This window comes from Anguilla rostrata, chromosome 13, assembly GCF_018555375.3.
Source record: "Anguilla rostrata isolate EN2019 chromosome 13, ASM1855537v3, whole genome shotgun sequence".
Classification (NCBI taxonomy): domain Eukaryota; kingdom Metazoa; phylum Chordata; class Actinopteri; order Anguilliformes; family Anguillidae; genus Anguilla; species Anguilla rostrata.
In genome coordinates this window covers 24,635,192-24,759,498 of record NC_057945.1, presented here as the reverse complement: position 1 = coordinate 24,759,498, position 124,307 = coordinate 24,635,192, and the positions used below count along the sequence as shown (strand labels likewise).

At 43.6% G+C, this 124,307-nt stretch overlaps 1 protein-coding gene, 1 long non-coding RNA gene and 1 other non-coding gene across 19 annotated transcripts; 2 read left to right on the top strand and 1 right to left on the bottom strand.

Annotated features, from left to right (window-relative positions):
• Positions 1 to 1,972: 1,972 nt before the first annotated feature.
• trnav-uac (transfer RNA valine (anticodon UAC)) lies at positions 1,973 to 2,046 on the top strand. The gene has a single exon. It is a non-coding gene; the product is annotated as a tRNA-Val (tRNA).
• Positions 2,047 to 6,221: 4,175 nt separating this feature from the next.
• itpr1b (inositol 1,4,5-trisphosphate receptor, type 1b) lies at positions 6,222 to 112,242 on the bottom strand. 17 transcript variants are annotated; one of them, XM_064306315.1, is made up of 63 exons: positions 111,999 to 112,242; positions 109,369 to 109,481; positions 105,701 to 105,771; positions 92,955 to 93,070; positions 92,488 to 92,574; positions 90,870 to 91,028; positions 88,970 to 89,068; positions 88,359 to 88,442; positions 87,992 to 88,138; positions 87,720 to 87,824; positions 87,186 to 87,242; positions 87,058 to 87,087; positions 85,854 to 86,008; positions 81,747 to 81,846; positions 81,457 to 81,617; positions 81,147 to 81,288; positions 80,887 to 81,045; positions 78,565 to 78,737; positions 77,724 to 77,843; positions 76,501 to 76,695; positions 75,858 to 76,109; positions 75,539 to 75,680; positions 75,284 to 75,437; positions 74,790 to 74,980; positions 74,266 to 74,398; positions 73,845 to 73,899; positions 73,261 to 73,426; positions 72,943 to 73,119; positions 72,773 to 72,850; positions 72,089 to 72,226; positions 71,769 to 71,894; positions 71,194 to 71,394; positions 70,665 to 70,916; positions 69,906 to 70,031; positions 69,337 to 69,465; positions 67,121 to 67,147; positions 66,181 to 66,301; positions 65,713 to 65,897; positions 63,869 to 64,017; positions 62,385 to 62,496; positions 60,570 to 60,605; positions 52,046 to 52,081; positions 51,023 to 51,070; positions 49,017 to 49,146; positions 47,618 to 47,808; positions 35,560 to 35,746; positions 34,930 to 35,183; positions 33,528 to 33,728; positions 32,999 to 33,109; positions 32,516 to 32,611; positions 32,131 to 32,265; positions 29,437 to 29,544; positions 28,463 to 28,655; positions 26,490 to 26,612; positions 21,368 to 21,543; positions 20,752 to 20,916; positions 20,252 to 20,441; positions 19,321 to 19,413; positions 17,351 to 17,496; positions 15,825 to 15,990; positions 14,789 to 14,949; positions 9,615 to 9,776; positions 6,222 to 7,742 (listed from the first exon to the last, which is right to left on the bottom strand). In XM_064306315.1, the coding sequence occupies exons 2-63, from the start codon at positions 109,458 to 109,460 to the stop codon at positions 7,656 to 7,658; spliced, it is 8,361 nt and encodes a 2,786-aa protein (XP_064162385.1). In that variant the 5' UTR covers positions 109,461 to 109,481; positions 111,999 to 112,242; the 3' UTR covers positions 6,222 to 7,655. The 17 variants fall into 17 exon arrangements, with proteins under 17 accessions (XP_064162385.1, XP_064162383.1, XP_064162381.1 ...); XM_064306313.1 differs by lacking the exon at positions 60,570 to 60,605 and having other exon boundaries at positions 28,424 to 28,655; XM_064306311.1 differs by lacking the exon at positions 67,121 to 67,147 and having other exon boundaries at positions 28,424 to 28,655.
• On the top strand, positions 24,105 to 36,705 carry LOC135238437 (uncharacterized). Its single transcript, XR_010325118.1, has 3 exons — positions 24,105 to 24,440; positions 29,760 to 29,817; positions 36,540 to 36,705. It is a non-coding gene; the product is annotated as an uncharacterized LOC135238437 (long non-coding RNA).
• Positions 112,243 to 124,307: the final 12,065 nt, after the last annotated feature.

Genomic DNA, 124,307 nt, shown 5'->3' with positions numbered 1-124,307 from the left:
TCGCAATTTTGTAAGCAGCTTTACCCATAGCTAAGAGGTCATGGCTGCAGTTATACTCGATTTAGATTAATGAGATTTTAAAGAAAAGCATACGAAACGGTAGTCTACGCTCCTGCGGCAGCAGTAAATAGTATTTTATAAGTCATGCTGCATATAGCATACAAGAAGCGGAGACCTCTTAATCGATATACATATATACCACACACAATATTTAAAGTTTATCTTATTGCACCAGTAGATCTGTGGCAAACATGCGAATTATTAACATTGTCCACACTAGGTGTGCATTTTAAACTCTGGTATATGTTTGTGTTGGTATATGTTTGTGTTGCTTGTAAATCAACTGTAACGCTTGACACGATTCTGTATTCTGCTAGACCATTTGCCTATCCGCGTGCACCTGTTGGGCAATGTGCCTCCTGTTCTCGGCTCGGATGGTCTGGTGCAACAGTCACGTTGATCTCCTCATGGCTGAGCGCGGAGGACTAGATCACCGCTCTTGACGTCAGCCACTCATTACCACCGGGAGTGCCGAATGTTTAGACCTCCATGCCTAGCACAGGCTGTGCACAGTCGCATGGCCACTACTTGCAATTAACGTGAGCTCGCTGGATTTGTATTAGAACTGCCTGTAGCAACTGGCAAGGCGCGTCAGGAGAACTGAATCACCGGTTGCGCGACAGGTAGTGAATATATTTAACCGTTTGGTACATGGGAAGACTGCACAGGAAAGTCCCCTGGGATTTGATGATGGCAAATGAATGAAATGATTACATTAATAGGCTATTATTGAGTCAATAAAATGCGAATTGAATTTGCATTTTCTTAGATGAAAACTACAAAACACATTAGTATTAAAAACATTTAAGGTATTCAAGACGGTACCCATGGTGCACTTATTAATAAATATTACCACACACTGAAAATCCGTATGCAACGTGTAAAGCGCGGGTATCAGAATTTTGTCCTGGAGGGCCACAGTGTGTGCTGGATTTTTTGTGTTTTAACACCAGTGGTTTATTTAAGTTGTTAATTACCTATGAGTCAATGCACTTTGTTCGGAAGGCTTTAATTAGCTGCTGTTTAAAAGGAAACCACAGGCCCCAGGCCCCGAGTCAATTAACGTGTATTAATATTAAATCTAATAAAAAACACGTTTTCAATGTACAAAAATGCCATGTTACTCACACATAGGAAGCACTGTCTATATGTCATTTATTCAAATCTAGGCCTGCCACTAAAAATATTGATATCAAAATTATGCCAAATTACATGAAACAATATTGGCTGTCTTAGCTCACACAAATTAAACAAGCTGTATTCCAAAGCAATGCTGCCCAATGATTCCTAAATAGTTTCAAGTAACTTCAAGTAATGTTTATTGTGTGAACTGGACATTTAATGTGTCCATGACTATGAATAACGGTTAAATGAGTATTGTACCTTATAGTAGGGGGAATTATGCAAAAAGTCGTTACACGGCAGACAGAAGCATGAAATTTGGTACACATGTCCCTTGGGTGATCCTAAGTCCTAGAAGGGGTTCCCAAAAAAATCTTAAACAGGACGTGAATTGTTGAATAAATTCAAAATGGCCACCTAAACAGTTGGCAGTTGACTCAAAAGGCACCCAAGGGACTTCATAAAAGCATGAAATTTGGCACACATGTCCCCTGGGTTTTTTTATTGGACCTGTGGTTTGTAGTTGTTCCAATGATCTTCAGTATGCACTTATTGTATGTCGCTTTGGATAAAAGCATCTGCCAAGTAAATGTAATGTAATCTTATTTCTGTTGGGAACTCTGAAATGTGGCAAACTCTCAGTGCTGTATAGGTATGAGGCATGTCACCCCACCAAACTGTAACTTGGCAGGATGGCATACCTGCCATCCTAATAATCACCCTCCCATACACCTGCAAAAAGAGTTCAATATGCACAACTCTGTGATTGTTTACTTTTCACTGTACACTGGGATTCCATTGTGTAATGGTTATCACATCTGCTTTACATGCAGAAGGTCCTGGGTTCAATCCCCAGTGGATCTCTAATCTCTCATTTATTATCAGTGCTCATACTAGAGTACCTTTAGCATCTCATTCTAGAGATCTACAGTCTGAGCTTCATAATGGGCATGTTAAGCAGGATTTCCATTATTTTCAAATATTATGAAACAACCTTGCTCAACCATTGCTATGATCTGTGTCTGTGCTCACTTCTGCCCAGTCCTTGCTTGCCTTCCTGTATTTTTGAGGTGCGCCACAGGAGAGGCATACAACTTTACTGCAGTAGCTAGGCGAAGCCATGTAAGACTGTGTAAAGATGCAAAAAAATAAAATAATATTAAAATAAAAGCAACAATGAAATCATGTGTTTGTGAATAAGAATGATTATGTTACAGAATCTTGCCATGCTTCCAGGCAGGCTAGAGCAGACTGAAACCCGCTGGTGCTGTGCTAGCAGTGGCTGGTGTAGGTCAGTTCTATCACCATTAAGCTAAAACTAGTTGCCCTGGAACTTTGCTGCGCATGACAGCAAAGTGGGAGTTCTTGCTATCGGATATGGCACCTGAGCATTTTGGCATACTTGTGACTGCCTCACTGGTATGAATGCAACTGTATTTTTGAAGGAGATATTATTCCAGCAGTCTGCAATACAATGTTACGAAGCTACCAACATGGCTAGCCAGAGTAAAATATCAAGCTAATTATTTTGTTGGTGCGTGAGTCTTGTCATCTTGGGGGTGTAGGTGAGGTTGAGAATGGAGGAGATGTTTTTTATTGTAAACACAGGAACAAAATCCAGCATAGTAATACCTTTAAAGCTGTTATTTCTTAGGGAATCATTGCACAATAAACAGCATGCTAATCCAGGTGTACTAGCTACTGAAATGATAAAAGAGTAAAGGTTTTATATTAACTTTGTTTTGTCCACATCCTCTGTATTGAACACCAAGAGTGCCACGTTGATAATTGAATAAAAACAAATAAATAAAATAAATGTGGAAATATAAAAATGAATCAATATAAATATATAAATAATCAAAAAATAAATTAATAAACTAATCTGTTAATTAATATAGAAACATAAATTCAATTAATTTATTACTTTATATTTTGTCTTGATTTTTAAAATTACTTTTCAGATTTATTTCACATTTATTTATTCATTTATTTCTGGATACATTTTTCTATTTATTTTCATATATTACTTTTGTTACATATATTTTTGAATTATTATTTATTTATTTCTGTATATATTTCTGTATTTATTTCTGCTTTTCTTGACGAGCATAATCTGTCAGTCAATTTCCTTTGGTCCACCCACTAAGTCTGTCGTTCCAAACTTTTATGTGTTCAGAGCTTTCGACAGCATTTCTCAACGTGAGCAAGTACTTAAATGGAGAAGTCCATTTCTCAGATACTGAGAGAAATGGCGAAACAGGTTGATGGTCAGCCTCCGTCTTATATCTTGTGGCCACAACATATCTAACTGAACTGCTCCCTGTTACCTCTCCTATTCTGTAATGTTGAGATTTGCAAAACAGATTTTTATCAGTTACAGTGTCTTTATTGCACAATTATTTTTACTATTTGTGTAAATTTACGTCTGCCATCTGGTATGTAGTGGTAGAGTGGCAACGACATCCGATCTGTCTTCCGTTTCTTTCAATATGTAAGAAATGGACTTCTCCATTAAAGCATTTGAAATCACGCATTTGAAATCACCCTGAGAAACTCTAGTTCTGAACACATGGAAGGTTGGAACGTCGAACTTGGTGTTTAGACAAAAGCAAATGATCGGCAGATTGTAGAATATATATTAATAAATAAATGTTAAAATATATATGACAATAAATTGTGAAAAAAATGTATGAATACATGTATGGATACATGTATTCAACAAAAAAGAAAATAAAGAAATATATATACTGTATATATTGAAATAAATTAATGTGGAAATAAATCAGAAAATTAATTTAAAATAATTAAGGAAAAAATTACTTAACTTTATTAACTTAATTAATTACACTTATATATTTCTATATTAATTAATTAATTAATTAGTCATTCATTGTGGCATTCCTGACGTTCCACATTACTGTGCTAACACTGTGAGGTGGCTGTTGTGTAAGTGCTTGTATAATTATTAAGGTCTACAGCAAGAAATGAAACAGATATATATTGCTGAACTGCTTGAGGTTAAGATTTTATTGTTCAACAAAATAAAACAACTCGTGAATGTTTGTCAAACAGAAGACAAAAAATAATGGTTACTAATATTTTCCGAAAGGCAACAAGAAATGAAGCTGGAAATTTAAAATAATGATTTGGTCAGAAGAGCACAGAACTGGATTGACAGGAGGGCCAGGGTGGAAGGGGATAAACAAACTGCATGCCATTTGGAATTTTCTTTGTGTCAAATGGGAGAAATGTGAAATACCAAAGAGTGAAAGAGCCCATAGATGTGCATGGATAGCATGTCACAGCCCTGACTCTTGTGCCAGTAAATCCTGAACGAGTGTGTGCGAGGTATACAAATAAACTGTGGTCAGCTCTCAGCACTATTCAGGATGGGCAAAATTTGAGTTTCAGGCATAGTTTGACAGAAGATTCAAGAACACATTTCCTCACCAGGGATGCAAGCAGCTGTGACCACAGACTTGTGTCACAAATGTCTCGCATGCTGGGATTCATAGAAACAGTGGTAAAAAGATGCCCTCACTAGTAAGAACACTAATTGCTGCGAACAATTTAATGAAAATTTCCCTGCAACTAAGTCAGTCTGAAAATCAGGCATTCAATCTCTCAAAAGTGTAATGTAGTAGCCTAGCCAAACTCAGACATTGCCCTCCCTGCAGTAAACAAGGTGCTTGTACTGTGTCCTGTAGCCTACATCTGAGAATCTCCCCGCTATGTTCTCCAGGCTCATGGCCCATGAAGCAGTGTGGTCCTTTTGATGTCACTCAGCGTGCCACGCGAGTCACAGCAGTGTCAGACCGAGCCAGGGGATTTCAGAGAGAATTCTGAAATAGACTCTGGCTTTCTCACTTCCTACCATCATAATGAAACATATCAACCTACTGGATCGGAGGAGGGACATAGTTCCTTCTGTATTGTGTGGGGGATGCTCTCAAACAAAAGCAGTTTTGGAAAACGCTGCTCATGCCTGCATGTTAGTTATTTCAGTGCTCTGTTAACCAAAACCAACCATTAGCAAAAGATCATGGCTAAAGTTCACACCTCAAAATTCCAGTTGCTTAACAATGCATAATAACCAAGTGAAGATGCTGTTGAAGCTGTTCTGTTAAAGTCTGGTCCCTCTGTGGTCATAACACAGTGTACTCCCCTGACCAGTTTCCCATTCAGGGGTTGGATGGCCTGGGACAGGAGAATGCTCAGTGGAGGGGTCAGAACCAGAAGGGAAATAGAGGAGGACCAGAGCCACAGAGGTTACGTTTTCCATATGAGACTAATGCAACCTGACTACACATAGCCCCGTTATATTAAACACCAGATGAGGGCGAATCATAGATCTAGACAGGGTTTAAGCCTTACAGTATGTGACTCCAGTTCTGAGTGCTTTTGAGAGTCATTCTTGAAACCAAAGAGGAAACCAATCGCTACAATGGCAGTCAAGTCACACCAGATATAAACATTTAAGCCTACATCATATTGAGGACTTAATTTTTTCATGAACAAACAAAGAGTAACTATAAGCTATAGAGTTAAACTATAGCATACAGTAACAGGATGCCAGGAGAAATATGAAGGGCTGGAGGTTTTAAGTGTGACAACACACAACTCTCAAGTCCCACTGCAAACTGAAGCCATCATTGACTCAAAATAATTTATTGCACATATGCATCATAAAACTGTGTAATGCTGTTTTGTACGAGGCAGAAAACATCTTTAAGGAAAGTCATTGTTTTGCTCTGCTAATTGACCAAATGAAATGCTGAAGCTAGTTTGAGGACTATAACCATGCAGATTTTTCTCAGTGCTTTCAAAAATGCTCAAATGCACTTTCTGTATGGCTTGTGCTTGTGTCTTGTGTTTAATGTTATAATTGAATCAGTCTGCCTTGGAGGAACTAGTTTGTAGTCAAGACAGTAAGTACGTCTGTTAAATTGAGGTTTTTCTGTGTTAGCGTGGCAATCGTGTCTCAGGTTTCATGGCTTGCTGCAGTATTAGTGAATACCAATAAAAACAACAGTTACCGCTTGTCAATGTGAATGAGACTCATATATATTTTATTAAATAGCTTTGAATGAATTTACAATTCCAACAGCATTCTGCCCTCTCATATTGGTACTCTACAAAGATCGATTTTTCAGTAACACTGGTGTAAAATTCTATTTATTTCTATAAATGGAGGCCCCTATACAAAGAAAACAACAGACGTGTACAAAAAGAAATGTTTTCAGTTCACATAATTGAGAAAGCAATGTCGTTTTTTTTTGAGTGGTGTAAAAAAAGACAATGTATTTTTCACAGGTAGAACTGTCAGTGCACTCCTAACAACAAGTCCTAATACCAAAAACAGGCGCCAGGGATAGGTGTCATTCACAAAAAAGAGCAATATAATCCATAAATGGTGATTACAGAAACTTTACTGTAAGAGCCTGCAATTCAGAATAAACTAAATTGAAAAATCTATCACAGCCCCCACAGCTTTAAATGAACATTATAAGCCTACCCCAAAAGCAACTGCTCTAAAACATTAATTTCCAACAGATTGTATGAATGTAGATATCATAAAAGACATTTATAATACAGACATATAAATGGTGCAAACACTTGTCAGATGTGTTATTTTCAGAAGAACACAGGAACTTATATGTTGCTTCCAGATAAATATACAATTCCTATTAAGCGCCCTGTGAATAACTTAAATATAACTTAAATATATACTTTGAATGAAATAAAATAAATAAAACTAAAAAGGTCCATACAAGCAATGTTGACTTGGTCCAACTGCTATCCTAACTGAAATTTCTCCTACATGAAATCTCTAACAACAGATTTCAGATTTAATATTTTTTTCTCCAAAGGATTTTCAAAAACAAGAAACAAAGACAATCCCAAAAGACAAACAAAGACAATCCCTCTTTCAGAAAATGAATATGTTCCCTTTGAGGACAATTTACAGGTCACACACACTGACAGTGGCTGCATATCAAAGTATTCATATTGCACATAATACAAAAATAAGACATTAAATACTGCTCACTCTACCGGTTGTAAATACAAAAAGACTTTCTTTCGGCAGGCCTCTTGTCGAGCTCCAGGGTTTGTTGCATTCCTCTGCATGGTGCAGCTCAGCTGTGCTTCAAGTTCACCCAGTAAAGGCCATGTGATTGGGGTTTACTTTCATTTTTATAGAAAACATTTGGCACCAATCCCAACTGGACAGTGTGGGGAAAAGGTTATGGAAGAGGGGGTTGTGGACAAAAGGATGGCTCATATCTAGGCGTCTAAACTTTTATATGGCTAACTGTTTTTCTTTTTTTTTGTTACAAAATACTTCTGCTTCTACTGGTACACTACGCACTGACACGCTCAGCATTTGAAATGCTTGGACTCCTATGCGAAGCAGCAGCTCCTCCCGGATCCGGCTCTCCAGTGGGCGTGGGGGGGTGTCAGGATGAGGGCCTTCAGGCAGGCTGCTGGGGGTTGACATTCATGTGCGGAGGGTGGCCCAGGAGTCCGATGCGCTGTTTCTGTTTTCTCTGCTCTGTCATCTGGAAGGAGGCACAAGATGGAAGGGGATTGGCTCACAGGGCAAACGCATGGGCATCTGCTATACCCCCCGTAAAAAAATGTTACAAAACACAAGAATATGACATACAAATCAGAAAAACATTACATGTGGAGAAAGGTATAATTTAAAAAAATGTATTTTTAGCCATGTCCCATTTCTGTTCAGCTGACAGAAAGGGAGGTTGAAATTTGGTAAATTCTGAAGCCTCTGAAGCAAATCACTGACTTCAGGACAGCGAAAGTGATGATGAAGGAGTTCCACAGCAGGACTAACAAGGATTTTGGATTCTGAGAGAGAAGTGTAGACTAGCCAAGCAGGAATAAAAGACTGATCGGTCTCCCTCCTGCAGATTCAGAAAGTGACCCCATTCTGACACAAATGACTGGGCAGAATCAACCGAAACATGAATGAAAGTTTAATGAAAGCCAAATAAAATAAAAACACCACAAAGGGTGGTGATGACACCGGAAATACATTTGTGCAGGACACACGCTCATTGAGTTAGTTATACGTTAATTTCATTAACTCAAGTTCTTTCTAATGAGATCAAGAGGCAAGGCAATGACCAAGCATGCCCTTGGTTTTACACAATAAGCAACATCAACCGTGTATATACAAGGTCTTTATCAAGGAGGAATTTGACCTTAGGCTTTTGGGTTCCCATGCTAATGAAAGCTGACTGAAGACGTAATGTTCTTTGATCTTTAACTACAAATGAGGGGAGACATTAGCATACCTTCTGCCTACACTGCTTTAAGTGAGTGTGCTAAGTACAAAGTAAGTTTAGACTGAGACTTACAGGTTAGCAAATCAGAATCCATCATCTAGAACAAATAACCACTCTAACAGTTTTTACTATAAATATAGGTTACCAGTGCACTGCATACTGAGTACAGTGTCTGACCTTCTAAACAGAACATGCAATATCAAACTATAATAGTATAAATAACATTCATACCTGAATAATAATAATAACAATAATAATAATAATAACAATAACAATAATAATAATAATAATAATAATAATAATGGACATGTGGCGGAAAACTCTGACCCACGTAATCCCACTTCTTTGGAGTTTGACCTTGTAGTTAAAAAAACAGAATTGGCACAAGCACCAAGAATTTTGGGCCTTCCCCCCAATTCAGTTGATGCATTGTGAAAGTAAATGAGATTTAAAAAAAATGTTATCTTTTCCAGAGACTAGACATGTTCTTTCAGCTTCACAGCATCAGTTTCCCTCTGTCTGGTCCTAAAGTTCCTCTTAGACACTTCTCATTTTGCCCCTGCCTCACCTCTACCCACACTTCCTCTACCTTGTTTCCAAAAATGGCACTTCTTGTCAGACCAGAGGTCTTTCCATCCGCGTTTGCACACATAAATTGCCATTCTGCTTAATTGACGGTAATCATTTCTTGACTCTGCGGTGAGCTGCTCCTGTCACAGCGTACTTTAGCCGTACTGCTTTTAGCCATTTTGACGGAAAACCAATAATGCCGCAGCTCTGGGAAATCTTTCCTATGGTGACACCAAGCGCTGATTCATTCTAGGTCAACACATTTCATTATTATTCATGACGTGCACAGAACCGGTTGAAATGAACCCACAGGGGCACTGGTGAGACGGAGGTGACGACACGACACATGCCTCCTCCTCGTCTGCTTTTGATTATCCACCTCCGAAAAGCAGTCCGAAGCATTTTTAGCACACTACTTGAATGCTACGATGACAAAACCTTTGAATCTAATGAAAAATCACCACAGTTTCAGAAGAACATGTATCAAAGCACAGGCATATGTTCGGTCACATGCCGTGTCCAGACGAAGACAAGGAAAAAAGCAGCGAGCCTCACCTGCTCCTTGAGTTCAGTCAGCTGGCCCGAGAGGTTGGACACCAGCTTCATGGTGGACTCCAGCTTCTCCTGCAGGCTCCGGATTTCGTTCTGCTCACCCTCACCATCCATACTGACCAGAGACATGGCCCGCATTCGAGGAAACCAGTCCAGATTGTGCTCCTGTCCCACAAGATTCACAAAAGAAGATATGTAATAATAAAAAAGTTAACTATTGTTTCTTTGATATATATGTTGCTGCTCCAGAAGCAACCCCTTGAGAGATTCTGACATCTGTACTGTTAACCTTGAGTCAGATACTTCAGACTGGTCAATTCACAATAAAATTAATTAGGCCATAGTTTAGGAAAAAAAGGTTAGCTCTTGTTCTGAGTTTTGTTTCATTTTGCCTTATTTTTGAAACTACCGAGTAGTTCAAAGAAACAATATGTTAAAGAAAAAAAAAAAAAAGTTTACTATCCAGGGTAACATGGACGAGGGCATCTGCCCAACTAACAGACGTTGTAGAGGATGTGGAAAATGTCAAAGCAAGGTTGTTGTGTTACTAAAAATAAGAGCACTATTGGGGAAGGTGCATCTCCAAGGGACATCTCTGCTGCCGACACCTCTGGCTTGCTCACAGGGGGACAGCACAGATGTCATTCTAATAGACTTTACATCCTCTATGTGTGGCACAAAATCAGAATGGGTCTATCAAGTACTATCTGCCCAAACTGGCAAAAAAAAGAAAGAAAGAAAAACCCAGAAAGAACAACCCAGTAATAATAATAATAATAATAATAATAATAATAATATTCTGATGACTCCAATATGTTACACTGTAGAAAAGTAGTGCCTCCTTTATTTTGAGCTTAGCAGTGATTTTGTTAAATTTGTTTTTGATACAGCTGACATTCGTAATCTTTATAATCCCTAGTTTTAATTGCATTTACACTGAAATTGCATTGCACCAACATGAATAATACAAAAATATTGCAGAAATATATTTAGAGAATAGTAATTTGTTTGCGGTGATGGTATTTTGCTTTTAGTTAAAAAAAAAAACTAATGAACTCATTATGACATCACATGCACTATTGCCCCAGTTGGCAGTTCAATGCCTCTTTCATTTATGTCATTCACATGGATGAATCCCTCTTTGTCTCGGTCCCAGTTAAGAAACTGATCTCAGACACATTCTCTGAAAATAATTAAATGAGTCGGTCACATGACAGGTGAAACGATTTTCCACACAGTTCACCATTGCTAATAAAGAATGGATCAGTTGGGTTAAATCATCGCAGCAGTTGAGTTAAATCATTAGAGCAGGTGGGCCTGAATAACAGTGGGGTCCCTAGTCTCTGATCCTGGTGAACATGAAAGGGCTTGGTATAAGGCCAGTTATTCATGGAGTCTAAACTGAATCACTTTCACTAATTAAATCACTCTTGATAATGCATATCTACCAAGCAAACTCTAGTTTACCAGACACCAGCATCTCTGATTTTCACCAGATGCCTTCATTAAATATAATAGATTTATCATGTCTAACAAAGCAATTGTTAAGAGAAATGCAGAGAAGCTAACTAAATTATCAGTATATGTTTGCCCACTTTACATAAATGAAACCTTTATTTCCTTCCTCAGTCGAACTCTTGGTAGTACAGTCATAAAGGTAGACGTTTAATGACATATCCTGCTAAAAGCACTGGGTCTAAGTGTGTGGGACAGAATACTGGTGCGGCAGTGGGTCAGGAGAGTGCGCCAGCCCCCTCAACACAGGCCAGCCACATACCGGTGTGAACCGTCTTGACCTGGCCTCTAGCAAGACTTTTCCCATCCGCACAACATTACAGTGTTTCTCCATGCCCAGGCACTGCAATCTCAGACATGAGGGTGGACCCTCTGTCTGCCTGGGGGCTTTACTGGTACTCTCCGACCCAACAGGGGAACCACAGATACTCATTCTGAGAAGAGGCGTGCAGGCCACTTCCTGAAGGCAGCGAGTTGCAGGGTCTGTATTTATCTCCCCGGCACGTCCACACATCAAATGACACAGCTGTGATATTACTGTCATCTCACCATTCGCTTAACACCCAAAGACCGCTCTACCAAATACTCGCTGCTGTTCTCCATCCCAACACTGTTGTACCTCAGTGACACAGCTGCTCTCCTACCCAACACTGCTGTACCTCAGTGACACAGCTGCTCTCCAACCCAACACTGCTGTATCAAATTGACTCAGCTGCTCTCCACCCCAAAACTGCTGTACCATATTGACACAGCTGCTCTCCAACCCAACACTGCTATACCGCACTTCAACACTGCTCCACCACATAGACTCTGCCAGTCCCTACTGCAATACTACACTCCTGCAGCACTAAAACTATCAATTCATGCTCAGGCTAAATACATGGCTCAAAATAAAAACTGTAAGGTAATGGGGAAGCAAGGTCACCCAGTTTGATCTACAGCAAGTTTCAATGTCATTAACTCAATTACCAGCATGTAGAAGCTCATCTGAAGGCTAAACCCTATATTTGAAGGGCCTTGTGAGTTTTCACACAAAGCCTAGAATTCAACACCTTCTATTAAAGTCACGTTGACATTTTTCAGTAATACTCTGTGTCAAAGCATTTTCTTCCACCCACCTCCCTGCCCCTCCCCCCTTCAGAGATGTTTATATTTGATAACAATGCCAGTAATTCTCAGATCAACATCACCTCATCAAATTCAGCTACATCCCCCTGAGACCTGCCAGAAAATTCTTTTATAAAGGATTTTTTTTATCCTTTTTTTATTATAGCAAACTGAATCAGAAGATGATTACAAATTTAAGGACAGCCCTGAGTTTTGCTTTCATTTTACAGATTGCACAGATGTAAAACTTTCAACACCTGTGTTTTTGATATGTGGGGGACCATGGTCAAATTACAAAGACTACATTACCAAAAGATCTACCATGATTAAATTGCATTTTAACAGTAATATGGGGCACCTAGTAGCTATTCTAAATTTAGCATTTAGCATTCTTTATTACCACTGTGAGAAGTAGTGTCTGGGTTGATTCAGTGTAGGAGTCACTCAGAGAAATCCAATCAGAGGAGCTCACTGTGACCCTGTGTGGGAGCTCCACTCGGCTGGATTCACCTGGAATGACCGGCTACACTTTGAAGGACCCCCAGACTGTCAGGTCAGGGAGGATTAGCTGCTATCAGGTGACTCCTCACACGACTCCATGGCGCCCCACAATTAGAGTGGGGGCAAGTCGCACGTGACCCGGAAAAAATCACATTGCCATCAATCAGAACGGCGCCCACCGATGAGATACACGGTCTCCCATCAACTGGACAGCTGCTTCACAAAAGTAGCCACGCTTGGAAAAGCTATTTACGGAGCACAAATATTAACATTTTGAAGTCAGTATTTAATCATTTCATATTTCAATATTCTGTGAGTTCACAGGTGCGGGGGTATGAGGTAAGATTAATAAGGAAAGAAGAACTCCCCATTCAGCGTTATGTGCTCCCAAAGCAAATCTAATGGTCTCAATATTTCAACCTACAATGGTCTTAGCCAGCTTTTAAGTAGCCATTAAATCGGTTTTCGGAGCAAGTTAAAAGGTGTGTGGGTATTACTTATTTTCATATTATAACAATCAAATGCTGATGAATTTTTTTCCCAAAAGCACTATATGAAACTTCAACTCTGTCAGAAACAGAAAAGAGATCTACATTCATTCACTTTTAATATGAATAAACCTAATAAAAGGCCCTCCAAGAACATGGATTTGAAAGAAAGGAATACAATTATATTATTTTTGTTAATTAACAAATTGATCCAAATAATCTCTTAGTGACAGTCTTCTACTAGTGACCAAATATGTAAATAATCAAATCAAATTATTCTAAGTAAATACCCATAGGAACCAACCTCAAATCAAACAAAAACATTTTTTAGGTTGATAGTGTCTGGAGTGAATAATTATTAAATACTTTCAGGAAAATACCCAAGCATGCCCTTGAATGTGGGTATGGATTCTGTTCTGACAAAATTTATGGACATTGGTTCAGGTGTGTAGGCAAATGTTCCATTTCCCACAGTGCTCAGCTAGGAAGGAAGGTGCTGAGAATGACTGAAACTAGGATAAACACATTCCACGCCAGGGCTACTCTGCCTCTCATTTCCATTTATACACCAGACAGGCTTGAAAAAACATCTCAGGAATTCAACATCACAAGACAGAGATCACATAATACAATGGCAGGTCTTTAAGAAGCTGGTAGACTCACTTTTTTGAAAAGATACAGTATAATTTAGAAAAAATCACTGGCCCAACAATATAAAACTAATGTTTGGTCTCTACACGTCACAGAGTCCGTTCTTTGTTTAAGGGTTGAAATTTTTATAAAATAACAGCCTCTTAATTTGGCACATCACTGTTGACATGTTAAGGCTGCTATAAGATAGATGGCTGGTGGGCAGCATCATGTGAGCGGTTTTATTATTATTTTTTATTTAACCTTTATTTACCCAGGGTAGGTTCGCGGAGCACGGATGCTCTTTTGCAGCAACGCCCTGCTTCACACTCATACACATTCACACCTGGGAGCTGCCCAGTACAACCACAATTGTTGGCCACTGAGCAGCTCCACTGGAGCGATAGAACATTTTTTAGCCAATTAAATCAGGGGATGATTCAACATTTTTGCACTGCTTGTCATCATAGGAAGATATTTCTGATGTGCATGAGAGCAAAACAACAATGTGCACTCAGGCACGTACCCATGATTTCCATCTTGTCTACATTACCTAATTTTACTCTCAGGAAACAGACTTTTTCAAAGATCAGATATAATAGAATAGAAACACCCAGGCATATCTGCCAACACCCCTGTGATGAGGCAATTCCAACAGTGGCTCCAGACCCACACTGCCATGATGGAAAACCTCCATACCCAGGCCAAATGAAAGACAAAACAAAACAAAGATTTAAAAAAAAAAGTTGCAAATGTTGCAAAAGAACTATGAGCTACTTTCATTCATACACATTTCCCAAAACTTCTAGTCCAAACTTTCAGCCTCCGAATCCCGCTTCTCATTACCCCCCGCCACACCACCCTACTCCACACACTCACCCCCCTCTGGTCATTTCTGTTTGCGAGATGTGGATGTTTTGTAGATCATGCGCATACCCTGATCATCTGGGCGACGTAGCTCTCTGGCCCCGTGTACTCGGTGGAATCCTTCACCTTCACGAGAACTATAAAGAACAGGTAGTGCCACATATTGTGCTCCACCTTGATGTGTTCCTCAAAGGTGACCGTCTTGTTGTCAAACTTGTCCCGCTCGAGTCCTGCAAACACACAGGCACACATGTTTTTGGGGAAGTGGTGACCTTTCTTACTTGTGCCACGTCCCGAAGAGGTATGGAGGTTTTGCAACAATGACTGAACACAAGCCAAATCCTAAAGTACCTGTAGTTTTGGTTTTGTCTCATTGACCATCATATCTTCCATTAAAAGATAGTCATGCTGTGGGACACATCGCCAGCAAATGTCCCAGAAGTCCTTCAAATAATTTAGACATTTAACTACATCTTCAAAGCTTTTGCTCTGCTCTATGCAATAAATAAATGTATGAGGTTTTTTACATGCCGAAGTTCTCGTGGCTCATCTTTTTACAACCTTTGGTTGTAGGTTGTGAAGCCCACAAAACAAGCTCTCCAGGCAGGACACTTGAATGTATTCCATAATCCTAGTACCCTCATGACACTAAACAGGGTCCTGAAGAATGGAAATAATGCTTAGACAAAGCAGCAGTAATCGGAAATGCATTTATGGAAAGCAGCCCTGCTTACTGCTATGTGAACAGACCGAGTGGGAGCACTGTCTTGCGGAATCTGATCTGAGGCTGTTGACTCAAGCGGCAAGGAGCAACAGGAAGTACTCCTCCACGGCAGCCATGACTAAGCCTTCGGGGAAAAGGGGTGTTGTGGGGTCATGGCCCAGTGCAGATGGGGCCAGTGTTTACTTTACCAAAAAAAGCATCCTTTATTCTGAAGGCAGCCCAGCTGTGCAATAACCCACGACCTGGCCTCTGCTTACTCAATGCCTGGCAGACTGCTTGCACGCGGCTGTTGCATGCTTGGGACGCACCCATCGACCTACCCGAAACTCCGCCCCAAAAACAGCTCACGCATCCAGTACAGACTGAAGAGATTCTACTCACCACAGATGAAGCAAGTGGTTTTGAGGACCTCCTCTTTCTTCTGCTTCTCGCTCCTGAGGTCAGCAAAGGTGTCAATGATGACTCCAAAGATCAGGTTGAGGACAATGATGATGACCATGAAGAAGAACAGGAGGTCATAGATCACCCTGGCAGCGAACAGAGGCTCCTGCCAAGGTGAATGTCAACATAGGTGAGACAGTGTCTAGACTAACCACCTTACATTCTCTGATGTTTTAACATTAGGCAGTCATGTGGAAACTTTATAATGAACTATGATGAGCAGGCAGCACGTTTGGAAAGAAAAGTCCCCTCTCAATTCCAAGCCATCCATCCATTCATTATCTATACCCGCTTATTCTGAGCAGGGTCGCGAGGGGTGCTGGAGCCTATCCCAGCGTGCATTGGGCGAGAGGCAGGAATACACCCTGGACAGGCCACCAATCTATTGGAGGGCACACACACCAATCAATCATACACTCATAACTATGGGTAATTTAGGGTCTCCAATTAGCCTACCTGCATGTCTTTGGACTGTGGGAGGAACCCGACATACCCAGAGGAAACCCACGCGGACACAGAGAGAACAAGCAAACTCCACACAGAAAGGCCAAGGCCAGATTCGAACCCAGGACCTTCTGGCTGTGAGGTCACAGTGTTACCCACTGCACCACGGTGCCACCCAATGCCAAGCCAGTGCATTTTAAATTAATACATTTATTGCAGTAATCTGTTTCAAGAAGTGACTGATGCATCTCTTATTACAGAAAACTGTTCTCATTTTTATTCTCGCTTTCAGAGATGGTGTAGAACCTCACAGTTCCCCTGTTGCTGCCACAGGCTGCTATTCCTTTCAAAAGAGTGGATGATAAAACACAAAGCCCTATCATCTGTTCAGTAGAGGAAAGAGCATGCCTTGCTTCTCGCTCAATCCCCGAACAAGTGATTCCTAACCATGCTCAAACCACATATCACTGATCTTATATTTTTCTGTGTCTTTTTGTGATGCCCAATTGTAGTGTTATTCATGGGTAGGCAGCTCTTTTATGGGGGGTTTGTATTCTGTTGCTCCCTCTGATAAAAAAACCCACCGTGAACACACTGACGGAAAGAGTTGAACAGGGTCTGATTTTAGCCTCTGATAACAGGTTTCAGAATGCTGAATCATGCGCATTCACCACAAGTGCTTGGTACATACTTATACATATGACATTAACATTTCTCTCTGTTGACGTGGATCCCCACATCTTCGGCCAGAGCTGTATTCCATGCAGAGAGCTCTTAGTCCTGAGCAGCAGGGGAGGTGATTGTTTTGTGAATACAGTTTTGCTACATATGAGGACGCAGGAGCCTTTTGACTTGAAATGTCATCACAGAGAGCTGCTGGTTTTGGGGACATGTCACATGATCAGGAAACAGGCATGTCCTCGACCCGGCTTCTCTGGGCACCTTACCCCCAACTGCCCTCCCCTCCACCACAAACACACATATGCGTACACACGCAGACGCACACACACACACACACACACCTCCTTGGACGGCTTGCGCAAGACATCCCCCACTCCTCCTCCACTCCGCAGCCCGTGACTCAGGACAGTGACGATGCACATCAGCAGGGTGTCACAGGTGCGCTCTTTGTCCTCGATCACCATGGCCGACGGCTGCGTGAACATCGCTGGAAAACACCAGAAACACAGTGTCTTCAATCGACTCCTCTGTGATAACAGGCAAAACATCCAGCCTCACCTCCATTGCTGTAGACAGCAGACTACAGGTATAGCAGTTCATGGGATTCATAGCAAACTGTAACATGCAAATGGTTTTGATATGCAGTAATTTGTTGCCACGTACATAAATGTATGTACCTACACTGCAAGGCCAAAAGTATGTGGATACCTGTCATCCAACCTCCACTCTTCTGGGAAGGCCTTATGCTGTATGTTTGAGCATTGTTGCAGGGATTTGCTTCCATTCAGCCAAAGGAGCATTAGTGAGGTGGGGCACCAATTAGGTAATAAGGCCAGGCTCGCAGTTGGCTGTCATGTAGTGGACATTGTTTAAATTGTCATGGTCACCCACACTGACCCTTGAGACTTTTATTTTGAAATGCATAGGAAGTAAGCAATTCTAGTTTCACATTTGTAGGGATGGGAATATAGCTAATATACTGCACCATCACAGTTTCTTGTCTTCATAAAACTCAAAATTTGTTTTTAAACTTGGGGATTTCAATAAAAAAAAGAAGGACAGAAACCCAAAGAGTGGTGGGATTTTAGTAACAAAGGTCTGAGACAGAAAAAATCATCAGCAAAGAAAATATATGCTGTAGATGGTGCGGAGAATGGCAAAGCAACTGTTTTGAGTGTTTTTTTATACCACAGACTGACATCCTCAACGACACATCCATGGAGATGGAGGTCAAGCAGCTGGATGAGTGGGCTGCATCCAGTAATATGTTGCAAAATGGGAAAAGTCAGAGGAGCTGAGAATTTTACCAGGAACCCACCACAACCACCCCCTCTTCGTCTGGTGACCTCAACAAAGTACCTTGCCTTCCACCAGGACTCTGACCTTAGTGGAGATACGCACGTGGAGCCTCAAAGAAAGGACGAAAGCCACAAAACGACTCCACTTCCTGACTGTCCTGGCAAGACACGGCCTACACTGTGACGACCTGATCACCATCTACAACTACCCTGGTAAGGCCATGTCTGGACTATAGCGGAGTCCTTCTGGTGAGGTGTAATAAAAGACAAGAAAAGGTGGAAAAAGTGGTCCAGAAAAAAAGGGCCCGTAACTATCTCCAGAGGCAGCTCACTCCAGCCAAAACTCCCTTCTCTACAGAGCATGAGAGAACAAGCCGCAGTAGAACTGCTGAAGACATGGCACACCCACAACACCCCCTGCACAAGATGCTCCCACAGAGCAGACTAGCATGCACAAACAGGGTGCTGCACAACAGCAACAACTTGCTTGTTTCCGGGCCAAGACAAACAGGACTTAAAAAAGCAGTCCTACCCACTGCTTTTAGGCTTTTTAACAATCTACATTAAGAAGAACTCTCTGTTTTTGTTATATTTATCTCCGCTGTGTTTTGTGCCTTTTATGATGTGGTGTTTTTGTGCTGCATCTAACACATGCAGGTTTATGTCTGTAAATTGTAAATTCCATTATTTCAGTGTTTCTTTAGTGTGAGCCAGAATTAATAAACTCAAAGAAAAAAAAACATCCCCTTTAACCTTGACAGTATGGTGGTGCCACAATGTGAGTGATATTAACCCATGACCTCTGATCCCCGCCCCCTTTTCTCTTGGAGATGCATGGGGCCTGAGAAGTGCTTCTACCCAACAGGCCACACTTCCATGAAGCCTGCGCCAGCAGATTTACAGCTCAGCACGGTCTACCCTGGGGCACATGCAGTCTCTGGGGTGGGGGAGCTGACTTAAGGGCTTCTGGGGACATGGCAGGCCCAGTCCTCATGACAACGCAGCAGCCTTACCTTCCCCCACAACCTCTGTAGAGCAGTTCTCGCCGCTATCCTTCCGACACACTCCAGCTGACAGGAAGTCCCCGACCATGCTGGCTCCGCCCTCTGTCCAAGGCAACAACAGGAAATTAAAGCAATGTAAAAAGGTGGAAAATAAATACACTAATATGGAATAAAGTACACAAAATAAAATAGAAATAATTAAAAATACAATAATAAAATACAATTTGCTTAACATAACTAATGTATGAAAACATATACCCATCACCACCAGATTCATGTATGTATGTGCAGATTATCCATCAATTTCCATTCAAATTTTGCATTTTATATACACACTTGCCTACAAAAAAATTGAACATCAGGAAAAGGCAACATTTCCTTGAAAGATTTAAATAGCCATGAACTGTATATCAAAAGCAACTAGGGTGTCAAGTTTTTGAACAATTATGTAACTTAATAAAGGGTCTTATAGGACTAGATGGTGCCGCAATCAGTGATTTCACTGAGTGGCCTCATCAAAAAAAGCTTTACTCTGCTTTTCTATGCTTTTAGGAAATCTCTGCTCTCTCCACGCTAGTTTTGAAATGAGCAGACTTTGATCCTCAGGGAGACATTCAACAATCACAGTTTCCCACAAGTTCAGGTTCTGAGAACATTCTGAGTAGTGATTTGACAGGCAGATAGAGATAGCCGAATACTGATATAACTGCCTATGTGTTTGTACCATGGGGGTACACTGCAAGGCCCGAAAGATCCCCCATGCAAAATGAATAGACTTCCTTCATACACCATATGCATTACTCAGAAGATACAATCATGACAACATATAGTGTCATTGGATAAATCAGGTGCAAGACGGATGTGCATGTGGTTGTGTGTGTGTGTTTGTGTGTGTGTGTGTGGGGGGGGGGGTTTGGGGTTGGGTCCTGGCAGGCTCTACCTATGGTTTTATTTGGTATCCTGTCTACAGCCAGGATGAAGTCATCCTTGAAAATGATGTATCCCACAATGGAGAAGAGATAGACCAGGATGAGCGCCAGCACTGCGGTTAGGACGATGGACCGGCCATTACGCGTCACACTCTTAATCACGTTTAGCAGAGTCTCCTCTCTGTAGACCAGGTCAAAGAGCTGGACGAGGGGAGACAAGACATTGTCAAAAACCTGACAGATATTAAAAGGTGTAAGAGCTCAAAGACATTACAGTAGAACAGAGACATTATGGAGTATAAGAGCAGTGAAACATTCGATTCCATGGGCTGGATTCAGGCAACATGATCTTAACTTTGACTTAAAACAAATGCAAAACACATTCTTTAAGCCAAATTTGGTGATTATCTGAAAATAATATTAGCAAATATTTGAAATCAATTCGAGTCTGAAAGACAATTCTTCCTTTCCTGAGGGGGAAACTTGAGAAAACTGACAACTATGCACTCACCAGCAAGCTGTAGAAGAACACATGGACAAAGACTCCCAGGCTGCAGATTATAAGGTAGAGTAGATGATAAAGGAACTCCACGTCCATTATCATGGCCTTGTAGCCCCTGGTAAATGTCCCACGATTCCCCACAAAACTCATCAGGAAGATGATCTTATTGCAGACCTTTAGGGTTTCAAACAGACAGAATCAGATACTGTATATGTATAGTCAGGCTGGATATTCATCTACATGACCTTGCCTAAAGGCATAGGCAGTGCACACACAGAATTCAGGTCTTAAAGCCATTGAAGGATGGGAGCACTGTGTTATGATATGGCTAAGAGTGTTCACCTGCTTTACTGTTAATATTTAAAATTTCGGCCTCAAGGAAGAGCTTTGGAGAACGAGTCCTAGTGAGAGCATTTGAATCGGCCATTCCTCCAGAGGTTCAACTGACTCAGCCAGTGGCTGTAACAGCCCGTCTCTGGAATGTGCCAGTGACGCATTACACACCAAACCTCCATGAGTAACAAGGGGCAGAGGAAACTGCTTGGGCTGACAAAAGTGTAGCCAGATGATGTAGGAGGAGGAGGAGGGGTCTGGGCTTGGGCCTAGCCCTGCCTGACACACTCACATTGAAAGCACCGAGCAGGAACAGGGTGGGCTCCAGGCCCACGGAGAAGATTAGGCGGAGGATGGTGGACGCGATCAGCGCCCGGATGCCGTGGGGTTGGGGCAGGACGATCACAATGGCCAGGGACACCAACATGGCCGTCCAGAGCAGGGCTGACAGATGGGGCTCCAGAGTGCCTGAGGGACAGAGCAGGACCCAAAATGTGATCAGGTTTAACTAGTGGTAATTTTGGGGTCTATTTAAAAATAAAACTTTGGCCACCCCTACCACAAAAAAAGCAAAACCTGCATCCCTTCCCATATACAAAATCTCAAAAAACTTTTCAGTATTTAAATATCCAAAATAGTACATAATAAACCAAATTCAACTGTTCAAAACAAATTTCTAATAAAATATAAATCCATTTCACTGAAATTGTATGTGCTATTTCCCAAGCACAGCACAACTGTCTTCTTGCACAAAGTTCACAGCTGTAGTATCATGTCTCTGTCTCAAAGGAACTAGTTAGTGAGCATGTAAGAGACCTAGAGAGATATTTTGTACTTTATAATTGCTAAAGTTCACTTCAGGCAACTTTGTTTGATCTTGAAATAGGCTACTTGCAATTATTTATATCTACTGAACACTACATTTAACTGGATTAAATTCTGAATATCTGTCAAATAAGAGTGTGCTCATAAATAGGTATCAAATTTTCTTCCATTCTAAAATGCATACTAACATTCAGTACTGATATCTGCATTCATTCGTATCTGGATAATGCTATACATTACAACATGAGACAAGCATACTGAGGTAACTATAGCACAGACTTGAGTGGAGAAGGGGTTCAGATTATTGATGAAATGACAGGCAGACATACACGTCTCTCTGTCACTCATCTGGGGGCCACCAGACAGTTTGGAGCCGGTATATATTGTAATATAATTTGCTCTGCCTCCAGAAGCACCCAGATCTGTCTTTATAAATTGTGATACTGCATTTTTTTGTGCATTTAAAATGAAAACCCTGACTATGAGAACAGTGCACATGTTTCTTTAATAATTTCCTTTCCTAGCGAGCTAAGTATGGTCTATTGCATTCTGCACTGGCAGGGAGAGCTGTGAACTAAAAGAGAGGGGTTACATAACAGGGAAAGAGTGTCACAGTGGGGTGTGTTGTACCTCTGTGAGACATTAGGGTGGAACTCTCTAAATCCCTGGGTAAGTCACGGACTGGTGTCACCAAGGTCAGCGCCTCACATGCTGCCAAGCCCAAACTCACTGTCATGTTCAGCGGCAAACGAGCAAAATGAGGGAAGTTCACATCTCAAAATGATGGATTGTAACAGTAGTCCTTCTGCTGGTTTGTGTGTGTGCATGTGTGTGTGTGCATGTGCACACGTTTGTGCCTGTGCACATGTGTGTGCGCGTGTTTATGTGCATACGTGTGGGCGTGTGTGTGTGCGTGGTGTACGTGTGTACACGTGTGCATACGTGCGCATGTGTGTACGCGTGTGCATACATGTGTGTGTGTGTGCGCGTGTGTACGTGTGTGTGTGTGTGTTTCCAAGGCATTATTTGAGCTAGCGTGCAGCTCTCCTCCCCCACCCTCTCCTCTCCATGAGGGGATCACATGACAGGTGGCAGTTACATAACTGCCGCCGCTAAAAATACAGACGCGCCTGAAAGATTCATGAGCGACGGTCCGTGTGGCACCCTGGGTCCTGGGGCTGACAACACAGCGCTAAAGCTCCAGGCACAGAGAACCAGCTGAACCAGAGACTGACGTGCTCCCTCGAGAGAGAGGTTCCCATCCCAAACCCCGCTCATCTGCCCTCCCATTCCCGCACTCCCCGGGTTACAGGAGGACAACACAAATCACCACTGGCTGCCTCTCTCACAGCCCGATCTTAACTCCCGGGGAAAAGAAAAAAACAACAAAAAAAAAAAACCCAAAGCGTTTTTTTAAAAGGGACATGCACTCTGTCCACTTCCTGAGCCGGGCCAGATTACCCAGCTGCAAAGTCAGCCGTGACAAACGTGCGCTCCTCATGTACGGCCCTGTGCACCAGCAGCCAGCGCGGACTGACCTAGTTCCAGGGCTCTTATCTAATTTCCATATCCACGTTCCAGCGCTGTTTGCAGGAGGGTGGAGGCACCAGGAGCCACTCGCAGCACAGCTGCACCAGGTCAAAGGTATGCAGGCCTTCATGTGACCGTCTGTAAATCAGGGCTGCCGACAGGCTTCTGGACAATAGGAATGTCTGTACACTTCCACTGACTCACTGACTACTTACACTGGTTTCCAGGTTTGTCTAAATTGCTCAAAGTAGAGTTCAAATGTGTGCTCCTTATGTATACAGTAGTAATGCTGTAAATAAATTCATAGACAGGCTGACAAAAAATGGTGTAGATAGATGACAGACATACAATAAATGATACAGAGCTAAACAGACAGATATTAATTGTCCATAAATAAATATATAATTAACATTCCAAAAGTGTACCATATAAGGATTTAGACTGCGGTTCTTAATGGTTTACCTTCTTTAGAAGACATCATTCTCTAGCATAGGCACTGATAAACACCTAGTTTGCATTTGCAGGGATTAGCACTTAACGGCCAGGTAGAGATTCATTGCAGCGGTATTATCAGTGACGTGAACATTTTATCTGCGCAATGGCTGCTCGATTGGTTCTGCTCCTCCGTCTCCCCCGGTTTGTGTGTCCTGAAATGCACTGCGCCGCCAGCAGCAGCCTGCTCCATCAGATGGAGTGTTACGCTGGGATTTCAGAAAAGCTCAGACACTGCACAAGGCGAGCGGCGCCTTCTAGCTCCGAGCAAAAAGGACTTCTTTTTTCTGCGCTGCCGAGGGAGTCTGGAACAAAAGGGACCGCGCTGCTTTACCCGAGAGCGAACAATCGAAAGTTTATGTGAATCACAATGTAGCCGTTCTCCCTGCGCATCTCCACTGAGACAAAGAAAGACCTCATGGCTGTGGGTACAAACAACACCGCAGACCGGAGACAGAAAGAAGCAGCCCGAGAGAGAAAAAAGAGAGAAGAAAAACAGAAGCATGAGAGAAGAACAGGTACTCAAACCAAACTGCTTCCCTTAACTTCAATACTGACACCGCTAACAATCCACCCACTCCACTCACACCCACTATCTGGGGCTTTAACACCGTTTGCGAAAACACACACACAGAAAAGCATTCCAGCACTTTCATAACAGGACTCATTTTCCATAGGCTCCTGAAAACCCCCTCTACCCACCACCCTCACTATGTCTGAAAACACGAGTCGAGGACAGTAGGGTGTCCCCCTGGCCTTAAACTCATCAAAAGGAACATCAGTAATATATTTACAGATGCACTTAGACATTACCTTGTAAAGAGGAATTCAGTTATCTAAATGGGTGTAATTGGCTTTAAATGAAGGCAGTAAGGATCCCAAAACACAAAATCACATTAAGGAAGAAAAGGCATGAAGGAACTAATTGGCAGATTTCAGTCTTGAATGTTTCCATTGTTGGCACATCCAAAGGGATTAACATGTCTGCAGAACTGACGGTAAGAGTTGGAAACCCACATCTCTGCGTCCTATTTTCTACCCAAAGCCGGCTGAGGGGCCCTGATTGCAACCACAAGCAGCACCTTGGCAGGTAGTAACACAAATGCCCAATTAACAGGAGTGAAGTGGCCCATAGCCGAGAGCCTTAAGTGAAGATTTAGAAAGCCGGCATCAGGTGACGCATTTGTGACGGGCATTCAGCTCTCAAAGTATCGATAACCAGGTCAGGTCATGACAAGGATTCTGTCATATGGTCAGGAATACTGTAAGGGAGAGGTAAACCAGGGCACTCAAGCGTCAGAGGAGGGCCGCGTTGCTGAAAACCAGAAGTCCCTTCTCTTTCTGAACAGGGGGTGTGCAATACCCTGTGTGCATACATCAGCAACCGTCAATTCTTCAATTCCAAGGAACTCTAGGAAGTGGTGTAGATTAGTGGTTAGGCTGCTGGGTTTCTGCCCAGAGACCAAGGAGGAGGGGCACTGCTATTGAGCCCATCAGCGAGGTCCTTAGCTTGATTTACTTCAGTAAATACAGAGCTCTATAAATGGATAATGTATAAAAAGTTATATAAACAAAGCATTGACGCAGTGTGGCGGAATCACATGACTTCGCACTATTTGGTGACCCAGTTTTAGGTCCATTAAAAGGTAGGTTTCTGAAAAGCTAATGTCACACTGTGAATGTGCACTCCACTTCAGCTCTGTGGTCTGAGTCACTTCCTCCTGTTTCCTGTTTTCTGACAGATTTTTTGTGGCACACAGGACAGGAAACACTCACACACAAACACCAATAAGCAGTCACTCACTCACACACACGCGCATACGCACACGCACAGACAATGAATTTAGACCCTCAAAAATACACACACACTCACACTATGCATTTAGACCCTCAAAAACACGTGCGCACACACACACACACAGGCACATGCACGCACATGCACACACACACATGCATACATGAAACACGCATTCCTACACACAGATAGATACACAAACAAGCATACATACATACACTAATGCAAGCACGTACGCACACACACATAAACCAACCTTCATGCAAGTGAATAAATGTAAATGCATCATATAAATAAATATAGTGAAATCTTCTCGAGGCTTAATGACTGCTATAAACAGGATGCCTTCCACAGCCGTGAAGCCATTTCTGATCAAAACAACGGAAAAGCTAGCATTAAACACACCGTGTACTGCGATCCTGCTTCACTGGATCAGAATTTACCTCAGTGAAACCATTCAAAGCTCATAATGAACTCAAATACCCTCCTCAAATGTATGGCTACTAAAAACTATCTTTAAGTGCTTTTTCCACAAAAAGTAGAAACATGTAAAATATGACTGGCAGCAAAGTCCCTTGCATTCCCGCCTCACCTTGATTCACCAGGTTAATCATTGCTAATGCAAACTAAGCTCTCATTGGACCTACCTGGTTAAATGAAGATTATTTACCACATGGAAGAAGCACTATCGCATAAATTAGATAAGCTGCTCGCAGGGCCACATTTCAAACATAATCCATTATCAATTTGTGAATGTACAGGACAGACTTGCCTCCACGGATGCCGTCCAATGGGTAGAAGAAAGCAACCAACAGGTTCATGAGCACGGCCAGGTTGAAGGAGATGCTGCTCCAGAAGGACATGTTTCGGGAACACCAGTACAGGACGGGCTGGGCTGGAGGGAGAAACCACATGGCCTTCACAAACTGGACCACACCATTGCCCCCTCCCCAAAAACTGATAATTTTATTAATGTGCAAGCAGGCACACCACAAATTACTACACACCTCAAATTATGAACTCAGCTCTATTTAACCCTCCACACTCACTGCTGTCGCATGCACATGCACAGTTCAACAATTTAAATGTTCTCAGGATAAAGTGGTCACCAAACCAATGCGTCATAAAGGCAATGAAAATCTGCCACAGGGCTCTTCCTTTCATGCACGTAGTATTTCACATTATATAAAATCTATTCATATTGTTTAATCCAGTTCATTTTCCCCAAAAAGTCATTTCACTACTATACACATTTTTTGGCTGGCAAATATCAGGTCCTGAAAACTGAAATTTAAGTTGGCTGAAGGGGTCAGTGTCTAGGAATCATGCCACAGGAACCCAACCCTTGCAAGAATACCACTGGGCACAAAAGATGCAAGACATCTGTAACCCCGTACTGAGCCTGGTGACACATTTGCAAATGCAACACACAGTTATGTCATATAATAAGGTATAGCTTTTACTTTGTTTGATTTTGAATTTAAAACTCAAAACGAGGGGGGTGAAATTTTATACTGGTTTGCGTGGTTCATTCTCAAAGCTCTCAGCCATGGCGAGTTGGGTTCTGTGTGAAAGCTGTTACTAACCAGAATGGAACCAAATATAACCAAACAGGCCCCCTACTGAAAACCACTCAAACTGGTTTTTTGTGACTGCAGGGACACAGCAATAAGTCATACCACTTCAAAGCCAGCGGCTGAATCTGCCAAACAAAATTTGGATTCCACCCCTCGATGGGGATTTCCTTGGCTGAGAGTGAGCATTCAAAACCATTTTAAACCAATCAGGAAAAAAATATGCATACTTGTCTGTATGCACGTACACATCATATGCAATGCTTCCGTTGTCAGTAGTAAGGAAATAACTATATATATATATATATAAAAAGCTTCATCTCTCCAAAGTGAGGGGACAGGGGCATTCATGGTTTAAAAAATCACTCTAAATCTACTGAACTCCTTCAGGAAAGATGGGCTGCACTTAGCTATAACCTTCAAGCCTAGACCCCGACCCTGAACCAAGCACTTGGCCACGGGGGGCAGTTTGGCAGCAGGTCTCAGTCTGCTTTTGAGAGGAAAGATTAACCCACTGAAGTGATGCTTTTCTGATGCACAAAGAGAAGGACTGCTTGTGCCAACCTGACAGCGATCGTAGCACGCCATCTCTGCTTTCTGAATCAATCAGATGAGACAGACATCGTATGTCTAATAACCTCAAAGGGCTGGCAGTGTAGAGGATTAGTTACACCGCTCATTTAAGTAGATTATTTTAGGTTTCATTTCTCAATTTAAACAAGCATTATGTATGGGCAGAACAGATTTTTTTTATTTTTATTGTTATACATGAAAAAAGCCGTGTTTCTTTCACATGAACATGCTCACTGCGAGACCAGAGAACTGTAGACAAAGCGCTGAGAGGGCAGCAGGCGACGGCAGCACAAAATTCCTCAAACTTATCAAACTGATATATTTACATATGCTCTAGCATGCTAGAATGCTCTAAATTATCTTAAGCATCTAACTTATCACATTTACACATCCTCAGTCCTCCCATCGCCCCCATGTCCAGAGCAGTTCGTTTCACTGACTGCAAACCAAAACCTGGAGCTGCTCTGGGAGGGGTGCTGGGGGTGGGGGGGGGGGGGGTCAGGGAGGACAGGAGGGCATGTAAAGAGCTACTAGGCGAGAGATAGGGAAAGGAACGCACAGGGAACCGCTTTCGTGTTACCGGTAGCCTCTTGAGTACCTCGCAGCTTCTTCTGCCAGTTCATCTCGTTGAAGAGGTCCTCGGCGCGCAGGAAGAAGTCGTTGATCTTGCTGCCCTGCTCGTCGCGCTCCGTGGTGTAGTACACACGCAGCTTGGACTCGCTGGTGAGGAACTCGCAGATGTTGGGCACCGGGAAGACTATCTGCTCCATGGTGCGATCCAGCCGCACGATCTGAACACAAGAGCCCTGTCACTGCGTTGCCCTATTTGGCAGGGCTTGACTACTCTAGCACCAGGCCTGGGGAAACATACACAGGCCCTGATAGGCCCTGAGCCCTTGGACCGAGAGCTCCTGGACTAATCCACACACCTTGCAGGCCATGACTACTTCAGATTAAGGGATGCTTATGTAGGCCCTACGCCAGCCAGGACCCCAGGGTTTAGGAATAAGAATAATAACAAAATCAATGGAGACTGAGACTTCCTTTCAATTAGGTGTTCTCTCGTGTTCTGAGCTCAACAGAAAATCTGACAGAAATTGAAAGGGAAGGACAAAAAACAGGAGGACTCCATCTGCAGTTCACAAGCAGTTCAGTATGCCACGCATGTCTTGTAGTTTCACATGAGAGTTTGCTTTGGATTATGAGTTATACCTGGGACAAAGATATAGGTCGTACCATTGATGTTCAGCACTTTTAACAAGTAAAAGCAGGTTTGAAAGCAGCCTTGAAAAAAACAGCAAGACCACCCCACGCCCTGTGCACTACTTCAAACATTTCACCTAGCAAGCAGCAGTCTGTCCAAGTTTACATGAAACAATTTAGAATTTGATACACTGAAGTGCACTTTCTTTTCAAAAGAAATAACAGCTGAATAAAGAAAAGACAATCTGACTGCATAACCTTGGGGAGAACTCAAGAGCAGTGAAGGAACACAGTCACAGACCTAAAGAGACACTGATGAATGCAGAGATGCATTGGAGCCGCCAGAACCCCACGTGTGCGGGCACTGACCTCGATCTGAGCCGTGTGTTTGGCATAGAACTCCAGGGCCTCGTCTCCCTCTCCATAAGTGCCTCCAGGTTTGAGCATGGCCTGCAACTCCTTGTTGTGTCGTGCCAGCTGTGAAATTTGCAGCAGGAGAGATTGGGGGTAAAATGAGAGAATTTGAAGGTTGGAACCTTTGCACATGCTGAAGAAGTTTGCGGGCAAATGCTTGTCCCAAATCTCCATGTTCCAATGCCTGCATGCAAAATTCCTATAACAATTATAATCCTTTACGAATGACTGATTTCTCAAATGCCATAACGTTACTTTTTTAATGTTTATTTTCTCAGGAAACTCCAGAATATTTCCATCGGAAGTGCAACGTGGTGAACATTTAAGAACCGAAAGGTACAGTTAAAGCTACAGACGGCTCTATAGTTAATGATGGCTCCACATCACATGTTGACCCACTGATGTCATAGGAAAAAATGCATTATGAGAAATGCCCATTGACGTACAGACAGGTTTCAATATTACTCTACGCGCTAAGCATCATGTACCCTCTTCCTGGAGTGAAACACTGCACTTTTTTTGTCGCATAGAATTAATAGAGATTTAATAGGAAGAGAGGTTATGCAGTTGAATGAGGGTGAAATAAAGTTATTAGAGATAAAATGTTAACGTGTTATATCAGGCAGTTAAATAAAGATTGCTTGTTAATTCGCAGCAGTAAAATTAGATAGGAAAGCAAGTTTCAAGCTGATGGTCGGAGCTGGAAAACTGCATAAAAATAACGGGCTGTGTGTACTTCCCCGTAAGATCAAAACAACTTTGCAACTAGAGATCCACAAATGCAAGAAACTTTTGACTCATGTTAAATCTTTACATTACACTACTAGCTTTACGTTTATTGAAAATTTACATCTATACATTTTTTAAATAAAAATAAATATATGGTTTTATCAATTTTTTTGTATTTTGAAGAAAATTGCAGAGCAGGATACGTTTAGTAGATTTAGAAACATCACCCATTGCGATATGATAGGGGACTGTCATTAAAGTCTCTGAAAATGCAATTACTAAGGCACTGTCATGTTTCTTAATGTTCATATCAGAAAATAATCTTTTCATACAAGACCATTAGGGCATTCAAAGTACTTCAATATAAAAGTGTGTTCTCAGCAGGTACAAAAATGCCAAATATATACTTACTTCAACTACTATATTACTTGAGATAAGCTTGGTCAATATATGCTGCCTGACCTTGAACAGACATTGACAATGTAATAATGGTTTTGTTTAATTATACATAATAAACACAATAAATGAAGTAAAAAATAAATATTTAAATATTTTCACTGCACTGGTGCTTAGCTCATCAGAGAACCATTAAATAATGCAAATCAGAAAGGATAATGCAAAAATAAAGCTATGGAATACAAGGTTATGATTATGCTTGTGCCTGTCTGTTTGCCAGATCAGGTATACTGACCCACAAAACATGATCAATATACCTGATCTGGCAGGTATATATTGACAATTTTAAGATATAATCATAGATATTTATCAATGTTATACGGTACCTAAATGTATGCATTTACAGGATTCCTATGAAACAAAGGTCATTTTAAAGTAATGTAATATAAAATTTGCATAATTAAGATATCCATACATGTGTGTTTTGTTTGTGTGGATGTGCGTCTGTGCGCGTTCGTATATATGCCTGTGAGTGACTGTGCCCATATTTGTCTTTTGGTGCATGTGATTTATGTACATGTTAATATATGTGTGCATGTACAGATGCACAGGTTTGTCTGTGAGGGTGTGTTCATGTACATCTTTGTCTTTGCGTGTATGTGTGTGTACGTGAGTGCATGTATGGTTTGTCTGTGTGTGTTCATGTACATCTTTGTCTTTGTGTGTATGTGTGTATACATACACAGGTTTGTTTGTGAGTATGTGTTCATGTACATCTTTGTCTTTGCATGTGTGTGTGTGTTCATGTGTATATGTACGTGTATGTTTATGTATAGATGGACCGGTGAGTGCTCCCAAACTTTCCCCACCCCTGGAGTTGCACACCAGTGGAAGCGAGTGTCTGTACAGCGCAGTCCAGCCCTGTAGCTTCCCCCACAGAGCACAGATTTACTGTACGCAGATAGTACAGTGCATGCTGGAAAGTACCATCAGCCGCACTGCAGCCAGGCCTACCTGGCACCGTGCTGCAGGCATTACTGAAACCCAAAAAACCAGCCCAGACTGAAACTGAGGCGGTCTGGCTGAGCCTCCCGAGCCGGGTCCGTTTGGTTTGCGCACACGGGTGCGAGGGCTGACAGCAGTGTGGTTTAACATCTGCGGTTTCCCGCTTGCTGACTTATTTTTTTTTTTTTGTGTGTGCATGATTTGCAGAGCCCCGACTTTTCGCACCTGAAAGGCCTTGGGCCAGCGAGCAGGCTTCGCTTCGCTTGGAGCGTTGGCTCATTTTTAGAAACTTACGTGAAAGCTATTAAATGAGGGGAACTGCTCAGTCATAACAGCTTCAACGGGAACATAACTTGAATGAACCCACGGCACACTGAGGTCTCAACAATGGAGCAGAAATACTAAAAAATGTCTATTCAATCACTTTCAGTCCTGTTCTGTTTTTTCCAAACCCGAGAGACCAGGTTTCAGCTCTCTCTACATATGAAGTGTCTGAGCTCCACGTGGCCAGCTGCCTACCTGATGAGCAAGGATGTAGATATTGTGGCCTACGTTCCGAGGGGAGGCAGCATGCTCATCCTGGGCCTCCTCATCCTCACTGGGCTCTTCGTACTCCACCTCCCCTTGCAGGTAGGCCTTCTTGATCACCTCCACCTGCAAATGGCACCCGGGGATTGGCTTGTCAATCAATGCAAGATCTCCATAGAGACCCCTGAAAGGGAGGGTCCCATTGGCGCATTCTAGGGCCATTGGGCCTTACTGACATATGCTCACATCACATTTCATCTTCCCCCCTCATGAAGACTAATGACCTGTCCTTTGTTGTGTTTTGGTGTAGAACATAGATATCACAACTGGTTGCTCTACTGGCAGGGACAGCAGCCTGCCAACTCATTGGGCTCACCAGTTCTTTGGGCCTCATGTTGTAGAGAATCCTCTCGGCATTCTCGCTGTCATGGCGACTCTCCATGATAGCCAGCAGCAGCTTGGATGCGTTGTTCTAGGGGAGGGAAAGAGACCAAAAAGCACATAAGGATCATCATAGTACAGAAATATGAAATATATCCATTTACACTTTTCAATTCTTGCACTTTTATAGCATAAAGCAGAAACTGAAAAGAAAATAGCAACTAAATCTTTATTCATGGTTAAATCTTGGTTTGAAGAAAATAAAACAAAACTGGCAGGTTATAGGATTTTCAGCTTTATTTGGCAACAATCCTCATGCGAATTTAGCTGGTTCTGTGGGTTTGTGAAAAATTAGACTGGGCACTGATTAGGATATTAAGTGATATTAATGATAGAATGTCACACAGTGATATTAATGTAAAAGGAGCTGCTGGTATAACAAAGCAATATAGACAGTTGGTGACAGCAACCAACCCACCTTGAGTTCCAACACAAGGTCCATTCTCTTCTTCCCCAAAGGGTTGATGTCATTGAGGATCAGGGCGATGATGATGTCAATGCCATTGCACTCATGAGTGGCGATGCAATTCTACAGAAGCAAAAAATTATGCAGCCCATCGTCTCATGAGGAAAAACAAACAATGGCCATGATTGTATTTGAACAGTACACTGTGCCCTGAACCACCTGAAATCACAAGGCAAAGGAGCTGGAGCCTCTTCCAAATAAGGCATGCATAACTCAAGTGGCAGTTGTGTTTTACTATGCAAGATTATAACTTTATAAGTGTTACCAATAAGACCAACAGAGCTGAGCAGATTTTGGAACAAATTAAAAATGTTTTTTTTTTTCTGTGCGTGTGTGTGTGGGACCGCGTTCTTTTGTGAGTACAGGTGTGTATGTGTATGAAATATAAGAGTGTTCATGTGCGTGTGTCTGTGTGTTATTGTGTGTGTGTGTGTGTGTATGTGTATGAGCGAGTGCATTTCAGTGTATGCGTGTAGCCCACCTGGTTCTCGTGGCAGGGGCCCTGGCAGTACTCTGTCAGGCTTTCGACGGTCTGGTTGATGAGCGCCACGTTCTTCTCATTGATGTAGAGCCCCAGAAGGCCCAGGCCCCCCGTGGTGCTGCCGCAGATGCAGTCCAGGAACTGCAGCGTCTCACACACCAGGTTGTAGTTATTCTTGTTGTTCTGGCAGCGAAGAAAGTTCTAAGGGGCAAAGAGAACAGGGGGAGAACAGTTTATGTGCTGTGTGGGTGGACCACAGTTCAGAAATGGGACATGATCTAGATCAGGAACTCCAGGGGTCACGGGTCACAAATATCAAAGTCACACAATCCAAGGAAACCTCAGATAGCGAGATAAACTAATGAGTTCCAGTCAGAGGTTTTTTATGTAACTGCAAAACTGTTTGGCAAAAGAATTAACTCATCAGTAGAAAACTTTGCAGGCTGACAGTACGTGGCAGTGGGTCATTACCCATCACCTAGGCCATCACTAAGAACAACTGAAACCAGGATGCTGAACTCTGTCTAAACTACTGAACAAGGACTCCACTGACCACAGAACTGAAACCTGTTCCTCCATCTTGACCAAGAGGACCTAACCCTATTTAACCTTATTTTAAGACATTTGTTCTAGTCTATAGGGCCTTACCCTTGGAACTGAAAAGCTTCTCCATTCTGGACCTACGGAATTGAACTCTGAAAGTACAGCATCCACTGCATAGTGAAACCAGACTAATCATGTGACATCTGCATCCGTTTTCATTTCTGTCTGGCGGTGCATATTTACCAGGGCTGCAGCTTACCGGGGGCAGTCATTCAGGGCCACATGTACATACATAAAACTTCTGACGAGTGTATGTTGGCGCGTACGCAATCGCAATGGTCAACGGTCAACAGGGAGAACTGACGTTGCTGGTATTCATACTATGCAAATACAATGAGGTAAGCTCCACATGATTACTTGTGTCATACCAAAGTTAAATATCCCTTTAAAAGGTGCAGTCCAAAAACTCCTGTTTAGTGCATTGAATATCTTCATTGTATGTAAGGAAACCGATGAATCTGTTTGTGTGCCGAAAGAGCGTATCCAGCACTACGGACAGCGTATGGAAAAACGCGGACTCTGGCATTCCAGCTGCAGCGGCAATTGTCGGTTGAAATGAACCGGATGTGAGATAGTGTAATGCTGCAAGGAGCTTGCCTATTGCTGGGATGGAATGGGAACACAAACTGCACATACAGCTCTTTACACCAGATAACATGTTTCTGGGGTAGAATGCGTCATATCTGCCTCTGAAACTAGTCGCAAATCTAAGAACATCTGGCCCTCAGAATACATTGAGTCGAGGAGTTTATTATTTCAGTCTAGTAAATGGGAGAGCCCCCCCTGGTGGCTGGCTGACCTGCAGCTCACGATTGTGGTTCTCGCACAGGAGCTGCATGAGGCGCAGGATTGGCTGCATGATGGTGATGATGACGCTCATCTCGCCATCCTCCTGGCCCTTGTCAGCTGCGCTAGGCTGGCTGTCGGTTGACGCCAGGTGCTCCTCCGAGTCGGCCTCGCGGCGGTACGTGTTGAAGGCCTTCTTGGTGACTGATGAGGCCTCCAGCAGCTGCTCTCTGACCTCCTCCGTCACCACGGCAGCTACATCCTTCACTGTTTACACAGGGTTGGGAGAAGTCAGGAACAAACAGACCATAGCTCACAGCAAAACAAACAGACTGAAGTGGTATGCCCCTTTCATCGGACAGAGCGAAGTAAACTGTTAGCATCTTACACCGACACAGGTTTTGGGATGTTTTTCTGTTTGTGTTATGAGGGACATACTAGGTTTTCATAATCAGAAGGGTTTTTGTTTGCTGGGATGTACAGCTATGGCTCTAAAAGATTAATGACATGATGCATGATCCTGTCAGCAAATATTTACTAGTGCCTTTGCACTTTGTACAGCCAGCTCTCCATAGACAGGTGGGGGAGAGACAGTGACCTTCTTACACCACAGCAATGCAAATTGTCCCATGTGACCTCTGACCTTTCTTGCGCATGGGCTTCTCATCCTTGTCGGGTGCGTCATCGTCCTTCTTCTTGCTTCCCAAGTCACTAGTGTTGACTGTCACTGTGGCTTTGATCTCCTGCTGAGCCAGCTTCATCCGCTCATAGAACACCTTGAAGAACTTTTCTGATTTCTTGTCTTCGGTAAGCCGGCAGTAGAACGAGCGCTACGAAAATGGGGAAAACAATTATAAACTGAATTAAATATTTTTACATGACAACAAAGTGCATAATGTTATATGTGAACGAGCAAAGCTTTCAGCAAAACTAATTATGGCAAAAGATGTCAAGCAAGTTTTTAAAAAATAAATTGCTTGAAAACAACTTACATTTCAGCCTTTAATAGTTACACTTGCAAGTCTCGTTTATGTCAATTGTGCTTACGTTTTGAAGTCAGAAAGTTAGAGCTCCAACAGCTTGAAGCACTGTTTACTGACAGTGGAGCGGTCCATGTCCTCGTGGTTACATGAGGCCGTTTACACTGGCACCGAGATAACCTGGCAGCATATCTCTTCACTCACCTGATTTCACACCACCTGACATACTCCTTGAACCCTCGGGTTCTCCTGGGCCAGTGCTGATAAGCTGTTTGTTACTTAGAGCTGTGTACAGCGGTGCAGACCAAACCCAGCACATTTGGCAACTATACAAGGAAACTATACAAAGAAAGTCCACACACGCATACACGTGCTCCAGTGTATATTTTGCAAAGTTGTGATCCACAAAAAAGCTGTAAAATGTACTAGAAGGGGCATAGTGTAGAGTACGGTCTTCATTTCTTTCTTTTGCTCCCTTTTTTCTTGTAGCGACTGTAGTTTGGATGTGCACTCCACTATACTATAAATGTTTTGCTATGAAAAAGAAATTTCTTTGTAAGTGTTTGCGCTTCATGGTGGCACGCACGGTTTTTGGAGATATGGGGTACTTTTTTCATATTGTTTATTGCTTATTTGTTTACAGTTGGTGCATCCTGTCCCATTTTCACTGAATGATCCCACACTGACGCAAGTCCTCTAATCCGCTGAGCGCTGTCTGGTGTTACAGTAGACCTACAGCAACAGTGAAACCGATAAGGAAAAAAGAAAGAGGGAAGGAAAATCCTACCCTACTTTCAAGCGCCATTTCGGCCTGGGGGACGTGAAAGGAGAGATTGGCCGGAGGGGGAGAGAGATATCAGCCGGTAACTAGGGCAGTTTTGAAAGCCCTGTTACATAACCAACCTTCTTTCCAGGTTGGAGCAGAAGTCAGGCCTTGGCCAAATGAGGAGAGAGGTAAAACAGTAGCGCAGGAAATGAAACAGATGACTGCAACACTCCAACAGCGCTCGTCTGGCTTTGCAAGCCAGCAGAAAGCGACAGCTAAAATAAACTAATTACAGTTTGCAGGGCAGATGCACACACACACACACACACACACACACACACACACACACACACACACACACACACACACACACACACACACACACACACACACACACACACACACACACACACACACACACACACACACACACACACACACACACACACACACACACAAGCTGACAGGTGAATTTTGAGCCAGAGAATGCAGGTTAAACCTGTGCATAAAGACTTGCTGACCCGATTTGCATTTTCTCACACACGCATACACAAGTACAGACACACACCTAGTGATCATATCACATGTAGATTTGATCCTGTAGCGCAACAGAGCAAGTAAAGTCCCTCAAGCACAGGGAAGTATTTCAAAGAACAAACCAGCAATCCATAAAAATTTAAATAACGATTAAAATCATAAGGCATGGTTTACATGCGGCCCTCCAGCCAATCAGCATGGATCAACACCAGCAACACTGTGAGTATGCTCAACACTCATGCCTAATGAGCGCAGTCAAAGAGTGGAGAGGAAAGCAATACCATCACTAACACGTCCAAGCTCAAATGTGCAGGCCAGCTAATAATCCCAGCCAACGTTGGCTACATTTCCCCTAATCCTATTGCTGGAAAATCCAAAAGAACTGAACAGAGCAATATGCTCTCTGTATTGAAGAGACAGCCCTAATACATATAACAGAAGACAGGGAAGTTAATTACACAGCCAGCCTCAGGAACACAAACATGTGCCAAATACAATTCACTTCAGTTCAGTTCTTTTTAAGCAATTTAAGAGGAGCATTTAATTCCATTCACCCTGGGGAGGGTGAGGCAGTGCTGGATCCCGAGGACAGTCACAACCCTATTGTCATAACTTGTCTCTGCAATCAGACACCTCTACAGAAGGCAAGGCAAGGCAAACACTGCAGACCAAATCCTTCTTGTAACGTTTCTCCTGAATAACAGAAAACACATGACGGCTGATCTCCAAACAAAATTCACAGTGCAACAAATTGCATAAATAAAATGCACTGCTGTGAAGCATATTTGCTATAATTTCCAAAAGGATTCCACATATGTACAATATTTTGCAGTATTTTCAATATCCACATGGCAGGATGGTAAGAATGTTCCACTGGCATAATGCATAATACGGCATGGTAGTGCGGTGAAGGGGCATAAGGGGCTCTCTGCCAGAAGGTTATGGGTTTTATTCCTAGATGCACTGCCCTTGCAACGTTTTTTTGACCCTACATGTATCGAATATATTAAAATTTCATCTCTGAACCCTTGTCCTGGACATGTCATCCTAATACATGAAGTAATGCATCCTACCAGCGTCTGAAATGTAAATGGCACGTGTAAAGCATTCATTTGTGCCTTTCTGAATTAACTGGTACTTATAAACACATGAAACATATGTTCTGTGGGCTGACACATAAGCATGTTATAATTGCTTTGGGGCCTACTGCAGTTTTAGTGGTTACTTAACTGCCCCCCCACCCCCCGCCCCCATGGTGACAACAAGATGGGAGAGCACTGCCCATGGAACCTCACACTTTTTCAAAAGAAGAAAGACAGGGAACAGGCATTAAGTACTAACACTGAGACTCACAGTATTTTTCAGTGAATTTGTTTGACATATTGCAAAAAAAAGAAAAAAAAAGAAATCAACTGTTTAGCAACCTGCGGCTCACTGCATTTCACAAAGCACTGGCTAAGGTAACAGCAAAGCACACGCTGGGATCGGGGGGGGGGGGGGGGATGCAGGGGCCTGGCGGCAATAATCCCGCTGAGCTGCTTGCATAACATGCACTTTTACACTCTCTCTAAAGATCCAGGTCAGCACCTCCCGCCACTAACCTGCCCCCCAACTTCCGGGGGCAAACTCCTACCGTTCACCCAGGTGCACACGGCACAAAAAAAGGACTGCCTGTGTACACTTGGCTATCACCTATGCTCACACACACTGGAAGCACGGGGTCACAAAAGTTGTCCCAGCATGCAGTTCTCTTTTTGCCAGCAAATACTTACAAAGTCTGTTGCTACTCTTTGGCTGAAACTAACAAACGAACACCTCTTTGACAGAGACACTGATTTCCACCAGTCTTATTACACTGGCTGCATATTAAAGCTCATTCATCCACTTCTCACAGACTGGTGGAATTTTAACATGCAGCCTCCAGCTCAAATTCATACTTTACATCGCTTCCCTTTACATTGGTATAATACTGTGGTAATAAAAGAGAACTGTATATAATGTACTTGTGTCAACTATTTTCAATGAATAACAATAACATATAGTGTTAGCTTAATTTATCAAAAAACAACAAAAAAAGCGTTTTCATTTATGAAAAGTATCTCCAAAAAGTGGACTGGATGAGATTCTGGAGATCAGCAGCGTTAGAGGACAGAAATTTTATAGAGATAATTGAGAGAGAAAAAGAGTGAGAGTATGAGAGACAGATAAAGTGTGTGTGTGTGTGTGTGTGTGTGTGTATTGGAGGAACACCAAACAGGAAGACAGCCCAGTCCAAAATTACACGGGGGGAGAGTCAGCTCCAGTAAGATGTGTGGATTTGATAGAACTGACCTTCAACGAGGGACAGGGGCCTTCCCCGAAGTCTATGCTAGTGCAGTGAGTTAAGCCAGCATGGGAATTTTCCCTTTCAGCGCCTCTCCAACTCTCAAAACTGCACCCCCACACATGCCCAAAGGACCCTGACGTAGAACAGCCCACTCATAAGTATTCTGTACACAGCGAGGCTTCTGACCACCCCCTCTCTCTCTCTCTGAGCAGTAAACGCCTGTCCACCCCTTTTGAGACGGTCCCTAGGCGGAAGAAGGGTTTTCAGCCGGCGAAGCGGAGGCGGGGTTCTGCAAAACAAGGTCATTCCGCTTTTCTTCACCCCCCCTCCCTTCTGTCCCGCTACTGACATCAACAAAGGGCCGTTATGCAAGCTCTATTTATATCCGCTCGGCTCCCTCCCTGCAGGCATCTCCGCACACCGCTGGAATGGGAGCTGCAATCAGCAGACGGCCTGCGCCACGCCCCCGCCTCGCTCGCACCCTCGCCCTCAATCCCGCAGCCGCTAACACCTGGTCTGTTCTGCAAAACAGGCGCCCAGGCTGTGGGTGGATGCGCTCTGTGAGGGAAACGCCGCTCGCACTCTCATTCCTCTACCTTCACTTTCCGCACACGAACACGCGCAGCTCTTACAAACTCACTAGAGCACAGACATGGCCCACCCACACGCCTTACTCACTTTCTCTCTTCCTCTCTCTTTCTCTCTCAAGCATACACAAACTTCCCAGCTGCCCCCCACCTACGGAAGTGCTTTTGGAGTTTTTCTCCTCGCTCTGTCTTACAGTTTCGCCCACTCTCATCTTCACTCCAGCCTCCCATTCATACACTGGAGTACTGTCTCATAGCTCTGCCAGACCCGGGGATGAACAGACTGTGGCACTATCCAGGACCAATGCAAACCTGTCAATCAATAAATCAACCAATCAACCTGTCAGGTCTTTCCATATAGCAAAGTTTTATACTTTTTGCCCTTTTTACTCCCAAATATAGAATGCCGAATCATGCCCAAACAGCAATGCCCATCACAACCGCCCTGTCGATTTGATGCATGTGATGTCACCACCGAAGCAAGTGATGTCACTGCCGCTTGTTGACTTACTTCTCGGTCAACAAGTTGGGCAGGAAGACGCTTCATGTTCAGCTCAAAAGGTGAATGATGGGAGTCCCAATTAAGTGTCAATCTGCATGGCTTTTGGCCATAGTCAGATTTCATGACTTCATATAAGAATGAGGGGCCCACGTTGCTTTTGATAAATGTAAACGTCACTTTGCATTTTACATGCAATGTTTAAAGAGGGTGCTTCTTAAAGCACATGACAGTAATGACGTAGCGGAAGGATTAACAAAAAAATATCTTTGGACATAAATTAAACAAATCCCGACAATGTGTACATTAGAAATATCACACCTTAATGCTATGTTTTAAATATGCATTAGCTGATGCTCTTACATGTGTAAATAACGTGACTTAAGTATGTGCTTTCCATTTATACACCCAAAATGTTCCCCACCCAGGATTTAATCCTGCAAATCCTGTTTCATTATAACTTTGCCACTCCTCAAACTGTGCCACATACTGTTTACTGCAGAAGACAAAACATACAGTATGTAAGTGTAAGAATGAAGATGTATCAATCAGATTCTTTGTTTTGTGAGCCAACTTAGAATATATATTCTATAGAATTCTCGATTTGGCTATGTATTCCACAATTTTAGATCTGTAACCAAACAATTCACCTGTGGTTAAAGTGCAGATACTCAGCTTTTAAAGAGTATTTTTATACATTTTGGTTTTCTCCGTGTAGAAATTACAGCACTTAATTACACAATCCCACCATTTCAGGACACCATAATGTTTCTGATTAGGCAGGTGTGCTATTGCTTCCTTAGTGTAGGTATAAAAGAGCTATCAGTATCTAGTCTTGGCACATCTTATCTGCTCAAACTCATTGGGCAGTGCTTCATCTTACAGCAAGACAATGATCCCAAACATACCGCTAAAGAAACAAAGGAGGACTGGCTAAGACATTCACCCGATCCCAATCCAGTTTAAATGGTAATGGTAAATGGACTGCATTTATATAGCGCTTTTATCCAAAGCGCTTTACAATTGATGCCTCGCATTCACCAGAGCATTTAGGGGTTAGGTGTCTTGCTCAGGGACACTTCGACATGCCCAGGGCGGGGGATTGAACCGGCAACCACTCTTACCTCCTGAGCTATGTCGCCCCTCAGTTTATCGTGCATTTCATAGGCTGAAGATAACATTTTAGGCAACTAGCTCCCAAAATAAGCAAGAGCTGAAGAAGGCTGCAGTACAGGCCTGGCAGAGTGTCACTAGAGAATATACTCAGCACCTGGTGATGTATATGGGTCATAGACTTTAAACTGTCATTGCATGCAAATGATATGTAACAAAGTACTAAACATGAGTACTTTCATTTACATAACATTGATATGTCCCAAACATTATGGTTCCCTGAAATGGGGGGACTACGTATATTATGGAGCTCAAATATATACTGAAAATATATATATACATACAAGCTTTTTTTTATTGAGCACCGATCAGGCTGACCTTGTGGTCGCCCATAAAACACGTGCCCAAAATTAGGCTAGACTGAGGTTTAAATGTGGACATTCTATCCTTCTTCCCACTGAATCATTTCTACCACACTTAGAGTACATAACACTGTACAGTCTCTTCACCACTCTTCCGATCTAATGTGAAATGCTGCTAGGCACATGCTGTTCATTAACAAGTTCAAAATGATAATCTGATCACACCCTCGCATCCCTAAAATCAAGGAATCGTCAGCACTTTTGAGGAAAGCCAAATATTTAACATGCTAAAGAATAAACATAAGCAAGAAATTCTACAAATGTGATTCAGATATTTGATGAAACAGCATGTGAGGTGTGACATAATATTCTGTATTCTGACCTCTTGCGCTCTGTGACACTTGCATACCAATACCTGTTTGCTAAGCAAATTAATGATGATCATTTGGATAGTAAGGGTCTCCCTTAAATATGAGGGAGTCAGCAACAGCGTCTGCACCAGAGACTGAATCAGCAAAGAACTTCAGTTCATACGGTCATTCTCACAGTGACTGCAATAATTCCATTAAGGACTTGTAGAAGGGAGAAGCAGAAATGTCACTGTTGCAATTCCTTCCCATGTCCCCACAGCCAGGAGTTTTCCTATAGACAAGCGAATGCCGAGGGTGGCAGTGGCTGATGGTGGGGGTGGGCAAAGATAATCCATTATTACTATGCTTGTGCACTGGCGGTTAATCTTCTCACAGCCCCTTTGAATTGATTAGCCACGGTTCACGTCTGCTCTTATCTTGTTCATCTCCACTGTCTGCGGCATGGCAGTGGAGGGGGAGCAGTGCTAAGGTACGATGCTCCGCGGCATGGGTGTTGAGCTGCTCTAATGTTCACACCCCGGCTGCCCGTTGCTATGGGGTGGGCGTTGAGTTTGACGTCACGGGCCACTTAGCCATCTGCGGCCGCCGCGCGTCACCCGACCGGCCCGTTATTACTCACAAATGTTTGCCCTTTCTTGGTGCAAGGGCGGGAAAGCCACAGGCGCGACATCTCTGTGTGCTGTGAGGACGGATCTGAAAGGTGAGAAAGTGAGAAAACTCACGGGAGGGCCAGACTCCCAACTCCAGGCGAATCGCTGCACTGGCTGATGGCTAAGGAGGGAGGACCATGGCTGACTCCCATAGGAAACAGCGTGGGCAGCAACAGCTGTGCAAGACAGCCCTGTTCCGGAATGCAGAACCACATCGTCGACAGACTCATAACACCCACCGCACTGTCTGCAGCAGACTATGGACTACGAGAAACCCGGCAGGTGGTGGAATAAGACACCCGATGGTGGATTCCCCAGATTGGACCGCGTTTCCTCACTGGGAGGGGCGGTGCTCAGCAATGGTAAAATATGATCAACTTGCACCTACTGTTCCCTGCAGCATTGATAAGATTTTGAACACATTAAACTCTAATGTCATAACAAAACTGGCCCCAACTAATCTCTGCTCCTATCAAAATGTAAACTACCAATTTTCATGCAATGCAAATTAATTACAGAAGAAGGTTTTGGTATCAGTACTGGGCATGAAATGCATTTCCAGTGGCGGCTAAGAAGACGTGGTGCTCCCTGTCCACTCTGTGCAATACTCCAGCATTCCCATGATAGGAAATTAGGCTAATACTATTCATAATTCATTAGTAAGGCTTTCTAAGAAGAAAGTTAAAAACTCGTACCTGGCACAGAAACCAAATTAATCTCAGGACGTATGTGCAGGTTTGGCCCAGGGCCCTTTGTGTTCAGTAACACAGTTCCTGCGTCTTATGGGTTCACATGTGCAACACTGGTGCTCAGGGCCTTCTGCTTTTTACTTCATTCACTTACACTACATGGCCAAAAGTATGTGGACACCTGACATCCAACATCTCTTCCAAAATTACGGGCACTGATATGGAATTGGTCCACCCCTGGCTGCTATAACAATCTCCACTCTACTGGGAAGGCTTTCTACTAGATGTTGGAGAATTTGCTTCCATTCAGCCAGAAGAGCATTAGTGAGATCAGGCACTGATTGGCTGATTAGGCCTGGCTTGCAGTTGGCTTTCTAACTGATCCCAAAGGTGTTGGGTTGGGTTGAGGTTAGGGGCCTGTGCAGGCCAGTCAAGTTCTTCCACACTGTTCTCGACAAACCATTTCTATACGGATCTTGCTGTGTGCATGGGAGCATTGCCATCCTGAAACTGGATAGGGTCTTGTCCAAACAGTTTGGGAAGCACAGAATTATCTAGAACATTATTGTATGCTGTAGCATTAAAATTTTCCCTGAGTGGAACCAAGGGGCCTCGCCCAAACCATAAAAACAGCCCCAGACCAAAGGTTGTGCAGATACTTTTGGTCATTTTGTGTATTTACTGTCTCCCTTAAGAGTGGATGCGGTTGGCCTGTGCATCTCAGTTTAACTTTTTTGTGGCCTTCTGCTTGTTTATTTTGGGGTACAAATTGCATCCCCGCTGTTGATTAAAACAAAAACCCCAAACAGATGTAATGGACCTAGCATTATGTAAGTGCACAATATATGCTGTGTGCTGTGTTTCTTCTAGAAGCAAAGAGCATTTCTTCCCTCCAAGGGATTTCCTGGGATTGTGAGCGAAGGCACCATTTTTGAAGTTGAACAGAGACTTGGGCAGAAAAAGACAGATAGTGCTGCTCCTCTTTTGAATTAAGTTCAAATTAATTTGAATGAAAGGAAATTGAATTTAATTCAATGAAATTCCAATGCTTAATTGATTGCATTTATCACTTTAAACTTTATGCCAATACAAATGACATACAGTATAGTTACAAGGACTTTAAAATAAAATTTAAATGAAATTAAATTTTAATTTATGAACTGAAATCATTAAAAAAATTCTGAATTGACTCCAATCCTGATTTTAACATAATAAGACATTTTGGTTGAAAAAATCAAACATTCACATTGAGAGATACTGTTCCAGACTGCCAACCTACAGAATCAGATCCATTGCGGTAAAAAAGAAATTTCTTCCCAAATGCAATCCAGTTCACAAATACTTACATAAAGCCAAAACTAAATGTAGAAGCTAAACACATGCACCACATAGACCTACAGGTTGCCAAGAGACATTCCACTAAATATTTCATTTGATTACAACAGGTGTGTTCAATTGCTTCCTTCTTGACTGGCCAAGTCATTCACCAGATCTGAATCCAAGATACTCAGCACCTAGTGATGTCTACGGGTCACAGACTTCAAGCATTCATTGCATGCAAAGTACTTCACATGACTACATTCATTTGCATAAAATGAATATGTCCCATACATATGGAGTCCTGAAATGGTGGTGATGGGGGCACAGGGGGTGTGTCTTTGTCCTACACATTATGAGATCACTGTAGATACACACACACGAACACACACACCACACACGCACACGCTCAACACAGACACATTCACGCACGCAGACACAAAGGAATCAGGTGACTAACAAATTGTTCTGTTTTGATATACCAGACGTTATATATTGAGCCATGTGAACCACCACGCGATCACGTTGATGAGCATCAATGAGAGGCTGAAAGAGGGAGGAGGGGGGCAATTGTGAGGCAGAGAAAGAGGGAGAGTCCTGTTTGTTCAGACAGGGGAGGCCCTGGTACTCCAGTTCCTCTCTCCTCTTCTCCAGCAGCTCAATGTGACCCAGCTTGAGTTCAGATGGAATGTTTGGAAGCCTAATACTTCCCTGCGCTGTTCAGCTGAATGGCCCTTATGTAACGAAGTCACGTGAGAGTCTTTGTGTGCGAGCCGTGGGAAGGCCGGGTATCATCAGGTAAAATATCTATGCAAATACAGGCCCATTATGTAAGAGCCTGCTTGCGCAAGCACTTGTGCTAATACCACGTCGAGTAGGAGAGAGGCTTGTCCTAGAATCAGACTCTCCGCCCCCGTGTCCAACCCGCCCCCACCGTCCATTTTCTCCACCTTTCCGCGAGGTTGCCAAAGTGCTGCGTTGCCACAGCAACCCTGGACAGGCTCAGCGGAGCTGTGCGAGGGCGGGCCGACTGAGGCTAGCCGGCCGGCGCAGAGCCTTGGCCCTCTCCCAGCAGACCATTAATTCACCATCCGCCTCTGCTTCCTGCTCCGCCCGCTACGGCGTTCTTCAGTTTCCAGAAGAATCCTTCACCTGGGTAGCGTGGAGCTGAATTATTCACATCTGCGTGGGACGGGGAACAGGTGTCCTCAGAGCAGTGATAAACAAGCAGTCTGAGAGGAGGATGGCAGCTCCGGGTGTTCCCACAATGATCGACTCTGTGCCCACACGGTTTCCTGAGGGGAACGTTTTTACTTTATTTGGGCTGCAGTTTCAGGCTGTTGTTGGCGCCCGTCTCCCTTCCCTCCAAAATCCACTGTGGGTTCTTCCTCAGGGGTGGGGGAGGGGCGGGTAGGATGTTTGTATTTTCTTAACAGCACCCAGCACACCTCTGCACACGGACGGATAAAACTAAACAACCCCACAAAGCCCTGCCAGCGTGACCTTGGGGCGAGCTTATCGGCAGCAGCTCCACAGCGTTTCAAAACTCCTCCTTCCGCCCAACCCTGCCTCACACAGATGGGTTTACGGGTCTAGAGAATTGCGACATTAGACACTTACGATAAGGGCATAACTTCTGGGCCTGAAACCATGACAATTTTGGCCTAACTCCAGGTCAAAAACAGCATGTGAAATAAAGACATTTCAACCACAGTGGACAGGACGTGACAGTGGTAAAAATGCTATCATTTTGATTGCACTGTAAAATGGTCATGCATGGGAGCAGCATGAGGGGCCACAGCAGCATGGGGGACTCCGTTTCAGCAGCTATCCTCATCTCACGCACAGCACTGTGTAATATGCACCTGTAATTACGCTGAAGATGTGTACTACTTACAAAACAGACATTTTACTTGCCTGCCATTCAGAACAATACTTGTAATGTCAGCAATCCGAACCAAACAGAAAGAGCACAGCCAATCAAGTCAGAGGTGCACATATTAGAGAAATGAGTTTTTTCTACTTCTGTTCCTGAGAAACATGACTCACCCACAAACCACTGTCTCTAAGTAACAGACGCTGACCAAAGCTATGATCTGATAGCTTATGCTGAAGCAAATGTGATCATTTTAAACACAGGCAGTCACAAACATGATATAAAGGAAAAAAAGGAAAGAGCAGGAATGAAGTCCCCACAACTTTCAGTCTTCTAGCAATGAAGCCAGCAGAGATGAATCCTCAAATGCTCTTGTATATGCAATAGGCGTTAACAGGTTTCAAATTCTCCTCGGCTTGTGGATAGAGTACAGGGACAAAGTACCGCATTGCTACGTGAGAGGATAGTCAGGGCTTTTAATGGGTAGCTGGGGGGTAACCAGAGAGACTGCGGCAGCTCAGACACACTGACCTTCTGCTGGCAGGAACGTTTCTACACTCCTGGGCGGCTAAAATGCTACTTTACCCATTGACAGAACCCACCAACCAGCCAGTCGGATATGCCTCACCTGTATGACAGGGTTCCCGCCTTCCAACAGGGCGATGGCCAATAGGATGCTCTCCTGGAAGATGCGGTCACTAGTTGCATTCATGATGAGATCGATGACCAGGTCAGAAGCTCCCTCTCTGTCCAGATGGCACTGCACCTCAGCCATACTCATGTCCCCCCGAGTTACCGCCCCAGATCCCGCAGTTCCACCTATAGGAGAGAACATCTACGGTCAGCCTCCTGGACCTCTGGGGCTCCAACCGCACCCTCACCATGCTGACCTAACAATCCCTACCGCAACACTCACCAGTCTACTCTGACCACAGTGTTCCCACAGGTTACGGCACTACATTGACTGAACTGTATCTACAGTAACTTCACTGTCTCAATAGTGTAATCTCGACCCAGAGTGAGATCACAGTGAGAACTGTTTCACTGTGATGGACCTGTCAATGCAGAGCCAAGAAGCACACAGAGCCCTGATACTATAACATAACAAACCAACTGGAACAGGCATAAATACATAAATACATAAATACTTTGAAAAGTATGTTTTTCATACATGCATTAATTAGATTATCTTTAAAGATAAAAATATTAGACGGATAAATATATTATCAACAGATATAATGTTATAATTTACCAGCTGAAAATGACTTGAATGCCATTAACTGGTTTATTATATGATTTTATTTTTATATACTTGTGCCTAATGTGATCGTGTCACTCATGCATAAACACAAGACTAAACCAAACACTGGGCACATACAATCTTACATGCAACCGTGCAAAGACTGCTCTCTAATTTCAAGACCAGGTGCAATCAGGAGACAATTCTCAAAGGAAGTAGGCTCCCGCTTGCGTTGCCTGGCAACCAGCAGGCCTGGATCGAATGTGTGGAAACACTTCCTGTCATTTGGGACACGGCCAGCCCCACAGCATAAATGATGGAGGACAAGGACAAGACGGTGAGCAGGAACACACCTCTTTATCACGCGGTGTCACCAATTTGCTGTTGGCATGGGGTACTGCGCAGTTTGTGCCACAGTCCACTGTACTAGTTTATTAGTAAAGTTTATCAATGTGAAAATAGTCTCCGCAGCTATGTAAGAATACTTTAAAAATACAGATGTAAATGTGAAATACATAAATATATTTTTTTTAAATTGCATTTTGAGGAAGTGCAGAGACATGAAGAAAAAGAATGTTGTAACACTGTGCACGTCAGTGACCATGTCCAATTGTCCTATATAAACAATAAAACAGCACTGACACACACACACAGACAGAGAGAGCGAGAGAGAGAGACACACACCCGCACATTAAGTGTGCACAGATAGCGTGCATGTGTAAGATATGCACATGTGTACGTGCAGATTCACAGACAGGTGCACGCACTCTCTTGCTACTTCACTCACCTGCCTGGACCTTTCCCTGCGCCCCTGCAGTGAGGGGACCATTGCTGAAGCTCGTCAGGCTCTCTCTCCTTCCCCCGGGCCTGAAGTTTCCATAGTAACGGTTGACCAGAATCTGCCTCAATGCTTCACGCTTCAGTCAGAAAGTCAGAAAGAGAAAGCGGTTAGCTGTCACTCATCGCTGGGCTAGGAACAGCTCTCAACACAGGCAATTTCACATTTACCCCCTCGCCCTCCCCACTACTTCCCACACGACAGTCACTGCATTTCACAGCCATGATCTTAATGAAGTGGGTTCTGATCTCAATAAGGTTAAAGCATATTGATAAGGGGATTAATACCTAAACATAACTGAATTAGTGAATTTAACAGAATAAAACTTCAGTCAAGTTTCTGTGAACACAGAGATGTACTCTCACTTTCTCTCCATCTCCCTTTTACCATCTTTTATTGATAAAAACAATCGATAGCACAAAAGCCTGATCTGGGTAGAGGTCGCCTAAAGCATGACTCATAGCTGGAAGGAAATCGTCACCTGGAGTCATGGCAACAGGAGGCCAGAAGGAAAAGGGATGATGGGCAGACTTGAGGGGGGGCGGGGGGCTGCTGGTACATGGGAGGGGAGCGGATCCCAGGAGAAAGAGAGTACATCTGTCATGGCTGAGGGTGGGTTTGAGCTGCTTTGCAGAGACCTTGGCCATGTCATCCAAGTTCAGTTTTGTACCACAACTCACACTCAGTCCATTATTAGTCAATGGTAAGGAGAGGCATAGGTAAAAAAGGACTGCATTTGCATTGAAAAATTCTCCATTACAACCAATATCTGTCAGAAAGAATTCACACAGGTTCCTGTAAAAGACCGTTTTCATTTAGACCTTAGGTATACATGAGGTTATTTGGGCCAGCCGGCTGAATTCATATACAAGCTCAAAAATATAACAGTTCTCAAATGAGAACTGACACAAGCTGCAGGCTGAGGCAGATGAAATCCAGTTGCACACAATGCATTCCTCTTGCCACAGCGATACACAGCAGATTGGAGGGTGTGCGCGCGGACAGTTCAAACTGACAGGAAAACAAGGCATCGCGGACATCGGTTCCTCGCTAACCCGATCGATGCGGGATCAGACTGCAATGCTGCAGCGGTGAGCCCTGAGGCTGGAGAGGATGTAAAAAAGGAACATTTCTAAATTAAGGATGAAAGTGCCAAGGTGAAAAAGCTTAGAGCTTGCCGATTCGCAGAGGAAGACGCACGCAAGCTGACACCTGAAATATCGTGATGAGTCACCACGCATTACCACCCAGATCCAGGAGTAGGTGTGAGTTATGGATATCATCTGCCACAAGGGGAAACCGAGATGCGGGAGCAAATTTCCACCGCCTAGAACTCTTTGCTTATTTATTGCCCGAGCAATCTCGACCCCCCAAGTGCAGCAGGCTCTGTTACCAGGTCACCGACTGGCCCCACCGCTGCAAAATGTTCCGAGACATCCTCAGAGAGTTCTGGGTATACCCCCAACGTCTTTGAGGAGCAGCCCCCTCATGCCCCCTCCCTCCCAAAACCCACATACTTCAGGGTCTTAAGAGGCATCTGCTCCAGTGAAGCAGGGAATCCCTTACATAAGCCTCATCACATGGAACCGTGCTGCTCCGAAGCCCACATTCTGCACCCGCTTCAATACGCACACACGCACGCACGCACGCACGCACGCACGCACGCACGCACGCACGCACGCACGCACGCACGCACGCACGCACGCACGCACGCACGCACGCACGCACAGCATCACTCTGAAAAACCTTTCCAGAAAACATTATCGCTAATGATCGTCTGTTTTTCCCATCCTCCGGTACAAAAAAACTGTGGCGCTGTGCATGCCTGAGCAGACACAGGTGGCTAGAAGGGAGGAGCCCCGGTCTGTGTATACCGTCTTTGTGCTGGCTGGGCTCAGTTTGCATCCAGCCAGCGCGAGGGGGGGGGGGGGGGCTGGGGCTGTGGGGTTACCTACCCTCTTCTGATCCTCCAGTTGCTTCTGCGGCTGGTTTGGATCAAGCTCCTGAGAGTGACAAGTTAGCAAAGGGCAAAAAAAAGGAAAAAAGTAAATACGGGGGGGGGAATCAAAAAAAAAAAAACATAAGTATTAATACTTTGCAGATTATTCACTTTAATGACATGCATGAAACTGGGTCAGGTTATATCATGCAGTCAAGTTGGGGGGGCTGAGGAAAGATGGGGGTGTTGCTTGAGGTGATAATATAATCATGCTGTGCTGGTGACGAACAATCCACTCTGGTAAGGAAAGTGACAAATAAAATAAAATAAAAAAACTTAAATAAGCCTACAGTAAAAAAAAAAAAAAACTGTTGCTGAACATTCACAAGAGAACACTTTCCAGTACTCAATATGCAAAAAAGGACAGACATTCTTCCGATTTCTTTGCGTGGAAAAAAATCTTCCCCCAAAGTCCACAGAAAATGCTAGCAAATTGTGCAGTCTTTGCTCTTTACTTTAAAGAGAGGGGTACCGATGGAAGCAATGTGGGGCAGCCGGGGGACACAGGTCAGGGGCAGAGATGGGCTTGATCCAGGTTACATAATGACACCCCTGCAATTCTGACACAGAACAAGCTAAAGCTCCCATCTGCCACCCAGAAACACAGACTGATGATCCTCTCAAGGCAAATGAGCTGAAGATCAGCGACCCCTCGGGAAGACAACATAGGATGAACGGAGCATGGTCACATGGAGGGGATTTGGTGTGTGTGGGGGGGGGATCCAAATTAAGGACCCAAATAAGTGATAAATGAAATTAAAGCACAAGACGGTGGCTAGGGTTTGAAGATCTGAGGTAGAAAGATGAGGGGTAGGGGGTCATAATTTCCTAAATGACTGGAATGATACGTATTGATACTGGAATGACTATATATATATATATATACGTATATGTCTAGTGCGGACAAGGTGACAATGTGCAGTATTCTGCAGCAGCCCCCATTTGCACACTCAAGGCAAATGCGGGAGTGGGAACACACCTCGGCAGGGACCTCTGGCTCAGGCGGGGGGGCCAGCTGATTGGAGAAAAAAGTCCTGAATTAGTCCCACACCACAGTATGCCCCCAATACCCCCCCTCAACCCTCACCTCTCCCCTCCCCTCTCCTCCACTACCGCCCCTCCCTGAGCAAACGAACCAGCGGCCTGCAGGGTCACCTGCTTTGCAAAGTAAATACGGCCCTGTGAGGAAGCAGGACGCGGCCCCGCCCCCTCCTCCGGTTCCCGCCTGGTAACGGCGGTCAGATGACTGTCATGTGCCCGGCCGTGCCAGAGTGCAAGACGAGGGGCAGAGATAAGAGTTTATCCTGACTGTGGGAGGATAAACTCAGTCCGGCCTTCCCTCTGTATTGCCACTCTGCACAAACTACAGAAATAAACATGAATATTTACATATAAACATATAGATCCTGAAAATATATGTCTGCTGATTAAATTAGTTTTTCCTCCCTCCACAAATGGCCACCCTGAGTACTGCCTTTCTAGACTGTCCCAAAGCGATGGCCTAACTGCAGGTGCAAACCATGTGCATAGAAGCAAAAAAGTAAAAAAATAAAAATATATACTGAACTAACCAATGATATAAAACAAATCATCCAGAGTGTGGATTAATGGCACTCCTGAAAATGCCCTCCTGGTAAAGCAGCTCTCCCTGATCCGCATCGCCCACTGACCCACAAGGCCCAAACAGAACAGAGCAGACTTCCACAGACATTCAGGCACCAGGACCCCTCACACACGCGGCCCACTCTGCATGAGCAACACGGCCTGCCGAAAGGCCAGCGGAGAGACAAGACACACGGCTGGGCTGCGCACAGCAGCTACACGAGGCTAAACACAACGCCAAAAGAACCAGACAGACACGTAAAGCAGGCTCTCACGTTCTCCTTGATTTACGCTGAAGAGGGGCTGACAGCTTCATCCACACTGTCCGGTACTAGTGAAGTCAACAACGTGACCCGGAAGGGCAAATGCCATTTTGAGCGCTGGGCCAAAGGTGGTCCAGTGTTGTGTCATTTTGCGCAGTCATGAGCTGGATATGAAACAGACTGTCGGACTCTCACCATTACACCACAATGCCTCCTCACAACATGATGTCACATCATTACTCGCTGGTCTGGAAAATGCTGTTAGCCAGGTCTGCAACTACAGCTCATATTAATCCAGTGAATGCGCTTATGCCTTTTCAACATTTAAAGTTGCTGTAGATAAGAATATCTGGTAAATGACTATAATGTCATTTTTAAACAAAGTAAACCATACTACTCAGGCACTTCAACAACTGAAGGTGGGTTTAAAAAAGCAGAGTGTAACAGGGAAGCGTTCCTCTTACTACCAAATGAGTGACACCGATACTGACACATTAGCTTGGTTGTGCAGCGTTCGGGGAAATAGAGAAGTTTCAATCGCATGCACAGATGCTGCGTCGAATGGTTTGCCCAGAAGTCACAAGGTGTGAGTTTTCTAAAAAACAACAAAAAAAAAAGAGATTTGGAAAGTGTACTGCCATACACAAGGACAAGTCAACATTTAGCACAAATCATGACTCGGAGAAGCACAGGTAAACATTGAGAGGGCCAAAGGGAGAGCTCTGATGTACACCACCTTTCAGGATAAGGTGGTTGGATAAGTTACAACATTTGCACAAGTCCCACCACAACCTGCTTGACCTCAAAGCAACACTCACACCCTTTTGAAAAACCATAAGAATAAATAGAAATCTCCCTAAATGTGCCATCTGTTTATTCCAAATATCAATTTTCAGGAGAGAAACCTTAAAGGGCTCTCCCAAAAATTTGAAGAATAAGCACTCTATTTATTTAACTTTTTTAAATAAATAGGCAAGGACAACACTTTCCAAATAACATGTTGAATTGCCTATTATCATTTGTATTTGTTCCAATATTTCAACATGTATTTGCTTGTGTACATCTCCAATATACAAAAAAATAAAGATTTAGCAGATTATTTTTTCCGAAAAACAAACAAAAAAAACCAAAAAAACATATACAGTAGTTTCATTGCTGAGAATCTACCTAAATCCCCTTCACTGAAGTATTTATTAATGGATGGTGTAGTGCTTTGAATGGATGCTCATTTCCATCAGATGGAATCATCCAGCTTTCTCCTAAAGTGATTCCCTCAGTGCTTTTGCACTTACATAAGCAGGGTGTAAGTGTTACAGCAGAGAGGGGTCTTTTAGCACTGTCACTGGAGCCATCAAAACCATCAAGCCTCTACACTTCCCCTTGCCCACCCCAGCCTCTCTCTGACTAGACCTGAAGACCGCAGGCAGAAAACAAGAAATCCATCAGCAAATCCCACCACCAATACTGACAGACATCACTAGGAATAGCAGGGGTTCTTCCACAGCTAACTGGAGTTAAACTTCTGGAACTGCGCTTCACTAAAGCACACATACACAAACGCACGCACACACTCATGCAGGCACACTCACTCATTCACTCATTCATTATCTAGGCCACGTCTTGCCACTGAGAAAACCCACTTCTGAAGAAAACAGTTTCAATGTCTGTTGAAATACCACCCATTATATGTCGTGCCAAGACGACAGATAACGCCAACATACACATCATACTATATGCAAATGTGTATTATCTCCATAAGACTGCAGATAATGGCAAAAATATAACATCAAGCCCTCAGGCAAATACTCCTGGCCACAAACACGCATGCACAAACACATAGAAGTGCACAAGGGATCTACCCATCTACCGTCAGTGTCTTCCACTTAATCATCTCAAATACACCCGTCTGACAGGTGAACACCCAAATTATGCCAAGAATATAGTCTTCTGGCACTTGAAAATAAAACGCCTGCGTCATTCGCCTTTGTTATTAAATACACCACATGTTAAGCACGCTATTAAGTCTAACAACATTGGCAAGGATTGTGATTTACTACTTAAAACAAACAATGTGACCAATCCAGTTTCAGGGCAGATTAAAAAAAAATGTAAATAATTTGAAAGATACAAGCCTAAGGAATAGGAATGACATAGTATAACACAGAAACAGGGGTCATGACAGTACATAAGAACTATGTCCATTTGTCAGAGATCTGTGGTCAGACTGCCACTGTTATTACTAGTACTACCACTTTAGTTCACAAATTGTTATTATTTTCATAATAATAATTCATTATGTGACTATTTTCCAATAACAAAGAAAAAGAGAGAACAAGAGAGAAGAGAGGGAAACGGAGAGAGGGAGTTACAGTAAGCGTGGGCTCCTAATCCAGGTTTCGCTGGCCTGTTTTCCGTCCGACACTATTACATCAGAGGCAAACCGAGGGCCAGCGGCAGGCTTGAAACAGTTAAACACGCCAACAGCGGGGGCCAGAAAAAAAAGCGCCAATCGCCTCCCTCCCCTTTCCCTCTGCTCCCTACCACCACCCAGCGCGAGGTGCTGCCAGTGTCTCTCAGCAAACAGCTCCGCCACACTTTTATTGGCAATTACTGCTGAAGGTCACACATCAGTGGAGAGTCTGAATTCCAGGAAAAAAAAAACCCAACAGCAGATCTTATGTAACCGCCGCCTGAGAGCTGGCGGGAGCCCAAGAATCTTTCTGCACGCAGACGGGGAAACTGGGACACTGCCGCACGCGCTAACTGAAATGCTCACAGCTCCCCCTGCTGGAGAGCGCGGGCGGCTCAGGGGGAGAGTGCCCTCATCTCACACATCGGAGTTGTGAAGAGGACAGCCGAGGACAGCAGCGAGCAGCCTCCATTTACCCGCCCAGATCACTGGGAGCACTGCAAGCAGGAGGAACTAAAGAGAGGCCGGGATGAAGAGAAAAAAGAAAGAGAGAGACCAGGAAGGAGAGAGGGAGGAAAGGAGGAGGAGGAACAGAGTAGGAGGCTGGGAGGAAGGAAAGAGAGATAATTGGCAAGATACACGAGTGCACAGTGCCAGAGAGAGAAGGGGCTGAATGAGTAAATCTCACATGAAAGGAACAGGGAGAGAGAGAGAGAGAGGGAGAGAGAGAAAGGGAGTGAAACAGAGAGAGAGAGAGGGAGAGATAGAGTCAATAGCCCAGTGATAATAGAGATCATACATGATCATAAAATATTTCCTGCCGCATACAGTATAGGATCATAAAGTATAAAACCCCACTGGTTACAGTATGTAGTCACACGGTATGCAAAATCCTGCAGGTTACAGCATGTGATCATAAAGAAAGCATACGAATCCAGTCAAACAATCACAAATATGAGAGACCTGCAGAATGCAGCAAATAAGAAACATGTCTGCTCTTCCCTGGGGAACACATGCTGAGCAGAATTCACTTAAGAATTTTTTTAAATTAATATTTATACAAACATAAAAAATACCACAGTCCTGCCCATAAGAGAGAGACTCAGTTACCAGGTGCTTGTGACAGCAGAGTGAAGGAGGAACACATGTTTCTGTCATAGCCACAGACCGTCCCTCTACTGTACTCAGATCATCTTGATCGTCTCCTTACATCACACTGTGTCTGCGAACAGCTCTGCTCTGAAAGCCAACATCTCCAGATGAGAACCCCTCTGACATTGAAGCCTACGCCACACCAAACCATACAGCCACACGTTTAACATGGCATTAATGTTATATGCGATACATGCGGTGCATTGCAAAAGTACACTATAATACTCAGGGGCTCTCTAAGTAAGAAACTCGCTTCCCAAAATCTCTTTAATGTGCCGCTGCAATGACGCACGAGTATGCTGTAGTGTAAGCCATCGTTCAGGCTTTTCATTTATTCATCTGAAATTCACGGCCTGCTGCAACCTGCCTCTCGACCCACCGCGCGCGGGGGAAAAAAAGCCTAAACCGAAGGCGCAGGGACAGGTCACATGACAGAGAGGCAGGAGTGAGAGCGGTCGGCCTGCGTTCAAAGGTCCTTTCCTCTGGCGGGAGGCCGCGCCGCAGGCAGGCGACGGGCGGGACGTGCGCGGCGAGAGAGCGGCGTTACGTAAGAGCGCGGCGGCCGGCTGCCGTGGGGAAGTGTACATTTCAGCCGGCGCCCGGGGACGGGGACACCGTGTGCCCTTCCAGGCAGGCACGTGCCGAGCGTGTTTGGCATGGCGGGGCAGAGGGGGGGGGGGGAGGGGGGCGGGGGGGTTTTAGTGACCCGTGCATTCTCCAGACCGTATTATATGAGGGAACAGAGTGTTCAAGCTCGCAAGGGCCGGATTCTCCAGAGCCGTCAGTCTGCTGCAAGGAGACCGGTGCTGGGGTTGAGCTCTCACTGAGGGGCGACCAGGGCCCCGGGGCCAGGCTGGGGCTGGGGTTGAGCTCTCGCTGAGGGGTGACCAGGGCCCCGGGGCCAGGCTGGGGCTGGGGCTGAGCTCTCGCTGTGGGGCGACCAGGGCCCCGGGGCCAGGCTGGGGCTGGGGTTGAGCTCTCGCTGTGGGGGGGACCAGGGCCCCGGGGCCAGGCTGGGGCTGGGGTTGAGCTCTCGCTGTGGGGGACCAGGGCCCCGGGGCCAGGCTGGGGCTGGGGTTGAGCTCTCGCTGAGGGGCGACCAGGGCCCCGGGGCCAGGCTGGGGCTGGGGTTGAGCTCTCGCTGTGGGGGGGACCAGGGCCCCGGGGCCAGGCTGGGGCTGGGGCTGAGCTCTCGCTGTGGGGCGACCAGGGCCCCGGGGCCAGGCTGGGGCTGGGGCTGGGGCTGGGGTTGAGCTCTCAGGCCCAGGGCCGCGACCAGGCCCTCGGCCAGGCTGGGCTGGGGTGAGCTCTCGCTGTGGGGCGACCAGGGCCCCGGGGCCAGGCTGGGGCTGGGGCTGGGGCTGGGGCTGGGGCTGAGCTCTCGCTGAGGGGCGACCAGGGCCCCGGGGCCAGGCTGGGGCTGGGGTTGAGCTCTCGCTGTGGGGCGACCAGGGCCCCGGGGCCAGGCTGGGGCTGGGGCTGGGGCTGGGGCTGGGGTTCAGCTCTCGCTGAGGGCGACCAGGGCCCCGGGGCCAGGCTGGGGCTGGGGTTGAGCTCTCGCTGTGGGGTGACCAGGGCCCCGGGGCCAGGCTGGGGCTGGGGCTGGGGTTGAGCTCTCACTGAGGGGCGACCAGGGCCCCGGGGCCAGGCTGGGGCTGGGGCTGGGGTTGAGCTCCCGCTGTGGGGGGGACCAGGGCCCCGGGGCCAGGCTGGGGCTGGGGCTGAGCTCTCGCTGTGGGGCGACCAGGGCCCCGGGGCCAGGCTGGGGCTGGGGCTGGGGCTGGGGTTGAGCTCTCACTGAGGGGCGACCAGGGCCCCGGGGCCAGGCTGGGGCTGGGGCTGAGCTCTCGCTGTGGGGCGACCAGGGCCCCGGGGCCAGGCTGGGGCTGGGGCTGGGGCTGGGGCTGGGGCTGAGCTCTCGCTGAGGGGCGACCAGGGCCCCGGGGCCAGGCTGGGGCTGGGGCTGAGCTCTCGCTGTGGGGCGACCAGGGCCCCGGGGCCAGGCTGGGGCAGCTGGAATGCAGAGCACCCGACCTGCTGGCAGCTGCTCCTGTCAGAGCCGTCTTCACAACGACCCATCCAGCCACTCCCTTTCTCCCTGCAACCCTGCCCTCCCTATCATGATATACGGTTATTTTCCCTCTTGCTTGGTTTTTCTCTAATAGAACAGGAGCATTTCTATGAAATTTAAGTGTAGTATACCGTACAATAAATGGTAAACCATTTCTTCTTCAACAATCTCCGTGCAAGAAATGTTCTGTCACAAGGCTGTGTCCCTCTCTTCCATCATACACCTGCTGGTATTGTCTGAAGATGCATTCCTTCACTGGACTCGTCAGATGACAACGCCCTCACGCCCAGGGCAGCATGTTTATATTCCATCACGGTTCTATGCTATGTACATGGTGATTGTGTTCAACAACAGAGCTCTATGGTATCCGCTCTGCCTTCACAGTTCATAAAAAAATCAGAAGCAAGACACACACACACACACACACACACACACGCACGCATGAAAGCACACACACACACACACACCCAGACACATACGTACACGCACACATCCTGCACAGCCAGTTAGCTTCACGCTCCAAACTGAGCATTTATAGGATGGCTCCATGCTATTAATATTCACACCTGCTTTCCCAGAGGGAGGCAATGCACTTACAAAACAAGGGCCCGCCACACACATCCGATCCGCTCTTAACAGACAAGCCCCACCCCCCCCCCCCCCCATAGTCCCCCCATTTCCCCAGCTCAGTGGAACCTTCCAAAAGGGCAATTCCTTAGCAAAAATAAGGGGGGGGGGCAGGCACCAAAAGGGGTTAGGATTACATACTCACTCCCCAACACATTGTTCCTTTAAAACAAATCTGATCTGGATCGTGGCTGCCTCATTTATCTCAAGTCAGCTTTCAGTCATAACCAACCTAAATCTTCCCTTTTCTCTTTATCCATCTCTAAAGACTATTCTTCCTGCAGCATTATCAACACCTCAACAGCAAGAAATTAATATCACTTTGCTCAATGAAAGTGAATCACAGTGCAGTGCACAGAACACAGCAGGACATGCAGACATACATGCATGGCCATACACATGCATGCACACATGTGCATACACACAAGGCCACACACACACACGCATCCACGTTACAGAGCAATATTGTCAAGTATTTAAGTGTTGAGTATTTCCATTTAATGTTCTTGAGAGACTCCTAGATTATTGCAACATTTGTATCATGATACAAGTCAAAGCATGAAAACTCATTATGCCCCTTGCCTCACAAATGACACGCTGATAAACAGCCAAACACTCTCACACTCACACATGCATACACACACGCACACACACACACAGTTGCGATTTCCTCTTATACGTCAGAGAGTGCAGAATATCAACACTATCACACTATCAAATTGGTGTAAACAAATGTGGCTAATCTGCTACCAGCCAGAAGTCTTGTGTGGGAGATAATCAGTCCTTTATAAGTAACTAAAGAAAGGGTAAACATGCCATGTCAGGATTAATGCAGGATATGTTTTAAAGTCCAAGGGATGTTTTTAAATGCCATATAGTCACAATGATATGCACATACTACCCAGGGGTAATGCCACTTGGAAGCTATTATGAGTAGTCAAATTACTTTCTGCATCACCTGCATAGACTATCTGATGGCAGTCTTATGCAACTTCTTATGAGAAGGGGTGGGATTAAAGCAGGCAGCCGCTTCCCAAACACAGCTGAGAAAAGGGCTTTCAGCACGTGCACACATGCTGGTGCCACATCTACAACCGGGTAAGTGCCAGCACGCAGGGAAATGTTAATCCCATGGAATTACTGTGGCAATGCAGGCACGAGACACAGGGGGAAGGCAGGTGTACTTACTGGCTCTGAGAGCACTAAGAAACAGAGCGGGAAGGGGGGAGAGGCTGAGGGAAAGGAGGAGATGCACGGGAGGGGGAAGGGTTAGGAGTCAGCACACGACTACACAAAATATAAAAGAACGAAAAGAAACTAGCACAGCACGGCTAAAGACAGAAACAAAATGGACAAAATAAGTTAAAAAATGATCAACCTCAGCCACATCGATCTCATCATCAAGGGTAATCAGCTGGAAGAGAAGAGTATAGATGACAGTCAGTAAAGGAAGATGCGTCAGTATCAAGGTTTACAGAGATCAGGTAGAAACAAAACCAAAAAAAAGACATTCCTTATTAAAATGTTAGTAAAGAAGATAATGAAATTTCACATAAATATTAAGAAATAACAGCATTTCAAAGCATTGGTCAACAAAAACTGAAGCAGATATCACCCAGCCCAGAGAAATGAGATTAGTAAAGAAAGAGTTTCACAGCAAAGAGCAAAGAGCTTATTAGTCTTTGGGGTGGGGGGGTTAAAACATGCTGCTGATGCCATAATGAATACATGCTGCTGCTGTTCCTGCCGTCTGCGTCTATTCCACTAAAGTACAGGCCAGTACGTACATGGGATGACATCATGAGAGTGGGACTCATACGGAGTTTTAAAGGTCCAGGAAACTGTAGGTCATATTCCGCAGAAGTGACAACTGATAGTGTTCTTAATATTTCTATCAAGTTTTTTTTTTAACCCAATTATAACCATTAACTTGTGATAAACACTGTTGAATTGTCATGACCTGTTCAGCAGAGAAGTACACGGTGGGCGTGCATCCAGCACTCATTAACATTCATATCCATAAGACTCGACATAAGAAAACCAGTCCTTGTTGCTAGGTCAGAGCAGGCTGTCCCGTGGCAACACAAAAGAAAGCAACATAAGCAAGGCTTTACCATCGTACAGTTAAATCTGCAGATCATTTAGTATATAATAATGTTGTAACACAAACTCCAGACATTAAGCCTGAATAAAGAAAGGCTTTGATTCCTCATTTCCAAGATTTAGCTAATGGTAGGCCTATTTACCGATCCATCACAGGTCTGTTCTGTGGCAACGGGGAGTGACGCTAGCAGCAAAAGTTGGGAGAGAAGTTATACCCATTTGACCCCGCCCACTGAAAACCAGGCGTTCAGCCAGCGGGGAAAGCAAGCCAATCTTAGCACAGGCTTTTCCACGTTTTTGTTTTTTTTTGGCAACAATTATTTTATAATATCTCTGGGCCATTTGTGAATACAAAAAAAGTATTAAAACCACATATGTTCAAATAATTCACAGGATTTATTTTCCTAGACCTTTAAACAGGTGATCTGTGTTTCAGGACAGGAGAAATGTAAGGGCACAGGCAAATTGTGCGTGCGTGCGTGCGTGCGTGCGTGCATGCGTGCGTTTGTGTGTGTGCATGCCTGTGTGTGCGTGAGTGCGTGTGTGCGCGTGGGTGTGTTTACCAACAATTAATAGAGGCCTCAATAAGTTAAAGGCATCTCCTGGATGTGGTCAGCACACTACATTCAACTAAGCCAGGCTACACAGCTAAATTGTATTGAACATAAATATAATCGTAGTTTGGGTTCTGATACGCACAAGTGTGTCATTTGCAAACGTACAGCCTGAACTTTAACACTGCCACCCCTAAGGGTAAATAGGTAAACATGCATTCAGTACTTCTTTGATTATCAGATAGGCAATACTGAAAATAAAAGTTGACCACCCACAAGAGACTCGGAAAACAGTCCCCGTATAATACCTGCTTGGCCTTACAACACAAAGTTTTATCTCATAAAACAGCCACTGGACAACTGACAGCAACCAAACCCCTCAGAAACACAAATTTCAATTTCTCTTCAATATTCTCTTTCCTGAGCTCACCAAAAAACAGCTCATTTGCAGCAACCGGTGGCCCACATTTACCCAAATGTTCACTTTTGCTGCATTCAGAGGGGCCAATGGCCAAGGGCCGCACGGGCTGCAGTACCTTCTCGCTATAGCCTCGGTCTTTGGCCATCATCTCCCGCAGAGTCTGCAGCACTTTGATGCACAGTCGCTCCTCGTTCTCCTCCAGGAGCTGTTTGGTGTGCTTGATGAGCCTGGGGAGAAGGGAGAGAGATCACACCATGGCCACCATGTTATGGACAGGCACACAGTGGGGTGGAGGCCATTCACTTTTGGGGCCTACAAAGGTCAAACATCCAAGCGAACCAACAGTGCTGTTGTGTACAGGCAGATTTAATGTGTGACTAAGAGAAACTTAAGACTTAAGGCTCTGTCATGCGTTATTGAGTTTCTCGAGGCAAACATGTCAGTTTCTAAATGAGCTCCCAATAACTTTACTTCCCCTTGCCAATGGAAGTGAGGATGCTTACAGAAATAGAACTGAGTGTTCATCTTTTCACATGTCTTCTACTTGAGACAGCAATATGGGTGAACAGCCCAACTAAAACATTTGGAAGTTATGTGGACTTACATCCTTGACACTAAGGGAGAAGGAAGCAGCTAACATCAACAGACTGATAATAAAGCCAGTGAATGTTAGTGCAAGTCAAGACTACACACAGATCAAAATTCAGAAAAAAATGATACTTTTAAGGAAGTTTGGCTCATCTCGCGGTCAGGCTACACATCGCCCACGGCTCGATACTGAACAATGATGGGAAAAGCGAAGGCAGGAGCAGATTTTTTTTGTTTGTTTGTTTTTTCTTTTAATCACAGTGACCTCACATGCTGTGCCACGTGGTAATCCCCTGGCACTTACAATAAACTAATCCGCAGAGAGGCACCTGTTGAAGGGCCTCTCCAGCCTGGCAGATTTCTAATCCGGGCAGACAATGCGCTGAGGCGTGCCTGTGTGAGCGGGGTGTGCCGGGGAGCCACGTGGGGGACTACAGCCCCCAGCACCTGTTCCTCTAGATGTCCAACCCAGAAGCACTCTCTACATATTTACATCACCACAGGAACCAGCACCTCGCCTCCATTTCCTTTTGCCATTCGGAGAGCACTACTGACAATAAATGATAAAGCCACGAGCCTACACACTATATACGCTGTTAACATGACCTCATTGCAGTACCGTAAGAACTGTCTTGTTAAAAATGCTTGAAAATAAAATTATACAGCTAGATAGTTATCTCATATGTTAAATTAGTTGTGAGGCCAGTAATAATAAACAGAATCTGGCAGCTGGCTCAAAATCTGGTGCAGCATCAATAAACTTACAATTAGGCATTTCTGATGCCATTTCGGTAGCAATAACATTTCTGTAGCATCGCTACCGTATACTGCTGAAATCTAATTGGCCAATGTGACAAATTGACCCATTGTACCTGTCCCACTACAAATAAGAGCAATGACGTACATAGCAAATGTTTGAAAATGATCGGCTGGTCCCGGACTTAATCGGGGAAAATGTGTGCGGGACGCCCAAATTGGCTGTGACATCTTGTAGAGAGCGCCCGGCCTTACTTGCAGATGAAGCCTCCGCTCTCGCATTTCCTCCGAGCGTCCGTGTTCTCTGGGAACAGCAGCTCAGGCCGGTGCAGCACGTCCACCAGCACGGAGAGCTCGGCCTGGACCAGCGGCCGCAGACGATCCTCCAGGGCGGAGACAATGTCCTGCAGCAGACAGAGTTACAGAGAAGGAGCCGTTACCTAAAAACAAAACTGCACTCTCATCATGTTAGACACACCTCTGTAATGCTTATGGAAAGGAACCAAACACAGACCCAAGTTCCATTTTATGTTTTTATTATTATTTTTTTAATAACCTGTAAAAAAACATTTTCCCCCTTTTCTTCTTCTGGGGATCTGCTGTGGCACTGAGAAGAGCTATGAGCCATCGCCTGCAGGACGCTGTAGAACCGCAACCTACGGCATAATGAGGAGGACTGCACCCCATTGCTGCAAATTTGGCTTAAAGTTACAGCTGAATCTGAGCCTCAAACTGCAGATTGAATTATTCCACACAGTGACAGCATGGGCTGGAAGAGTGGGCCGTGTCCTGTGGGGCATTCAGCTGATAACTACCGCAGATTCAGACAGATGGAACTCTCTGGACAGACTCTGGACAGCTGTAGCAGGAGAGTGAGTGAGAGTGAGAGTGGGAGCACAAGGTCATAATGCGGCCTACTGCCACCACAACTTAAACATGACATGAACTCTGCTGAGTTCACCCCTCCCCCCGCACCCCCCTTCTCACCCCGCCTCCAGAGCAACGCCATGAGTGACACTGAAAGGATGCTGGTTGCACCACTGAATGTTTAGCGCAACACGCTCTGCGTGGGTATGGGTGCGGGAATGAGTCTGTGTGCATGTCACAACCTCCAACAGATCAGCAGACAGCAATGAAACTGAGTGCAGTCTGATGTCCTTTCAATCACAAGCTAATGGCATGGTCAGCAAAAGAGGAATACATAAATAAATAAATAACTGGCCAATTGTTTGTTTTGTTTGATAATTATAATTATGACCAGATGACCAAATGGTAAGTATTTTAATGATCAGTTGATTTTATGGAAAAATAATTTCAGGGAATAGAAAAGTTTCTCACTCCTAAAGCATCTTTCCTTTCGTGTTTTTGGATACAGACGCATCTAACATCCTGTTCCCCTGATGCTCAGAAATCCTTCAACATGCCCATAAACCATTCATATTTTCAAAAGGAAATCTAATTACAAGAACTACAGAGAAAGCCTCTCAGGGCAAACATCCCACAATTACTACAGACAATAGATGAATTGTTCCAGAGTCTCCAAAGAAAATATTTTTCCTCTTCCTTGTGCTTTATGAGGTTAGAAGCTACGGTCTTGTTCTGTGAGAGTTATGTGTTCTGACACACATGCAATCACATTCTCCATGCATGATCAAAAGGAAGTTACCATGGAACTTTACTTCAGCCTTGAACTTGCTGTGTCCATTTCCCGTTTTTGATTATTCTTAGACCCTGCTGGCTCTTAGAAGTCCGACTTTCCTTTCCAACTGAACCGACTCATCCTCTATAACAATCCCCGCAATAATGATGTCAGCGAGTCAAGACATTAAGAGGCCATTTTAAATCTCATTCATAGCCCTTCTTCTTCATCTCCCAGTTCAGAATACTCACTCGAATTCATACAACCATTTCATCAGTGAAACAGCCTTCACCACTCGTCTAAAGTGGTACCACCCACTGGCTCACTACTACCCTACCAGCTGAGCCTCAGTCATTATGACAGAGGAGAGCATTTTGCTCCATGCGCCTCAGCAAGGTTTCACAGCTAGTGCACTTATCTTCACTTTATTTTCAGACATTTTTTGGTTTCCAACAGCCACCTGCAGTCTCTCGATGATGTTCCTGTAGTCACGGGACGTGGTCAGTGTGGAGTCCCTCCTGGCCGAGTTCCGTGCCGACAGCCTCCAGCTCATGGCTGTCTTCTGAACAATGTTGTTAGACTTAACGAAGAGGTTGTTCACCTGACTGTCCAGGTCCACAGGAATGGCTATAGCCCGGCTTTTCGCTGTATAACAGACACAAACCACAGTATACCCTGATAAAGGACACTGTGTGTTAAAGAGTACAGGTCACCTGATTTGAAAGTCATTGGCTTGAAGCTGGACGAAGCAGGATTAGTATTGGTGTTATGGCAATAATGTAATTTTAAGAGTGAGACAAATTTTATTAAATGCAAGCCTGGTAGACTGAGACATCCTCACATGCATTTAACAGTGGGGCCATATTTAGTATATAAAGGGTTGTGTATTAGTAAATCATTTGGAATGGATATGTGCTGCACTACTTACCCACATCAGAGAGCACTTTGATACAACCCTCAACAGATGCCTTCTGTGTGGGCATCAGCCAGGTACAGTGATAAACCCTGAACACTCCTTGTAAGAGCTGAACAAACACAGGCTGTCGTGTCTACAGGAAAAGAGATAAAAAGGACAAGTAAAAAAAATGTAAATGGAGAAAAAGAAAGCAACAAAGCAGCTCAGATAATATCAGTATCACATCTGGATCACAACTTGAAGCAGCCTCTCAGATGTGCCTATTAGAGAGCCTACACCCTAGCACCCACAGTGTGTCAAACTGATCTCTCAGAAACAACCCATCAGTGTGAGAGGTTAACACCGTCCGTGGCGTAACTTACTGTGGTGTCACACAGGAAACAAGCGCGTACCAGGAATTTGGGTGGGAGCAGGGGGGTCTGACTCTGACGGAAAGGGGTGGGGGGGGCTCTGTGACTAAGGAATAGGTAGCTAATTAAATCTGAAGGTACAGACATTGTATCTTGACATGAAATAAAGCATGGAAGTAAGATATCCATGAGACCTCTGAGCAGACAAAATGGAGCCAAAACTGGGTTACTGCACTCAAAAACAGGTCTTGTGACAGTGAGACAATTTCATGTGGCCATAAATGTGGTCTCATGATCATAGTCCTGTCTTGATTACAACATCCCTTTCCTCTAAATCTACAGGAGGAAATGGACTTTCAGTGCTCCAACCTGAAACATGGCAAAGGGGTTTACATCAACTGGAAGCACTTCACTTCTACAACTGGATAGTTCAAACACACTTAAACTAATAGGCCAGCAGGGGTTGCCTGGTATGTAGCCATTTAGCCCTTGATTTGTTTACAACATGCTCGCCCTTGCAAGCCTATGAAGTGAGTGTGTTATACATGACACCACTAACACCAGGAAACACCCTGTGCTACCAAGAGACCAGACACAAATACCTCTGCCATTTTTCCCAGAATGGATGCCTGCCATGGGAGAGAGAGGGATTAATACAGTCACTGAACGCTGCATGTTCAGGTCAGTCGAGGCTTCGTGTTCCTCCATCAGCCACAACAGACTGTTTTTTGAACAATCTGCCAATCTGGAATGGGCAGGTGAAGAGAGATTCCCTTCTACTGCTTACAAACACCATAATCAAGGAAAGTGGGGTGCAGAGGGGACATATAATCCTAATCACCTCAAGCAGAGCCACAGCGCTTCCTTGTCTCAGTTCCTTGTCTCGCTTGAGAAAATGAGATTTACCATTTCCCATGTCAAGTGCCCATACTGAAATCAGCGGAAAGAGTTTCTAACGGTGCATCTTCATTCTTACTGCTGATTAAGTGAAAAAAGCACAGACATGGTGGGCTGCTCTGTGGGACTCCGTCTTCTCTCCCTGAGGGACATTCAAGGGTTAGCAGCGGCCGGCCCGATCACAGCCTCGATCACAACGTTCCTGGTCCATATTTTTAATTTCATGGAAGGCTACATCGCCACATGAAAATTCTCTCCTGATAAAAGTATAAGAGCACTGCAGGACTGTAAAGACAGAATGGCTGAACAGAGGGCACTGCACACGTCTGAAGCCCTGCTTCCGCCTGGGAGACCTGCAGAATACCCAAAAGCCAGAGCAGGGACCCAGAACATCAGCAGCAGCACACCCAGCCACTCCATACTGGATGAGTCAACCTTCTCGTAGACCCAGAGTCTCTAGCTGTTGCATCATGAGCAATTATCATTTCAGACATAAGTAACGTAAGAAAGATTAACGATGATGGCAGCTGCAAGGAGGCTCTGTCGCTGTAGAGGACCAGCACATCCGCGCCGAGATCACCAGCTGCGGGACGTAAATGTGGCGAGAGACGGTATGCCGCATGTTACCAGAGTGGGATGAAAGGCCAGGGCAGGGAGGCACCCATTCAGAATAAAGTACTTTTGCCTGCAGTCTAAAGAGAATCTTATTCGGTGTCTTTGTCTTAAACACTCTGAAGGTCTTTGGTTCCATTAGGAGTTCTGGCGTGCCATTTCATATAAAACTTTCAGATGTGGCAGAAATAGAATGATCAAAAATTGCTTTATATTTTTACCACAGTATCTATAGTACAAAAGCTTTGTGAAGGTGAACAGAGAAGTTGCGTGACTGAGCACAGGGGGAGAAGGAGGAAGTGGTGGAGGGAGGGGAGATTTCATGAGGTAGAGAAGGGAACTTCCGAGGAATTCTATTTCCATTAAAAAAGGGGAAAAAAGACATTGCAAGTGGTTGAACCTAAACACAAACAAAGATCTCCGGACAAGTTCTCAGTTGCTTTCATCAAGCGCAGACAGGAAAGTGACTAAGCCTTACTAGGAAAACAGTGGGCTGTGGTTGAGCCGCCATCTTGTTCTAATCAGTGGTTTACCAGTGCGATTAGGCACCCCTGCGTATCGTGGGAGTTGTGCATAGCACGGAGGGCTTTCTTGCGAAAGGGACTTGCCCAGATCTGGGAAGTGAGGAGTTTAAGACCTCATCACATGATGTGACTCGCCAAACTGTTCCTGGAAACCACTGAGTGGATTCCTCAAATCAGTGAAAGCATTTCTAAAGAACTATGGAGAAAGAGGCAACGCTCCAAGAGCTAAGATTCTGGCTAAAGGAAGACATTGTAGAAAAAACAAACTGTCCCACAGGACCCTAGCTGATACTTACAAACATGTGCCGTGCAACCTATGTAGGAGAAGCGCCGTATTATCAGTAATCAAAGTCAGAGAAGGAAAAAAAGATACTCTTCACACCTCTGTACAGGGTAACATGTTAACTCTAACAAACCACTCTTCTTGTACAATAAGGCAAACTCCCCCTCTCAAAAATAAATAACATTTCTCAGGTTTATCAAGTGCAGATAATCACAGTGCTGGTGTTTATGCTGGCAGCACTGCGCAGCCTGTGAACTCAATGTGATTGCAAACATCTGATTGCATTCTGCTGATGTACAGCATTAATGTGCTGTGAAATTAGATTCATGGTATATTATCCTCATGTAATTCCATTATCGCTGGATTTTGACAGCACATTGGCTTCGCACTTTGATTTGTTAGGTGAACTTTGTATTAACATAAACTTCTGCACTTTTTCCAGAGCAGGTCAGGGCAGACTAGACATTTCGACCATGTACTGTAACTGAGTTGCCATGGTTACCTGTAGACTGGTGCTCTGATCAGAGAATGGAGAGCTGAAGAAGGTGGTGACGATGCCCATGACCGTCTCGGTCACATAGTTTTCCAGAATGGCGTCCGCGTGCTTCCTGTCACTTGTGTTGTTACACACCTACAAGGAAGAAAGTTCAGCTCAATTAACACAGACAACGAGATGACTGGTAAAGCACTGTGTCAATCACAACACTCCACCTCCTATAGGCCAGATAAGCAGTAAAGGCTTCCCACAGTGAAGGAGGAGGCACAAGTGCTTAACCACTCACACTTCCTGTGTTCCCTCGCAAGAGGAATACAACAGCAGTTCTTTATTTTTTCCCAAAATTATACAGGGAAATTAATTGGATCAATGCCAGAACATATTTTACAGACTAAAGGCTACTTCATCCATAAACGTTTTGTAAACTGGTAAAGCATAACATTCAAATGCTCTGCTCCTGCTATCTGAAAGCACTCACAATTATACTGTAACCAAATATTACAAAAATCACTGAACAGTGTGTGACCTTTCCTTTGGTAAGTTTCAGAATATAATGCGTATAGATTTTTAATTACCCGGCAGATGTCAACCAGGAAGTTCTCAAAGAGCTTCCAAACATGGTTGCTGGTGTATATTTCCTTCATCTCCACCTCTGTGTCCACATAACAGTGATTCAGGAAGTTTATGTAGGCAATCTTCACCTGTGGGACCAGAAGGATGCATTTGTTTCCATCCACAGTTCCACATGCTCCAGGTGGTCCTTAGAAAAATGAGCTCTCTAAAACTTGAAACAGTAGGCTGAAACAGTAAAGGACCTGGGCTTGCAAGTAATATGTTCAGGTTCAAGTCCTTGGTCGGACACAGCTGTTCTACTCTTGGCTACAGAACAGTAACAAGATGTAAAAAGGGATAAAATATAATATATAGTGCAACCTATGTGGGTTACACTGAGTAAGAGATCATTTTAAAGTGGAGAAAAGTAGTTTACTTTTGGGCCAAACACAATGAATATCCAAAGGTTCACACAATCTGGAAGTGCTGGAAAGGGGTGTGTGTGTGTGTGCGTGCTTATGTGTGTGTGTCTGTGTGTGCGCGTATGTGCGTGCGTCTGGGTTGTGTGTTTTATGGGGACGCAGCAACAGTGAGAGATGAATTTCAAGCAGCTCATTAAATACACCGGCATTCAGGTCTAGCCTTTGTGTGACACTAGGAACTCTCCAGGGGTGCTGGACATCCATGATAAAAGGGCATCAGCCAGATAAACAAAATATCAGCATCATGGCAGATTTCCATTGTTGCCAAGCTGGCCTCTGGCCAGGCTGGCCCGCTCTCACCTCGGGGATGCAGTCCTCGTGAGTGGCCACACGGACGATGTCATCCAGGGGCAGCAGGGAGTTGCACTTGATCTCGGTGTAGACGTTCTTGCCCTCGGTGCAGACGGCCAGCAGCTCCACCAGGTGGATGTGGTACATGAGCGGGCTGTTCTCGTCCACGCGGTCGCGCTCCGACCGCATCATCTGCACCAGCGTCTGGAAGGAGGCGCGGTCGTTGTAGAAGACCAGCACGTCCTCACCCGAATTCACCAGCTGCGGGACGCGGAAGTTGGGAGAGATGGTAAGTCACATGGTACCGGAGCGGGATGGAAAATCATGGCAGGCGGGCAGAATAAAACTGACTTGCTGCAAATTTTGCCGAAGTGCCTGCAAGTGGTGCACAATCACTTATTACTGTACATCCGAATGAACACATAAATAGGAGTGCCAAATAAAACAAAAACATTTACACAAAGAGCCACACATGCATGCACACGTCCACAGACACAGGAAGCAGCAGGAAAGACAGGGCGATACTGTAGCACATCACCTCAGCCATGACGATGTCCTGGCACTTTTTGATGAACTTGTTCTCCGCCTTGACGATGGTCTGCAGGAACTTGAGGTACTGGACGTTGCGGCCGTGAGTCTCGATGCAGTGCACAAAATGCTGCACCACATGCTCGTTGATCTCGCTGCACAGCTGGAAGTTGTTCATGAAAATGTGCTGCATGGTGATGGCCTCCAGAATCTACAGGGAGGGAAGCAGAGCACGGCTGAGTAAAGATCAAAGCGCTAGGCTCCGGATGTTAGAGGGTCAGATCCACAGAAGGACACTGCTATAGCGACCAATCGTGCGACCAATCCCGCTCCACATATGGGACAGACGTGAATTTAAGGGATAAAATGAGAAGGAATTCTATGAAATAAGTAAATACAATAATCTTTATTTAAAAATAAATATCAGCTTTGATATTTCCCTTACAGAGGATGACTAAGTCTATTCTATAAAGGTCCTAAATGCAATACTAAAATAGCTCATGAAAGTGCAGGAAGTGAAATGTGCTGACATTCCCAGCTGAACCTGGAAAGTTTCCTAAACTCTCTCACAGAGCCTCTGCTCACCCCTGGGTTGAGGAAGAGGCTGAGGTGTTTGTGGAGCAGCGCCTGGTTCTGCTGGTTCCCTGCACAGAAGTTCTGCAGGAACTCATGGGCCAGCTTCATGATCTCCTGCATCCGGACATCCTCCCCCTACAGGACACGCACACACACACACACACACACACACACACGAGGGCACAAGCAGGATGTAAATGGGCTGTGTCAAGTTCATTGTGTGATTCAACTGGTAGACAACATTACTCCAAAGAGTTTCTGTGACATCCTGTCCCTTTGGGGAGGAGCTTTGAAGGTAAGGTAAGGATATTCTAAGAATGACTGGGCACCTTCTCGTAGGGGATCTGCAGCAGCTCCAGAATCACGGCATGGGCCCCCATGTTCCTCAGGAGCCTCTGCTGCTGCTTCCTGCTCTTCTTCCCTGAGGACCCCTCCTGGACACACAGCTTACTGAGCCTCAGCAGGATCTGAACACATCAGAGGGCAGACAGACCGTTTCCACCAGAGTCCTTAGGCATAATCAGGCCTCACCTCAGATTATGACAAATCTGACCAATATGAATTATAGGATGAGGCTTAATTCACTATATGTGAGCTAATACAATAAACAAGGCATCATATATATATATATATATATATATATAACTGGAAAATGCATTTGATGCCTTACGTTTGACTGATTAATTTGACCTACTGTAATGGAATGAAATATTGAGCTTAACTCACTAAACTAAATTGTGGCTTAACTCTTAACGAGGCTCCCTGCAGTTAGACTGAAGAAGGGCCTAAATAGTGCAAGTTCTCTTTATAATGGCGAGAGTGTATGATAAAGTTTAGGGAACTGAGATCATAACTATGAGGTTCAATTCCCCGGTGGTGCACACTGAATGTAAGCTGTGTACGTCACTCTGGATAAGAGCATAGATCTGCTCAATGTGCAAAGTGTGCATTTGTCATTGATATGAGATACTCAGGCGAAGGTACAGTGATCAAAGACAGGAGAGAAAAAGTACCTCCTTCACCACTCTGTAGTTGTAACTACTGGTGCTTTCTGGCTTCTTCTTTTCTGAGCCACCGGAACTCGAGTCTCCCTAGAAAGAAAAAAAATAACCAGAAAAGGTCTTTAGCTCCTAAAGCAGATTTTGGACTCACAGTAAATCACGATAACGTGCAGGAGCCCCACCTTTTTCTTGTGATCGGATTCACCTGCAGGCCCATCCCCCGCATCCAAGGCCTCATCTGGCCCCTGCCGCTTGTACACCCACAGCTCCGACTTCTCCACGATGGAGCGCAGCTGGTCCAGGTCTGACTTTATCTGCTTGTAGTTGTCCACATCCTGGCTGGTCACCAGGAGCTGAACCTGGAATGAGGGGGGTCACGGTTTCATCAACAATGCGAAACATTTTGGAATTAGACTGCAATTTGCACTGGAGCTGCGCCACAGGGTACGACGGTGGACCGAAAAGAAAACCAAATGGACCAGTGCTGTGCTATATAATACCTGCTTGAAGGCCAGCAGCACCTCCTGCCTCTGGCTGAAGTGCCTGAAAAGCAGATGCAGTGCCCCAGACACCAGGGGAGGGTAGTCATGCATAGTCAGGTGGAGCAGAACCCTTAGGAACGTTCTCCCTCCATGGTCATCCAAGTCCAGGGGCGTGTTCTCCTCACTGGGGAAAAATGAAGAGGTGTTCATCTTTAAGTGCATTAGTTAATCAAATTCCAAATCATTTACAAGGAAATTGAAGATTAATCACTTAAAATTTAAAGAGCCTCTTCGCCACTCACACGTAAACACCAGCTGTGATCCTAGTAGAGACACTGGAACTCTGTTCTCCAGGAGCAGTGACATTGTGTGTTTGACAGTTATATCTTTGTGTCACTTACTGTATTCAGGACATCACATTTCTTCAATCATCACAGCATCCATCACACATTTAAACATCTGCGTGCATCAATGTGTTGTTGCATTCCAACTGATATGTGCTTCAGATTATGTAACATTCAGCATTGTAATTAATACATATACACACACACGCACACACAAACACACCATCTCGCTTTATGGCTTTGCATGAAACTCTTTACCTTCCACCAAATATCCCTTCTGCTTGTTCTTCGATGTTCTCAAAATCAAGTGCTCCTAAAGGAACAGGAAACACAGCATTCTTAAAAACAGTGTCATCAGGGAACATACTAGATTTTTTGCAAGCAATCATTAAATAAACCACATACTGTAGCACAATATACAATGGCATTGTTTTGCAAGGGGTGCCCTGATTCTGACCTTGATCACGATTTCAATATGTGCATTGAGAGCCACACTAGTTACAGCTGAAAGATGGTGGGGAGGGGTGCAGTTGGGTGGGGAATGGGGTTAAATCCAACCATCAACCCTTGTATTGTAATGCTAGGCTCATTGCTTTTGGTGACAAATTAAATGCTCTTAGGTGAGCAAAGGTAAATAGGCTAGGACCTGATTTATGCCACCTAGTTCAATCTTTCTCACCAGGCATGATCTTGGGCCCATCCTGACTGCCCCCTGACGTCAGGTCCATCTGAGAGCTGCTCTCGTCAAATTCCCGCTTGAAGATGCAGAGCAGACAGGAGATCCGGTAGTCCAGCCGCACGTTAAGAATGAACTGCAAGACAGGCAGAGGGGCTTTACAGCAAGGCCTCCCAAACCACACGTGAGCCTGCTGCCTTTCTGTTCACAGACAATCCTGCAAGCAATCGATTCAAGTTGAGACCATGGGTATACAAGCAGCCAGGATGTTTTGTGAGTGGGTATTTACTAAACAACAGAAGAGATAAAATGGAACAATGGTTCATTGCCATTAGATTTTTTTGAAGTATAAATTCCCAATAGGTCAATTTTAGGTTCGAGCAACCAGGTGTTCATACACACAGCTTTTAGGAATTTTTTTACCCCAAACTCGCCAAGGCTCCAAAAAAATGAATTTCAGAAGTCCTGATTAGAAAGCTTGTGGCAAAGGTGTTGGGTAGCAGAGATGGGCGGTATAGGTCTGTTACCTGCAGTATTTCAATGATCTTCAACTTGGTGTCCATCACCAGAATGTCTTCCTTCTCTGGCTCCACCTGTGCCTTGACCACGTCTCCATCTGGCGGGTTGGTGGGGGTTGAGGGGAGGAAGCCGCCTCCCCTCAGGACTACCTGTGTCATCAGCTCACCCACTCCATGGATGGACCTCATGACATTACTTCCTGCAGACATCAGATGCAAACCGCTGAATCAAACTGCACAAATAGGTCAGCATCCTGATTGGGCCATTTGTATATTTTTCCCCACACTGAGCCAATCACACAGCTTATGCAAACTGAACTCAAACATCGTTCACAGTACTAACCAAGCGTTTCATCCTGATTGAATAATGCACAAATACTCATACATTAACTTCACCAATTACATATTATTAACGCTACTGGGCCAATCGCTACTGACTATCGTCTCATCATATCAGAATGAGACCATTCATGCATCAGAGATGTGCTTTCACACTTGCTTACCTTTGGTCTCATCTCCCTTCTCCATTTTGTTCATGGGGAAGATGGTGCTGAGATGAACACAGTCAAGAATAGCCAGCAGGATCTTAGTCAGCCTCAGCAAGTCGTTGAAGTTATAAAAGCCAAAATAAATAAGGTTTCGGGCTAAATTCACAACCTTAAAAAGTGTCAAAAGAAAAGGTAGAATTAAGGGATAATTTTGTTTTGTTACACCTCGTTAAATATGTCACAGCCAAAGCTGTTTCAAGGAGAACCAACCTCATATGTGAGTTTATTTTTCTCCTGGTCAGAAAAGGGGATGTTCTGACTGACCACGTCTCTCAAATAGTTCTCCACAAACTCCATTGTCTGGGCAAAGCGCTCCTTGATCTCGTCCCTGGTAGCTCCATTGTTGTCATAGCTGTGGCCATTAGAAAAACAGCATTGTACACCCTCTTTGTTCCCACTTTAATGAAGAGCCAAAGGTGTGTGAAAACACAGACACTGAGACTGTTTACATGAGCATTACATCATCTTCAGACTACTGCAAGGGCGACAGAAAGAATTCTATCATTTGATTAAAATCCCAATGACTCACTCATCGATGGCAATTTTGGAGGGGATCTCGGACCAGAGCCGGGCGTATTTGACGGGTGTAACCTGCTCCTGGGGGTCGCGGTCCACATGCATGTGCAGCATCATGCGACAGAATGAGGCACGCAGGTCATAGGGCAGGTCTTCATCGGACATGCAGCGCAGAATCAGGTCCACGTCCAGCTGGCCAGAGATCTTGTTGATGGCCAGGTACTGCCGGTCCAGGCACATGCGAGCAAACAGGTTCAGCTGGTACCTGATTGGACCACGTATGGAAAACAGATTTCATCTCTATAATTATTAGCATAATCTTTTCTCAGATCATACTAATAAATATAGGGGGGCACACACACCACATACACAGTAAGGTCAAGTCATGCAATAACATCAGTATTCCAGGCACAAAGTCGAGTATGCTCAAAAATATGAAAGTAAGGGTCAGGTAGGTAATGCAATAACTAAAAATACTAAAAATTAAGCAGAGTAGCTACTGTACATACCCAAATCAACCATACTCCCAAAGCTCTGAACTATAATAAATACACACCCAACAGAGTAAGCAAGAGTAGCTATATACTCAAGCTTAATCAGGATGAATGCACAAAACTACTCTACGTGGTACCATAACAAAAGCTCCTGCCATTAACCTGTAGTAGCTGACCACCTCCTGGTCCTCTTTCTGGCCCTCCTTGGCATCCTGGGCCAGCTCTCGCACGCTCTTGCTGCGGATCTCCTTGCTGTTGTCCTTCCAGAAGAGCCATACCTCCTCTTCATCCTCCTGAGACTCCACAGGGCTCTCTCCATTCACAACCGCCTCAATCTCAAACCGCGACAACACGAGCCTAACATCACAGAGGAGGCGCATGGAACACGTCACACAAGTAAAAGCATCTATCAGCCTTGCTTCTTCATCACTCTCAGTGACCTACTGAATTGATGAAGACCACTCAAGGCTTTAATTTAATGAATGATATTATGTATTTCACTTTGAAACATTTCCTTCACATCAGCAGAGTTGTGTTTAACAGAGCTTGTGTTTGTGTTGTTTTAGCCATTATTTATGTGAGACTTTTTATTTATGAGGTCTGCAGAGCAGGTAATCTCTAAACCATGACAAACATCCAACCGTGTCAAGTTGCTATTTTAAAAAGACTTGATTGCTATTGCGACAGCATTATGTTTATATCCGATTACACTGTTCTTTTATAAATCGCTTGCGTCATAACAGGAAAAGCATGATTTGTTTTATGATAGCGCTCATGTTAAACACTGATATGCAGATTAAGAGTGAAATCTTGAATAGATTTATTTTGAGCTTAGCTGAGCTCAGCTCAATCATGAATATGAGCTAAGCTCAAATGGATATTCATATGTTCTCCAATTAGTTTTTATGGAAATGTACTCGTAATGAAGCAAAACATTTTTTTTACAGTTTTTTCATTTAAACATCTTAAAAGTTGCATAAAGCATTTCTTCTTCATGGAACGTGTTACAAATTATAGCACCTTCTATTTTAACACATTTATTCAATCTGAGTGGTATTTTTTTCTGATAATATGACTTAAAATGAAGGTGTTTGAACAACATGCTTTTAAGAGCATGCAATTACTTTTGTTAATTGTAGTGCTTGGGGTAAACAGCTAATTAGAGGCAGTTTTGTTTAGTTGAATTGAGAGAAACAACCTGTAGTATGACAACTTCAGCGGCAAAAATCGCAGTGTTAATGGATAATACAAAAATTCTCATCCAGTAAGACCACAGACAGCACCCCACCTTCCTCTCTGCCTGGATTACCCAAGATCCCTCAGAGGATGACTCACTACAGCACCCAGAATCCCATAAGGCTGCGGCGGCAGATGGGAGCTCTCACTTGGTCTCAATGAGGATGTCACTGTTGGCTGGGTCCAGAACCGCATTGCAAATGAGCTCCTGGGTTACAGGAATGGACTTGTTCATGGACACGCACAGGTCCGACAGGTAGTCCAAGAACCTGTGGGGAAGGCATGAAAGAACAGGACACGTCCCATGAGCCATACATGGGAATATGGGTCAAACGTAGCCGTGTCTGGCTCCCTCAGTAAAAGAATGAGCATAGACTAGGCTAGAAGCACGTCTGAGCTTTGGCCTTGCCTGTGGCACCGACTAAAAATATACGACCGGTGACTAATGTGTGCTTTTAGTAATAGAGCCAAGTACGGCAGTCCTTGGGGGACAGCTGCTTTAAACCTCTTTACCTAATGCAATGATAAACATTCTGCATTCAGACTAGCCTGCATTCTGACTAGCAAGGTTAGAAACGCCTGTGTTCAGGCAGCATTTGGTCAAGCTGCTTGACCATGCAGCATTGCGCCTTTGAAAAACACGTTATTTGTCTGGTCTGGTGGCTCACTGCCCCCAAATTCCAGCCTGCCAGACTGGAGGCGTTCCTTCACTCCCCAGCCCAAAATCCACCACGTTGCTCAGGTTAGCGACAGTGCCAGACATGACCCCTGCTTCCTGAGTGCCAGTGGTCACAACAACCATGATTTTCTATTGCCATGCTCTTCAGACAAGCGCACCTCTCATGTCTGTAGGTGTACAGGCATACGTCTGTGCAGTTATACATTCCACAGTAGATCAGACCGAAGCAGATTACTGCACGCATAAGAGCTGAAGTGTTCTAATAATATTTTTTTCGCCGGGAGCAGTTAAATGACTTCGCTGCATCTCACCTCGGCTCCCGGTTCTTCCTCACGAGGCTGACGAAGGTGTCGATCTCGGCGGCCGTGATGTGCTTTTCCAGGAGCTTGCGGTTGTTGTGCAGCAGGGCAGTGATGGTGTCCTCGGCCAGCACATCATACCCAATCTGTTTCTGCATGAAGCGGAACTGCTTGGCGATGTACTCCTGAAGAAGTCAGAGGGCAAGGGTCAAATCTGCAAGGTCACCCATGGGTCTGGCCTTCTGTTTTAAAAGGGGAACTCCATCCAGGGTTTTTCTTTTATTTGTAGAACAGCAGGTGTCCTCCTGATTAAAATGAGCTCTCCGAAGAATCTCTATCGGTAGTGCAGCGATATAGCCCCAAATTACAAATTACTGTACATGCTCTAGGTACCTGTTTTACTACGGACTACAACAGAGTGGCCACTTAGTCTATGGACGAGCGCCAGACAACACCAGTTACAGGTTTCCACATCAAAATATAAATGGAAGAGCTGGGCGTTACTAGTTGGTCTGGAATTGGAAGCCGTTGGTCCACTTGTTCGCATGTTAGCCACAAAAGAAAGAAAAATCAAGGTTTATGGTGTTCAGTTTACTTTTATGCTTAAGTTTGACTGAAAAAAAGCTGCTTTGCTGCAGTGTGGCAAATAGGAAGGGTTTAATGTTGGCAAAGGAAGGGATTCATTTTTACTGGCTACCACAAAATGATGGTGAGAGAAAACAATGGCTGGCTGCAATTGGGAACACTAAATATTCTCCAGATACACCTGAGGCACAGCTAAAGAATGTGCAAGAAATTAGCAGGCACTTTTGCTCAGATGATTTTGAGGAGAACATTTGGGCAAGACTATTGAATAGACCGAGTGACCGTCTGTCAACCCCTCCTTCTCCTAGTATGGGAGGTCGGATGGGTATCTCCATACCAAATTACGCGCCCATTTCAGTTTTTCAAAAAAGAGAAATAGTAGGGGTATACGCCTTTGACATATACCTCAACCAAATTTGCTGCCGATATTTCTGTGCAGAGATTGCTTTGGCAAGCTACAAAAACAGACTTTACGCCTTAATCTTCTGAATGAGGTTAAAGTCATTTTGCAGTGGAATTCCCCTGTAAGTCATAAGCACGTAATCTTTAGGATTCTGAAGAAAACCGCAATATGCCCAATAACGCAAAATTATGTTAAACGTAAATGAGCATGAGGAAGCATTCTATTCATCTTCAGCCATAACCAATATATTAGCGCACGAGCATTTCATTATTAACTGTAATTAAGTTACCAAACCTTGTCCTAATAGGATTTTGCTAATAAAGTCAGATCAGAAAACTACAAGGCACTGCTGTTCCACATGGTAACAGTCCCAGCGTATGGTTACATTCACCTTGACACAACGTGACACTGATCTAAACGAAAGCTGTAAAACAAACAAACCAGCACACAAACAAAAAACTCCCTGGTAGGGGAGATCGGGGCTGCTTAGCACAGGGGTTGGCTGGAACACAGCTATTTTCCGGTCCTTTGTAGATCACAGGCACAAAAATATAACATCAAAATGTTTTCTTGAACTGCAGTCACGTATCATGTTAAAAAAAAAAAAAGTACTCTTTTACTCACTTTTTTGTGAAGCAAACATTTCAGGATTGTTGTATCAAAAGTTAAAAAAAATGGCCTTCACACTAAACGAATTATACATACAGTATATTAAACACACCAACACCACAGCTGGCTGGCACAATCCAAAAAATAACTGTGCCAACCAACCACAGTTATTTTTATATTATATGCATTTCCATTGTATATTTCATTTATTTATATTTACATGAATTCCATTGAACATTCATGTTTTTTGGTTCTTGTGTCTTTGGTTCGAACGTAGTTTCTTTTGGTAGCTTCATTCTTTGTACCTATAACATTTTAACACTGTGACAACCAACCCCCGTATTAGGGCATGAACTTAATCATTAGTCACTTAATTTTAGAAAACATTTGTGGGCATTAATACATATTTATTTAAGCGGAGACCTTAACTGTTCATTTGCTGCTGGTTAGAATATTCTAATATGAATCATGCCACAGAAACATGGCAAAGAGTAAAAAGTGTGCCAAACAACCCCAGTCTCCCCTATTCCACAAGACAAAGGCAAAAAGAAAATTCACTTTTAAGGATGCTTTGATTATGCTCCCATATTTTGTAAATTACAGATTTTAAAATAATCCATGCCTGGTTTACAGAATAGGATTATTATGACAATTCAGGCCATTTTAGCAGGCATTGTTCCAAAGAAGTTAGGACACCCAAACTTGTAGTTCTCATGCCCCACATTCTGATGCCCCACCTGGTTCTTCCTATAGTCTTGCTGGGAGTGTCGCAGGACCCGGTAGCACAGGCGGCAGATATGCCTAAAGGGGGCGTGGCGTTGGTCACCAAGCTCCTCCAATCGCAACATGGGGCCATCGCCACTGTCTGTGAAGGGCGCCTGCAGCAGCTTGAAAATCTGTTGGCATGAGGTCAAGAGCAGAGAGAATGTGTAAGCGTTAGGAGTTGCATGCCAAGCATGTGCAGGGTTCAGGTATGCCAAGGCAATGGGGGACTCACTTGTTTTAGGATGTTCTGCTCCCTCATCAGCTTCTGCCTCTCCCGGTTGGGCTTGTTAACCATGATCTCAAGGACATCCTGCCCGCTGTTGGGAATGTCCACCACAAAGAAGACCAGATCCTCCAGAAGCTTGGTGACAAACCTAAGAACAGAGAGGTGCAGACAACCGAAGATTCAACCAAGGGTCAAATAAGTAAACACGCAAATACACCAGAATTCAGAATCATAACTGGTTCATCACTCCATCCAGATGAATTTGGCCCCATAAAACTAAAACACAATGCTGGACACAGCAGCACAGGGCTCACACCTCCGCTCATTCTGAGTTATGGTGCCCTTCTCCAGTTTGCTTGCAATGGATTGCAATACTTTGCTGGCGTCGTTGGCAAAGTCCAAGTCTCTCACTTCCGCAGGCGGGACTGGCACGATGGCAAAGGCCTCTTTATCTTCCTTGACTGCAGATGTGCCAATCTTTAATAAAGCAAAACAACAATGAAGCTAGAACATCATAGAACAACACTCAAATCACCTGAAAGATTGGATAAATGTGGCGGGGGGAAAGAGGTGGGAGTACGGAGTGAGATGAGGCCCTTAACTCACCCGTAACATCACAGGCTTCTCCTCCTCTTTGTCTATGGGATTGTTGGTGCTGTGGACCCATGTGTTCGTGCACAAGTGTCTGAGCCTCACATAGGAGCTCCTGAGTCAGAAAAACATGCAACACTTCAAAGGACTGTCTCCGAATATGCATTTCGGATCAGGGTGTATCTGATCAAAAGAACTTTGGTGCATCCCCATTCTATTGTAAATGGACTGCATTCTTTTGTCCATGGATCTGGCTTGCGGAGACAAGGAAACTAGGGCTCATCAGCTGGATGCCAAAGACAGTGAACATTCAAAAAATTTTAATTTGTGGAAAAAAAAGAGGATCAGTCAATGAAAGGCCAGTCTTCAACAGATCTGGCATGGACATTCCATCAAACACTTTGGCTAATGTGAACAGATAAAGAGCATTACTTGATGGGATTAAAGTGTGATCATGTGGGCTCCTTGTCAAGGTTTAACCCTGGTTGATGACAGTAACAGTGTTTTAGAGAGAGTGTCCTTTCAGGCCTGCCTTAAAAGGAGATGCTTTCCCCAGCACCTCCCACAGTTTAGCAATAATCCACGGCCTTTACTGCCAGGACCATTGAAATTTTATTTGAAAAGGACTTATGTCACAGTCCAATGTGGGAAACGCACATTAAAGTGAAGCCAACAGATGATAATAAACAGTATAACACATGATCCATCTGATGGAAAAGGTTCTGCTGAACACAATAAGCTTCATTCATGAAACATGGGTATGATCAGATTTGATTGTTAGTTGTGCTCACAAACATTTCCACAACCAATTTTGGCATTCATAAGTTTATCTGAATTTTAGTAAGATCATAAAAAGGTATACTCCTCCACACTGTATCTAGCACAAACTCTTATTAAATAACACAAACATTTCAGAATCTATCCTTCCTTGGTGTCATTGTTTCAAAAACACTTGCATTATTTCATAATAGTTTGTGCAAGATACAGTGTGCAAGACCATAACATTTTATGTATTTACTATTTTCTCCAAGCACCTGTGTTTTTTTTTTTGCTTGTTTTTTGTAATTATTTTTTACATTTGCCAGGTGTGCAAACCTCATCTTCTTTTCAATCAATTACTTTAGATGTCTTTGGTAAGAAACACGCAAAAAGGCATTCGCAGAAGATCGTCAATGCAATTATTATTGCACACACACACAAACCGACAGCATCAATCAAGGGAACACATGTTCTGCTTCTGAGAAATATTCATGAAAAAAGACACCACAACTTAATGGATGTTTTGCTAGATCAGTCAAGAAGTCATCTGTTCGTCTTGTTTATTTTCTTTGAGCCTCCCAAATTTATTTTCCAAGGGAAAAAAAGGAGTGATGGAGAACTTAAAACAAGCTGACAAGACTGTTTGCTTCACCTGCAAATGTAAACAAAATGACTTCTTGTCACTTCCTCCACCTCACACCACCCTGCCCCTTGTGTGTATAGCTCCCTGCATGAGCAGCAGTCACAGGACACTGGCTGTATTCTCCGACTGCATGGGACTCTGTTGCGAAATCGACCGTTAGCCTAACAGGCTTACCTTTGTGTGCTCCTCAGCCTGCCCACAGTTAAAGCCCAGCCAATGAGGCCCAGGGGTTATTTCAGGTTAGATGGTCGAGTGCCAAATAAAACAAGCAGATGCACGACAACATCACGCGATGCCTTTTCTCGACGCCCATGGGAGGTGCTCACCTTATCTGATCTCCTGCTTGCGCACAAGCGGTTGAGCGGAGTTATGTGTGCTATTCAAAGACACACCCCCTCTCACGTGAGGCCGTCATTCTTACTGACACACGGAGGGGAAAAAAATAATAAAAACTTGTGTGCCAGCAATGCTTGAGGCTGAGTCAAATACTTATTGTGCACTGCCTTCCCTTCAGTTCACAGGTTACATTAAATCACACTAAAACACATACTAAGAAACCTGCCTCTTTCAATCTGAATCACAAAAGACACTCCTGTGAATAATGCCCCTAAATGTGTCCAAAAATGTACCTAACTAAAATTACCTTTTTGAGAACATGCATACAGTTGGATTATTATTATTATTATCACTACTATTATTATAAAGAGGAAATACAGGTGTCTAATTCTTCACATAGAAAATGTATGGGGATTATCTTAGGTCTTAGTAGCAACCCTTTGAATGTGCACAGGCCATTATGGAAAATGTGTGTGTGTGTGTGTGTGTGTGTGTGTGTGTACGCGCGTGCGTGTGTGTGTGTGTGTATGTGTGTGGGCGTGCGTGAGTGTGTGCGCGCGCGTGCGCGTGTGTGTGTGTGTGGGCGCACACATGAGTATGTGCACGTGTGCTTAGGTTGCAGGTTCTTATGCAACATCTGGAAATCGTTGGAATCTAATGATTTCTTGTGCGTCAGACGCTGTGACCTGTGGTCACTATGTTTTACTGGTGTAAACAGACAAGGGACTTTCCTGACACAAATTTACTTGGCAGTATGAGTGGTTCATTTGGAGCCACAGAACACCACCCTCCCCCACTTCCCCATTCTCCAACCACACCCAGTTAAGTGGAAAAATGCTTGCCTCACAAGCGTTGGCCCAACACATGAAACACCACAAAGCCAAAACACAGGACTAAGCTCTGATGGCACAGACAATTTTAAATTAAACAAAAGTAGCTGAGTAGCTAATGTTGGCCTCCTCCCATTACAGATATACAAATACAATATTACAACAGTCAAAACACCACACTTCCAGTTAAATGAAGGCTGGCTCTAGCAAATGCAGTAATGTCTGCTGGCCATCAGATGGGTTATAGAGTCCTAATTTACTATTTTGCAAAGATCAAGTTCTTGCAATACAAGCAGCATAATGTCTAAGCCCCATAAACCCCATTTCTGTTTCTGGCAGCCTGTACTAGCATCACCTTTTAGAGATTATTTGGCAAAGCAAAAGACAATTCGGCACAGACAAGTGCTGAATGTTTTCCATAAAAGCATAGCTGCTGAGGAAGAAACATGCTCTGCTTGAAGAGCTTGGAATGTTCGGGTAATTCTGCACGAACTGAGAAATAGTTTTCAACCACACAAGAGGATTCTGGTCTATTGGCAGTGGCCATTGCTTTCCATACATCATCAGCTCCTGCGGCATAACATTACTCTGCTTCGGTATCTTCTAAAAAATTCTAAACCTGATTGGCTATGCACCAGCAAAAGAAAAGATCATTTAGAAGAAAGAGATATTGTCTTGAAACACATTGTAGATTTCCAGAGCACATATATGATAAAGAAAATGGTATATTCAAACTTTCATTTTAACTATTAAAAAATGTATTTCCTCTTAAAGGAATATTCAAGTTTCAAATTAATATAACTCAAATATGATAGCCCAAGCTGGGTTTTTTGCTTAACCATGGATAAACCACATATGTGTAGCAGCCTTTGTTTTGCATTTACTTGTTGTCCCTCATTTATAGAGGAGGTTCCTGGGTTATGATTACAGTCTGATGCTGGCAACTATTTTGAGAACAACGGCACAAGGCTCTTGGCAATGAAGACAGTAGGGCAGCTGAGTGACCTAAGCACCCTGAAAAGAACAGGTCTGCTGTAAACATGTCACAGCCAACCGTGAACAATATAGTACCGTCTGCTTTTCACAACAAGGGCACGGGGATGGCCATTTCCATTCAGGGCCCTACCCTCCAATGAACTACCTCTGTATACTGCCAAGAGGGGTAAACCCATCGTACCATCCGGATCAACAACGGTTTAGGGTTTCAGGGAATTCTGCCAATAAATGTGACCGTGACCGCAACTGACTCACAGTTTCAAAAGGACAAGTGATGATGCATTGGCCAAAACTAACCTTGTGTTTCCCGTAGCAACCTCGGACAAGTGATTACAACTAAGTAGCCTATGAGTGCATTTATGTATTTATAGTTACTTTCCAAAGAGTGAGGACTGTAGTCTCAGAGTAATTGCCAAATCTGATATCATACCATATTCCCATCGAAGCATCCAGTCACATCCAACACTGTTCTTGCGATACACGGCATTATTAAGTGTCACGTTGTCATATTAAATGTGCAGAGTTGGTGGGGGTGGGCAGGGTGGTACTGGTCTGTACCTGGGCACCAGGGAGTCCCCCACTCTCAGAGTGGTAGGGTCCAACTCGAAGATGGAAGAGATGTCGTTGCCATCAGGAACAGATATCAGAGTGCACATGGCCTTTTCCTGGGGGGTACGTAGACGGGCACGTAGGGCTTCATGTTCAGAGTCCAGCTGTTTAGGGGGGGGAAACAGTTTGGGGCCTTTCAGTACATGAAAGACTGAAAAACGCACAATATCTTAGCAACTCCTGCAACATCAACTTTCGCAACCATAGTGACCAGCTCGAGTGAGACTGAAGGGCATGAGATGAAGGAAACTCCATTCATGAGGGGGTTTAGTGATGGGACCATGAAGATGATATGGATCTTAAAATGATCTGTGCCCTGAGCAATGACAAACAGAGCTGCAGTCACTTTTTAAGTAGTAAACAACATGACATGACTCCACTAAAGTATTAATATACAGTACATATGAACTATTAGTCTGTGAGAAGATGGGGAATAAATAGGTTTACATTTTATGTATGTAGCTGTTGTCCTGCTTATGTCCACTACCTGCATATTATTCATGTTTAAACGCCATTTACTGGGTTTAGTCAACAATTAATTATAATTTATAGTATTGTATTTTACATTTATTTGACAGAGATTCTCTAAATCAGAGACTTAAAAAAAAAACCCTAACTGCAAGATATATATAATACAAGTACTGTAAGTACATCAATATACATAAAGAAAAGCTCATAACCCCACCACAATTACAGGACTCGTGGCCTGGATTAACTGGATGGAGTTCTGTGACTTGCAGAGATCTATTCTACCACAGGCCATACATGTATATATTGTCGTTATTAAATAATATAATAATTCATAATTTACAGTCATCTATACTCACCTACACTATTCATATTCACCAGTTATTTAAAAAAAAAAAAACAGAACTACGTCGGGAGGCCTCAGTGTTTTTCCTATTTAAAAAAATATAAGTTGGCATGCATACTATTTATAGCGACATACTGCCATCTATGGATGGGAGCACGTACAGCATGCTGTACAGACCACACTGATGATATTAATAAGTGTTTAAATCATGACACCTAGTGGTGCATTAGTCCACCTGTTAAAATGACAGTTTGAAAATTTAATTTCTACCTCTAGGTTTCAAACTGAATTTGTTTCATGCAATGACATGCACAGACAAATGCATATATTAGTTTTTACCTGGAAATTAAAGGGGATAAAATCCACCACCTGGAAAGAGAATGGGACCCAGCATGGGATTTAGAAGGATAAGGCCTCTGTATGGATTAAACACATAAGCCATTCATAAAGCCTACTCATTTACTTACACATTCATTCAGTAAAGAGCGGGACTCCTGGCACTCTTCCTCATAATCTGGGTTCACCTGAAAAAATACACACGTGTACGACACTAAGACACTATCTTCCCCCAAATAAAACGCAGAACAAGTGTAAGCTCTTACAATTAATAAAACAGGGCAATAGTCATTTTCTAACAAAAATGTTTCTACATGCCCTGCCTGCCAGGTAGTTCAAATTACAGCGACCTAAAAAAAATGCATATATAACCAGAAAAGGAAAAGCAAGTGTTCCACTTTACAAGGAAACGGAATGAGCAAACAAGAAAGTATAGAAACAATATAATAATGCAATGTGGATGCGTTAGTAAAATGCATATCGATCAATTAAACATTAAAGTTAAATATGTATATTTATACAATAATGCACAAAGAAAAACGAATGAACATTATAAATGACAAAGGGCAATCTGTTAATTTTGCAGGTCCCTTGTATTCTGATACAACAAACCGACTGAGGTGACCAGACAAGAGGAAGTGGTGTGTATAAAATGCACAACACACCTGACTCACCTCTGCAGCCAGATAGTGTCCAGTGGCCAGGTGTTTGAATCTAAACAGGCTGTTCCAGTAGCCAGCCCCGCCCCGGCAGGGGTCATGTTGTACCACCTGATAAAAGAAAGAAATTATAATACTGAAATTTTTTAAATGACGGGTTGGACCCCAGGTGCACAACACAAAAAGGGGATCAAATTCTAGTACACCTAATACTTTAATAACTACCTCCAGACATTTCCTGTAAATAGAAACCTTTCTTCCTGTCAAGGTGTGCTCACCTCCACTTCCCATAAGGCCTTGCTGCTGGTGGCAGAAGTGGCAGACTGGCGGCCGGTGGTCCTAAGGAAGACATACTGCTTTTTTCGGTGGTCATCACAGGTCAGAAATTTCTCCTGTTCTGCATGAAACAGCCGTACTACGTCACCCTGAGGACAGGAGTAGAGAAAACCTTGCCATTAGACCACAATCACTGCTTCACAAGAGTCAAACAATCAACAGCTACCCGTAACAGCATGTTTCACTCTGCAGTAAATGACTGCAAGATAAGCAAGGGCGCTAAAACAAAACACTATCTCCTCGATTACAGAATGTTTGTCTTCAGTGATGTACAGTACGAATCCAGGAATACAGTGACGTAATGCTTACCCCTTTCAGTATGACTTCCTTGTTGTCACTCCATTTCATAAACAGAACAATTTTCCAACTAGTGTTACAGTTCACAGAGTTCACCTGAGGGGAAAATGAATGAATGGAAACAGAGTTTAAGTATTTGTAATATGCGACTACATTAATTTTTAAGGACAAGCACTGTTATCTTCACCTTACTAGACATAAGGATCACAGATCAAATTACCTCTGCAGGTTTCAGATCTGTGGATTGCACAGTGGGCATGTAGAATGTGCATGGAATTGTGACTTGCTTGTACAAATTGTGCTGCGGCATTCATCAAAACTTTTACTTAAACATGAAAACTAAACTATCACACCCAGAATTTTACGTATAAAAACCCATCCATTCCTCTGTATTAAAAAATGTATGTGATGGGAAATGATTTCAAACCCAGTTTGCTTCCTCACCAAAAGCAAGCAACGCAGAATATAAATGATGTTACAGTAAATATACTCATGCCTTTCTCGTGGCTGTTCTTCACTCACACATCAACACAAAGGTTTTTGGCCTTTAGATCCTCACCAGAGCTCATTGGGGACCAAGTCCTGGCACCATACCGATGGACATAAACCTTGCACACACTCACCTCGTTGCAGCCTGGGTTGTCCACCAGCTGATGGCTGCTAGCATGAAGGGGCTGACCAGCATTCACAGGGTTAAGAACCACTTTGTCCCCAATCACCACCTGCAGACAGAGGTAGACAGCAATTATCCGCAAACGCATGCACAGATATGGACAGATAAGTGTGCATGCAAAAAAAATCATGCACTTACACAACCACTTAGACGCACATGTGCGTCCAAGTGAATGCACATACAGACGCACACTCTCTCTCTATCTTTCTCTCACAAGTGGCCCACATGGGCCCCAGGGTCACACAAACAATACACAGAATAATGTGCACTCTGCTGAAGGATGTTTACCATTTCAGGAAGAGGACACTAATGTCATTACGTCCTTCATAGCAAATATTACAAATAAAGCAGTCCAGCACAGAAAGGCTGACTGAGGAACACATCAAGGTGAAGTTCCCGGAGCTAGCAAACAGGACAGTTTGGCACGTGGGCTTGACTAAATTGAATTTTGAAGGTCAAATGCACTAGGACATCGCCATCTAGTGATCGGTAGTCATTCTGGTTTTAATATGAGGTTTTATTTTTTCTTGTATGAGGATAAATCTCTCTCCTTGGTGCTACTGGTTTTACAGTGCACCCTTTGAACAAACTGAATAACACAATTCAGAGCTCTTTCACTTATCATTATGAACACCGAAAGTTAAGGATATGGGCTCGACTTCAAAAATAGTTGAAAAATGCATGCAGATGGCCAGAGATTCCTAGCACTGGATTCCTGAACGGAAAAATCCTTGAAGTACATTTTCCCAGCCTGCATCATGCTAACTCTGAACTAGGTTATGCAGTTATGCGCACGTGGACAGAAGAGCAAGAAGTAGTCTGTTTTTTCCTAAAAAACCTGCACTGTCCCAGAGTCCAATAATTTAATGTTTTTAGCTGTGAACACCGTCGCTGGGAGCTTGAAGATAATGAGAACATTCAGTGAGAGAGAGATCTCTGTCCTTAAGTCTTAGGGTTACATAACCTGAAGATGTTCTCCCACACGTCTTCACCTGGTGATTACATCATGGCTCAGACCCACCGCGTAAGCATTTTTAGCTCCCCCAATCGGTTACTGACTGCAGCCCATAAACCAATCACCTGTTTTTTTACAGGTACCTACTAGAAACTTGAGGCCATAATAGAATATAATATCATGTATTGTACTAATAATTCCTCTGGTTATGGCCCAGGGGAATGCAGTCATTGCTGCAAGGTTGTGGTGTACAGATATTTAAGAGTGTCAGATGTGTACACCCTGAGCCAACCAGAGGAGGATGGGTTCCCCCTTTGAGTCTGGTTCCTTCCGAGGTTTCTTCCTATCTGTAACAGGGAGTTTTTACTAGTCACTGTTGCCTTAGGCTTGCTCCTGCGTAGTTTAGGCCAGTGTTGCCTGTGAAGCGCATTGTGACAATTGTTTGTGAAATGCGCTATACAAATTTTGATTTTGATTCACAGAGGGCCTTCAAATTAAAAATGGAACTTTATAGTCATGTATTTTTGTTTTGTTGCCTGACACATTACATCAGAAAAAAAACATCATTCACAAACCCATTCTGGGTGCCACAAGAATGATCTTACTTGTGGTTCACCATGCCTCTCTCATGGTCACTGCCCTCATCGATTTCCTGGAATTTGTCTGAACTTGTCTGTTACCACACAGATCCACTGGACTGCTGGCAGAGTTTGCGTTAATGTGCAATCTCTTTTACCAGGTCAGTTTAAGTTTGGCCCACCCGAAAGGGAAAAGTATTCAGACCCTTGTCATTTGATGCAAGGTAGACATAGAGTCTGAAAGATCTCCTTTACTAGTACACAGCCAGTCATGCGACCTTTGGCGTGCCTATTGACCTTGCTCCAGTGTCACTTACACTGTCCCCAATGGAGCGAAGTTTGTAGAAGGGCTGGATGTAGAACCAAGAGCCCTCATTTCCAGCCGAGTCCAGCGTCACCCTCATGGCGTTCTTCTCCAGCAGGGCCGGGAGACGCTTGTTCACAGTCAGGTACTTATTGCTTTTCACATGCAAAAGCTGAAACACAGGTTGAATCTGTGAGAATCTGTTCGGAAACAGCACTCCAAAAAACAGGGACAAATTGATGACCAGAGCCAGAGTTGAAAGACACAGAAGATCACATCAACACAAAGGATACAAATATAGGCAATATTCATCTGAGAATCTCATGCTGCACTGTACAATTGGTTTTTTTTGTTTTGTTTTTGCGTTTTATTTTCAAAGTTACATTTCTGATGGAATATTTGATGATCCAGGACAGCTAGGAAACAAATAGGACTTGCTCTTCACAAACTATGCAAACTCTACAGTATACACCATTTTTATATGACCCCAGACAGCTTGGCATTAAAAAAAAATGCAAACCATGTAAATAAATTCTACCCAAATTCTTGGAGCACTCAAAGTCACATATAAACCATATGAATTTGTGGCAGAGTGAGAGGTGGTGACCACTGGGGCTGTGTCACTATCCTGAGATTGACTCAATGTGGGGTTATTACAAACAAATGTCTTCCTCCCCATAGAAAACACAAACCATTCATCTTCTGGGGATATGCTGTTCCTGATGACCAATCTTTGGACAGCAATGCGGTCTCAAAATCCTTTAAATGCACAATGTAATGAACCTGCTGGTAAGTGGTTCTTCTGTCCTTATACTCCTGTGCACATGGTCTCAGTAGTTCAGGAAGCAGCTCTGCCTGGGGCCACAGTATGTGACAGGGTGACGAGAAGTGAACTTGTGAGCTGCATGTGATATAAACACAGGGGCCAGTAGGCTACAGGCTGGAAGGAAATGTGAGGAAAGCAATGGTGGACCAGCCCTGCACACTCACAGTGACTCCACAGTAACTTGTCTAAAGTGCCTTACAGTACCGCCCAGATATAGCCATCTTTATGGGGCCTACCTCACAAATTTAACACCGCAATGCAGTATTCAGCCTGGGGCCTCTCTTACAAATTCATCATCCAGGTCACTGGTTCCCAATCTTGTTCCTAGAGATCTACAGTCCTAGAGGTTTTCATTTAAACCCTAATTTGGCACAATTTAGGACTGATTTAGATACAGTAAATCTCTAGGAGCCTAACTTATGTACCTACTGCTCTTTTACCCTTGGGACCTGGGATATTAAACTGGGACTGCAGAGGGAGCCAGAGATGAGACACAGTTACCACTGATGGAGACCAAGGTTAACTTAACTGCAGCAGGGTTAAAAACTGGGGCATCCTGTGTCCAAAGGGGTCAGTCTGATTGCTAATATCCCAGATGATCAAAACTAGCAAGCACGTGTCCGTGGCTATCTGCACGCTTTATGTAAGACTAGCGTCCACGGTGGAACGGCGCAGTCGGCTCACGTTTTTTGAGCAGACGGCCAGCTGAGTCAGAGCATCGCCACATCTTCCAAGCGTCCCTCCACTTCCTGGCAGCTTGTCGCATGACAAGCATGTTTATCATCACAGCAAAGACATCACGCACCTGGATGACGTTGCCATACTGAATCACCGTTCCTAGCAGCTTGCGGTTCTCAGACTCGTTCTGCTTCTTCTCCAGATCAGCAGCATGCTGCAGTCAGAAAAGAAACGCGTTTGTGAACAATTTCATTCGGGTCATCTCTTCGATCTCCATTACTTACACACTGACAAAGTGAAGTAAAAGTCAATGAAATATGAGTTCTCTTAATCTCCACACCTAATTGAATGGCAAAAGTCTTCAGAGAAATCCTCACACATTTCACAATGGACAAGTCTGTAATCCATCATTCTGACAAGCACTTTTCCAAAATGCATCAGGTTAACATCATAGTATACATTTCAAAAAATCATTACGGTGATACAACTTCATCACAAGTAAAGTCAATAGATTTGTGATGCAATGGGAGACTCTGGCATCCTAATGGAGAGGCAGGTGAGAAACATTGATTAAACTGGATTAAAAGAACTCACATGTAGTTTGTTTAGGAGCACTGTGTCCGTTGTGTTACTTCCCCCAGGTTTGGCAGCCTTCCAGAACTGTTTCTGTGCAGAGTATCTGTTCATGGGACACAGCTTGAACAAGCAGTCTGGGGAGGGAAGGTCAGAGCAACAGTCCTTTAACAGGGTACAGTTCATGTTGGGGTGAAATGAGCATAATAGCCACAGACGAATTTAATTTTGGCTACAGAATGTGACAAAGTGGTGGTGATGCCAGCGGTTTGTTACCGCACTTTGCATAAACACATTAACCTGGTCAAACTGCAAACCAGGGTCTCACTGACACCATTTCCACACTCACAATGCACAACTAACACTGCGAGAGTCCCTGACCCAATGCTCATATTTTCCATCCGGTTGGAAGGACAGCTACCTGAGAGAGGCAGGGAGAGGTGATTATCTGTGACAGGAGTAAAAATAGCCCATCCTGTGAACATACACCAGGGAACTCTGGGATGAGCTGCCAGGAGACGAACCGAGGAAAGGGTGGGCAGTCACACAGGTGAGCCAAAATGGACGGTCATGGAACTGGGATGGGGCCTAAGGAGGTAAGGACTAGGTAGGTCAAAGGGAGGTGGGGTACTGAGCTGTGGAGGGGGTATGGATGTGTGTCTGTGTGTTGGGGGGATGAGGTAGAGATGAGGGAAGGTTAGACAGTACAAAGGATGTGTATGCTAGGCTGCTCAGGAGGCTCAGGAAGTCAATCAACTTCCCTGCAGGTTTCTTTAACAATCTTTAGCTGTAAGAATAAAGATGGCAGGCCATTCGGAAGCAACAAAATAAAACACATTATAAGGAGACAGGAGACAGGAGGGGACCTGCTAATGCTGAGGAAGATGAGTATAGGACTGCCCTAAGCACAATAGCAGCACAGTGCTTTAAAACAGCTTTCAGAAAATGTTCTAATTCTGGAATATGCACAATTCAATACGTCCCTCAACTACAATCCACTGTCATCAAACTGGCCTTTTCAACAATTCCTTGTCTTTGAAAAAAAAAATCATTTTTTAGAAACCAATAGGCCTACATCCTTGCAGTTTGTCAGGATTCAGTCACGCAGGGATCCTTTGAAACTAGTGGCCTGTAGTGAGCTTGAGCAAGGGAAGAGCAGCAGAGGCCACAGGTCCCCCATATCCCTTGAAACTAAAACATTAACATAGTCTAAAGCACGCACAGCTTCTCTTCTCACCATTTACCCAAAACACTATCTCAACCGCCCCACACAAATAAGATCTGATTTTCAGGACATGAAAATTGCATTGGCAATTTATTCCAACAAAAGAGGTAAGCACCGGCCAACTTTAGTCCATGCATTGTAATTTAGCCTTCACATTTTATAGATACTCAACACAGAAGTATTTATTTGATAAAGGATTAAAATAAAAAAGAACCATTTCACATTTATACTGAGCCATGTGCAAACAAAAACTTCTAGTTTTATTTTCTAGATATGGCTCTGAAAAAGAGGTTTTAAACTCAATGTGATTTCTTTGCAAAATAAAAGTTAACCAAACAATAAAAATACTTAACATTAGCTTTTTTATTACAAAGTTTTTTTGTTGCTTTTTTTAATTTGAGAGACAAAATTGGGATAACTGAAAGACATGGACTCAAAATAATTTCAAGAAGTTCACGATTTATTAATTACACATTTTTTGTGAGACTGAACAAAAACCCTAGTACCTTTAAAAAAATGTATTAGTACAAGAAGTCATTTGGTTACACTTGAAGTGCTGCCACCTCAAACCACACTGTGGATAGAACAGACTACAAAGCCAACAGAATCTACAGAGAACCGGAAGTGGAGGGAGAGACCCTCGTTTCAACTTTTATTCACATAATGGAGGAGACCCTGAACGTGCCTTCTGAAAGAGCTCACCTCAGCCTCAGAGATCACACTAAAGCTATTACCAGCACGTGGCCTTCGTCTAAGATCAGCCTTTGAGTGGCAGGCTAAATCCCTTCGGCTGCTCGTCTTTTTAAATGGCTTAAGTGGGCTATTAATACTGAACAGGGAGATTTATCCTAGGTGCTCTCTGACACTATGCAGCCCTGATTCTCCGCCTCTCTGAGGGAGGCCCTGCTGTGGGCAGGGGAGGAACGAGCACCAGCCCAAATAGACCCTGTGGGCCATATAGACCCTAAAGAGCTCAGCTACAGACACACTAAGCTCATACAGATTCAGACATCTGCACGGCCAGAATACACACAAAACAGTCCACACACAGTAGAGAGTTGATATAGATACAGACACCTGTAGACAAAATATGACAAACCAACAGTATTTACAGTGAATCTAACGGATGCAGAGAGCAGATGGACTCTCTGGCTCCACAGTCTCCTGCTCCCGCAGGCAGGATACACTGGGTTCAGACCTATGTGGGGGCCATCCCCAAGATGAGGGGGGGAGTTTGTGTGCTGTGTGATGGGGAGAAAAGCTAACATAATAACAAAGATGGGAGACAGGCACAGCAGCAGAGCCTGCCCAGTCTGCGTAGCGTGGGACAAGCATTCACACACCCCAATAAAAGCACTCAACAACACCTTAACACTTTGACCCAGCTCACAGCCACCACAGAAACTAACGGCTTTTTTCACACAAACCATAATGATGCGCGTTGAGATCTCAGTTTCATACTTTCACTTTCCAGAGCACGCAGGATATGTGCAAGGGGCGTGACGCATTCGCTGCAAGCGGCCCTGATGGCCTTAGTCACTGTGTTTGCCACACGCCGGTCGGCCTCAGGAAGGTGACAGCGTTCTGCAGCCTGCGCTGTGACTGCAGCACGGGCGGGGGATGTGTGGAGATGCGCAGACATGCCAAGCGAACACGCATTCCTGTACTATATCTGCTGCAGGTGGGCGCGTGGAAATGTCACACAGCGGTTCGGCTCACACGTCGTCACACACCGCAAACTCTACCAAGCCTGCCTGAGACACGTAGTTCCTGCTGTTCACCAACAGTGAATGTCATATTATCATATCACTATGGCTGCTACTGCTACCCCCATACACCACACTACCACCAGAGCAGGGCTGCCCAACCCTGTTGCTGCAGACCTACCGTCCTGTAGGGTTTCACTCCAACCATAACAAAGCACACCTCATTCAACGGCTATAGGTCTTGTTGAGCTGCTAATTGGTAGAATCACATGCCAAATTATGGTTTAAATGAAAACCTATAGGACAATGGTGATGGATCTCCAAGATTGGGCAGCCGTGCTCTATATGATGAGTGACCTCCCTCTTCCCCCACTTTACAAGACAACATGCTCTTTTCCATTCTGCCACTGTTCCACACACAGCAAAAAAAGCTATGTGATCCCAGAGAAAAAACAGAGGATGAAATGTACATTCCAGGTTTCGCTGGTTTGATATAAATTTGAGTTTACAGAAAGCCATCCATGTCTTCAGCGCCACCCTGACATGAGCTCTGCCCAGTCCAGTACCTCACACAGTGAGCCAGTGTGCAGCAGCCTGCAGCTGTGTTCTCATAGGCCAGGGAGAACTGGCTAGCACTGATACTGCTACAAACAAACCATTGTTCCCATGGCCTGGGTATCCATTACTACCCAATCTGAAAATAATCACCTCCAATATGCAATAACCTTGGTCCCGTGGACACCGCAGGCAAACAAGCTTATCATTCCTATGCCGACGACACGCAACTCTTTCTCTCCTTCTCCCCATCGGACACACAGGTCCCCGCCCGCATCTCCGCTTGCCTGAGGGACATACAGAGCTGGATGGACAATCACCACCTGAAGCTCAACCCGGGAAAGACGGAGCTAATCTTTATTCCTGCTCTATCCTCTCCCCTCCTCGACTTTTCCATTTCCTTAGGGGACACCGTAGTGACATCATCACCCTGCGCCAAGAATCTCGGAGTGATGATGGACAACAGGCTGTCCCTCTCCAACAACATTGCAGCAGTAACCCGGGCATGCAGATTTTTCCTATACAATATCCGCAGAATCCGCCCCTTTCTCACCACCTACTCAACCCAGCTCCTGGTCCAAGCAATGGTTCTATCCCGCCTGGACTACTGCAACTCTCTTCTGGCTGGACTACCGGCATCTGCCACCAGACCCCTGCAGCTCATTCAGAATGCTGCGGCTCGTCTGGTCTTCAACCTCCCCAGACACTCCCACGTAACTCCCCTGCTCACTACCCTCCACTGGCTGCCTGTTATAGCTCGCATCAAATTCAAAACATTGGTTCTAGCATACCAGGCAGTCAAGGGATCAGCCCCAGCATACCTTCACAAGATATTCAAACCCTACATGCCAGCCAGATCCCTCCGTTCTGCTACCTCAGGACGCCTAGCACCTCCCCCTCTTCGCACCTGCACTTCCAGAACACGTCTCCTCTCTGTTCTGGCCCCACGATGGTGGAATGACCTCCCTGTGGAGGTCAGAACAGCTGAGACTGTGACCCATTTCAAACGACGACTGAAGACCCACCTCTTCAGGCTGCACCTCTCCCATCCCTTCCCCCCTGTAAATGACTAAACTTAGGGTTGTAACTAGGCAGCTGTTTAATAGGTGACTTAGTTGATGCGCCAGTCATAACGACTACTTGTATTTTTATTTATTTTTATTTTTCCATAGATTGCGTTGTTGCCGTTCTTGTTGTTAGTGTTAATCAGTTTAACCACCAGGGTCCAGGTTGAACTATGCGGTTGTTCCCTGTACTTGGACCGGTACTTCTCTCTAGGGGTTTCGTCATACTTGTTCCTGGTTATGGTTATACACTTTGTTGTACGTCGCTCTGGATAAGAGCGTCTGCCAAATGCCTGTAATGTAATGTAATGTAATCTGTGACATACTCAGCCCAAAGCATCTACCTGCATGTGCATCTGCCTGTTACAGTGCATCTCTTACTGTGTGTGATCCACTTTGTGCTGTGGCCTGGAACTTAATGCTTTACAGGGTCTACAGTCCAGCCCAGGCAGCATGGGAAGAGTTTCCATATGCGTGTTACAAAGAAGTTCATCCTGTGCTCTGTCCTTTCTGAATGTCAAGACTGAGAGACTGACAGAGCCACATTTTTATACAAATGCAATACAAAGCCACTTTCCCTTCCATTTGCATGCAGGCAGTTAGAAAGGCTTATCGCGCTGTAGCACCTCATCTGCATGGCTGAGAAAAAGATAGACCAGGCATTCAACGATAAGTAAGGATTAATAAAACCAGAGGTTAGCAAGTGACCCAGGGCAATAAAAGTTTGGCACATGACTCAGACACATCAGTGCATAGCCCTGTATATTATTCTTATAGCTACCCATATTTTAAAACAATATAGAAAAGCAGCATGATGTTCATGATGGATGGAATTTACTGTAATGACCATATAATTGTGTGTTCATTCTGAATAATTATTCATTATTATTATGCCAATGATATAAAAGTTTTTACTGTCATTTAGACTACTGAATATCCACACTTGTTGTCCAAGGTCATTTGGCCACACGACAATGGCTACGGTTAAGCCACTTCATGCGACTTTCCGAATCAGAATTCTAACATCCAATCACATCAGGCCAGATTTGAGTTGCATCCACATTTGACAGGTTAATGCAGGCTTTGTGATCAGACTTCAGTTTAGATTTCATGATCCCATTTCAATATTAAATAAAACAGCAGGAAACAACACTTCTGCAAAATGGCGTTCGGTGTTTGTGAGGCTGTGCTTTGTTTCATTATATTCAGATGGTGTAGTCAAGGTAGGGCCAGCAGAAGACATGCAATGATCTATAGTATACACAGCAGCTATACATTTGCAGGAGTATAGCAGGAAAAATACATAGAGCACTATGGATAAAGGGGTTACAGTGTATGCTGGCATGCTGGTCTACTAGCAATTGTTTCACTTTTTTATTATTTTTAAAGCATTGACCGAGATCATCCTCATCTGCATGCTTGCAGTGTCATATTACCCTTCATGTGTTATTGTCACACTCGTGTTTTCATGGCCAAAGAAACTTGGCCCAAACCAGATTTTGGCCCTGACATGGTGCCCAAAAAGCACAAGCTGCTGAACGTGCTGATAAGATAATTTAATATTTTTAACAGAGAAGGGATGCAAAAATACCTCAATGAGACACAAGCTCGGAATCCAAAGGCATGAAAGCTCAAGGTTACGAGATTACAGAACAGAACAGGAAATTGGGTTTCCCAGTAGCAGGTCATTTTTGTTTGGTCAGATTGGGTTCAAAGGCTGCCATATTTCCTAACTTCAAGGATCTCTTTGTGTTTGGGCTTCATGCCAAAGAATGGCATACTGCACTCCACTGTACAGAAAGAATCAGTCCGCAGAATCTAATGTATTGACCCTTTATACTAGTGAACACTTGGGGACTATCTATAATTTCAATATAGCCTATAGCCAGATTATTACTATAGAATTCTGAAGTTAGTCCACTTAAGACCACCAGGTATAAAAAAATATTTTGCCAGTTGGTCCAATTCAGCCTTTTTCAGCTGGTACCAGCCACAAAGCATGAGCTTCCATTTAAGGAAGTCAGTCGGCTGGAATGCACTCATAGCCTCAAAATAAAAGCGCAATTAGATACAAACAAAACAAAAAATAGGCAATAGCAGAATATGCATTGTTCATCAAAACATGCACAACAGCTTACACCAAGCTGAAAGAAAATATGAAAATCAGCTTCCCTCTGTCCACCCACCCATCCATACCTGTATCATCTATTTATTAATGTGAATGTGTCAATATTTGGAATGATGTGTACAAATAAAAGCAGTGAATTAAGTCAATTTAAACAATGACAAATCCAAACAAATTTCAGATTACATCTTGTTTTCTCTTCTTCCCATTTCACCCTTATCAACCCCTTTTGGAAATACCAACAGAATTACCAAATAAGGCAAGCAAGCAAACCACAAAGTAGAGTCCACTGAGCAGGCGATCAAGTTATCACTCTCCTCTATCCCTTCAGTGTTGCTTCCCTGTGGCACCCTTCTCATTCTACTCTTACCGTTTCATACGACTCCTATATCAACCCTCTCCCACATTCTACCCTCTTTCAAGCTGCCCTCTCACTGGCTATACATACACCAACATACACCCTTTGAGAAAAGAAGAAATGCTGGTGCCAATCAGAACTCTGCATATACAATCTCTTTTGCAGTATAAAACCCCGTACAGACTGACCAATCAGACGTCAGAAGCTCAAACTGTACTGTTTTCAGTCTAAAGCTAGGCTTTCGCAGTCTAACCAATCAGAAAACAGCACACACACACCAATTAGCAGTCCAAAACCAGCTCGGCCGTTTGACTAATCAGAACTTGCTACACACTGTCCTGTTTCAGGTGACCATGGAAACATAAGGATTCCCCGTCTCCAAGGGGGTCCTGCGTGATCTGATCAGAATGGGTTGGGGTATAATCAGCCCATCCTAAGAGCATGAGGGCAGGAAGGCTTATCGGCAATCCGCACACATGTCAATGGCAGCTCTGCATGGAGCCTCCGTTATGAAGCCTGTTGCCTGCAGACAGCGTATCTCTCACAGAGAACACTCCTGCAGGAGACAAGCCTGAGTCTTTAGAACACATATGCGCAAGAAAAGAGACTCAGATGCATTTTTCATGTAGCCATAAAGCAAACAAGTGGAAGTTCACTCCAGAAAACTGCATGCAGCCCCGGCAGCTTTCAAAAACAAAGAGCAAAACCCACCTCACAGAAATGCAGGCAAGACATCCCTCTGCCTATACCGTTTAACAGACGAAAAGGTATCAATTTCATCCGGATGACCTTGATTCAGATAAATGAAGTTGCATTTGGGAAAATCACATGTCTTTTTTAATAAAATCCTGCAGTGGGGGACTGGCTCCTGCATGGCCTCCATTCTCAGCCCCATTACTGTAATATGCATCCAGAGTGTCACACTGATCAGGAAGCCTTTCAAAATCATTTTTCAGATTGCACTGCAGTTCCCACTGCCAAAGTCTGACACGTCCTTGAAATGTGTCGCTTCTGGAGGGAACATCTGCACATTGTGGCACATCCAGTCTGCAAGGACTTGGGCATTGTGGAGTTTTCACATCACTCAGCAGAGCTCTTAAGTGGCCTTGTTTTTGATAACACATAAGCAGGCAGTACTTTTAAGGTAGAATAGTTACTTTTAATAGTGGTGTGCAAATAAAATACAAAGCCAAATGGGACAAAATGCACTGATCTGGTATAGGGCACAATGATATATAGAACCACAGTGTTCTGGTATAGGGCACAGTGTCAGATACAGAACCACAGTGTTCTGGTATAGGGCACAGTGAGATACAGAACCACGGTGGTCTGGTATAGTGTGAGATACAGAACCACATTGTTCTGGTATAGTGTGAGATACAGAACCACAGTGTTCTGGTATAGGGAACAGTGAGATACAGAACCACAGTGTTCTGGTATAGGGCACAGTGAGATACAGAACCACGGTGGTTTGGTATAGTGTGAGACACAGAATCACAGTGTTCTGGTATAGTGTGATATACAGAACCACAGTGTTCTGGTATAGGGCACAGTGTCAGATACAGAACCACAGTGTTCTGGTATAGTGTGAGATACAGAACCACAGTGTTCTGGTATACAGCACAGTAAGATTCAGAACCACACTGATCTGGTACCATGCAATACCCAAAACCACACTTTGCTCTGTGATTTAGGACAAAACATAAGACCCAGATCGAAACTGATGTAGTACTGGGTATAGAGTGGATCACATTAAACCACTATATCATGGAACCAACAGCCACGTCTCAACTACACTTTAACTGGCATGCTATTGGGTTGAATGTCCAGTTCCTTGCCTATTTAACTAATTTTCTAATTGACTACAAAAGTAAAAGCTGCCTACTTTAAATTCATTTTCATGGTTTTTCTAAAATATTTTTCAGATATTTCAATATTCTTTTTGTGGAATGAAGGACATTTTAAATAGTTCAACCCAGAACATTCAATCCTTTACCAATTACATTTAATTCAATTATATGTATTTTTGTCACCTTTTTTATGCATCTGCGGCAAAATATAGTTGCATGATCCTCGTTTTATCTAAGAGAAAATAAATAGCCTAAATGTAGCCTAAATGATATAAATAAATCACACACCGCTGAAGAGACAGGTAGCTAGCCACTGATTCACAGGTGAATGTATCCGAAAAGTGATATTCTCTTTCCTGTTGCCCTGGAAACCACACACACATCTGCACATTGCTGAGGAGACTATACCATTTCACAGAGCTTTGAGTTATAAAGCCCTAACTAGTTTCAGGGCACTTCTTTTTAATGCAACTGTCTGGAAGGCTGGCATGCTTGCCATTCAAATGCTCAGTCTGCAAAAGTTCAGACTACATGCAAACTATGGAAGCTGGATCCTTGGATCCAACACTGACAGCTGTGCTCAGCCGTAATCATCAAGGCAACAAAGTGAGGGCAGGGTACACAATCCTGGAGTTAGACTGAACTGTCGTTCAAAAATACACATAGTGAGTAAGTTCTGACATTCACCGAAGGATGAACACTCTCAAATATACACTAGTACAGATAGGCTACTTCACTATCTCAAGATGACCCACAAAATTTTCATACGCTAAGGAAACATGAGCTTTTCCCCCTCAGATGCATACTCACTCGCGCATGCCCTCACTCCCAGATACAGTGACACTGAAACACACCCCCACCTTCAAAAGACACAAAACCTCCCAGATGCACAGACTGCTGTAATGGAGGTGCAAGCTATTTCAACACTGGCGTCTACAGAGGAGCTGGAAGACAGAGATTATTATTGTGGTTTTGTGTTGGCTACTTTTTCCAAAGAAGGCTACCCAATTGATATTTCAAACGTTAAAAAGATTGCATGGAATGATGGGGAAAGCTTTACAGTATGTAGTATGGGAATAACAAGCTCTTAGAGTCACCTAAGAGTTCAAGGCTTTCATTAAGGCAATGAAAACAAGGGGGAGGAAGGCTCTTAATTCTAACTGGAGAAAAGCTGTTACTTGATCACCCCTATGGTAGAACACAAATAATAAATTGAGTGTGTATTTCAGTACAATATAATTAGCCAATGCACGGCAAAGACATCTATTCTTTTCTTCTTGAATCTCACTGTGTACCCCCTGCTGCTCACTCTCCCTGATGCAGAATTACATACAGGCAAGGGAGTCGCTTCAAAGACTTGAGGATTTCCCTAAATGTACGCAAAGATTTCCCCGTAAATTCCTGCAAAGGGATGAATAAATCCAATTTTATAGGGATTAATCCAAGGTACTATCATAAGTGGGTGGAACCAAATTTACCATCATTTGAAGTTGTTTTATTTCCTCTTTTCGGAATAATTTATAGACGGAATTAACTTAATAAATTTAATAAACAGTTGTGAAACTGTATAATGTGGGAAAAGGTGTAGTACTGTATGTGTATCAATATAAACAACAGCACACCAACAATTAAAATAGACCACAGAAGCACGTCAAGTTAAAACGTATCACAGCATGCTCAGCTCAAGAGTCCTTAATGTGGACCGTTTCTATGCCAACAAGCCTCTTCAGCTCATCTGGGCAGCATCAAGAGACAGGATGGGCCAACAACCCCCCCCCCCTCCCCACATATTACCCCACTCAGCTGAAGTTTTGGAGATCCACCACAAGTCACATCTACAACCTAACATGTTAGGAGAAGGTACAGTATGAAGTCTCCTTCAAAGACTTTCTTGAAGCTGCAAAGTGCTAAAACTGGACAAGAATGCTATATCCTGAGACATAATAATCTGACATACTGCTCACTCACTCTAAAGTCAGACCCATCTGCAAACACAGCAAAGGAAAGGGTGGTGTTCTGAATCACACTAAAAACCCAAGCAGATCAAGCAACACATCAAACCCCAGGGTTACTGCAATCAACACCAATGCTGGATCATAATGTCCAGACCAGCCATGTGTCTAACACAGAACTCTAAAGTGGGCCATCTTGAATCACAAAACATGGAATTACTCTTCAGCTCTATTAGCTCTATTAAGTTTCCACCGAATAGTTCAGAGTTCATCGTGTTGAAACTTGTCCTATAAATCATAATCTGTGCTTTAAATCAGGAGGACAGAAAACTCAGGAAAACTACAGTATGCACCCTAAATAGACAACATAGGCTACATGCATCCCAAACTCAGCATATAGTGATGCATTGCACTCTGTTTATAGACCACAAGACTTTATCTCGAAAAATGTGCTCCAGAAATGCCAAATTAATGATTGATTATGCTCACTACCAGCTCCAATATGCTTCCCACGGGAGAAACGTTTTTTTTTTTCAGCAATGTTTAATTCAGGAAAATAAAGAGAGAATGATACCACAGGTAAACCAAAGCTAAACACAGCAGGTGGATCAACAAACAGTCCATCTCCACCGTAAAGACCTTGCTTCAAGGTGTGCTGATGATTGTCTGAAGAAAAATAGTTGAGTTTTACTTAGTACGAGAAGGCCAATGCCACACAAGCTTAATCAATATGGGAAAAACTTAAATTGCACTGCTTCCATTTTGCAGCACAAGGTTTTAGATACACACAGGACGGAGTGTGGCGCAGTGGGTAAGGAACTGCGCTTGTAACCGAAAGGTCGTAGGTTCGAATCCCGGGTAAGGACACTGCCGTTGTACCCTTGAGCAAGGTACTTAACCTGCATTGCTTCAGTATATATCCAGCTGTATAAATGGATACAATGTAAAGTGCTAAGTAAAAGTTGTGTAAGTCGCTCTGGATAAGAGCGTCTGCTAAATGCCTATAATGTAATGTAATGTAATCTTCTGATGATGTCTATCTTTATGAATTCCTGTGAAAATAGCCCTTTGTAAAATTGTAAATTAAAAATAATGTTTTTTTGTAGCCTATGTGTGCGTGTGTGGGTGGGTGGGGGTGGTCACTTGAGTGCTTCAAAACCCAGGGTAGTATTCATAGAATTCTATCACAAATATTCGAACAGCCACCAAAACATTTTCACATTCATACATCATAGCACAGATCTTGCAAGGTCAGCCTTTAATGAGAGCATAGTGTCACCAAGAGGTGTGACATTACAGCCTCTGGACAGGGAGTTTGAAATAAAGTGTACCTCCCCCTCTCTCTACATTCACTTCAGTTCAGTTTGCTTTCTTAGCTAGAACATGCACATTACCAAAGTATGTTTACAGAAACAAATGTATAACAATACTTTCGCCTATAGCCGCTCAACTCAAGTGTGAAATTCCACACACAACTGGAGGCTTACCTCTCTCAAGGTAAAAATGAAGGTTCCCTAAAATATTATTCATGGTCTGCCACACCTCTGCCACAGGTTTCACCAGCAATTAAGTTTAAAAAAAAAAAACACATATTCACTGTCATTGTATTTATGGTAATTAGCCATGTGTAGCCTCTCATAACATTTAAGGCACAACACATAAACAAGACAAGAGCAGACAGATAAAAGAAAAAGATTAGGCTAGTATTTGTGTGGATTTTTTGTACTTCTACTATGTACACAATTCGGAAAAACAATCTTAAAAAGGATCAAAACTCACAGCTGATTCATGACATCAGAAGTGGGAAGACATCTAAAAGGTTCTTACATAGATATAGGCCTATATCAAACATGATCGCTGCTTGAAGATTTCAGCTCATGGGATTCAACCCCACAATGTAAAGGCTGTAGAGGGAGATAAAGCATTCCTCACCTCGAAACTTCTTGGGAGGGTTGTTGAGGTCCCCAGTGTCTGGCTGTACCACACAGCGGTCATCTACAAGACTGAGGAAAAATAGCAGTCAATGACACCTGTCAAAAGCCAGTGAGAAGACATGCTCACACATAATGCAAACACACATAACACAAGATATGGTGAACTTAAGCCACTTAAAAACAACTTGAAACAAAACTCTCTCAAACCTGTATAATGAACAAAAAAAGACTCAAATCATTGATAACTCAAGACCAGGAAGATCCTATGACCTTTTTACAAGGTGATTCCAGACCAAGCCAAGGATACAATTTTTTTTCTCCAGCTAAGAGCACAAAGCCTGCCTATTACACTATAGCCTACCTTACATCTAACCTTTCACACACAAAACATGTATGCACAACCACACAACCATGCATATTTACACAAAAACACACACAACACAGCCACATAGGCCCTACATACAACCTCTCAGATCAACCATAACTTCTCAGATGGAAAATCATCCCATTGCCTTCATCGCCACAACTAAAGTGTCCCCCAATGAAGAGCATATAATTAACTCATGAACAAGTTCGGCCAATGAGTGTTCATTTCGCCAATCCTGTTACCTCCAGGCCACACATTGAACAGAAGGCTGTGCAAACCACCTGTTCTTCAGATGCTGCCAGGTCCCAGCTTCAGCAATGTGTACTGAAGTGGGAAAGATCACCAGGAAGCTGGAGAGTAAAAACCATGGAATGTAGCCTATATGTGGCCAGTCTATCCTCTTTGCCATATGGTGCGCATGTCTGATACAGTGGGCGAGAACTGCCTTCCCTACAGGTGCCAAATGGCCACAGGAAATCAAGGACTTGGACCCCATTCCAATGCAAAATAAAAGCGCAAAGCCATGTGTGGCCAGAGGATGAGGAGTACTGGAAGCAACCAGGATTTAAAGCATTTTATACCCACAGTGCAGAATTCTGTAACCAAACTGTCTGTGCTAAAAATAGCCTAAATGCCAATGCTGAACAAATACACAAGAGATTTTTCTCATTCTTGAGCGCCATGTAATATGATATCAGCAGACTGATTATGATACTATCTGGTTTGGGACACCGAGTTTGTCTCTGCACAAGAAAGGGGAAATTTACTTTCAGGGTTAAACATGGAACATTGAGGCTGAAAACAAATTTAGAATAACAGCCAACTGGACACTGTCCAGATTACACATCTAAAACCCTCCCAAATTTGCATTGCATCACACAGTATGCAACAAATCTGCAAGGGTGCCAACATTACACTTCAAACTGAGATTTTTAACCTTAAAGATTCAGTCACATAAAATACCACTCCCTTATTGTTGGTGCAGAGAGAAGGCCTGTACATCTGCATGTAAACAGAAGTATTAAAAAAAACATTCATTGTAAAATTCCATGTAAACAGCACATTCAGAATATTGTCTTATTCAGAATAATGGCAATGACCAGAATATTGCGTGCACATAAATGGTCAGTGACTGTCAGCTGAGGTCAGCCAAGGCCAATAAAATACACACCAGCTCTAGACCCCATGGATTTGTGTCCACGCTAGGGCTTCCAACCAGGAAACACACATAGTGTAAACACATCTGGCCAAAGGAAAGAGGAGGTGACACTTCAACACTTTATTCCTACTCAAGGAGGGGTACTTCATGCTCAAACATGCCTCTTACCAGCACGGTAGCCTGGCTTCAGTGACATGAATTGTTTAATGATCACATAATTAATAGATTAAGAGCATAGAGCCGAAGAACACACAGTGATAACCAAATGGGCTATAATGGTTATCACCACAAGTATTCAGGGTGTGTGTGTGCACACAGGACAGCATTTTTTGCATACGTTACAGTACAGTTCTTAAGAATAATCTTTCAGACCACGCCCATACAGAGGGGTAGAATGTGGTATATCTTGTTCAGGTGATCTAGTTTCCCAAAAACCATACATTAAAAATTCTAAACACAAAAGAAAGCATCATGTCTTGTGTAAAAGCCAGTCAAATTCAACTCATGCTTGTATCTATGTGTGACAATCTTTGCCCATTGTCAGAAAGTGCACTATCCATCCTGTGAGAAAGGTGATGACCATCCAGAAACTGTACTGCGTTGTCCAACACGGAACATGCTGTCAAGGCATTATTCAATATTCATGTTCCTCTTTCATGCCTGCGTGAGACAATGTTATTTCTGATTGGACTGTTTAATCTCGCTCATCAGTCTTCATCTCTTATCTCTCTATCAGTCAGATGCCAGGAGCACCATTCAGGGCTCAACGGTGATGGTGAAGAACACAGAACAAAGCACTAAACAGGAAATCGCGCTGTGCCTATTTTCAGCAGGGGAAGGGAAAATGTGCTCTCCTGGCGAAAAGCTGCAAGCTGTGATATGCACAGCCACAAAGCTTTGCATATCAACAACAGTAGCCTACTGAAATTGTGTAATGACACCAGGCTCTCTGTTTCTCAAAAATACACTGATGTTCACTGACAAATGATATTATCCTGAAGTCAATGTGTCAGGTGTTTGGCAACAACAAACACCCCCCCCTCCCCCCGCACCTGCCTGAATCAGACCCTACACAGCTGTGGAGTGATACAATTGTCATGCCATTACAAGCATGCCTTCCAGTTTGAGCACTCCATTTTTCAGACATGCTTTTCAAGGGAGAAAAAGATAGGGAACCCAGCACAGACCACTCAATTCCCCAAGATTAAAACCTCAGCTCCCTAACTACCACAATCCATGTAAACATCTCCCAGAAATTATCTGCCATCACAGAAAGCATCTTTCAACGAATTCTCCTGAATAACTGGTTTGCCCAGTTAGCAGTAATGGAATACCCTTCTCCGAAAGTACTTTGACAATGATCTCTCCACCCCTCCCACCTCCACAAAAACATTTCCTCCTGGACATCTCCTTGAAAAAGCACACCCAAGTCAGAGCACCCACACAGAGTTTTTTAAGAGCACAAACTCTTGCAGACAACTGTGCAGCACAACAAGATGCTCATGCATTTCTATTTTAATTCAAGCAGCTATTTCAGTGGTATGAGGGTACATAAAACAATGCAATTTCAATAACTGCAGTGTGCCCGCAGGTGATGCTTTATTTTGAATATACAGTGTAGGCAACTCCTTTACGCTATGAAGTCATACACTATACCAGGAAACAGCTTATGCTCTAAATCCATTCATTCTTCATGGACAGACATGAAGACAGACAGGCTGCAAACAGCACTACTGACTTGAAACATGGCAACAAATTTTGTGTTTATCAATGGGAACTACCATTAGGCAGACACAGTCTGGTGGGCTGAAACAGTACCTTATGGTAAAGAGAAAGAGAAAGAGAAAGGGAGAGAGAGAGCAATAGAGCGAGAGAGATGATCCATGCACCATCCTGTCAATCACTATACTGAGTGACAGCAGGGAAGAGACCTTTGTGGATGCTACTGATGGTAACGTTATCACCTTAGAGAGTGAGAGACTACATGCATGCATAAAGGTTCTGTGTGTGCGTTTGTGTGTGCGTGCGCATAAGTGTGTGTGCGTAAGTGCGTATGCATGGCAAAAACCAGGGAGGGACTATAAAAAATGGCTATAAAAAAGGCCCATAGAAAAGCCAATAGATGATCAAACACACTCACCCTAAAGTGCTAATAAATCCATTTGTTGATCCTTCCGCATACAGGGAGCAAATGTCCCCAATGTGGAGAAAGCTGGACATCTTGTCCGACATTTTTGTCAACGTGGATTGAGCCTGTGAAAGAATCAGATGACAATGTTAGCTGACCTAGAATATAGCACAGAATTGCCTCCCCCCTTTTGTTCTTGTTACCCTCTCCGCCACAAATGGTTCTGAGTATGCTTTTATTTTTGTGAAAATAATTTTTTAAATAGCAATAATAAAAAAAAAAAAGGTCAGAAAATTTGCAGTTCCGTCAGCCCTTCCAGAATCAATAAAGCTGGCATCTGGATAACTGCTCTCATGAGATGACTATTTTTGAGCAATGTACAGCAGGCAGTCCAAACAGAACTGGTCAAACCTGACATGTTTGGCTGCGAGTGACCCGCTTGCTCATTGTGCCTCTGGCCTGATGGAGCTTCAGTTCCACCATATGACCAGACCAGGAAATATGAGCATTTATGAATCCCAGCTTTGAGAAAAATCAACTACAACCCATCACTGACCACGAGCACCAAGCAAGGTGCTATTATTTATCTGTCTCCCTCTGTACCATTGCAAATACTTTCCCACAAAATCATGCCAAACACAGTAACACTACCAAAAGTGAAAAATGCATGTGCAGAAAATAGATTCTTAATAGTACATAACTAACCAAACTTCCTGCATGGAAGACACACAAAGAAAATACATCAAGTGAACTTATTATGCAGCGTACAGGGCTGGTTTTAACTTTTCATAATGTTCATCAATTAGACTGACATATTTACCCTTGAAGACTCAGACAGAGAGAAAAGAAATAGAACAGAGAGAGCAACATCTATTTACAGACCCTATTGGGATCTGAACAGATACGGCTACAGTAAAAAGTGCTGTTGTTACTGTACTGTATTGTATGTGCCCACCAAACGGAGTTGCCACTAATTTAGCACACCTAAAACATTACAACCCCATCTTCACTTTACAGATTTTATGATAAAGGCAAAATTAGCAGTTTTATCACCAACTTAATTTAGCCCATGGGAACTCATTGGATTATCCACACAATATTCCACTCATGTAAGCAGTTCCTGTTGCCAAATACAGAAAGAATACCATGAGAAAGTCCTAAACCATCAATCTCAGCAGATAGCATAGGAAATGAATGGCAATGGATAAGCCAGCTCCTCAGGAGGTATATGCATGAACGAGTATTCTATTGAAATCCATTCCAGCATATTATTATTATTATTATTATTATTATTATTCACAAAGGTTCTAAATACAAAGTCATTAAACCACCATGCAGAATAACGGCAGTCAAGTGCAGTCAGCAGTCAGAGAAGTAAACATAAGTGATGCATTCCTGTATTAGGAATATGGGAAAACAATTGGGAGCGATAAGCATCAACCAAACTTCTGACTTTTTATTACGCCACGCGTCTTCATTGACAAGTTTCACAACTTGCAAGTTCTTTCATTGAACACAGTTTGATAGTTGACAGCGGCTTCATTCATTGACGACCGCAGGTCTCCTTGCAGGTGCTATTCCACTGAACACAGTTGAACTCGAGATAACGGACATTAATGGTCTCCCATACAAATGCAAATAGCAGCTTAACCACTGAACTCAGACAGCCAGCACGTTTCAAAGCACCGGTATGTCATTCATCGTTTCAACACTTTTGTGTTTTCTCCTACATTAAAACTAAGCAAAATGTCAGTGTAGCCTATAGGCTATGCCGAGTGACCTCCTTCCTCAAGAGAAAATAAATAAACTAAAGTTTAACCCCAAAATTTAAGTTACTTCCCCACCGCTGTCAAATCGTTTAGGTCTGACTTCAAGCAAATCGTTATTTGGACGTTTCGCATTCAATAATGTAGCCTAAAATACTCAATGTTCTTACGTAGGCTAATTTAATTTATTCCTAACCTAGGCAAGATGCTAATAGCGAACGACTTCATTAATACAGTAGCCCACGTCTTCTATAGCTCTGCTTGCTGTAGAAAAGAATAATAATATAGGGCTATACATTGCGTATTCTCCCCTTAATGTCTACGACAATCAACATAAAATTTATTGAAAAGGCACACTGTTTACTAGCTACAGTTGAGATTTAAAAAAATAAATAAAATTTAGAACTACGAAAAAATTTACTGTAAAGTGTAATCTACGCGACGCAGTCGTCATCACGTCAGTCACCGGTAGCTATTCCAAATCGTCAGTATGAAATACTGTTCATTTTACACATAAAAATTACTCAGTCAGAATAGTAGGCTAGAATAAAATACGAAGACACAGAAAGATATGGCTCGCTAGCTAGCGACAATAGTTAATCCAGACAGTTAGGCTACTATTTCTTCTGACAATTTCGTGTTGAACATGCAATGCTATAAAATGCATCAAGCATGATGCAAGTCATGTTGAGCCTGCTGTCCTATAGACTAAAATCCGAATGAAAAACCCATCGTTGCTTTATCCGGAGGTAGCTGTGTACAAAACATTTAAAAAACGTTGCATTGCATCGTTTACTTCCTTGCTTACACAGATGTCGATGAAGCAGGACAGGATGCCTTCTTCTGAAAAGTGTACAGAGTTACGCGCAACTTTACCTTGACTGAGAGAAAAGCTTGTCTTAAATAGCAGCAATTTGGGCTTGATCAGCGCAAAAGAATTTCCACAGCCCAGTCTTCATTTAATTCCATGATACCAAAACTCCCGACAAGTAAAGGCGGACGTTTAACAGTTTTATATATTTTCCGGAGCTCCGTTCTGTACTACCTCCACATGAGCTCTAGACGTGCATGGTTTCACAGATTATTATATAGCAGCGGTGGCGTCTGGGAAATGTTGTTTCAGTTGTGAAACCCCGTCCGTGAAAGGTGACGAAAATTGATCGCTATTTATAGTTGCATGAACACTACAAGTCCCAGGATGCGCCAATGCTCATTTTAATTATTGTCTTTACTGAAGTTGTGGAGAGTACGCACAAATCCATATTCACTTCAAATATATGATTTATAAGAATGTTTCTATGACGTATAGCTTGCTAACACCTACTATCAGATCTGTTCAAAAAGTCATACCAGCAATACGCTCCCAACAATTAAAATTTTGTTCTCTGCATCAGGACCAAATAGCCTACTGTGGAAGGATGTTTGGGAAACGTTCATACTGAAGATCTGTATTATTGTTGAATGCATGTTTGAATGCTGTGCATGACAGTGACGGCCATAAGGGAATAAAACTCATATTTCTGCAAAGTGAGCAGCCAGAAAAATAACGATTAATCAGTACATTAGAAACGTTTTTGCTCGTGATTCTATCACATTTCTAAGGTAGTACTGACCTCACAAAGGATAAAAACGTACAGGTGAGACATCAGCTGATTTGTCACGTGGCTTCAGTTGTACTGAAAAGATGGCTTCGCGTTAAATAACCCCGCATCGTAAAAGTCAGTGAAATGGGTTTGCCACAAACTTTGTGATTTTTGTGATTCTTTATACATCCGTTATCCGTTATTACACGGAATCTTGTAAGATTGGAGCTAGACGTTTACTCCCTCTGATTCACAAGAAGATGCATAATATGTTCCTTGACAAAACAAGATACTTTTGACGTAGCACAGTCTAAATATAAGATTTTGCCGGCAGTGAGCGAAGGAACCGGATTCAGTTGTTCCTAGTGAAAACTACAAAACACGTTGACATTTTCCTCTTCACACCTCAGTCCCCAACTCACTGTTGCGCTGACTTGACTTGGGAAAACAGAAAAATCCCCTCTCTGTACTTAAGCTGACCATTCAGTTTCATTCTGTGGTGCTCAAATAGAAACCCCAATTTCTATACTAGCTTGAAATACACAAAACAGGTTTAATGCATGTGCCGTCTCTTACACAAAAATATATATTTTCCCCACTGGTCAGTTGTGTCGTTTCAGGTATATGGCCTCCCATACATGGGAAGCATAGAATCCCTACTAGATTATTTTCCCTCCTTTTGTTGATGAACACCCTCTCTGTCCCGTTAAATCAACAAAATCTTTATTTTGAATGATAGATTTTTTTGTACAGTACACATAGTTCAAATTCAGTGATAGTGGAATGCACACAAGTTTCTTTTTTATATAAATCCCACACACACAGCTGGACATTCTACATTATTGTTACAGCTTTCCACTGAAATATGTGTATCCTCCATTTTATTTTATTTGTGTTCTCTTTGAAGGAGGAAGGAAGTCCCTGAACCCAGCCCTTCACATTGCCTCAGCTGCAGCCTGCAGGCCAAGTGTAAATGATAGATAGAGCTTGCACCCAGTCACTGAGAAACAGGTAACCTACAAACAGGACAGCTATGTTCTCTATGTGGAGGTATTGTATCTCATTGTTGGTATGCATATGCGGACACATGTGTCTTTGCGTGGCTGCATGTATGTGTGTGCATGTGCCTACAAGTATGTGTGCCTGTATGTGTCTTTTTTGAGTGGGTGTACAGTATGTGTGTCTCCATGTGCATGTGTGTGTGTTGTCTGTTCTATGCTTCATTTTGTACATTTGTAACACACTGGCCCACAAACCCAATATAACTGATCCAATTTTGTAACTGGTTCACTAAAAGCTCTTCCCTTATTTATTTATTTATTTATTTGGAGCACTGGCACTTTGATATAGTTTGGCAGAGACATTAAAAAATATCACACTCTGTGATTTTGGGGACTGTCCTATGTTCCCTGATGCACTGATCTATATCTCATAGCACCACAGATTTGTACCAGACCCCAGTAATGCTCATTGATTTGAAGGGGGAAAAGAATAAGTCTTTAATTGACTAAAAAGTCTGCACTGAACAGTATTGCACATACAACTTCTGTCTGGGAGACCAGTGACCCAGTAAAAAGTTCATCTGTGAAGAAGTTTCATGGGTTTTTCTCAGGTTCAGGCTGACCTCCAGAGCTATGATTTACTGTGTTACGTACTCATTTGCATACCACTAGGTGTGTGTGTGTGTGCGTGTGTGTACATACATGATTACTCACACACAGACACACACTCATCTCAAATTATCTCTGTGCTCTGCATAGGTCATTTTTTAGGTAATGGATGAGGTGGGGTTGTTATGGAGAAGTGGGAGCCTACATTAGCATTAGCATAAGATACTAAAAAGATGGTTGTTTCTTCCCCTCTATTTCTCTCCATCTACCCCGCATGGCACACAGGGCTTTGAAATGTAAATACTCACCCAACATTTGATTCCCACTTGCCTGCAGCTGGTGCTTTGAAGCTTATTCAGAGAAAATAATAAATAAAAAGAAAAACTGCACTACTTTCATCACTTGGCCCTGTCCTGCACTGTAACAATGAGTCTGCCCTACTAAAAGAACAACAACACTTATGAAATTAGTGTGTGATGCATGACAAGACAAATATTAACCTACAAAAGGTAAATCTAGACATTTTATATTGGTTAACATGCATGTTACAAACTACAGGCCTGTCAATTTAACATGCATCACATGTAAAATACTGGAATCTATCATTAGAGACAAGTTGGAAGTATTGCTTGAAAACAGCAACATCCTAAGGGATAGCCAGCATGGTTTTCACAAGGGAAGGTCATGCCTGACAAACCCTCTGGTATTCTTTGAAGAAGCTACCAAGTGTTTTGATTATAACAAGGCTTATGATATTATATACTTAGATTTCCCAAAGGCATTTGATAAGGTACCACATGAGACTTGTTAGTAAAATAAAGACAGTGGGAATCAGAGGATGTATTTCAAAGTGGATTCTGAACTGGACACAGGGCAGAACACAACACAAAGAGCAGTAGTAGGAGGGATATTACCAGAGCAGGGAACTGTTGGAAGTGGAGTCCCACAAGGATCGATACTGGGACTGCTGTTCTTTCTCATTTATATCAATGAGCTTGATAGGGACACAAAAAATACATTAGTCAAATTTCCAGTTGATACAAAACTGGGAGGTCAAGCTACTAATTCAGAATCTACTAAAGTAATCAAAAAAGATTTAAATAAAATCCAGAAGTGGGTGGAAACTCAGCAAATTAATATAGCCAAATGTAAAGTTCTGAATGTGGGAAATAAAAACATTAGGAGGCAGGATTACTTTATAGGAGGAACAAAATTGGAATGTGCTCAATTTGAAAAAGACTCGGCAGTAATGGTTGATCAAAGCCTTTCAGGTTCTAGGCCCTGTGCTGTAGCAGTAAAAAAAAAATTTTAAAAAGCCAACTGGATGCTGAGATATATAGCCACAGGTATAGAGTGTAAATCTAAGAAAGTTATGCTTATCTTATACAATACATTGGTTAGATTACACTTAGAGTATTGTGTGTAGTTCTGGGGACCGTACTACAAGAAAGATATAGAGGCTCTGGAAAAGGTTCAAAAAAGAGCAACTAAATTGATTCTTGGTATGAAAAATAAAAGCTATGAGGAAAGACTTAAGATGCTTAACCTCTTCAAGATTAGTAAAACGAGACTCAGGGATGATTTGATTGAGGCTTTTAAATTCATAAAGGGGATCAACAAGTTAACTACAATTGATTCTTCAAGTTGAGTTCTGTTAGTAGAACGAGGGGACATAAATGGACATTACCAAAAGGTAAATTCTTTACAGATATCAGAAAGATTTTTTTCATGCAGAGAGTGGTCAATGTGTGTGTTACACGAATATTCGTTCGGCAGATTTTACAGTGTACTTGATGAGACTCAAACTCGTGCAACCCAAGTGGGATGTTTTATTTACAAAAGTGCCCCCAACTACCAACATTTACATACATATACAAAACAAAAGAATAAGCACATCAGTTGTATCCATACAATAAACCCACCTTTTGCCAGCCACACAACTGACAGCAAATGACCTGCTTATATATTACTCATTACCCAGACTATACCATTTCCATACAATATTCGATTATGTCAGAATAAATATTTATGCACATTAGACATATATTATCAGTTGCTACTTTATGTCTAATAATCACATATCTTATTGGGTATGAGAAAATATTATGGAACACACTTTATGGTCTACCCCCCTTCTGAAATAGCCAATTCTTCTTGTCCCGCGCTTCCAATAAAATTCCACAGAATCGTGACATTCGTATTACGTCATTCCAGTTTGAACATGGAACAAACAGAATAAACAACGGTTAGTAGAAACTCATAACACTGCGTTTATACGACATGGTATGCAATAAATATATCTATTTAATGTTTGAAACCAGATGTGTATGTTTAAGTTATTTGCAGTTATGGTGGTGAACAGATTTACAGTAGTGAATGTACAAACACGTGTTTGAATTGGCAAACCATCAAACATAAATGGTGCGCACTCCATTTTTGGAATCGGCGTACTCGTGCCAAACAACTGCTACCATAAGCAGATACAAAGTTAAAACCCGATCCTTTAAAAAAAAATAGTGTCGCAGGAACGGAGTGTCGCTCCATTACAGTGTGGAATAGTCTGCCAGGTCACGTAGAAGAGGAAGAAACTCTGGGGACTTTCAAGACAATGCATGATACGGTGTTAGATCCTATGTAGTCTGTAAAATAATCAGAGCACTAATTTAGTCAGGAAAATGGCGAGGATTGTTGGGCTGAATGGCCTGTTCTCGTCGTCATGTCATGTCATGTTTATTGCATTGTGCTCACATGGTTGACAATTGTCTTCCAGCTGACGTTGATAGACCCAGATTAATTTAAGTGGTAAACTGCTGCCCCCCTCAGCACTAATGTTCTGAAAAAGGTTGAAATGTTTGTTCGCCTCACCTTTTTTCTTCTTCACCTGAGCCTTTTTTGTTTATGCACTTGTTTGTATGTGAGCTGAAATAGACGTGTGTTCATTTGGTGAAGACTGATATATTTTTAAAGTGTCCGTTTAAAGTTCTTTTTTTCTATTAATTCCATATATGGGCTCTGCTACTCTGGTCTGCAGCAATATGTGGCCGCACAGTCACATATCTCAGAGAAAGCAGTTGCCATGGGGATTGAAAAAGGAGCCAACTTTGGAAGAGGACTGACATGTTTCCTCCATAGGACACTCATATGCAGAATTCATAACCTCTCACCTAACAGCAAACTTCATGGTACAGTTGTTTTGTATGTTCACTTAATATCCCACATTCTCAATATATTAATTTATATATTCTAAAGATGTAGCCTACACCTGTTGCACATATTCATTTTGATGGATGAATGTGGTGTCAACCTTTTATCAAACTCTTTGTAATGCATTTTTAAAATAAACTTTTCTTTTGAAGGAAGATGGCAGAAAGGATAACCCTGCGCAAGTCAGTTGGTGGTGTTCCGTTTCAGTTTATCTTATGGACCTTAATGTAATATGGGCCCAATGGTGAATTTTATTTTCATTTAATGTAATTTACCCCCCCCCCCCCACAGAAGTTATGATCCTGTGACAGGTCTAAGACCAGTAAAAGAACAATCTTCATCATCAGTCCGCATGTATGATATGTAGAAGTCATCAGGTCTGCAGCCATGATTCAGAGACAGAGCCATATGAAGAGAGAAGAGGTGTGTACTCCAATAAACTACAGAACTAAATACCAATGCAACATTAATGCAGATCTCTTTAGCCTGCTCTGGGGCAGTCCCATGCAAAATGTGACTGCCACATTTTATTGACTAGCTCAAGCGAGATCCTTCGAGCAATCACCGAGCACAGAATTGGCAGACGGGTAAACTAAACTGCTAGTGTTGCACCATGCAGGTTTTACAGTGCTGGTGTTCCAGGCAGCCTTAACTGGCCTGCATTTGCATAAAATGAGGAAGTGCGCTTCGTGAGTGTCTTCTCCAGGGAGCACAGTCACTCTTTGCATAAACTCTGCTGAGCCTCTCAGTCTATTTTAGTTTGCTGTTGGGTGCTTCATTGTGACCTGTTATTCAGCTGCCATGCAAAATACAAACACATCCCTGTCTTCAGTCCCTACTCTGATTGGCTCTCCCAACGGGGTTGTTGGCATGCATTTTCAGTACTGCTTACCTTTAAACGTTAACCATTTGACACTAGGGCTTAGTCACATTCAAATTATGGGAACATTACTGGACATTGAGGTACACCGGAAGCAGTCCAAATTGAATTTTAAAGCCAGGTGGTGGGGCAGAATGATACAACTAGTTGAAACGAGATCAGGAAATGGGCAGTGATCCATGCCCTAAGGGACATCTCCAAGACAATCGGCTTAATCAGAGGCTTAATCAAGCCACTGTGACGGTAGTTGAGGGGTGGTGTGGTGCAGGAGGGGGAATTAAATTAAATGTTCATATTGAATTAACACTCTTCTTAATAGAGACACCGATGACCATCCTGCAGGGATAGTGTCCTCTCAGCACTCTAAACCCATGACTTACTTTCCAGTATGGTCCATATCACACAGACCAACCCCTGGGCTGATAAGCTGAAACACAGTGAATGGGTCAGGTGTGCTGTCACAGTACATTAACGTTTGACACTTCCTGCTGAACAGGGGAATTTGTATTTCGCTGTAGGAGAGGAGGCCTGTCAAAATGAGCTCTGTTCCTGTCTCACATAGTGATGAGTCACTCAATAACTACCGGCGATAGCTAATCCTAGAATTAATATGTGATAGGGAGGATCCTGACTGGGGTGGGCAGGTCATGCCACCATTGGGCAGCCAGTAGGGAGAAGAGTTGAGGCCTGCTGGAGAAAGGGGCAGGTGTTGCAGGGAGTAGACAGCTAGGTGCACGATGGCAGCAAAGCGTAGAGCACAGGTTGGGGTGTAGGGCTGGACCATGGCCTGAAGGTATGGGGTGGGGGTGCCTTGTACACCAATGCCAGAGTTATGTTTCTTAGAGAAACACCAGAGAAATGTTAATGTCTCTCCTTCCTGTAGGTCTGTCAAAGGGTTATGGTGACACTCAATTGTGGCAATGTTCTCCCAGCCTCACCAGGCCAAGGACGCTACTCTGTAGATCTCACTGGTGATAGTTGGACTTGACTGAGTTTAAGACAGGCTTCCAGACAAACCCATATGTTTTGGCAATACAAGTGCTTGTATTTTCCATGCCAATAAATCACTTTAAATTTGAGAGAGAAAGGGCGGGGGTGTGAGAAAGGATGTGCGAGACAGAGAGAGAGAAAGAGATGCACGGAGCAAAAAAATCACATGTTCGCTGTAGTACTAACTGGAGCAGGGGTTGTCTTTGCCACTTAGTGGTCCATTGTCTGAATGAACCGCAGTGTTCAGTCAAGTGCACAGCCGCATTATGGGAGAGATCCCTAAACACATCATTCTGTGCTTTTCAATGTGTTTTGTTTGAACTCATCTGGAAGTATGATCCCTGTTTGGTTATTCTGTAGCTGCTCCTTGCCAGGTGTCATGGTGGAAATCACATGGGAAGCTCTGTATGGTCCCTGGGATCACAGATGAGTATGTCCAATACTGCTACACTGTGCCGTTTCATCAGTGTGATGAGACCTTGTCGTCACTGGCAACCAGCTTGTTTTCCCTCAAGGTTTATTAGCTGCTAGGAAGTAGCTCTCCAAATGAAGGGTGATTATGATGTCAGATTGCTAATTTGCATGTATTTAAATGTTTTTTTTGGAGGCTGTCAGGAGACGGGGGTCTAATTTACTGACTGATTGAACTAGAATTTGTAATGGGTTCTTCCTGCTAACCAGGGATACAAATATATCACCAATCACCAGGATGCCATGGTGGGACATGGTGTACAAACTGCAGCCTGAACTGTCGCAGAGTTGTTTACAGATTTTAGGGGCTAGGTGCTGTTAGACTTATTTTGAGTAAAATCTACATTAAATCCTTTAATGTGTAGATGCTGTGTATTCTCACTGATGAGTGCCACAGACTGTGATGCTACTGGGAGCAGACTGCCGTTAACGATGGTTGTTGCCAAGTGAATCACAGTGCACTCTGCAACCCCTCATCTGTTCTATAGACTGCAGCACAACCCTCTTATCTCTTGTACATTAACATGCAGAATTTTCCCTGTATATTCCTCTCTATTCATTAAATAGTGCTTTATTTTTGCTCCTGTCCTCCCCTTCCTAAGCCCCTCTCTTCCTTTCTTCACTCACTAAATCACTCCTCTCTTGTTATGTGCTCTCCTTTCTCCTCCTTGTGCTAGATCCCTTGTACTTCATATCTCCTTGAGCAACACCAAGGGCTGAGGCACCTGGCCCATTAGGACTCACTGTCCTCAGTGCCTATTTGTCTGTCTGCGTGTGTGTGTGTGTGTGAGAGAGAGAGTGTGTCTGTCTGTGTGTGTATGTGTGTGTGCGCGTGTGTGTGTGTCTTTCAGAGTTTGTTTCCTCTGTGTATGCGGTTTCTGAAACAAAGATAGTGGTGTTAACTAAAAAGATACATCCATCTGACAGCATGCTGGTGTCAAGTGAAAATGAGTCTTGCTGTCCTGCTGGTCCCTGGTCTTTTATGATGCTCACAGGCCATAAATCATCTCATCACTGAGCTGCTGTGAGCCCAGAGGCAATGAAGATTATCTCAGATGAGATGTTCTTCTGTCAGGAACCCAGGCTAATTCTGAGCGAAAGGGGAAGTAGTGTCCTGGCCGTGTGTGTCATTGATCTTGCTTTGCTCCACTGGAGAGGAACGCCTCCAGACACCAAACCCTCTTCATGACGCCACCCCGTGTCTCCATCTGGCCCAATGGAAATGTGAAGGCACCAGAACATCCTGCTATTTGCACAGCAGAAGGGATGGGAAGGTTACAGCGAGCTATTGTTCTTAACACTATCAATGCTTTGCCAGCCCACCATACCACCTTGCATGTACCCTTCCATTGGCAAAGAGCTGGTACTAAGCATATGTGTGTTTTGTTAGTATGCTGCTGGAGGACACAGATTGGCCAGTAGGAGGCACTCTTCCCTCTGAACAAAATAAAAAATCCAGGTCCCCAACACCATGTGATGTAGAGTTGGGATGTTTATGTTTATGTGCCCTGTTCACATTTAATGGATAGTAAATAAATAAATCTCCTGTTGGAAAAGGCTGGATGACTGTCAGGAATTTTCTCAAAACACAGCCCTGCTGGCTTCTCCCCTCCCTTTTCAGTGTCTGTGCTATTCCCTGCCCTCTTGCATTATTCACCTCTGACCCTGGTGGAGACACTGGGCACTTTCTGTTGGCATTCATCCTATTAATGTCAGGTCTTCCTTTCGCTTTCAGTCCTGCCCTGTTGTCAAAATAATAGACCCTCTCTTTGCTATAGAGCTGTGCCCTGCATGGTAGATTTTACTTCACTAAAAATAAAAGACAATTATGTGGAGATAATGGTGCTGCAGTCCCCATGGTAATATGCTTATTAAACCAACTACCCAGGCACTATAATTAGGTCCAGTTTGTGTTATGACTTCCTTTGCTGCTCTGACTTGTCTCTTCACATAGCCATTATTCACATGTTCCTTGCTACCCTTTTTTGTGCTGCTCACTGGGGGCTACCAAAGGCTAAAGTTCAGACCTGCTCTGGCCCACTGTTAGCGTAGCAGATAAGGGGCCATTTTAATAGGGATTGTGCTTCTTTTTTTCTTTTTTGCATTGTGCAGAACACTAAATGTCACACAGATGAAGTACCAAGAAAGATTTTTAGCTATGGGCCATTACAGATTTTAGCCAGAATCCTTGTGGGTGTGTTTGTTTGATAGGCAGCCATTTGGTGCGTGTATCATAACATGCACAATATGGTCCTGAATCTGCTCCACTAAGTGAGGATAATCTCAAAAACCACCCCAGAAGAGAGGCTGAAAATAGCAAAAACCAGCACAGATGAGTGTGTGAGCAATGTAATTTTTTAAATAGCTGTCAAGCAGAGGATAATACAAAGAAGTACAAACAAAAAGAACAAAGCAGTACTGTGTGTGCACGCGTGCGTATATCTGTGTAGTACATTTTTGGAGGACAAAACAAGGAAAGAGAAGAGAATGGGAGAAAATGGGGATATAGCGGGGGGAGAAGGGAGGGGAAGAGGTAGGGAGGGAGAGAGGGAGATAGCACTGAAATAGCTCTGAATCTGGCAGAGCAAATCAATCCTCACAGACACAGGGGACAGAGGTATTCAAGCAAGAATTTCAAGATGCATATTCAAGTATCGCAAAACCAACGGTGAGTTCACAAAAAAAAGGGTTTAGGTTTGTTAGTATGTTAGAGAATAAACATGCTAGGGGATAAACAACTTCTTGCCAGTGCATTCAAACGACCCTAGCGTCGGCATGTAGAAGTTAAGCACCAGTCACTATAGCAGGAAATAAAGGCAGTCACATATTAGGCTGAACGTTTATAGCTCAACAACAGCTGTGAAACATTGTTTACCTTTTGAATGTATTACTAGCCTAGCTAGAGAAAATGGGGGTCAGTTCTATAAAATGATGAAACGGGTCCTGTACAAAGGACATGCAGTTTTAGAGAAAAAACCACACAAAGCCCTGGGGTCCTAGCACAAAAATAGGACACTGCCTTGCAGAAAACACATGCATTTGTGGGTGTGGAGAGTTCTGGGAGATTATTTGATTTGAAGCCCTATCCCTCAGTCTCCCTGACTGACAAAAGCAGGCATGGAGCATGGAAATACGATTGGGGTGGGGGGAGCCAAGAAATCAGCTATTGTCCAATTTGAGTTAGCTGATTCTAGCGTATGGGTTTCTATCAATCATTGAGAGTCTGCTGACACTGTGAAACATGGCCTGACAGACGAATGTCAAACGATCATCCAAATTAGTTATGCAGCTCCAGGCTGGTAGACATGGATTTCTTAATGTTCCCTTTCCATTGTCAGTTCAAGCTGCTCAATGGAATGCACATTGCTTCTCAATTTTACAACATTGTCACATTCTCTGACTGGTTACCAGAACCACCAGGGCCATGCAGTTACTTATTTTCTTTTTCTTGGTTGAATGTCATGTACTGAAACTGCTCTCAAACCCCTTGACAAAATCATTCTGACAGTATTCTCTGGGGAATAAAGAAAGGCAGACTTCCTGAAATTAAATGAGAACTAGTTATCATTTCAATGGTTCCCTGTTTAAATCCTGGACACCAGAGGACCCAGAGAGCTGATAATGTTCTTTGTCGATGGTGTAAGAGATGGTGTTATCAGTGTAGGACATTTACCACTAAAAAATAAAAAACGAAGTAAGCTGACCGAGAAAAACACATCACAGAGCAGAGAAGTTACTGCATTTGCCTTTTAAACAAAGCTAGGCTGTGGTTACTGTGTGCTCCTGTCAGTGCTAAGTGCTGGGTACACAGAAACAGTCAATTCTGTGTCTGTTTAAATAAGCACTCTATTTCTGGGGTTCAGTAGTTCCCCCTTGAATGTTCTGCAGAGCACAATGGTTTTGTACAATGGTCAGGCTTTAGGGTCCTGGGTAGTGGGAAGGTATTGTCCATACGATTAACACCAGTCACACTGGGGAATTATCGTAAGCCATCAGAGATGGCCCCATCAGGAGACCAAGCTCTCTGGAACACCAGCTCATGTCAAAATCCTGCCACAGTCTCTCCGTTTTAGTGACAGTACCAAGGCACTCCTGGAACACCAACTCGAGAAACGGACTAATCAGCAGCTGGTGCCATGTGACCATGTGAGAATGGCAGAGCCTGAGCCATCTGGCTTAGAAAACCAGTGCTGTAATTTTCTGGGTTTAATAGCTGCACAGACAGAGACATGACGATGGAGTGGAAGTAGAGAGCCAAGCGTCAGAATGACCTTATCTCCAATCTGATGTAAATACACGGGGCAAGGCAAAAAAAAAAAAAAAAACTCCACATCCATTCAGTCTCACAATTAAACAGCCTGTCCATTGTGAAGTAAAAGCTGGAGCCAAGAGGACCTATTGAATCCCAATAGTGATTGAAGTCCTTCTGTGAAGAAATGTCTGATTT

Excerpts from the sequence above, each read along its gene's own strand:
- itpr1b (XM_064306311.1), bottom strand. The coding sequence starts at position 109,460 with ATGTCGGACAAGATGTCCAGCTTTCTCCACATTGGGGACATTTGCTCC. Across the intron at positions 76,696-77,723 it reads GACATCCTCATTGAGACCAA|GCTCGTGTTGTCGCGGTTTG; the intron begins GTGAGAGCTCCC and ends CTGTGATGTTAG. Across the intron at positions 75,681-75,857 it reads TCCAAAATTGCCATCGATGA|CTATGACAACAATGGAGCTA; the intron begins GTGAGTCATTGG and ends TAATGGCCACAG.